The sequence below is a fragment of the Notolabrus celidotus genome, chromosome 16 (genome assembly GCF_009762535.1).
Source record: "Notolabrus celidotus isolate fNotCel1 chromosome 16, fNotCel1.pri, whole genome shotgun sequence".
Taxonomy (NCBI): Eukaryota; Metazoa; Chordata; class Actinopteri; order Labriformes; family Labridae; genus Notolabrus; species Notolabrus celidotus.
The window spans coordinates 25,910,433-26,027,919 of record NC_048287.1 but is presented as its reverse complement, the minus strand read 5'-3'; the positions used below and the strand labels follow the sequence as shown (position 1 = coordinate 26,027,919).

The 117,487-nt window shown below is 40.1% G+C and overlaps 11 protein-coding genes and 1 long non-coding RNA gene across 18 annotated transcripts; 8 read left to right on the top strand and 4 right to left on the bottom strand.

The window, feature by feature from the left end:
* The first annotated feature begins 1,748 nt into the window (after nucleotides 1-1,748).
* LOC117827788 (probable ATP-dependent RNA helicase ddx6) lies at nucleotides 1,749-14,361 on the top strand. Of its 3 annotated transcripts, none has more exons than XM_034704584.1 (13): nucleotides 1,749-1,928; nucleotides 4,879-5,993; nucleotides 6,074-6,178; nucleotides 7,809-7,938; nucleotides 9,093-9,239; nucleotides 10,237-10,331; nucleotides 10,461-10,583; nucleotides 11,014-11,142; nucleotides 11,459-11,575; nucleotides 11,887-11,950; nucleotides 12,032-12,133; nucleotides 12,390-12,610; nucleotides 12,703-14,361. In XM_034704584.1, exons 2-12 carry the CDS (start codon nucleotides 5,751-5,753, stop codon nucleotides 12,602-12,604), a joined length of 1,470 nt encoding a protein of 489 aa, XP_034560475.1. In that variant the 5' UTR covers nucleotides 1,749-1,928; nucleotides 4,879-5,750; the 3' UTR covers nucleotides 12,605-12,610; nucleotides 12,703-14,361. The 3 variants fall into 3 exon arrangements, with proteins under 3 accessions (XP_034560475.1, XP_034560473.1, XP_034560474.1); XM_034704582.1 differs by having other exon boundaries at nucleotides 12,390-12,613; XM_034704583.1 differs by having other exon boundaries at nucleotides 12,390-12,617; nucleotides 12,705-14,361.
* A 4,577-nt stretch (nucleotides 14,362-18,938) lies between these two features.
* tomm40l (translocase of outer mitochondrial membrane 40 homolog, like) lies at nucleotides 18,939-24,552 on the top strand. The gene is made up of 10 exons (XM_034704600.1): nucleotides 18,939-19,066; nucleotides 21,464-21,678; nucleotides 21,783-21,850; nucleotides 22,179-22,271; nucleotides 22,357-22,458; nucleotides 22,767-22,872; nucleotides 23,005-23,127; nucleotides 23,226-23,302; nucleotides 23,432-23,534; nucleotides 23,788-24,552. Exons 2-10 carry the CDS (start codon nucleotides 21,465-21,467, stop codon nucleotides 23,925-23,927), a joined length of 1,026 nt encoding a protein of 341 aa, XP_034560491.1. The 5' UTR covers nucleotides 18,939-19,066; nucleotide 21,464; the 3' UTR covers nucleotides 23,928-24,552.
* Nucleotides 24,553-27,191: 2,639 nt separating this feature from the next.
* LOC117827812 (apolipoprotein A-IV-like) lies at nucleotides 27,192-28,509 on the bottom strand. The gene is made up of 4 exons (XM_034704627.1): nucleotides 28,338-28,509; nucleotides 28,179-28,226; nucleotides 27,944-28,094; nucleotides 27,192-27,858 (listed from the first exon to the last, which is right to left on the bottom strand). Exons 2-4 carry the CDS (start codon nucleotides 28,210-28,212, stop codon nucleotides 27,279-27,281), a joined length of 765 nt encoding a protein of 254 aa, XP_034560518.1. The 5' UTR covers nucleotides 28,213-28,226; nucleotides 28,338-28,509; the 3' UTR covers nucleotides 27,192-27,278.
* Nucleotides 28,510-34,049: 5,540 nt separating this feature from the next.
* Nucleotides 34,050-35,321, top strand: LOC117827811 (apolipoprotein A-IV-like). Of its 2 annotated transcripts, none has more exons than XM_034704626.1 (3): nucleotides 34,050-34,196; nucleotides 34,313-34,463; nucleotides 34,577-35,321. In XM_034704626.1, exons 1-3 carry the CDS (start codon nucleotides 34,157-34,159, stop codon nucleotides 35,154-35,156), a joined length of 771 nt encoding a protein of 256 aa, XP_034560517.1. In that variant the 5' UTR covers nucleotides 34,050-34,156; the 3' UTR covers nucleotides 35,157-35,321. The 2 variants fall into 2 exon arrangements, with proteins under 2 accessions (XP_034560517.1, XP_034560516.1); XM_034704625.1 differs by having other exon boundaries at nucleotides 34,310-34,463.
* Nucleotides 35,322-38,078: 2,757 nt separating this feature from the next.
* apoea (apolipoprotein Ea) lies at nucleotides 38,079-43,991 on the top strand. Of its 2 annotated transcripts, XM_034704623.1 has the most exons (5): nucleotides 38,079-38,390; nucleotides 38,666-38,729; nucleotides 38,884-39,034; nucleotides 41,766-42,053; nucleotides 43,515-43,821. In XM_034704623.1, exons 2-5 carry the CDS (start codon nucleotides 38,687-38,689, stop codon nucleotides 43,819-43,821), a joined length of 789 nt encoding a protein of 262 aa, XP_034560514.1. In that variant the 5' UTR covers nucleotides 38,079-38,390; nucleotides 38,666-38,686. The 2 variants fall into 2 exon arrangements, with proteins under 2 accessions (XP_034560514.1, XP_034560515.1); XM_034704624.1 differs by lacking the exon at nucleotides 38,079-38,390 and having other exon boundaries at nucleotides 38,687-38,729; nucleotides 43,515-43,991.
* Nucleotides 43,992-45,789: 1,798 nt separating this feature from the next.
* Nucleotides 45,790-54,885, top strand: msto1 (misato mitochondrial distribution and morphology regulator 1). The gene is made up of 14 exons (XM_034704578.1): nucleotides 45,790-45,985; nucleotides 48,303-48,432; nucleotides 48,595-48,664; nucleotides 48,820-48,895; nucleotides 50,030-50,087; nucleotides 50,376-50,526; nucleotides 50,890-51,004; nucleotides 51,311-51,445; nucleotides 51,542-51,694; nucleotides 51,906-52,037; nucleotides 52,113-52,297; nucleotides 53,931-54,035; nucleotides 54,115-54,227; nucleotides 54,315-54,885. The coding sequence occupies exons 1-14, from the start codon at nucleotides 45,902-45,904 to the stop codon at nucleotides 54,575-54,577; spliced, it is 1,770 nt and encodes a 589-aa protein (XP_034560469.1). The 5' UTR covers nucleotides 45,790-45,901; the 3' UTR covers nucleotides 54,578-54,885.
* Nucleotides 54,886-56,094: 1,209 nt separating this feature from the next.
* Nucleotides 56,095-62,293, bottom strand: srsf4 (serine and arginine rich splicing factor 4). Its single transcript, XM_034704592.1, has 6 exons — nucleotides 62,085-62,293; nucleotides 60,100-60,293; nucleotides 58,315-58,421; nucleotides 57,910-58,124; nucleotides 57,684-57,761; nucleotides 56,095-57,005 (listed from the first exon to the last, which is right to left on the bottom strand). Exons 1-6 carry the CDS (start codon nucleotides 62,189-62,191, stop codon nucleotides 56,510-56,512), a joined length of 1,197 nt encoding a protein of 398 aa, XP_034560483.1. The 5' UTR covers nucleotides 62,192-62,293; the 3' UTR covers nucleotides 56,095-56,509.
* A 1,885-nt stretch (nucleotides 62,294-64,178) lies between these two features.
* Nucleotides 64,179-68,393, top strand: xkr8.3 (XK, Kell blood group complex subunit-related family, member 8, tandem duplicate 3). Its single transcript, XM_034704591.1, has 3 exons — nucleotides 64,179-64,797; nucleotides 65,973-66,160; nucleotides 66,296-68,393. The coding sequence occupies exons 1-3, from the start codon at nucleotides 64,472-64,474 to the stop codon at nucleotides 67,036-67,038; spliced, it is 1,257 nt and encodes a 418-aa protein (XP_034560482.1). The 5' UTR covers nucleotides 64,179-64,471; the 3' UTR covers nucleotides 67,039-68,393.
* Nucleotides 68,394-68,680: 287 nt separating this feature from the next.
* LOC117827789 (XK-related protein 8) lies at nucleotides 68,681-73,212 on the top strand. Its single transcript, XM_034704585.1, has 3 exons — nucleotides 68,681-69,065; nucleotides 71,268-71,470; nucleotides 71,791-73,212. Exons 1-3 carry the CDS (start codon nucleotides 68,743-68,745, stop codon nucleotides 72,585-72,587), a joined length of 1,323 nt encoding a protein of 440 aa, XP_034560476.1. The 5' UTR covers nucleotides 68,681-68,742; the 3' UTR covers nucleotides 72,588-73,212.
* Nucleotides 73,213-75,201: 1,989 nt separating this feature from the next.
* On the bottom strand, nucleotides 75,202-97,493 carry eya3 (EYA transcriptional coactivator and phosphatase 3). 3 transcript variants are annotated; one of them, XM_034704576.1, is made up of 19 exons: nucleotides 97,321-97,492; nucleotides 91,148-91,255; nucleotides 89,871-89,920; nucleotides 89,638-89,714; nucleotides 89,477-89,557; nucleotides 89,337-89,391; nucleotides 87,264-87,373; nucleotides 86,898-87,035; nucleotides 86,644-86,729; nucleotides 85,103-85,280; nucleotides 84,735-84,904; nucleotides 84,561-84,644; nucleotides 84,382-84,471; nucleotides 82,126-82,184; nucleotides 81,838-82,001; nucleotides 81,176-81,290; nucleotides 80,797-80,918; nucleotides 80,583-80,683; nucleotides 75,202-79,373 (listed from the first exon to the last, which is right to left on the bottom strand). In XM_034704576.1, the coding sequence occupies exons 2-19, from the start codon at nucleotides 91,202-91,204 to the stop codon at nucleotides 79,293-79,295; spliced, it is 1,818 nt and encodes a 605-aa protein (XP_034560467.1). In that variant the 5' UTR covers nucleotides 91,205-91,255; nucleotides 97,321-97,492; the 3' UTR covers nucleotides 75,202-79,292. The 3 variants fall into 3 exon arrangements, with proteins under 3 accessions (XP_034560467.1, XP_034560466.1, XP_034560468.1); XM_034704575.1 differs by having other exon boundaries at nucleotides 91,148-91,252; XM_034704577.1 differs by lacking the exon at nucleotides 86,898-87,035 and having other exon boundaries at nucleotides 91,148-91,252; nucleotides 97,321-97,493.
* Nucleotides 97,378-103,118, top strand: LOC117827824. Its single transcript, XR_004634282.1, has 3 exons — nucleotides 97,378-97,508; nucleotides 98,748-98,840; nucleotides 102,828-103,118. It is a non-coding gene; the product is annotated as an uncharacterized LOC117827824 (long non-coding RNA).
* On the bottom strand, nucleotides 100,669-106,956 carry si:ch211-195b13.1 (STKc_SGK domain-containing protein). Its single transcript, XM_034704587.1, has 13 exons — nucleotides 106,731-106,956; nucleotides 106,137-106,212; nucleotides 105,296-105,374; nucleotides 105,164-105,204; nucleotides 104,997-105,054; nucleotides 104,817-104,900; nucleotides 104,555-104,686; nucleotides 104,342-104,454; nucleotides 104,091-104,214; nucleotides 103,887-103,982; nucleotides 103,646-103,801; nucleotides 103,468-103,557; nucleotides 100,669-103,018 (listed from the first exon to the last, which is right to left on the bottom strand). Exons 1-13 carry the CDS (start codon nucleotides 106,798-106,800, stop codon nucleotides 102,854-102,856), a joined length of 1,284 nt encoding a protein of 427 aa, XP_034560478.1. The 5' UTR covers nucleotides 106,801-106,956; the 3' UTR covers nucleotides 100,669-102,853.
* Between the last annotated feature and the right edge of the window lie 10,531 nt (nucleotides 106,957-117,487).

Genomic DNA, 117,487 nt, shown 5'->3' with positions numbered 1-117,487 from the left:
CTGTGTCCCTGTATGGACACAGTGTTTGGTTTCTAAATGGAGATTCACCTTGAAAAAAAAATCTATAGTAAAATGAATAATTGATGTATTTTTCTGTTTACAAAACTGCAATTATTTTGTATTCAATTCATTTCAAAACCTTTATTTATTATCGAAAACACATTGAGGTTTCCCTCATTTCCAATGTCGTTGAGATCACACGCACATTAGAAAACAACAAACAAACACACAATCATTCATAAAACAATAGATTCATTGAAACAGATACAGTTTGAGACACAGTGGTCCGAGATCAAAGTCTTACACTCTGCAAAAGAGGGAATGGATGTCAGCTTTAAAGTCTGTTGGAGGGTATTCCATGATTTAGGGGCATCAATGGAAAATGCTGATCAACCCAGTTCAGTGTTGACTGGAGGTGCTTTCAGAATGATCCAATCAGAAGAGCGAGTCCCGTAGGATCCATAGTTCCATTCCAACAAGTCTGTAAGGTAGGTGGGGAGCTTTCCAACAAGTGCTTTAAAATAAACAAAAGACAGTGTCTGTTTCTCCTCTGTTCAAGAGAAGGCCAACCAACCTTCTCATACAGGATGTATGGGGTGTTGGTGTATCTGTCACCAGTGATGAATCTGATAGCAGAGTGGTAAACAGAGTCCAAGGGTTTTAGTGTTGAAGTTGCAGCATGTTTATAAATCACATCACCATAATCTAAAACAGATAAAAACACTGCTTCAACAACTCTCTTTCTACAAGACAGTGGGAAGCTGGATCCATTTTATATTTAGCCACTTAAACAATCCCTCAACACACCTATGGACTCATTTATCTACTACAACCATAGCGCCACACACAGGAAATACATTGTACTGACATTTACATACAATACCCGATCCCTTCAAAATTTTGCAAATGTCATCATGGTCCCAGCCTTAACTCATCTACATAAACATTATGCCAATATGAATAGTGCCACCTATTGGACACAAGTGGTATTTACTCTCAGAACATGTTTTTAACATGCTTGTGATCACAACTCTTTCTATAATGATCTGTGATGAACTATCCTTCAGAACATAATTATAGTCATAGCAGCACCTACTGGTGACAGGCAGTACTGCAATGTACACTATGCTGATAAATGCACAAGTATGCTCACAGTTTCAGCCTAAGCAGCTCATCAACACCTGCAGCACATCAGGCTGTGGCTTACATCAGGCGATGCTTGTACGAGGGCCTGCACTTATCCGCTTGCGATTTTAATTAATTTTGTATTTCATGTTTGTAGCCTTTTTCTGTTTTGGTATTTTATTTTATTTCTATATAGAATTCACAGTTTTTCTTTGTTATGTTTGTAGCATTTTTAGTTTTGTATTTTATGTTTGTTGCAAATATTCAGTTTTGTATTTCATGTTTGTGGCATTTTCAGTTTTGTATTTCATGTATATTTTGTATGTTATGTTTGTTTTATGTGGACCCCATAAAGAGTAGCTGCTGCATTAGTGGCAGCTAATGGGGATCTGAATAAAGGAAAGGAAAGGAAAGAAGGTGATTCATTTCTGTGCTATAAATAACACAATTTAAGATGGAAGCTTGGGGAAATAAATAAATGGACCCTGGGCTGTGATTGGCCCCCGGGCTGTACTTTGGACATGCCTGATTTACAGTATTTGTATTATTGAAATGATTTCTCACTGCAGTACCCGTGTGTGCCAGCAGGGGGCAGCACCGCAGTTAGTGTCACATCTAATAAACATGAGCGAGAAGACGAGGAAGAGAAGACGAAGAAGAAGGCGACCATGTTGATTTAAAGGAATAAGAAACACAATAGAGGCGATTAATTTCAACTAAAATCAAGGAGAAAGGGGAATTGTAAAGAAAATAGCTGATAACCGCATACTGGGTATCCCGTATAAAATAACAGAGGAACTAAGGTAGGTGTTCTGAGTCCCTGAGAGTCACATTTAGTTAAAAAACATCGAAGTTGTTGTGAGCTGCTAGCTAGCACAGAGCTCCCGTCTGAGAGAGAGGAGTTATATCTGTTTATTGTGACATATATAGTGTTTACGGTGATATATCAAATGACTTAACGAAACAAACCATAACTTTAAATGTAGAAAGTCACATTTCCGTGTTAAAGCTCATACAAATGTCAAAACGCTAATGTCGAAGCGGCTTAAGTGAGCTAGGAGCTAACACTGGCTTAGTGAGCAGGTAGCATCAAGCTAACGATGAGAGTGAAATGAGTAAAAGCTGAAATATTTATGAAACTACTTAAAGGTTTGAGGCAGAGCAGGGATGTGAAACATGCAGAGAATAGTTGTGGACTTGAAAATGTTTTTTGTTCTTCTGAATGGAAAACAGGAGAGTTTGAAACTTGCTGAAATATTTGGGAATTCTTCTGATTGAAACTGTAAAATATTCATTTCAGTAAGATCTAACACTTGCACAGGTGGAGAGGTTTTTAATGTTAAATATTGGCAATTTGGGCTTCAATAATCTGCTTCAGGTGGGCAGCCACCTGGTAGGTTCACCTGTGAGGAATTAAACCAATCAAAGCAAATCAAAGCAAGTTAAGGTCTAAACATGTTGCAGGACAGTGATACCTTTGTCAAACTAAGGGGTCTTCTCTCTTTTTCCCTATTCGTTATATAACCAAAGTTTTATTTAAAATGATGTACAAGTACAAGTGATTGTAATTCAGATTCAGATTCAGACAGCTTTATTGATCCCAAGAAGGGCAATTCATTTATAGCTTACCATACAACATTTAACCTCTACAACACATCCATCATATATACATGCTACAAGTCAGGCACCGGGTCTGTACATGGGACCAGAGGGTCTGTGGAGGACAGCATAAGTTAAAGTAATAAATAAATAACAGTAAAATACGACAACATTTAAAAGACGATATAATCTCTTGTCATACCAATGTTATTTAAAATGACTAGAAAGACTGCCGTCTGAGTTTAAAAGCCTGATAGCAGACAGGATAAAATAAATTGTCACGTTCTTTAATTTCCATGCAGTGTCCCAACTTGACAGACAAACAGACCAAAGGTGACTGGACTCCACTCAAATTAGCCAACACGTATCTTATTGTCCTCCTCTCATTTGATTTCTTTCATCTCAGAGTTTTTCAGAAACAGTTCTTACTAATCAGGTGAAAAACCTTCAAATAAAGGAAAAAAAGACAAAGAAATACCTGCATCAAACACATGCAAATGCAGCAGAGCAAGAAAACCACAAAGCAGCATCCAATTCAATTTAACTTAAACAACTGCCTATCATTGCTTTTTTACAGGAAATTGATAACTTTGTCAAACTAAGGGCTTTTTTTTCTTCTTTCTTCTTCCCTATCCGTTATATAATCAAAGTTTGACTTTAAAGGATGTCCAAGTTTTTGATTGTAAGGAATTTCTTGGTTAATGATCATAAACAAGATACAGTCGAGTAAGAACTTCTCATTTTTTGACATTTTTACAGATTAAAACAACACGTGACATTTAACAGCTGATTGAGAATACTTAGAATTAAGGATGTAACGACACACTCAACCCACGATTCGATTCGAATCCCGATTTTTGGTTCACGATACGATTCACTCATGATTCTCTAACGATTTTCAAGAAAACTGGATTCAACTCAAAATTTGAATAACTATTATTTTAGTTCAACTCTCAGATATCGACAGTTGCAATATATATTATTTCTCTTATATTGCTTTGTAAACAAAGTAATCCTTTTTCATTTTTAAAGTGTGTTTTAACTCAAATAAAACCACTGCACACTTTTTTTCAGCACCTTGCAAAAAAACTAGAATCACTGTCCAAAAATACCTTGTTGGAAAATTTCAGAACAATTATTGAGAAATGGAAAGTGAACAAATCCCAAATGAAAGTATTAAATATAAAAAAAAAATAAGGTAAATCTCTTTAAATGAATGGAATAATGGAATGTAAATTTAAAGTATTTTCCTTGATCGCATTTTGGAAATGTTAACGATCAATTATTGTTTAATCATTAAAAAAACGTCAAAGTTTTCCATGTCAAAAATAAGAAGGTCAAATTTTTCCCCCTTAATCAAATTTTCATTCACAACACAGTGTATATAACTGACGGTATTAAACAGCTTTGGATCATATTGAGGTGTTCAAAATGTTAAACGCGCTGAATATCAACGTGAGGAGCAGGCTTATAAATAATCTCTGTGGACGCATGGTGATAGAGTGAAGACTCAGACTTCAACATGTGGATTTACTGCAACAGGACAACTGAACAGGATCATATTTTGGACTCAGTGTGCAGTTTTCTTGTTCTTATTGAGAAAAATAAGCATTTAGACGCGGTCAGGTGTCCGCTGGGAGCACAACCGGGTCAGAATCAGTCTCGCGGCGGAGAAAAAAAGCGCTCATGGAGACCTGTCAGTCAGCCCCCAGCCCCCAGCTGAGCGTCTCCGCTGTGTGCAGTCAGCTGATTCTGAAACATGCTTTAAACTTAAAACACCTCCACTCAGCGAGTGACGAGAGAGCAGCTTAAGAGACTTGGACAAGCAGAGTACAATGCAGATAGCGCCTTCTACTGTTTAACAATAATATCTTGATCCAAATTATGTTGAATCAATTTTAATCCCCCCTTATTTGTATCAATTTTTTACCGTCTTGCGTTATATCGTTACATCCCTACTTAAAATAATCAAAGTGTAGTTCAGAATACACTCTTAAGACCTTTATATTTAATCCATGATACAATTTTTGTGAACAATATGAATATTTGCACCGAGGAAGTCTAAATCAGGAAACACCTGTTCCTATTTTTTATTTGTTTACCTCCCCTCCTGTTTGATTGAATTGAGTTGATTTCTTTCTTGTCTCTTTTTAGGTGACATGTTTTGAGTTGTTGGCTGACTGAGCGGAGGCAGAGGGTCTATCACAGCCACACTCACACAGTTCACGCGCTGACCCGAGGACCTGTGGTGTCAGGGGAGAACGGGTCGAACACCTGGAGGAGAGAGGAAACGCACACTGAGGACTAAAAAGGGGTGGAAAGCTTTTTGGCTTTGGACTACATAACCCCCCTTGTGTGTAAACAGATTTCAGGATCTTATTTTTTTTTTTTTCTGGTGTGGACCGACGTATATCCACCGGTGGAAATAAACGGAGAGCGTTATAGACTATATGATTTTGGGGAAAAACTTGTACAAAGCTGGACATCCTATTTCTTCAAGGACAGGGATATTGAGCAACTCTATGGACTCAAGTGAAAAAACAGGAAATCTTGTTCAATTTAGAAACAGAAGTTTGAGCATTGAAATAAGATTATATTGAAGAAGCTGTTCCCCAAGTTCAGATTGCCTTAGTTGTTCTATTTCAGGACTTGAACCGCTTTGATACTTGTTCACATATAATTTTTCTATACTGGGAGCAAGTATATTCATGCATATGAATGCAGATTTCTCTTCATTTCGAAGAGCTTTTGTGTAAAAACATTTTTTTGTTGTTGTCGTTGCTGTACGTCAGTCACTCTGTTGTTGAAGGGGACCGAACTGCACGTACATGTGTATATGTAAATACTATCAACTGACTTCTGTTGTGAAAGCTTTGGACTTTAAAAGAATAGAGAATATTGTTTGTTAATGCTTTATTAATTTTTTTTTTACTTTTGAAGAGAATTTTTAAAAAGAAAAACCTAAGAGGCAAAAATCTAAGACTTTTAAGAGAAAAAAAACAAGAAAAGAACGGAAAAGAGGAACAATGGCAACGGCTAGAACAGAAAACGTCGGCCCGGTCGTCATGGGACTGAACAAGCAGAACGGACAGATCAGAGGACAGACCAAACCAGCTCCAGTCCAGCCAGCACCCACAACTCAAGGAAAGGCTTTGGGTGCACCCCAGATAGCAGGCGGCGCCCCTCAGGAAGGAGGAGGCATCAAGTTTGGAGACGACTGGAAAAAGAGCTTAAAGCTCCCTCCCAAAGACAACAGGGTCAAAACCTCAGTGAGTCAAACACTTTGTTACTGATACGTCTATAAAACTATGTCTCAGCTGTTGTTCTAACCACTCTGTGTCTGCTGCAGGATGTCACGTCCACGAAGGGTAACGAGTTTGAAGATTACTGTCTCAAAAGAGAACTCCTGATGGGCATCTTTGAGATGGGATGGGAGAAACCTTCTCCTATTCAGGTTTGTTAAGTTTAATCTTCAGACCAAATGAACAGTGACTCTCGTGCCTAACCAAGCGGCAATCTCCGGTCTCAAAATATGAAGCCCATGCGGAAGTGTTATAAACTGCAAAACATCGAGCGTCCACTTGAGGCTGGCTGCAGAAACACCGGACTCCACATCCACACCAATTCAAAAAAGACGATCTTTGCAGCAGAAATAAACATATTTCCAGCCTGGTTCAAAAAACGGCTTCAGTCTAAGTAGCTAATTTCTCTGTCGGCACACATCGTACAGGGGGTGAATTTTTTTATAACACGGCAGTTCAGAAGATATTAAGATTACGAGTTTCTGCCCATGACAGGCGGGAACACTGTAGCTGTTGGCTAGGAGGCTCAAATCCTGCCTCTTTACCTCATATTAGCTCGACAGAATTTAGGTTGAGTTCAGCATTTCCAATATGGCTCCCGCTGACGATTGGCTTCAAAACAGCGCTACAGAAACATATGGGTGACTTCACGGACACGATGTCCATTATGTATACAGTCTATGTACCTAACAGGAGTGATAAGGAGAACATTTTAGCATCTGTTCTTTTGTTTTTTTAGTCCTCCTCTTATATGGCCAGTTTGCCTTCAGTGAAAAGGTAATGGAGGAGATTCCTATAGGAAACGTGGAAGACAAAGGTCTCTAAAGTATCAGGTTTTGTGTTGCCAAGCTGTTGTTTTGGTGAGTTTCACACAAAAAATATATACTTTAGAGAACCTTTAAAAGTCTTAAATGTCTTTAAGTTATAAAATATGGGTGTAGGATCTGTGATGTGGGCTTTGAGCCTCCTAGCCAACAGCTACAGTGTTCCCGCCTGTCAATGAAGTCAGCTGTGCCTCTCATTGGAAGACTCGTAATCTAAATATCTTTGAAATTGCCGCGTTAGAAACAAATTCACCCCCCCTACAGTGTGTGCCGATCGAGAAATGAGCTATCCAGACTACACTCGTCTTTTGTACCAGGCTGTAAACATGTTTATTTCTGCTGTAAAGATCAGCTTTTTTGAATTGGTGTGTATGGGGTTTCCGGTACTTCTAGAGCCAGCCTCAAGCGGATCCTCGATGAACTGCAGTGTCTACCACTTCCACAATGGACTCATATTTTTGGACCGGAGGTTGCAGCTTATACTCTAAGTACAAAGATGTCTCAAAGTACAAGATGTTGTAGGAGTAGGAGGGGAGGCATTCAAATCTATAAGCAGAAGAGCTTTGGGTTTTGTGAAGGTTTACACAGGAAATGAAGACGGCCACACTATCTCAAGGGAAATATTTCATTATAGTGGTTGTAGTGACTTGATTATCTTTTGTTTCTGTAGTGCTGTATTATAATAACTGGACAGTAAATGCAGGGAACTTATTCTAACACCATATAATGTTATTTTGTGTTCATTTGAAGCCACTTTCTGCATAATAGCAAACGTGTACTGAATACTTCAGTTGTTAAAATGCTGTAAGAGTCTAAACAAACATTACAGAGTTGAATGTTAACATCTTTTCATGAACAGTGGTTGCAAACATCTGATCAATGCAGAGTTAGTAATGTAAGATCCTGAACTACAGTATATTCACCAAATGATGCGACAGCTATGTTTCTGTTCTCACAGGAGGAGAGTATTCCCATCGCTCTGTCTGGACGAGATATTCTGGCTCGGGCGAAGAATGGTACAGGGAAAAGTGGAGCCTATCTCATCCCTATGCTGGAGAGAATAGACCTGAAAAAGGACCACATACAGGGTGAGGGACTGCCTGCAGTTTTATACACTTGACCTTTTTTGTAAAGAGGCTGTCCACTCGCGTCCTCGCTTATGCAACATCAGCCCCAGTCCGTCTCCTACTCTCCATGGGCTTGAAAATGTTCGTTTTATGTTTTTAAGGATCAGAAGATGGTAAGGTTTTTGTTGAAAGTGCTTGACCTTTAAAATTGTGCAGTACATTATTGTATTTGTGATAAAGCGCTCTAATAATCCTATTTGTTTACTGCCTGGTGCCTCACACCAGCGCATACATGGAGCTTCATTGGCTGATAATGTAGCTGAAACAAGAAGGGGAAAGTAAATATTATTAAATCTTTTTTTTGGGAGGCAACTTTTGGTTTTGGTCGTCCTAAAAGTGTTTGAATTCTTCTCAAAATAACCTTTCAGACCTCTACTTATCTTCCAGTCTACCTCCCCTGTTCCCCTGCTTGTAGGTTTTTCCCTCAAGTATATAAATGTCTTGTTTCCTCCACACTTACCTTGCCTCTGAAGGTATGGGCATTAAAGCTAAAATACTATTCCATAATCATTGACATCTATTGGACGATTATTCAAATAATCACACAGACAGACCATTAACAGCCCGTTTGTTTGGCAGTCGTGTTAACCAGTAGCATGAGGAGGTGCTGCTAGTAGCGGGTGCTGACAGCGTCTGTCTCGATCTTCATGTCGATGTTCCTGTGATGCGGCATGGCGTGTGTGTGTGTGTGTGTGTGTGTGTGTGTGTGTGTGTGTGTGTGTGTGTGTGTGTGTTTACATCTTACAGCCATGATCAGCTTCTGGAAATCTGTGTGTAGTAGTGTGAGATTCAGATACAGAGAAAATCACTGCGATTGTTGCAAATGTTTTCTTCTTCTTTTGCTATTTAATGCAGTTAGTATTCTTCTTCTTCTGTTATTTAATGCGGTTAGCAAACAGCTTTGAGACGCTCTGTAGCCACCGTCTGGCGGGAATACCTTATTACAGCCAGGCACCGTTAAAAACGCTGAAAAGATTCTTTTAAAATGAGAAAATATTTGAATTAACTATTCGATTTTTTTAAAGTGAACAAATATTTGAATATTCAAAAATCATTGCCCATCCCTTACATTTGTAGTTTTGTAACACTGCACTTTTTTTCCCCCCTCGCCCCAGCACTTGTCATGGTTCCCACCCGTGAGCTGGCTCTGCAGGTGAGCCAGATCTCCATCCAGATCAGCAAACATCTGGGAGGAGTCAAAGTCATGGCAACCACGGGGGGAACCAACCTGCGAGATGACATCATGCGCCTTGACGAGACCGGTAAGAAACATAACGACACACTTCATGACATGTAGAAGCAACATCAGAAATAGGAAGTGCGTCGGGGCGCTTGTGGCCTCGCGGTCTAAGCGCCCCACGTAGAGGCTTCAGTCCTCGTCGCAGAGGTCGCCGGCTTGACTCCCGGCCGGTCAACCATTTGCTGCATGTCCTCCCCCACTCTCTGCTCCCCACATTTTCTGTCTCTCTTCAGCTGTCCTGTCAATAAAGGCCAAAAAGCCCCAAAATTTAGATTTAAAAAATAATAAGTGTTAGTTGTGTACATGTTGACACAGAGCGGTCAGTCTGTGTGGAAACAAAAGCCCCGTTTCTACCAAGCGGTTCAGTTCGGTTCGTCTCGGTACGGCACGCATTTTGTGGCGTTTCCATTGACTAAAACCGGGACAGGTCCCCAAATTACTGAGCCGTACCGTCCCACTTTTTGGTACCCTTCTGTTGGGGTGCCAGACATACCGATCCGACCCCAGAAGATGGAGCTAGAAACAGTGCAGTCCGTTGATTGGTTGAAAGAATCGTCACTTCCTGTGCAACAGCGGTAATAAAGAACAACACATAACCCCGCCATGTTTAAATCTCCAGTGGACAAGAAACGGCATTCCATGGTCGACCACGGAGGTGCAGACTTTCTGATGTCACACTATTACATAGCTGACGCGGCTATCGGCATCCGGTTTACATGCCGCCCACCAAGTAGGGCACGGTTGGCTGCGGAAAACGCAAACAGGATCAGGCGTTACCGATCCGACCCGTACCAAACTGTACTGATCCATACCAGACCGCTTGGTGGAAACGAGCCAATAGATGCTTCCCTGATCATGTCTTGATGTGTACAACTTGTGTTTTTGTGTTGTTATATAAGAAAAGAAAGATGAAGTAAGACAGCAAACAAAAGTGAGAAGTCCAGTGGAAGAAAAGTTATGAGTCACTCTTTCTCCATCTTTTGTGTGATTTGTAATTCATCTCCTTTTTTCCACAACAGTGCATGTTGTCATCGCTACGCCTGGTAGGATCCTGGACTTGATAAAAAAGGGAGTGGCAAAGGTGGATAAAGTCCAGATGATGGTGATGGATGAGGTAATCAAGAGTAAATCCATTTTTAAAAAGGCGCTTGCATAATCAGTAACACACACTGCCAAAACTATCAGAGTGAAATGATTGATTGAAAAGTTGTTAAATCCTTCATATTCAACTGTTTCCCGTCAGGCGGATAAACTGCTGTCTCAGGACTTCGTGGTGCTTATCGAGGATATCATCAGCTTCCTGCCCAAAAACAGGCAGATCCTGCTCTACTCTGCAACCTTCCCCATCAGCGTGCAGAAGTTCATGGTGAGTCGCCGGCTAATTGCTGCATCGCTCAGCCAACCCCCGTTGGCTCGGAGCCACTTGGCACCACTTGGCTCGCACTGCAGACCAAGCTGTTCTTGCACTGCACCCAGATCTGTGTTTGTGTCAGCCGTTTGTTTGCTTTTTGTTTTTCCGTCTGGCGCAATCCAGCCAGCAGTGGAAGGATCTGATTGTTTGGAGGCTGTTTAAAAGACCAACACAAAGTCCTTAATGAGGCATTCATGCAAACAGACAGTTACATACATGAATACTTCTAATGTCATTTAGATCAAGTGAACAATAAGCTCCTACAGCAAGTCAACAAAGATTAAAAACACACATCCTGTATTCATTTTAAAATGTTGTTCATGCTTAGTTTTTACTTTGTGATCTGCGTACTCTAAACGTTCTCTTCTCTGTGTCCTCGCTGCAGGCCAAGCACCTTCAGAAACCCTATGAGATTAACCTGATGGAGGAGCTGACTCTGAAGGGCATTACTCAGTACTACGCCTACGTCACAGAGAGGCAAAAAGTCCACTGCCTCAACACGCTGTTCTCCAGGGTGACTGACTTACTCTGCATTCACTCTGTCCATGCATTTAGCCTATACCCTCTGCAGGCACAGAGGCACTTCTCTGCAAACTGTAATGGATGCTGAAGACTTAAAAGCATCGAAGCACACTTTGCATGCCAACACAGAGAAAATAAAGCTCTCTATTGTTAAAAGTTACAGGAGCTGCATCTAAGCTTTGATTTTATTAAGCACATGAACTCTCGGACATTCCTCTTTCATCAGTAAATTAAAGATTTTGATCAGGACAAACGTTCGCTGCCGTGATCTGTAACCTGTTTCTAATCTCTTCCCCCCCCCTTCACAGCTTCAGATCAACCAGTCTATTATCTTCTGTAATTCCACTCAGAGGGTGGAGCTCTTGGCCAAGAAGATCACTCAGCTGGGCTACTCCTGCTTCTACATCCACGCCAAGATGATGCAGGTGAGACATGGCTGAGACAGAGAGAGAGAGAGAGAGATGGCATGTGGCCACTGTCTGAGTCACTGATCTAAGTGTAATTCCAGTCTGTTCAAAAATATGTGTGATGTCCTGATGGCTCGCTTGTTCCATCCAGCGTGTCATCCTCACAGTGAAGAAAAAGGACTCGCACTTCACATTTTTAATAACTATTTGAGTCAATTGAAGATAATAAATGTTGAAGGGAAATTGGCTTTGAATATTTGGGGTCCTCCTGGAGGGCTGGAGATCGTAGTTGTGTCTCTGAAGCATTTTGTGTCCGTCTTTTCTTGCAGGAGTACAGAAACCGTGTGTTCCACGACTTCAGAAACGGGCTTTGCAGAAACCTGGTCTGCACTGGTAGGTGTCTGTTCTTCACCGACTTATTTCACTTCACTTCTGCTTAGGAAGAGTTTATAATGCCTTTTTTACTGCCTTCAGATCTCTTCACTCGAGGTATCGACATCCAGGCTGTCAATGTCGTCATCAACTTCGACTTCCCTAAGAATGCTGAGACTTACCTTCATCGCATCGGAAGATCAGGTACTTTGTTTACGTCTTCATAACGAGCACCGGATTGTTGGACTGGAAGTTAGCATAAAACCTCTAAAACACTCCAAGTGTTTGTCATGCTTTTAATGTGTAAGAATGTATGTTGGCTCATTATTCCTCTGCTAATCAGGGCAAACAGTCATGAGGTCTGTCTTATTTTGGATTAGCTCATATAGATACATAATGGGTCTAAAATATCAGTGACTTCTCATATTAATCATATCCTTCCACGTCCCGTCCCACTCAGGGAGGTTTGGTCACCTGGGCCTGGCCATCAACCTGATCACGTCAGAGGACCGCTTCAACCTGAAGGCCATCGAGGACCAGCTGGTGACAGACATCAAACCCATCCCCAGCAGCATCGACAAAAGCCTCTACGTGGCCGAGTTCCACACATCCGGCGGTGACTGTGACGTGGAGGAGGTGGAGGAGAAACCAAGTCGCCAGAAGGACAGCACCTAAAAAAAAAAAAAAGGTGAGATGCTTTGGAGATGACTATTTTTTTGTTGCACAGAAACATGAGAGGCCTGTCTTCCTAATCTGTAGTCTGTCTCTCCTTCAGGACTTTGGGACACACCGGGCTTTTGCACAGACATCAGCGCTTGCACACAGGCTTCAGGCAACTCTTCAGTTTCACCTTTCTCACTTGTTTTCAGAGCCTTTCAGACGGATGTTAAGGCTGTTTTATTTTATTTTTTCTTTGATAATTTTATTTCGGCTAATCCTCAAAGAAAGCTGCCTCATTCCTTTTCAAAGATTCAGAAAGTTCAACAATTGTTTTGCACCAAACTCGCAGAAACAGTTTCCTGCTCACGAGCGTCGTGTTCTTGTATCTGACGGGAATCAAAGCTGAGTTGAAGCGGTCGTTCTCGGAGACGCTTTTTCTTCTCCAGCAGCGAGGTCGATCTCTTTTTATCGTTACAATGGTGCACCTCCACCAGCCACCGTTCTGTCCACGTACACTGTTGTCGTCACTTAAGTGCCTTACTTACTCCCATGTGCACTCATCCATTCATCGCCTGCTGTCGTCTGCCGTGCAGCGGAAAACGAGCACAAATAATCCGAATTCAATAGAAACTCGAGTTTATTCAAACATCCATTATGCAAGGGAAAAAAGACTGCACACACTCGCTCTTCCTGCTGAGATGTGTGCAGAGACATGGCTCAAATCCTTAAAACCCATCCTGAATGTGAACGTTTATTTTTAATGTGAACGTTGCAATAAAAAGGGCAGCTTTATTTAAATACTGCGTGACTGTTTTCCCTTTCACTAAAACATGAGAATACAAGAAGACTGCTAAAGCCCCCCGCCCCCATTCATACTGGTTCATGGATGTTAGCCTGCAAACAGCCTCATGCTGTTACATTATGGCTGTCGCTGGTGAGTTCGCCTGCAGACAGCTGCTGTCTGGAGGTATTTAACATAAAAAAAAAATCACATTGAGCTGGTGAGAACTGTAAAAACATCGACTTCTAACGCTGGTGAAAGAATAGTGTCTCCTCTCCTGCAGGCAGCGGGAATAATGCATCAGAGGCGGCTTCAGCTCAGCTTTGATCGCAGCACAATCCAGTTTCAGCAGGTCGAAGGAGAAGAGCGTTTGTTGACTTTGGTGCAAAACTATAGTTTGAATTTTCTGTTTTTCTTTTCTTACACAGCCGCAACCTTTTTTTGTTTCTTTCTTGAAATGCAAAGTAGTAAAACAAGAGCAAAAAACTTTATTTTCAAGCCCCATCATGACAAAACTGAAGTTGGTGAATGTACAAGTTGTCATTTTGCTCTCTCTATAGCCCAGTGGTTCAAAGCAGAGCTCTCAAACGTACATGTATTGCTGCTGTTGCACATTTAACTCCCCCCTCTCGCTGAAGTGTCCCAGATTTAAGATGATTTAATGGACCACAGGGTGATGCAACCTGCCCCTGTCTAGGAAGAACCACAATGACTCTCAACTAATGAGACTAAAAGAGGTGGAGTTACTTTGCAGCAGCAGCAGCGATACCTTTTATGTTCCTTCTTTTTCTTTTGTTTTTCTAGCACAGCTTCTTTTTTATTTCCTGAATCTAAACAATGTGAGGATGATCTTTTTGAGGGGTGGGGCTCTGTGTTTGAAAGCAAAATTGTAGCATCTTTGAACAGGCAGCTGTGACTTCTTTATTTTGTGTTCCTCCCCTTACAGAGCGTCAATAACGATACAAAAAAAAAAGACATAAAAAAGAAAGTATTTTTGCTTTTCAGATTTTATTTTTTGACGCTGCTTGAGGCAGTTAAAGGGGAGGGGGAGGGTGGGGGGGTTGGGGTTGGTGGGGGGGCTGTAAGGCTTTAGCACTGGGGAACTTGTGGAGGGTTTTTTTTGGGGGGGGGGGGGGGGGTTGCAGAAGCCAAGTGTTTTATCAGCTGCACTTTTGGCATCAAGTTTTTCCTTCTCTCTGGTACTTAAAGAAACGAAACCTTTTGATTTCAAGTCAAAACTACACACAACACTTAGACTACTTGGTGGTTTGAGTGCCAGAGAGAGTGTTTCGTGGAACAGGAGAGAGTTTCTGGAAAGCATGAAAGCACTGCGATCCTCTTAAGATAGTCGCACGCTCGTGTGACGTACGATCCAAAGTGCTGCGATTCGTCTTTTTCAGCAACTCGATCCGTTTTCCACACAGCAATCTTTATACGAGGTGTTCTGAATCATTCTGAGGAAGCAGAATTGTAAAAGATTCATTGTTTACACTAGTCATTTACAATGATAAAACAACAACAACAAATGAAAATACTTTGCTTCGTGGACGAACGAGGAGGAGGAGGCAGAATTTTGTTTCCCTTTTTTTTTTCTCCATGAAATAGATTTTTCAGGATTTACATTGAAGCAAAACCAAAAAGAAGAATGTACGAGTGTGTGTGAGGGAGAAAGAGAGACCTAAAGGCGTGTGTTTGCGTGCGTGCGTGCGTGCGTGCGTGCGTGCGTGCGTGCGTGTGTGTGTGTGTGTGTGAGTGAGAGAGAAAGGCCTAAGAGCTAATGGTCGAGCAAGCTGTGAGTGTGTGTGTGTGTGTGAGTGAACGTGAAGGGAGTGAGATGTGTGTTTTGAAGCTGCGTTTTGTGGAGAATCATTGTGTTTACATGCAGCTTCAAGTCAAACTAATCTGTGGGTGTCGGTCGAGCTGCAAAGAATAATCAGTTTTGAAATAAACGCAGAATTATTTTGAGCTTCAGTTAAGCAATCTGGGTTTCATTTTAAGAAAAACAAACTGAATCTCGTCTGAAACGTCAGAAAAAAGCTTTTTTATCTGGATTTTTTTTAATCCTACGTTACAACTCTGACAAAGTAATTTCAGGACATTGTCATTGAAATTGAAAAATGCTGAATAGTATGTTTATAGACCAATCATTGAAGAGATTATTGAAGAAAACAATGAAGCGATGAATCAACCACATGAAAAGAAAAGCAGCCCCTAGTGTCTGGGCTCTAAATCCTGCTCCCGTTGAATTGAATTCTGCTGTCGTTTGAAGCTGCATGTAAACCTGAATGAGTTTATTTTTTGTACGTTTTCATGTGCAGGTTTGTTTTTGTGTTTCCGTTGGTGGTGTATGATGTCTTAAATATCACGTCGTTTGGATGTTTACAGTGTCAGGGATGTGATTCTTGTCTTTCGTTTACCTTTTCCACCTCCCTCTTTTTCTCCACCGGACGTAAATCTAATTTCCGAATCAACAGATTCCCTTCTTGTGTTTTGTTTTCATGAGGTTTCGCAATCCTCCATCACATCCCTGACGGGACCATCCAGGATCTCCTTTGTGACTCCCCCGTCATCCCAAATAAGAACAGAGATTACTCATTCACTTATGGCTGAACTTGTTAAGACTTGCAGGAGATGTAAAGGATTTGTTTTAGGTGATAACAATAAGAGGATCTCCTGGATATTTTCAGTCTTAAAATACAAAATGATTCCAAAATACTCCTCGACATCAGCTGCTTTTGCTCTGGTCACATGTTCTATCAGTTAACAAAACTTAATCCACTAAAGATGGCTGAGGTGTTTTGATCTCTCATCATCTCCTCATGAACCCTAGACCTGAGCATCCTGATCTACAGAATCTATTCACAGCTGTTTTCCTGCAGCTCTGTTCTTCATGAATTTACAAACCTCGTGTCACAAAGGAGATCTGAGTGGATGCTCCTCTGAATGTTGAGCGATTGGGCTGTGTCGTCTGTGTGTTTGAGTGTGTGTTTGTGTGTGTGTGCACTCCTGCCTGTGGAGTCAGGAGGAGTGCAAGTGGGGTGGGGGGGTCAAACAAACAAAAAAAAAAAAAAAAGGGGTGAAAAAAATGAAAAGGTGAGGATTTGGACACATAAGCTTAGTTTGCTGCATATTCTAATTTGGATGAAATTGAGGAAAAAAAGAATAATAATTCGACTTACATTGAATCCTAAAGGCTGACCTGCCTCTAATATTTCTACTGTGCAAAGCTAAACTGAATTGGACCTCCTGATTTTGCTGCACTAATGTAGACTCACCCACGCTTCAGGCGATTTTCAGCCAGACTTTAAGATGTACTCAGCAGAATTGGAGCCGAACGCTGAGAGCAAAATTTACAGCAGTATTTCCCCTGCAGCAGCATGGACAGACAACAGTGGTGTTAGGACTCTGATCAGCTTTCACATTATTTTGTTTCCATGTAGCTGAGGGATGAAGTTACAACAGTATTTGTTTTCTACAACACGGACAAACAGGAGTGGTTACATTCTTAGCTTGCAAAAAACGTTCTCTTTTCCAAACCCAACGATGCAGTTTCCTTCTCAAGAAATATCCCCTGACCGGTCTGGAATCCTTTTTGAACTCCTAATTCTCCAAAACTGAAATGTCACCCCGCAATATGAAGTTCATTTGCATCATTTTGGACTGTGTTGTAATAGACTTAAAGCAGATTTCATGATAAGATTATTTTTATTTTAACTTCCCCAACATACCATGATGTCTTTATTTTCTTCTATTGGAGTCAAAGTTGAAATTGATTGTACAATACTGCAAAAAACTTTCATTTTTCATGTTTTTTTTCCATTACCAGATAAGTTAAGGTATCTTTTGTTCATTACTCTGTCCTCTACTGTTGTAACTCGGGAATACATGCAGGGGTTATACAATTGAATAAATTGGACTTAAATCAATACTGCCTGGTGTCCTCTCTTATCATTCTGTCATTCTCAAGTCTGTTCAGCATTAAAGTGATCACATGAGTCATTACTTAGACATTAAAAGGACACAGAGAAAAGTTTTGCGAGGAATGAGAAGATGCAGGTTTTGGAGCTGACCTCACACTTTTAGTTATAGTTTCAAGGGGATGGTTTTGAAGTAGAAGGCCGTAACACGGGCTGCACTTTATGTCTAGACCAATGTTTTTCAACCTTTTTTGAGCCAAGGCATATTTCTTACAGTAAAAAAAATCCAGTCACACCACCAACCAAAAGTGTTACAAAATGACATATTTAGTCTCTCAATGAGATCATATGAATCTGCTTATCTGAGATCTTTAACTGTGTCAGGGCAAAGCATCTTATTTACAATAGCTTTTGCAGGTAGTATTAATGTCTCTGCCACAGTGTGTGGCTTTTTTGATTTGGCTACAAGTTCAGCGACTAAGTAGTAGCTCTTAAAAGTTGCCTTTTCCACCACCCATATTACACTCTTTATCCAGGTTAGAATTTGTCCAGGGCCCAGTTTGGAGTTTTCATTTTTTCTTTTTGAATATTTATCCATCACTGTTGTATGTCTACATCTTGTCACATACACCTCTCGCCCGCATCATTAATTCTATTGTCTTAAATTAACAAGGTCATTAGTGTGCTTTATTGCCACCCAGTGGGTGGGTAGCGCAGGTCAGTAAATGGACGAGTACTGAATTACTCCGCCAGTCACTACACTGCAGGCACAGACGCACTACATGGCAAATTGTTTGCAGTATATGAATACTATTTTCTTTGACTAATTAAGTGAAATTGGAAAATGTCCCACGGCACACCTGACGATCTGTCATGGCACACTACTGTTCAAAGGAAGTGAATGAATGATAATATTAATAAATTATAAGAATTAAAAATAAAAGAGAAATAAAAAAATAAGAAAATTATTTTTTTGTGAAAAAACATAATACATTTTTTTTTACAAAATTCTGTTTATTTGAATTTCTACGCATTATATACATAAAATCAATGTGATCAATAAAAGCAAGTGATTTTTTTTTATAAATAAACAAAATGAGTGAATGAATGATAATAATAAATGATAACCTAGAATTGTATTCTAGCTTTATTTATCTATTTTTATTTTTACTTATCTTTTATTTTATTTTATTTTATTTTATTTTTACTTATTGAAACTTCTTCTTGATTGTATTTATGTCTGGGTTGCTGTAACAACTGAATTTCCCCCCCGGGGGATCAATAAAGTAATATCTTATCTTATCTTATAAGAATTCAAAATAAAAGATAAATAAATAAGAAAATAAATAATAGTGAAACTATAAAATAAAACATTTATTTTGGCAGCATTTTAATATTGTGCTCCTCTCCACCTCGTGCTTGACCTTGAACATATATCATTACAGTTAACTACACCCGCTTTACTATCCGACGGCTTTAGATTCTCCGCCAATCAGAACTCTCGCATCATAAGACCCCGCCCCTCTGAGAGTGTCCTCACTCATATTAGCGAATCACGTTTGAGCACAAGCGTTGCGTCATCAAAGGAAAGCCACGCCCTTGGTTCGTTGAGCCGAGCAAGTGACTGACAGTTGCTTCAGCGAATAGTATCTCAGGGTCACGCTCGTGTATCCAATCACAGCTCGTCTTGAGAAAAAGGGGCGGGCGGTAGAGTAACCAATCTCTTGACTGTGTGACTGAGTACAACTTCCGGGCGCATCGTCCTCTGGAAATCCCAACGTGAGTAGAAATCATGAGCTTTGTGTTTTTATGTAACGTGAGGTTTCATCTTAGACTTGTGAAAATAAAAGCTGCTCTCCTGGCCGTGAGCTCGCGACCTGGAGGTGTTTGTTTGTAGTAAGGTTGTCAGCTGCTAGCAGAGAGCTAGCATCCACCATAGCACTAAACCAGGCTGACGAGCTAGCTTAGCTTAAATCTTGCTTGCAGGATGGACAGGTTTCATTCCAAACTTCAGCTACACATCATAAAGAGACGAGTGTGTTACCACGTGTTCTTTCCTTTTATAACACGTTATGTTTTTGAACTTATAAGATACCGGCTTCTATCACCTGCTCGTGCTCTGACTTCCTTTGAATGAGCATGATCTGTGTGAAAGGTTAAAGGGGCACTCCACCTATTGCACACGAGTATTAAGTGTGTCTCTCATCTTGAGGCTTATAACACAGATATTTAAAGTCCTCTTTCCTCTGACGGCAGCTTTTTAAACTGTGAAAGACTGACCCTGCTTGTGCCATCAGGGTTTACAATGTTCATCTTGTTAATTTGGAGTAAATATCATTACTAGTCTCTTGCTTGAAGGTTGTTTTCAGGTCAGTGTCACAATTTGGTGAAAGCTCATACACACACAGATCCACCATAACCTTATAACCACCTGCCCTATATTGCGTAGGCCCCTCATGGTGAAATAACTCTACTTGATGAGGTGTGGACTCCACTGGACCACTGTAGGTGTTAGCAGAGGATCCTTTAAGCCCCACAAGTTAAAACTCCATGGATCAGACCTTGTTGTCCAGCATATCCCACAGACCCTATCTCAGGAATTTGAAGGCCAAGTCGATGTGTTGCTCTTGGCTTTCATCTTTCATTGCTCTGTGGTCCAGTTCTAATGCTGACATGCTCATTATTAGTGTTGGACCAAGCGGCAACCTCCAGTCTAAAAATGTGAGTCCAATGTGGAAGTGCTAAAAACTGTATTTCATCGAAGATCCGCTTGAGGCTGGCTCCAGAAAGTACCGGAATCCACATACACACTAATTCAAAAAGCTGATCTTTACAGCAGAAATAAACATGTTTACAGCCTGGTTAAAAAACGGCTTCGGTCTAAGTAGCTAATTTCTCAATCGGCACACACTGTATGGGAGGCAAATTTTTTTCTCACGTGACAGTTGAGAAGATATTAAGATTAAGAGTTTTGCCCATTAAGGACATGACTGACTTGACTGACAGGCAGGAACACTGCAGTTGTTGCTGCAGCCTCTTTACATCACACTAAGTTTGGTTGGGTTCAGCATAACCAATATGGCTCCCGCCGACGATTGACTTCAAAACAGCGCTCAGGAACAGATGGGTGACGTCACGGATACTACGTCCATATTTTATACAGTCTATGCTTTGAACACATCAACTATGAAGACAAAATGTTCATTTGCTGCGTACCGTGTCCCACCCACTGACAGGTGCCACTGTAAAGAGATGATTAATGACACTTCACCTGGCAGTGGTTATAATGTCATGGCTGATTGGAGTATGTAGGCCTCTGCATTAATTATAGAAGCGTACTTGAGAAGAGCAGGTTGTATCACCTCGATCTATCTTTCAAGGTAATGACACTAAATATTAAAAGGCATCATTTCTAAGATGTTTTTTATTCTCTCGAACTGACTTCTAAGGTGCCTCCCTGTCATCTGTAATTGTGGATGTTGTATTCTTGACTCATTTCTTGAAAGAATGCATGTCAAAACATAAAGATCAGCACACCAGGCAGCTAAATAAAGCCTTCAACACATGCTTCCTGGTGTGAAGATCTTTATCTTTTTTCAATATGCTTGATTGTTTTCAATCCAGCCTCCACTGAGGGATGTGTGTGTCAAAACTGGACTTTCTGCATATCAAAACTGTGATGTGAAAAGTTTTTAAGTCGGGCACTACCTCAGCATAAAATGTCAAGTGTGACTGACGATTGATTAGCATTATGGGAAATGTAGGATCCACAGAATTTGACTGAACACAAAGTCAGAAGAATATCTCGATGACATCTTTGATTGCTCACTTTAATGTCTTTGTAACCTTTAGAGAGGGAAAAACAGCACTCAGAATAACTGAAAGGATGGGGGTACATATCTAAAACCAGTCCACAGCTGCCAGAGCCAGATTATCAGTCCGTTCACAGGGTAAGGCAGAGATTGCAAAGAATTGAGACTCAACTACGCAGTAGAGATCACAAGTTTCTCTCGTACAAGCAATGTCAAGATCAGCTTCTGGGAAATACCTGTTTTTCTCCTTCACCTGTGTTTATGTATCCACATACACTCACTCATAGCTAGTGGTAGTTAGCATTAGTTCTGCTCTCTTGGATTTACCCGAGTCACTCCCTCACCGTCTCTCTAATTCTTCCAGGATGGGCAGTGTTTTGGCTGCCAGCTCCCCCAACCCTCCGCCCCCGGCCTCTGGGGCAGCCGTCGCTCCGGGGTTGACGGTGCCGCCGGGCTTCGGGATGCCTCCGGTGTCCTCTGTTCTCTCCCCAGCTGAGGTGGCTGCAGGCCAGCAGCAGGATGCAGAAAACCCTTTGCCTAACCCGGGCGCATTCGATGAGTGTCATCGCAAGTGTAAAGGTAAACAGAGAAAAGTGCATGACACGTCTCTGCAGAATAAGAGATAGCTTGTTCTGCCCGATGTTGCTTTCTTTCCTGTGTTAGCATGTGTTTCTCTTCTGCAGAGGTGTTCCCAATGCAGATGGAAGGTGTCAGGCTAGTTGTCAATAAGGGCCTTAGCAACCACTTCCAGGTGAGTTTGGGGCTTTTTTAGGGATGCACCGAAATAAATTATTATGCCAATTATTAGTAGGGAGTAGGCCATGCATTTTCTGTTTGTGTTGCACAGGAATTTTCTAGGCCATTTATTAGCAGACACTTGAAGCTAGTTTGGAGAGCAGTTTGAACACACTGGGTTAAAGGAGCTCAAAGTTATAGACAGAAATGTCAAGAATGTTACAACTGTCCCAGTCTGAAGAAACACAATAAAGCCTGAAAATGTCTCAAAAGTCAACAGAAGTAAAGTGAAGATATCTTTCCGCTACATTTAAAGTGTTTAAATTTTGAACTCTCTTCTTCAGGTGAATCACACTGTCTTGCTGAGCACCGTTGGAGATTCCACCTACAGGTTTGGTGCAACATATGTTGGAACAAAGCAGATGGGTCCTGCAGAGGTATGTTAGCACTGGAGTCTCTCTGAATCCTGTGTATTTCTCTTGAAATGAACTGTGATGCTAACATACGCTACTTTGTGCTCAGTTCTTTCCAGTCATGGTGGGAGACATGGACAACAGCGGCAGCCTCAACGCCCAAATCATCCACCAGATCTCCAGCGGAGTACGATCCAAATTGGCCTTCCAGGTGAAGCTTCAATGTGTTGCTCTCTGTTTGAAATTACAGCAGGGGAATGCTAAAAAAACAGAACAAAACAGATGACTCTGTGTTTTTTCCACTTCAGAGCTCTGGAAAGTTCTTGTTTACATTTTAAAATGTTGCACTTATTACGTTTTTACAAATATTAAAGAACCAAAACTGAAAACTCCATTCCCAAAAATGTTTGGGTGTTATTGATCACCTGATGTATCCTGATCTGAGGTTTCAGACATGAGTGTTACTTTTTAAATATTCGTTGGGCTTTGATGTTGACTTCAAATCTGTCACATCCTCAGACACAACAACAGAAGTTTGTGAACTGGCAAGGCGACGCTGAGATCAGAGGAGAAGATTTCACTGCAACAGTCACACTAGGAAACCCAGACGTCCTCGTCGGCTCTGGTAGGTTTACATCCAGTGACACGTTTTTCTTTTCCGTGACTGCTTTGAATCCTCTGAAAGCAGATAATCCCACCCAAAGCAGAGCTTTCCATCCTAACTGATCACCTCTGTTTCTTTCTTTCTACCTGGCAGGTATCGTTGTAACACACTACCTCCAGTCTGTAACACCGGCTCTGGCTCTGGGAGGGGAGCTGGTTTACCACCGCAGGCCGGGAGAGGAAGGTTCAGTCATGTCTTTAGTCGGCAGGTACACAGGTGAGACGCAAGCTATTGTACGCGTGAGGATTTAACAAGACTGTACTTAAAAAAAAAACATGGATCAACCTGTGGTGTCTTCACCGTCCTCTGTACAGGTAGTAACTACATCGCCACATTGACACTGGGCTCAGCCGGCGCTCATGCTTCATACTATCACAGAGCCAACGATCAGGTAACTGGGCTGTATTTGTCTGTTTTCCTGACTTTATCAAACTTTTCTAAAAACAGACATGAGTTTCAATCATGAGTTTCTTCCTCCTTCATACCCATCGGAGTGTAACCGTCTGCTGTTCTCCCACAGCTGCAGCTCGGTGTGGAGTATGAGGCGAGCACACGCATGCAGGACACCAGCGTGTCATTTGGCTACCAGCTAGATGTGCCTAAAGCCAATTTACTCTTTAAAGGTATGACATGCACTGTCAGAAAAAAACACTTCATTATCACTGTGATGATCTGAAGGAATATGCATTTGGTTGCCTTTGAAAAGTCATGAAAATATGTTTGAACTTAGCTATGTCTGAGGTGTAAAATAGAAATATTTAAACAGATGTGATGCGTCATATTTCCCAATTTTTTTTTAAAGAGGTCATTTTTCAACATCTTACAAAAAGGGATATGTAATAAAATGTCTTATGTCTGTGTCCTGCTCCCTCTCAGGCTCTGTAGATAGTAACTGGATCGTCGGTGCGACGTTAGAGAAGAAGCTGCTCCCTCTGCCGCTCTCTCTGGTCCTCAGCACCTTCCTCAACCACCGCAAGAACAAGTTCCAGTGCGGCTTTGGCGTCACCATCGGTTAGACGGACTGAGCGGCGAGTCATCAACCGGATGACAGACTACACAGAGCGGACAGATTCACTAAGGACGAGCAGACTTTGTCATGTACACTACCGTGTGTCTCCCTCACCTCCATCTGTTGCTCTAATCGGACATTTTCATGTTATTGGTTTCATCAAAGGTACTGAAAAAGGTTATAATGTAAATCTAACGCATTTCATCCTAAAAGAAAAAGAGGCCAGATTGGTCAGAAGTGTATCTCAGAACTTAACTGATCAGGATTTTGTTTACTGTGTTTACTCTCGACACAAACAAAAAACCTCATTAAGAGACTTGACATAATCCGGAGCTCTTTGTTTCTGTCACTGACTTTGTGCCTGTTGCTTCAGATCTGATTTTTATTCTTGTGTTTTTTTGTATTACTGTAAGTCAGACTTGACATGCAGATGAAATAATTTCATTTTGTTTGTTTTTAGTTAATTTTTTTTTGTTACAGAGAAGTTTACCAGGAAGGAGTACTGTACTGCATGTAACGTTCACAGTCCATCTTGTTTTGTTGCCTTTTTTATGTCACGTCGATAGAAAACAGTAAATATATGACCTGTATATACCTCTTGGAAACTGATAAATACCATTTCTTACAAAAAAAAAACTGTTTGGGTTTTTACTTTGTGTTGCTGTTGCAGTTCATATGACTTACACATTCAGTGTTTTATTACTTCTTATTACAGATATTGTCCATTCACACCAAGCGGCAACCTCCGGTCTAAAAATATGAGTCCAATTCGGAAGTGCTAAAAACTGCTTCGAGGATCCGCTTGAGGCTGGCTCCAGAAAGTACCGGAAACCACATACACACCAATTCAAAAAAGGCGATCTTTACAGCAGAAATAAACATGTTTACAGTCTGGTACAAAAGACGAGTGTAGTCTGGATAGCTCATTCTTCGATCGGCACACACTGTATGGGGGGCACAGTCTTCCAGTGAGAGGCACAGCTGACTTGATTGACAGGCGGGAACACTGTAGCTGTTAGCCAGGAGGCTCAAAGCCCGCCTCTTTACGTCACGTTGGCTGTTTCCGAAATCGCCTACTATACTAGCAGTATGTACTGATATGTCCAAAATTCAGTATGTAGTAAGTAGTATGTGAACAAGAGCAAAATCTGCAGTATGCCAAAACTCCCCGGATGTCTACTGATTCGGGAAAATATCTCAGTATGCATCGGACCAGTCTTCCTCGCGTACTGTTTCCCACAATGCACAGCGCTCGTTCTGCTTTTTCTTTTTCCTCATTTTTTGACGAGAGGAAATCCGTTTTTTGTTGCTGTGAAAGTTATCAAATTACATATAAACCACTTCCTAACTTTTTAAATCATAAATGGATGCTAAATAAGCATTTTATTTATCAGCTTCGCCGTTGTTTACTTCCGCTTTTCAAAACCTGAAATCCAGCGAAGTCTGGCTCAGCATGCTGCATGACAGATCGAACAGAACAGTCATACTACATACTAAATTCAAACTCAGTATGTAGTAGGCAATACCTACTGCCTACTACATTAGTAAGTAGTATGTAGCAGGCCGTTTCGGAAACAGCCAATCACTCGACAGCAGAAATATGGCTGCTGCTGACGATTGGCCTCAACAGCGCTTCAGAAACAGATGGGTGACGTCACGGATACTACGTCTATATTTTATACAGTCTATGCACTGCAAAAACTGAAATCTAAGTGAGATTGAATATCACTTGTTTTGAGTGTTTTGGTCCTAAATTATCTCAATAAGATATTACAGCTTGTTACTGAGATTTTATGACCTATATTGAGTAATACATGCTTGAAACTAGAATATCAACTGTTACAAAGCTGTTTCTACAAATAAAGTGTGTAAAAGCCCCCCAAAAAGTAAAATAAATAAAATAAAATAAAAAAGATGATGTCATTAGCATTTACTTAATTTAAGAATATTTTTCAATCAATGTTTTTATTTCTATCAAGAAAAATGCACCTGTTATCAGTCAAAATACACTAATTTTAAGATATTTCTGGGTTCATTGAGTTATTTTTTTTTCTTGTTTTGGAAAGTCTTGACAAGCTAAATTTTCTTGTTCTGTTTGCACATAATTTTGCTTAGTTTAAGTAATATACCCCCAGTTTTTGTATATTTTTTCTTGTTTTTGAAGGCTGGCTTTTTTGCAGTGTGCTTTGAACAAGCCTCTCTCCTTTAGTCTCCTTTAGTCTCCTTTAGTCTCCTTTAGTCTCCTTTAGTCTCCTTTAGTCTCCTTTAGTCTCCTTTAGTCTCCTTTAGTCTCCTTTAGTCTCCTTTAGTCTCCTTTAGTCTCCTTTAGTCTCCTTTAGTCTCCTTTAGTCTCCTTTAGTCTCCTTTAGTCTCCTTTAGTCTCCTTTAGTCTCCTTTAGTCCTTACAGATTCAAGCTAAGATGAATAAATGTCGTCCCTCTGTTGTGTTACTTTTTTTAAGTTTAAAAACAACACAAGTGAACATAACATCAAAATCACAAACCTCTGTGCTATGTGAGATTTTCAAATTTGAGGGTTAAGAGTTTATTGACTTTGAAGTTTTTTACTTAGTTTCCTTACACTGTGATTTCTTGTTTCTTGTTCTTCAATGTTTGAGCCATAATGGCGGATGAGAGCTTTAGTTGAATAAGAAAACCCTCTATCTCATATCTCCATCTTTACTAGCTGCACAGTAGGATTTTGATTGTTGTGTTATCTGTCCTTTTGTTTGAAATTGAATCATTGAAAAAGACCCAACTATTAGGGGAAGACTGCTAAAGACAGCTCATAGTTTTCAATAGGTCAGAGTAATTGTATACAGTGTTATCTGTAAAATATCCACATTTTAAAGCTCCTGTGAAGAACTTTCAGCCCATGCTGACTTTGGCGCTCCCCTGTGGACAAAGTAGTACCTATTTTCTTTTTCCTGATTTTGTCCTCTATCTATATTAATTACTCTGTGTGCTTCTGTAGGTCATAAAGAGACAACAACATTAATTTCAGTCTGTTTTGTAACCAGTTAAAAACTCATATGGGTGCTTTAAATTGAGTATATTGGTTAAGTGCTAGCAATAGTCTGTTAGCTGTGACTGTAGGTTCCCATCTGAGCGAGTGCTGTTATTTGTTTACCTGCTTCTGTAGCAGAACATTTGCAGTAACCAGAGTGTAGTTTCTGTTTCGGTGTTCATTTCAGCTGTTTGTCTCAGTAGGAATCTCTCTCTTCAGTAAATGTTGACACATGTCCTCTATGCAAAGGAAGGCAACAAAGGTCTGAACTTCATTTTTTATTTAGTAAAATAAACATTGAGGGAATTTAAAATAAATATCTGGTGGTGTAGAGACCGATGGGGAAGTCTATTTACTGGGTGTTCTTGTTGAAAGACTCCCACAGGGCGATCAGCTGAGCCTGCATGTCCTGAGCGCTAGCGTCCAGCTTGGCCTTCAGGTCCTCTCCCATAGGGACCAGACTCTGCTGGATCTCCTGGGTCTTCTGGGTCAGCTGGGTCTCGAAGTTCTGGGCCAGAGGCATCATGCTCCTCTGAAACTCATCCAGACTCTGCTCTATCTTCTCCTTCATCTCCTCGGTGTAGGGGATCATCTGGGCCTGCAGCTGGTTCACGCTCTTATCCAGCTGCATCTTCAGCTCCTGGCTTTTCTGCGTCAGGACGACCTTCAGGGACTCAGAGTCCATGGCTTCAGCGTAAGGGGCAGCTTCCCTCTTCAGGTCTTCCACCTGCTTCTCCATGCGTGCCACCATCTCCACAGCGTAGGGGCGCAGGGTGGAGCTCATGGTGGCCAGATCCTGCTCCAGACGGGTCTTGAGCTGCTCAGCTTCCTGGGTAAACTGGGTCATGAAGTTCTGGGAGAGAGGAGCGACCTGAGTGCGAAGAGTGACCACGTACTGGTTGACAGCGTCAGCGCTTTGAGCGATCCTGGAACTGAAGGACAGAAAATGTATACATTAATGACTTGAAACATAATTTATACCTATTTGAAATTCTTTGTGATGACAGAGACTCTTACTTCACTTCCTGTCCCATCTCAGACTCTCTGAGCTGCTTCAGGGAGTCCTCGGCGGTCAGCGTTGCCTTTGCAACGTAATCCCAGAAAGCATCTTTCACCATGTCCAGGTTAGTCTTGGGCTGCTCATGCCACAAGATGTTTGCATTGCAAACTGTTGGATAAAAAATGAACAGATTTAGCACAGAACTCAAACATTTATCCTCCAGTCGTGTTTTAAATGGAAGAGTTCACTCACCAGAGAAAAGAGCAAGAACCAGAATTACCCTCATGATTAAATTTGTTTCTGTTGGACAAAGAAGATGAATGAGATTAAAGAAATGTTATAAAACAACAACATTCACAGTCTAACTGTATCTTAAGCTATGAAAGTGATCATAAGTATAAATTGTGTTACCTTTCAGAGGTTGCTTGTCTCTTCTTCACCCTGCGTCAGACGATCTGTGCCAAACAGCAGCTGTGGACACTTTTTATAGCCATATTGAAGGGTAAAGTCCTTTGCTTGCTGCCCCGCTGGACAGATTTTGTCACTCCACATCATAATTCATGTGTCATCACTGAGTTTCATCGTATGAAGCATTTTTCCTCATATCTGCATGTGTTATGTAACGGTTTACACCTGAAGCAGCATTTCAAGCAGCGGCTACATGCAGAGAAGGCAGAGATTACAAAGCAATAAGGATTTAAAATCTATTAGATGTAATGAAGAAACTTTAGATTTACAAAAGAAAATCAAAGTTTTTGCCTTAAAAAATAACAAAGATTGTTTATTGTCATGGTAGTACCTTACATCATTACACAGCAAACAAGCCAGTAGTCACAGAGCAACATTAGCATCTGGAATCATATTAATCATATTAGTTCAACCATCAAACAAATCTAAGACCAATTATTCCTCTCTTTTTTTTGCCTGTATTTGATAGGACAGCTGAAGAGAGACAGGAAATGTGGGGAGTAGAGAGAGGGGGAGGACACGTAGGAAATGGTCGCGGGCAGGAATTGAACCGGCGAACCCTGCGACAAGGACTGTAGCCTCTGTATGTGGGGCGCTTTGACCGCTAGGCCACCAGCACCCCTATTCCTCTCTTTTTGATCTATTCTGGTCCCCATCAACTCCTCCTCCAAACAAAAGCTGCACTCATAGCTAAGTAACCAATGAGAGGAAAACAAGCAGCAAACTCCGGTCTAAAAATATGAGTCCAATGTGGAAGTGCTAAAAACTGCAGTTCATCAAGGGTCAGCTGGGGGCTGGCTCTGGAGGTACCAGAAACCGCATACACACCAATTCAAAGAAGCTGATCTTTACAGCAGAAATAAACATGTTTACAGTCTGGTACAAAAGACGAGTGTAGTCTGGATAGCTCATTTCTTGATCGGCGCACACTGTGAGGGGGTGAATTTTTTTCTAACGTGGCAATTTCGAAGATATTGAGATTACAAGTCTTCCATCTAGAGGCACAGCTGACTTGATTGGCAGGCAGGAACACTGTAGCTGTTGGCTTGGAGGCTCAAAGCCCGCCTCTTTACGTCACAATCACTCGACAGCAGCAATATGGCTGCCGCCAACAATTGGCCTCAAAACAGCGCTTCAGAAACAGATGGGTGACGTCACGGATACTACATCCATATTTTATACAGTCTATGGTTCTAACACAAAACCCATCCCTCCTAACCCAACAGTCCCAATGTCCGTAAAGGGGCTCCATAGTGCAAACATTTAGTAGAACAGTCCTGGAGTAATCAGCGTGATAGTGCTGGAAGTCAGGTTGTCGGCTATTTTTGAGGATTACAATGGTACTAGAGCAAGCGGCAACATCCGGTCTCGAAGTATGAAGCCCATGTGGAAGTGTTATAAACTGCAGTTCATCGAGCATCCACATGAGGCTGGCTGCAGAAACACCGGAAACCACATACACACCAATTCAAAAAAGATGATCTTGCAGCAGAAATAAACATGTTTACAGTCTGGTTCAAAAACGGCTATGATCTAGCTAATTTCTAGACGTCACATTGCTCGACAGCACCAATATGGCTGCCGCCGCCGATTGGCCTCAAAACAGCGCTTCAGAAACAGATGGGTGACGTCACGGATACTACGTCCATATTTTATACAGTCTACTGTTTTTACACACAAAAAAAGTCAAACATTTGCTGGTTATAATCGCAAGTGTAAAAAATCGCTGCTTTTTCGTCATCGTTTAATGTAGAAAAAAAAAAAGTTTTGCACCGTAAGTTGAACAAAAGAAACAATTCAAAATCGTCAGTTCCGGCGCTCAGAAATTGTCATGCAGATTTATCAAACATGAAATAATAGATGTTTGAAGCTTTTGAAAGAGTCCCCCTGTCTTGAACTTCCCCATGTCCCCAAAAAACCTCTGCATGCCCCTGTTTTTCCAGGAGAACATTTTCGCTCCATTTGTACGATTTTTTCTAGAAAACAGAAATAAAAGCAGGATTTTATTGAATGTTACAAAGCTAAAGGAGGGGGAATTGTAAGAGCACAGGGAAGGGGACACATACAGTTTGAATGTGTCATGAACTTGTGTTTTGCTTCATCAGGAATTAGACTATTATTAAGCCGTAATGTAAACAGTACTGATCTGCAACGTTTTGTAATAGTAGAAGATTTGTAGCTTTATCTATGTGTCCCTTTGAGTTATTACATAGTCTGTGTGTGCGTCACAGCAGGGATGTTTATCAGTAAGTTTGTCCTGAGAAGCAGACTTTAGCTCCTCCGTGTTATCAGTGAAGTGTGGAGGGAATCGCTGTATAAGGAAACATCACATTCCTCCGTAAAGATAATCTGCAGGTCAGGTGGAACCACTGGATCAAAGTCCTGCTCACATTTCACTGACCTATAAAATGTCTGATACCAGTTTATCTACAGAAAGCTGAGAACATTTGAGTTAATCAAAGAGTGTGACTGATTGATTCATCAGCAGAAACAATGAGGTGTTTGTTGAGACAGTCACAACCTCTCTGTCCTGTCTGCTGATGGTTTCTACTCTGAGCTGAGTGATGGGATTTCTCTATTAAAGCTCATCATTGAGTCCATGTGATTCACAAGTAACCTGAATTCATGCTTTAGATGCATCTTTCACTATTCTTATTAAAGGCTTTATATGATCTTTATATGACCTTTATATGATCGTAGGTGCTAAAGTAGATTCTGTTGTGTTTTTAGTCATGCTAGCAGCTCTTATGTCACTTTAGTTAAGACATAAATGTCTCTAACAAGGTCAAATAGATTGCCTTTAATTTTTGTACAGACATTCATAGTCCCCTGTGGATAAGTCATACAGTCTGATGATCTTTTGACTTTTCTTTAGCGTCAACATAAAGCTAACCTTTGTAGTTTTAAGTCAGACATCTTAACCCTCCTATTATCCTTGGGGTCAATTGGACCCCATTCAATGTTTAAGGTCTCTAAATTTATGACTAACATCATTTTTTTTCTGGCTTCATATTTCATGACTTTACCTAATTTAACGGGGACAAATGGGAAAACATCAAATTAAAATGTTCATATGTTCCAATTTCATGAAAAAAAAATTACGCATCGGTGTTTCTTGGGGTCAATTTGACCCCAGGCCGTTTTAGCTGTATAAAACGTAAGAAATATCAACATTTTACACACATTTGTTTTGCTTGTTTTGGATGAATTTGAGGTCACTATAACCAAGGACACTTCTGCATGTGACTGCAGGAGCTGGGATCAAACCGCCAACCTTCAGATTGAGATATAATATTTCCAGCCACCATGTCTCTAAAGACATTCAATGATGTGTAATCTGTCATACGTTTTGATAACATAGAAACAAGGCAGGGCGACGAGAGCATGACAGACTCACAGCAGTTTGATGTTCTGTTTTGCAAATACAGGGGCGATTCTAGGATTGGATGTTTAGGGGTGCTGAGCCGGGCAAGATACATTTCACTGTTTTGTACATTTTAATGCAATTTCATTCCCACATTTATAAAAGAAAGTTATCACACTTTTTTGGAAAGTCTGTGACTAAACCATCAGATCTGATAAAGGTTATTTAAATGCTGATGCACAGCAAAAGAGAAATGGCTTGAAATCATAAAAGAAACATGGTAACTCTAATTTCTGGGGGAAGACGACTCATTTTGATACAGCAGCTCCTCAACATGTACATAAACAGTGTGTATGTTTCTGGAGTAAACCAGCCCCCTATAGTGGATACCAAAAAAAAAACAAGTTTCAACAAAGTACTATATGGTTTTGAAACTTTTCTAGCTTGTTAAAAAGGACATAGCCTACAGTAAAAAAAAAAAAAAAAAAGAAAAATCTCTCAAATTTAGAGGTCCTTCAGCACCCCCAAAAATGGGCTAGAAACGCCTATGCAAATAACGTCCTTCTAAATGCTTTAAATTGTGTTTATGCTTAAAAAATGTTTTATTTAAAGGGCTCTTTAGGTAGTCAACAAAGAAACATAAAGTACCTGACACATATACCTGGGTAACAATCAGTTTCTGGAGGTTTAAATTGCTGGGGTTAAATTGACCCAAAGGATAAAAGATGATAGTAAATTTGAAGGTAACAGGAGGGTTAACAGCTATTTGAAGTTGAGCTAAAGAGATGTAGTCCACAGATGTATTCTCCTTTAAAGGTGAATTGTCCAACACTTTAGAGGTGAGAAATTTCAGGTTAAAAAAAAAAAAAAAAAGTGCAATTTTCCATACTCATTATCTTTTTATTACTGTATTTAACTTGTTTTCTTATTACTTGTGATTGATGAAACTGATGGCAGTTGATTTGAACCGGGATGTTGTTAATTATATTTTATTACATTTTTCCTGTGGATATTATTAACATTCTTAATACTATTTATGTATGTATTTATTTATTAACTTTATATTATTTTATGTATTTTTATCTATATTTATTTATTAGTATAATTATTTTTCTTATTTTCACTATTATTACTACCACTCTACTTGCTTATGTGTTTCACCAGATTCTGATGATGACAAGCACAAATACATATTTTTGTAATTGCTCTATGGATACCAATAAAAACAAAATTATAAAAAATAAGAAGATAACAAAAGATGAATTTTGCAAACCTCTACTTGCTTTGTTATTAAAGGTCAAACTTTAAATCTGGTCAAATTACATTTTTATCATCCTCAGCTAAACGTTTTGTTTAGCTGAGGATGCTAATATACTTAACTAGGACTTTGACTATGTTATAAAGGATAGTATTTATTATTTATTAATTTATGGTCTATATCTATCTATCACTTAAAACTTTTTAAATTGTGTTTTATTTACTGTTTGCTATTTAAACTCTGTTTGTTTTTAATGTTGTAAGGTGACCTTGAGTGCCAAGAAAGGCGCCTATAAATAAAATGCATTATTATTATTATCTATCTATCTATCTATCTATCTATCTATCTATCTATCTATCTATCTATCTATCTATCTATCTATCTATCATTTTAGCAGTATGCACTTTGCAAAATAATATCACAAGACAATCCTCAAGATAGCTCACATAATAACTCACACACACTGAAAAATGCCATCTGATGTAACGTAGTGTTCATAGTGGATGCTAATTTGCGAGAGCCGTTCCTTGTGGGGCTTTTGTGAGAGTAAAGGATCAACACAGTAAATGTAAAAAAGAAAAGAGAGGTACAGCAAGCTAGCCTATTATGCTTTGTAAAGTTACTGTAATAAAGTTGTAGGAAAATGAAACACTTAATTTTAACTGTTAATAATTGTAAAACATCCATTTTATCCATACGTTTGTCATTTGAATATTAAAGCTGACTAAAATAGCACTTTTTAAATATCATGAATATTCAAATGTACAACTTTGTTTTCTAGATTTAAGATGTACTCTAGGAGGTTTAACATAAAGACAGATAACAATCATAAAATAAAAAAAAAAAAGCTTATTTCACGTTAATATTGTAGCAAATTTTTTTCTTCTGAAAGACGTTTGATTTGCATGATTGAATTAAGAAACTACTCTTTACATACGTTTCATCAGACTTACTACTGTGATGTGGAAGCTGCAGTGACAGCAAAGCACTCAGAGTTGGACTTTACTCCCCCCTTGTTTCTTCTATAGGACTCGGAGGCCTATATATACTCAGCCATGGTGTGTGGAGGACACTGCATCCTACAGCTCTCTGACTGGACACACACACACCCATAGGTTTGTCCCAGCTGCAGCATCAGTCATGAAGGTCCTTGTCGTGCTCGCCCTGGCTGTTTTCACAGGTAAGGAAATTTTGGTTAAAACTTTGGTGAGGATGAATGTCTAGTTAATGAAGTTGGGAAAATATTCCATTTTCAATCCGGGTAAATAATTGCTTTTGTTTTTGTTCTTTCAGCAGGATGCAATGCCAACGTTGTGTGGAATAAGCAGTCTCAGCAACAGGTCGACATGGTGAAAGATGCTTTCTGGGACTACATTACAAAGGCAACCGCAACCGCTGAGGAGTCCATGAAGCAGATCAGAAACTCCCAGCTGGGAAAAGACGTAAAGTAAGGGCATTGAATTGAGAAAATAGTGCTAAAAAAGCTTTGTGGGAATTAAAGCTCTTCAAACTTTTGGAATTTTTGGATAAAGATGTTCATTTCTGTTTGTGTTTCTGCAGCACCCTCATCTCTGAAAGCACAGACGCCGTCGACAAGCTTGCTGTTGCTCTTAGAACTCAGGTGGCCCCTCTGACCCAGAACTTCATGACCCAGTTTACCAAGGAGGCTGAGCAGCTTAAGACCCGCCTTGAGGGGGATCTGACCAGCATGGGAGCCCGCCTGCAGCCCTACGCAGAGGAGCTGGTTGCTGACCTCCAGAACAAAGTGGAGGTGCTGAGGAAGGAGATGAGCCCTTATGCCAACACCATGGACTCTGAGTCCCTGAAGGCCATCCTGATGCAGAAGAGCGAGGAGCTGAGGGTGCAGCTGGATAAGAGCGTGAGCCAGCTGCAGGCCCAGATGGTCCCCTATGCCGAGGAGATGAAGGAGAAGATGGACCAGAGTCTGGACGAGTTCCAGAGGAGCATGAGGCCTCTGGCTCAGAGCGTTGAGACCAGGCTGACCCAGAAGTCCCAGGAGATTCAGAAGAAGCTGGTTCCTCTGGGAGAGGAGCTGAAGATCAAGCTGGATGCTGATGCCCAGGACCTGAAGAGGCAGCTGATAGCTCTGTGGAAGTCTTTCGCTAAGATGGCCCAGTGAAAGGACTAAAACTATCCTCCTTTAACCTCAGTTCTCTCTGCTGAATGAGAGAGGTGTTTATGGGACAGATACAAAGTGCAATATCTCATTTATTTATATGTTGATGCTGCTAAAAGATGCTCCCAAACCAACCAACTGGATACTGTCAGTATTCCCTCCACCGTTACTGTTCAAACTATTAACTTATATCTGTGAAACAACAATAAATAAGTTAAATGTATTTAATGCTGTCATTGTCTGAACATTTGTGCTCTAAAAAGAGTTATGCAATAATAATTCCAAAAAAGGAAGCTTTAGATTTAGTGATGTCATTACCTCTGTCCATCGTTTAAGGCAGAGGCGTTTAGGAATTCAGAGTAGGAGAGACTTTATGAACTTTAAGAAAATAAATCTTACAGTCTCAGGTAATGAATAACAAATAGTGTTTGCAAACATCAAATATTTCTTTCTTTGTACCCGACATCACTGAATTACGCTGTCTACCTCTTATTAATTACTCTGACATTGCTGCTTTCTTGGCTGCATTTGCTGCTGTTCAGGAAAGTTCTCTGGTGGAGGCTTATCAAACTTCGACAGAGTTGCCCTTGAGAACGCCACTATGATTGATGAAGCATAGCTAAGTGCCTTTCATGGGACCTAATGTGCAAGAAAGTGTAGACAATATGCCACATTAGCTGACCCTCATGCAGGAAAACAAACTGAAAATGATTAACCATAAATGCACCATGAGTTTCTGTATACTGGTGCCATAATGCAGTGGTTCCCAAAGTAGGGGGTTGCAAAAAAAAATAACATATTTTATCCATAAATATAAAAAATATGAATGAATCTAGTGGTTACATTTTAAATAAAACCATGCAAATATACAATTTTGTATATGTTTCCACTTTTCTTTGTTGCCACAAGCCCCCTGAGGTGACTAATCCAGATAAATGATGGTATCAGTGTCAGCAGGTCAATTTACAGCAGCACATAACACAGCAACATGTGCACATAGGTAGTCTAATTTTCTAACAACCAGTTAAATGAAGTCTCTTTGTCAGTTTTTGGATCAGCCTGTCAGTGCATTCCCATGGCAGAGAGGAGCATTTCACCCTCTCAAAGGACAGTGGGGTTCATCGGTCTCCAGTAGCACTATTTGCAGGGTTGCAGACTGAGCAGTTTGGGAACCCCTGACCTAATGGATGCAGCTATGGCCCTTTTTTATTTTATAATTAGAATTTATTTTTCCCTGCCAACAGAGATCAACACTTGTGGTCACTTGAATTTTAAATGGTAAAAAAGCTCTTACTTTGTTGATCCTCTCCTGTACATGTGTAAGTAGTGTGCTCTGACTCTAAATATCGTCTTGCCGTCTTTCTAAGCTCAAAAGTGTCATTCACTCTGAATCTTTCACATGGAAAATGTAATCATCTGTGTAGATGAGATATGTCTGTTTTGTACTATTGAATGGCCTGGAACCACCTCATCTGTGTGTATTTATTTTGTATTTATTTTGTAAACCTGAAATTGTAACAAAAAGAAAGTTTGGCACAGATATTTCCCATATAATGAATATGATGACATTATAATGAACTGTGCAATCCTACCACTGTCTTATATCTATACTATTTTAGAAAATTGTCAAGGTTAGGAAATAAAATACTAAGAAATAGAAATAACGAGTGAAGCTGGGAGCCAAGATTCATTTAAAAATATTTTTGTAAAGTAAATTTAGTTCTACATTAAAACTAGGGTTGGTAGTCATGGAAAACTAACATGAATTTGAATGTAGCATGTCCTCAGGACTCCGTCTAACCCCTCCCTCCCGCCCTCCCCTTGGATCTATAATAATAATAATAATAATAATAATAGTAATATATTTTATTTATCACGCACTTTGCATTTGGAACAACTCTCAAAGTGCTACAGGGCATAATAAAAGGGCAGTAAGAATAAAAACAGGATTAAAAAAAATAGTAAAATGCAGACACTTGTTAAAGACACTGTAGTTGAATACAAACAAGTAAAAGCAGCAGGGAAGGTCAGATAAAAACTATGGATAAAACCAGGGAAATAAAAACTAGGGTATATGCCCTCTGAAACAGAAATGTTTGGAGCTCCTCCCAAATGACGCCCCCCACTCACATGCACGAGTGCCGCTGATCGCAACCATATGATGGTGACTGATTCCAAACCGGTCCTCAGCACATCGTTTGTGTTTTGCACTACGTCAACTCATGTCTCACTCAGCGGTAAGAAAACACCAAAACATTATCATAGTGAAAGTTAAAAACACAAACAAACATGAAGTGTAGGCGCAGGAGGTGGGCAGAACGGCAGGACAGGATTTGATTGGTTCCATAATTTGGATCCTGATGGCAGGGATTGGTTGGTGTTTTCCCAGGTTTACTCAGCTGTAGATAGCAGCTTTTTTTCACTCTTTTTTAAGAACACATTATGTATTGATTGACATCGGGACATAGAGATCATTTTAACCAGTATAACAAAAAGTGTATCTAAATCTGACTACTAACCCCAGCTTTAATGAACATATTCCAAATTAGAGTTTAAAAAGGGTTAACATCCATTAAATTGTCATGTTTAAAAATGAAGTAAATAATTCACCCATGTGTTCTGATTATCATTTAACTTGTATCATATTTTTATAACATCAGAAGAAAAGTATGTTGATGTTTAGAATAGTAATTAAAAGAACAGTAGTGTCACAATGAATATAATCATTGGTCACACTGATGGTGATGGTGGAAGTTATTCTATCTTATAAGAGTTGTAAACGCAGACTTTGACCCATGTCGGCCGGACAATGATATGATACCATCGTGACCTTTGACCTTTGGCTGCTGTTATCCTTTGCATCATAATGTGTCAGACAGGGACACTGAAAAGTTTCCCCTCTCTAAAGGTGCAGCCACATTCTCAGACTTAAAGTGTGTTTTTTTGGAGTGAGCTGAGGACAGAGTCAGACCCTGATCAGATGTTTTGATGTTTTGATGTCATTCCCCTGCTCCTGACCTGTGCTCGCCATGTGTTCTTTCATTATGTGACGTGGAGCCAAAATAACACACGGCAATAAAAGATGACAACAACACAGTACATGCTGGGAACTTCGGACGCAGGTCAGATATCCTCCTGACAACATTTATTGGATCTCATCAAAGCCACCTGAAGTGTATAAATACTGTGAGGTGGACTGAGACTGTCTCACAGACGTCACAGATCAGGATCACTGAGGTGAGACACACACACATACACACACTGTATATGTCCATCTTTAACAGTAGATTGAGTCTTATATGTATTTGTAATCAACTTTGAGGGTGATTTAAGGTTATTTACTCGAGATTCATTAAGATGTTTGTCATCTTTATATAAAAATCTAAATGTCATATCTGAGAAATCAACAATATCTACATTTATTATGATTTTGTCAGGAAACTAGAAGAAGAACTGAAACTTTATGTTAACTTTAAGATGACTTTAACATATTTTTCTTCATCATATTCCAGGTGTCCTAATTTCTGCTCATCATGAGGGTCTTTGCAGTTATCCTTGCCCTGGCTGTCCTGTCAGGTGAGGCCACATTTCTTCATAGCAACATTTTTAAAAGTCGATCATCCTGTATTTTGAAAAGCAGTCAGCAGTTTCCATCACCAAACTTCTTCCACTCTCCATAATCAACCTTGAGAAGTAATCATCTGACATGTTGGTGTTTCTCCCGTACCAGGCTGCCATGCCAGAAGTTTCTTTCAGGACGAGCAGACGAGCACATGGGAGCTCACCGTCGACAAGTTCAGGGATTATTTCACAGACCTGAACATGAAGGCCGATGGTGTGGTAAAAGACATCAGGAGCTCCCAGATCAGCAGAGAGCTAGAGTGAGTTCATTTACATCACACTGATCAATTCAGTAACAGCTATCAGAGTCATTCATCAGTTACGTAAAAGCTTGTTATCAATTGAGACCTGAGTGAATATTTAATACACTTTATGTGCTGTAATTAAGACGTATTCACACAGTCTAAAGATCATATACCTAACAGTTTTTTTCACATGACATTGTTTTAACCCCCCTGTTATGTTGCGGGTCAATTTGACCCATTTTAAAGTTAAAAAATCTTAAGAAAAATGTTTAAAGTATTTTTTTTGGGTATCAAACTTCTTCTGCTTGGCTTAATTAGCGCAATTAACTTAAATAGAATAATTTATTAACATCACTTCATAAAAATAAATAAATAAAATGCAAAATAAAATGAACAAAAATCTAAGTCATGTAAAACTACTGTATTTATATTTAGGTCTTTCAAATGTACATAAAAAAAGTTTAACATGAATTTTCATAAAGAAATGAGTGAGTTATCCTCATTGAACCATGATCTGTGAGGATTAAAGAACACCATTGCACTAAATATTGATTTAAATGGTTAGTTATGGAGTTAATAATGAGATTAATAAATGTTTATTGGGATTTTTTTGGGTTCACTTTTAGATCATTAATTATGCTCCGGGTAAAATTGATCCAGGAACATTATTGCTGTCCCTAAGAAACGGACATAACAGGAGGGTTAATGCTGTCAGATAAACATTTTAGATTTAGTTCAATATAGTAAATTAGAATGTTGGTATAAGCCTAACCTTTCAAACCTCAACTCTTCAAATATCAGAGAAAAATGTAGTTCAAGTTAGATTCTCTCCCGGTCTTTGTTTTCCAGTCACACTGATTTAATTCTGCTCGACTGAGTTAAACAGCATCATCACAAAGCTGTTAGTCTTCTGCTTGGGTAAAACACTCCGCCTTTAGCTGAGTCAGTGTGAGGACGTTCATCAGTATGTGTCAGAGAGGTGAGGCATTTATAGAGCTGCTGACTGAGGCCTTCACAGTGTTAGTCCCAAGTCCAACTTTCTGACCTTGTATTTTCACTTTTATAAGTTCAGTCTCGGTCACTGTCGAGACTTTACTCAAGGTTTTAGGTATGATAGTTGATGCTGTACTTTGCTCTGACCTCTGTCTTGGCTGCTTTTTGATCCTTTTTGGTTAAAAATAACACCAACAAAGTCCTTTTCTAATAAATGAATTGGGCTTTTGGATACCATATCAAAGCAGTACAATTAGATACAATATGATAAGATACGATATTATATAATACAACACAATATGATATGACATAATAGTTATGGTGTAATACAATGTGACCCAATATGTACCATGAGAATCAAAGTGATAAAAAATGATATGATACTATACGATAAGATATAAGATGATACGATACAATAAGTTACGTTATAAGAAGATTAATTATAACACGATATAATATAATATGGTATGATATGATATGATTAACATTATACAATATGATATGATTTGACATCATAGATATGATGAAATATGAAAAAACTATAGGAATCAAAGTGATACAAAATGATATGATACAACAAGATATAATACGATACGATACAATACAATACAATACGATATGATATATTACGTTATGGTTCATTATAAAGCGATATGATATGATACAATATATGATACAATAAACAATATGATATATGTTACGATATACAATACGATATGATATGATATATGTTACGATATACAATACAATATAAGATATGAGATATGATATACGATATGATATACGATACGATACAATATACGATACGATATACGATACGTTATATGTTACGATATATGTTACGATATACGATACTATATACGATACAATATACGATACGATATACGATACGATATACGATACGATATACGATACGATATACGTTACGATATACGATACGATATACGATACGATATACGTTACGATATACGAAACGATATACAATATGATCCGATACCGTATACGACACTATATACGATACGATACGATATATGTTACCATGTACGATACGATATACGATACGATATACAATACGATATATGATACGATATACAATACGATCTACGATACTATACAAAACAGAACAGTATGATATGATTTGATATGAGATATGATATACGATACGATACAATATACGATAAGATATACGATAGGTTATATGTTACGATATATGTTACGATATACAATACAATATACGATACGATATACGATACGATATACGATATGATATACGATACTATACAAAACAGTACAGTATGATATGATATGATTTGATATGATATTATATACGATACGATATACGATACGATATAATATAATATGATACAATTCCCGATAAACAATACGATATAATGTAATACGATACCATACTATATATGATACAAAATATGATACGATATGATATGATACAATATAATGTGATACATTACAATTCACCATATACAATACGATACAATGTAACTTGATACGATATAATACGATACCATTTAATATGTTACAATCTAATATGATAAAATACAACAGAATATTATATACGATACGAGATATGATACGATATGATGTGATCCAATACAATTCAAATCATACAAAATGATACGATTTGATTAAATAGGATAATATATGATGTGGTAAAATACAATATGATTATGATCCCAAATGCTTTACCAAAACACCAACAAAATACTTTAAGTCCTCTTTTTTTGACCCCCTACAGCACCCTGATCCAGGACAGCATGTCTGAGCTCTCCATGTACAAGGAAGACCTGGAGACCAAGCTGAGCCCCTACGCTCAGGAGGCCGGGGAGCGTCTGAGCAAAGACCTGCAGAAGCTGGGTGAAAAACTGCGTGACCACATGAGCGAGGCCCGCGACCAGATGGAGAAGTACAGCATGGAGCTTCAGACCATGATGGAGCAGAACGCTGACGACGTCAGGGTCAGAGTCTCCGCCTACACCCGCAAGCTGAAGAAACGCCTCAGCAAGGACACCCAGGAGATCAAGAGGTGAGAGACACACTGAAGCGGCGGGGGAGGAATCACTGCAGATCTATGGGAAACTCTGCCCTGTAAGAGAACCTGAAGGTTTCTAGAACTTTTATATACCAAACTTTTCAGACCTTAAGATTGTTCAATGGCTTTATTTGAGTTCTGCTGAGGATTTTTTTAAGACTGCTGCCTCTTCAAATGTTTATACGAATCTATTTTATAGTACCAATTTATATTCTTATTATCTTATGAGGAGTAGGCCTGCTGGGTGTGGTAGGATTTAAACTGAACTTTATACAGTCAATTAATGATTTATTATGGTTACATAATTGCCAATGTAATTTATTAAGCAGAAATACCAGACTTACTCTGATTGCACATTGATACATATTTGTTTCATTTGGTTTCAGGCTGTTAAGTGAGCATGTTTATCTCTAATGCTTTGCTTTTTGGCCTTCAGTATTTCTTCATTTTTTAATTAAAGTAATTGCCTCTCGCCAATTTGATTAAAGCTCCTGTGAGGAGTTTTTAGCTTTTGTGAAACAGACTGAGGTTAATACTGATGTCTCTGTATGACCTACAAAAGCAAAAGACATCATTATGAGAGAACTTTACTGACACATGTACAGGAAAAATCAACAAGAGGAACCAATTTGTCCACACGGGGGCGCCAAAATCAACACTACAGAAAATTCCTTACAGGAGCTTTAAGGGGAAATCTTTTGATTTTAGACTCTGGGCCAAAATTTATGTGGCATCAAATAAATATTGTGCAGATATCTAAAGAAGAACATTTTCTTTTAACATTTTAAAAATTCATTAAGGAAAAAGTTATCAATAAATTAACAAAATTGCCAAAAGAACAATAGGTTTAAATATAGTAGTCGCACATATATATATCTCTTTATTTAAACTCGAAAATCATTGAGGGCAAGCCCTCATTTACAATGACGACGAGTATATAAAAGAAACATTAAAATGCATGACAAGCAAAATAAAAGATATAACCCTAAAAGAATGATGATCAATTAAAAACAGACGACAGTTAAAAGTAATGTGGCACGATAGCCCTGAAAGACAACTGCCCAAACATTCGATGAAAGCAAAAAATAATTCAGTAAATGCTAAATATTTGCATCAAATGCAAAAACAATATATACATATTTTATTTTAATGTGATTTTTTTTTTGTTTGATGAAATATTTTTCATTTATTAAAATAATGTTTTGTTGTGGTCATGTTTGAGGTCATGAAATGCTTGTGCAGCTGACCTTCAGGGCCACCATACATAGGAGATAATTTACTTTAATTAACTACATTTACATTTTGAAGTCATCACATGGTTTACTGTCTAATATGTCTTCATACATCATGAAATAAGTGTTTTTGTTACATACAAATGAACGGTTTAAAAGAGAAATCAAACGGTCATTGAGTCTTATTCCTCACTCAGGTTACATTTTTCTGTCCCTCTCTCAGACATGTTTCAGACTACTTTGACACTCTTCAGTCCCGCACCTCAGACAACATGGAGGACATGAGGGCTCGCCTTGATCCTTATTTCAACCAGGTGAGAGACAACGCTCAGGCAAAGATCACCACCTTGAATAATCTGCTGAAGACGCAGGTGGACAACATGAAGGAGAAGCTCCAGATTACCGCAGAGGACATCAAGGGGCGCTTCGAGACCACCGGTGATGACCTGAAATCCACCATGGAGGACAAGATGGAGGAGCTGAGGAACTGGTTCCAGCCATTTGTCAACATGATCAACGGAAACATGTAAATCCTGAAATCTGACCGTCAGAGCTGTTCATACAAACTTTCAGCATCACACCACATCTGTAAAAGTTTGATTGATTCATGAAGATACTGAACGAGAAATCTGTTCTCTTCCATCAATGTCTGAACGTGGTTCTGTCACTGAAGACACTTCAATAAAGAAACAGCTACTAACCTTTGTGTCCGAAATCACTTCTCATTGATAATGTACTCAAATATGTTTATTTACACCCTTTCAAAGACAGTAGTAGTCTAACTGCCCTTTATTATTTGCAAAAACTGAATGTTGAAAACCAGGGGGTAATATTTAGAATTACAAATCTTTCACTTTGGGGTTAAATGTGCAGGAATGAAAACCCAAAATGCATCAGGAGGGTTTTCTTTTACTGAAATATTAAAGCTGACTTAAAATCTGACCTAAATAAGTAATAGGTTAATATGAAAAGGGACACACAAGCTGAAGTTGACACATTCACATCCTTAGACTCCAATACAACAACTGATTCCTTCACCTGAGTTATTTTTCCTGCAGTACACTCCAAATGAGACACGACTTGAAAATACTTCCTGCTGTGTTCCCACGGCTCCCCGTAAACCGTCTAAAAGTGTATTTTTAACCGAGTTCTGTGGGTTAGATGGTCACCGTTAGAAAGTATTTACCTGTCACAGAGTAAGGTGCAGTAGTGGGCTGCAGTGAAGAGGTTAATAAGACTGTAGTTTAGAGAAAACTTTCGCTAAACATGGTCCAGTATTTCCTGATATGAACTCAAGGAAACCAGTTGTTTCAGGTGAGCACTAGTGATGTGTCATGATCAAAAGCTGGGGCAAATTCTCACTGAGAGGAGAAATCGGATCAGCCCATCCAAGCTGAGGCATCAGATTTTTCTCAATGCCAACCTGAACTGAGGACATTAATAATATTTGCTTAAGTTTGGATCTGGTTCTGTTTGCTTGAGTTTGGTTCTGGTTCTGTTTGCTTGAGTCTGGTTTTGGTTCTGTTTGCTTGAGTTTGGTTCTGGTTCTGTTTGTTACCCTAATCATAACCATAACCCTAACTCTAACCCTAACCCTAACCCTAACCCTAATCACAACCCTAACCCTGACTCTAACCCTAACCCTGACCCTAACCCTAACCCTAACCCTAATCATAACCTTAACCCTAACCCTAATCACAACCCTAACCCTAACCCTAACCCTAACCCTGACCCTAACCCTAACCCTAATCATAACCTTAACCCTAATCATAACCCTAACCCTAATCACAACCCTAACCCTAATCACAACCCTAACCCTAACTCTAACCCTAACCCTGACCCTAACCCTAATTATAACCTTAACCCTAATCATAACCCTAACCCTAATCCTAACCCTAATCATAACCCTAACCCTAATCACAACCCTAACCCTAATCCAAACCCTAATCATATCCCTAACCCTTATCACAACCCCTAACCCTAATCATAACCCTATCCCTTATCACAACTCTATCCCTAACCCTAATCACAACCCTAACCCTTATCACAACCCTATCCCTAACCTTAATCACAACCCTAACCCTAACCCTAACCCTAATCATAACCCCTGGTTCTGTTCTGTGGATATATTTGCAGTTGTTTGTTAAATTGTACAGTACAAAAGTTTGATTAAAATACTAAACAAAAGTAATGGTTTTGTCACAGAATAAATGCACAAAATTGGGCAATTATAAGGCTTCTCATAAAAACACCGTACGTAAAAAGGGTTTGCAACACACAAACCATTAGTTTTTGCAAAGTTAAGGTAAAATATACGGCTACAAAAGATCCTAAATTAAGAGCTGTTCGGGAGTCGAAGAGTCGGCTCTTCTTTGGGAGCCGAGTCAAAAGAAACGACTCTCTGAAAAGAGCTGCGCTTCCTACTACGTCATCCGAACGTCCAATCACATAGCCCTACACGTTTCTCTGAGCCAATCAGAGACGCTGCTTTCATCAGGAGCAACATCCGGTTAGGTTGTCGCTCTCTTGTGTTGTCATTTCCAAAAACATGTACATCATGTCCAGAGTGGAGAACTTCTTGTGTTATTCTGAGAGTTGATTCCCTTCACGATGAGTAACCCTTGTAGAGAAGTCATCACTCTCCAGTTGGGACATTATTCCAACTTTGTCGGGACTCACTGGTGGAATCTACAGGTGAGGAACAACCACTACTAAGCTAGCTGCTAGCGTTAGCTGTGCATGTGCATGTGTTGTCAAACTTCAGAGACTGTGTTTCTGCAGTGGGAGCTAATGCTAGCAGCACAATGAATCTGCATTAAATGGGCATTTTGATGGACAGGGGACTTCATGTGCTAATAAACTGGAACACTGAAGTTACAGCACGTTGAGTCAAACACAGAGCTTTATTGTGCTGGAGCTGCTAATATCACAGTGTCAGGTTAGAAGTGTGGTTTTAATCAGAAGTTTAAACATGTGACATTTTCTTTTAAAAGAAGATGCATATTATTCCCTTCAGATGATTAATGTTAATATATTAATGTACATTGTAAACTAGCCTCTGATGGTGCTGATTGAGTTTGATCACCACAGACAGCATATTTAACTCTCCTGCATCCAGAAGATGAATTGATTTGATCCTTTTTTTGTATTTGATGTCTTTATTTCGATCATGTAAAAGTAAAAGTAAAAAAAAAAACATACAAAAAAAGAAGAAATAGTTAGAAAAGAAACAAAATCAATCAGTTCCATCAGCAAGCACTGAAACATTTAACTTTACATGTGCCAATTCATTTTACTTTATTTTATTTTATTGTATTGTATTTTATTTTGTTTTATTCTATTTTATCTTATTTTATTATATTCTATTTGACCTTAGTCATTGCTATTATTATTGTTATTATATGTTTTAACTATGTTAGTACATTGTTGTATTCCCCTGTCCCGTGTTGTAAGCTGCTGTAACAATAGAAAAATAAAGTATATCTTATCTTATCTTAAAAGGAGTAGGAAGAAGTTTAAACTTATCTAACCTGACCCCTTTATTCACTATTTTCTGACGTTATACTAGTGCACTCCCACACGTCAAATCTTCATATATTATCTTCATATTTACACCTACAATCAAAAGTAAACCCCTCATGATTATCAACACTTGTCATCCTGCTTGTACCTCATGAAAATCATTCCTTTATACTTCTTCTTGAAATCAATGCAAGTTAGCCATTGCATCTTTTTGTGATGCACAAATAAGTAACTCATCCACATGATCTCATTTATTTATTTATTTATTTATTGCACATATATTAGAACAAAATAAAACATTGCTATTCAATAACACAAGCCAAAATATAAAAGGTAAATTCAATAATACAACTAACCACTAACATGTTACAGGAGGAGCCAAAAAAACCCTAACAGGCTTATCGAGTGACCCTCCAAAGAAAACAATCATATACAAAATACAAAACAAAAAACAGATTAATAAGAGGGAGTCATTTTTAATACAATGATGAAAAGAAAAGAAGGGAAAGTAAAAAAAAAACCAGAATATTTATCTATAAGTTCGGAAAGTAGGGAGAGTATGTGTTTGTAAATATGAATTAAAAACTTGTATCATGTTGTATTACTTAACTCACCTAATAGAGCGTGTTTGTTTCCTGAATTTGTTGAAATTTGTGTTACTTGTTATATGACCAGGTAAACATCTCAGAACATATTACAATTTGATTTAACGTTTTTTTTTTGCGATCAAATTTTTATTGTTTTCAAAGATATGCAGCACAATGAAACATCAGCTGTATGAGATAGGACAAGGCATATCATAGAGCAAAACAAAGAAAGAATAAATAAAAGAAGGTCTGGTGACACCCACCCCACCTCAAAATAGATCTCCGTATGATATCAATAGGGAATATGTATTCCAAGTGATAAAGGAAGTAAATGGTGATAACAACATTAATATCAAGATACGTATTAAGCCACTGAGATCTTGACAGAGAATGTGGTGATTTCCACCATAGAGCTTTTTTGCTGCTGTTAGGCCAGGGAGTAATGTACATTATTTGATTTAACATTTGACTGAAAAGGAAGTTTACATGCTACATCACATTACAAGCAAATCTCTCTCATACTTAGAGCTTTAGTTAAATGTGCTTTTTGTCACATGCCTCTGATTTTCAGTTTATTATCTTCAAGTCTTCACTGACTTTGTAATTATTTTGCATACATTTTTATTTATATCCTTTTTTCCCTTTTCGATCATTGAACCTATTCTCTTTTTTGCAATGTAAGTTTTATCTTGCATACCATATTTATTCTACATTATTTTAAATTTCACGACATAATATGTTTCCCATGTGGTGAGTTCTAATGGCCTTGTGCCTGTCTGTCTTCCCTTTCCTCCTTATTACACTCTGTAGGCTGTCGCAATTTCTTCTGCAGTTGACTTGATATCATTGATTGTATTTTCGTACTCTGTGATTCATGATTTACATATTTGTGTGTCTTGCAGGATGCGTCTTTATCATATGATCCAGAAGCACCACCAGGTGAAGTCCAGAGCGATGTCGTGTTTCGAGAAGGACAGACTCATGGCGGACATGTCACGCACACACCTCGCCTCATTGCCATGGATCTCAAAGGTGACTCATCCTCTTAGAAGTTTGTTTTCATAAACACTTGGATGACTTATTCATGATTTTGTTTTTGTCCTTCAAATACCTTGAATAAGTCGAGCAATAAACAGAAACCTGGATGTGTCTGATGCTCATTTAGCTGACTCACCTGCTCTCTGTCTGTCACAGGGAGTCTCAGGACTCTACGGCAGGAGGGATGCCTGTATGATCCCGGCAAAGACACGTCCGCTGTCACTTGGTAAATAAGAGAAATATCGACACTGTAACTCACAGTGTGTTTTCACAGATTAAAGTGCCTGACTGAAAATACAACACACATGAAACTGGACACAAGTTAAGTGCTTTGGGTGATCTGTGATCTCCTTGGTATTAAAATGTTGCTCAATCTTGCAGGGAGGGAAGCATCACGATGCACCAAGAAAGTCCTCTAGCCAAGAACCCCTTTCTTGAAGATCTGGACAAGTTGGACGTAAGTAATGGAAGTGAAAGGTAGAAATTCCTTCAGCACAAACTGCAGGACTTTGTGTTCGACCACATGACATTTTACTCTTCTATGTATTTGAATAATTATGTTGATCCAGGATTAATTTCTTTTGAGTCACAAATATTGTCATTTTAATCATATCCTGTATTACAAGCAGCCAAAGAAAGGTTCTCTGCATCAAGTCAAGCTTTTAATATATATTTTTTTTAAACAATAATAGGTTTCAAAACAGGGTTAACTCTTGCTGGTTTCATCACCATAAAGAAACTCAGGCTCAACCAATCTTTATTTATATAGCTCTAAATCACAACAAATGTTATCTCAAGACGCTTTCCAAACAGAGCAGGTCTAGACCGTATTCTATGTTCTATTATTAACAAAGACCCAACATCAAGACAAGATAAGATCCAGTCCCATCTTACAGACAGGACTCAGTCTGATCTCATCTTAATCCACCATGAGTAGAGCACTTTGCAGCATTTAGCAAGTTACAGCAGCAAGGACAAACTTCCTTTAACAGGCAGAAACCTCCAGAAGGACCAGACTCATTATAGACACACATCTGCTGAGACTGAGTTTGGGTTGGATAGAGGGATAGAGGAAGATGAAGAGAGAGAGATGATAGTGCTGTGACAGATAGTAGTAGTTGTAGCAGCTGGAGTCTTGCACGTCTATAGCAGCAACTCAGAGGAATCTACAAGACAAGGGAGCTCAGGGACTCCAGAAAGGTCTATGGTTAGTAACTTTAATGGGACAGGAAGAGTTAAAGTGAGTGATAGGCAGAGACAGGGGAGAGATACAGTAGGTTACAAGTGTGTCAGCTCCCCTGGCTTATTTATTTATCCAGCAGCAGAGTATGTTTCTGGAATATGACATGGCAAAAAATATCACAGGTAACGTACAGAAAGAGCGAACACCTTTTCTTAAAGCTACAATCTTGTTGTCATGTGTAACGCTCTGAAACAGTGTGTCGTTTTAATGTCACCCATCAGGATGTGGCTACAAAACAAGTTCCTTCTTTCTAAGTGTAATCCTGCAGTTTGGTTATGATGTTATAGTTTGATGGAAACATTGTAAGACAGTTAAGTGCCTCATCCTGACGCCTGTTCTTGTCCACAGAGAGGGGAGATCCTGGCTGAAGCAGACTTTTACTCCAGTCCTCAGCCTCACTGCTCAGGTGAGACATCTCTTCTTCTTCTTCTTCTTCTTCTTCTTCTTCTTCTTCTTCTTCTTCTTCTTCTTCTTCTTCTTCTTCTTCTTCTTCTTCTTCTTCTCTTCTTCTTCTTCTTCTTCTTCTTCTTCTTCTTCTTCTTCTTCTTCTTCTTCTTCTTCTTCTTCTTCTTCTTCTTCTTCTTCTTCTTCTTCTTCTCCTCCTTCTCCTTCTCCTTCTCCTTCTCCCTCTCCCTCTCCCTCTCCTTCTCCTCATGACAAAAACAGATCCACTTACAGACTCTCCCTCCTGCAGGTGCCCTGAGTGTGGACACCGTGAACAGCCAGCTGGCTCGAATGCAGAAGGCCTACAGGCTGGAGGGCAGCGTGAAGGTCTGGTCCGACTTCCTCAGGATCCACCTGCACCCTCGCACCATCTCCGTCATCCACCAGTACAACCACGACGGGTAAAAGGCAGCGGAACTTTGATCCTCCAATAACACTCCTTACATAACTTCTACAGATCAAGTGATTACCTTTAAACAAACACAAAGAAGCCATTAAGTTACATTCCTATGGATTTCTAAGCTGGAAAGAGGAGCAAGTTTAAGAGAAGAGGAAATCATGCAGCACACAGCTTAAAGCACAACTTAAGAAAGTTTACACCAACAGTGTCATACCTGCTTTTCTCCAGCAGGTGTCAGGCTTTACAAAGACCTGGGTTTGAATGACAGACTGCTCTGTTTGCATCACATAAGATAATGACATTCATGTTTCAAAGCTGTTTTATTACCCACCGGTGTGTTGAGTATACGTGTGTCCATGTTCAGGGAGGCTCATCGTCTGGAGGCGTTCGGTCAGGGTGAGGCTCTCCTGCAGGGCTCAGTGCTGGAGGATCTGGAGGATAGGCTGCACTTCTTTGTAGAAGAGTGTGATTACCTTCAGGTAAGTCTTTTTTTTTATCCAAATCTACTTGTGCACATTTTTAATGATATTTACGGTTTCAAAGTTCACTCAAGTTTGGGATTACTGTTTGTTCTGAGGAAATGATTTCTCGGGCGTTAAGGCTGCCATATAAAAAGATATGGTGCAGAAACAGACATTCAATTTCAAGCATAAACAAGCTCAGACTGGGGAGGGATTCATGAGGTGTTTCATTCCTGACTTCTCGTACTTTCATTCAGCTGCTCTCCGAATTTCTGTTTTGTTCTCTGCCGTTCTTTCATCATCCCCTTCCTGTTCTCCTCCCAGGGTTTCCAGGTTTTGTGCGACCTGGCTGACGGCTTTTCAGGCCTGGGGTCAAAGGTCACAGAGATGCTGCAGGACTCTTATGGAGGGAGAGGCATCCTGACCTGGGGGTTAGCACCTGTCAGTCACCCGAACTCAGTGAGTCACCCGCTACTTATCTCTGTCTTTGTTGGAGGTGATGTTTAAGCAGATGTTTTTGTTCCTGAGCGAGTTCTTTTCTTTCTGTTCCACCAGACTCCCATGAAGGACCTGTACCACATGTTGAACTGCACGTTAGGGACGGTTCACCTGGCCAATCACAGCTCTTTCTTTTGCCCGCTGACTCTGCGTGGGGGATTTGGAAGAAGGCCCTCGCCTCCTGCAGCGTTTCCTTACCTAAATTATGATGTGAGCTTTTATTATTGTTGTTTTCATGACTGTTTGAAGATTACTGTAGCTGTTCAGCTGTGCAGAACAAAGCAAAAGTCATAAACCTTAAGTGCAAACAAAAATAATTATTATTATTTTAATTTAGTGCAAAACTTCTCCATTTTGATATAAAATGCATCCCTGCTGCTGCTGTTGATCTGATCTGTTTCTCTCCTCTCCTGTGTTCCAGCCCTCCCTGTGGTTCCACTCCAGCGCCGTCCTGGCTCTGGCCCTTGATGCCCTCACTTTGCCTTACAGGCTGAGGAACAACAGCGTCCCCATGTGGCAGGTGGCAGACACACTGGCGGTATCTGGTAGAAAGGTAACCACTGTCTGTTTTTTATTTCTCATCACGTCTTCCTCAGGACGGCTGTGAGAGCTGTCGTTTGAATTCCAGGTGGTTGCTGCTTATGGTGCAGTCCCCTTTCCCATGATGCACGGCAGCTCTCTCCCCGACGCACTGGGTGCCTGCATGGATTCGCTGCCGTGGAAACCTCTGTCGGCTTGTCCTGAACTCGGGGACGGTCGATGCTACGGACAGTGGACGACGCTGAAGGGCTTCGAGGGTCAGAGACTGATCAGGTCAGAACTTCAGGAAACTTTTAACGTGAATCATTCTTTCATGTGTGTAGATCAAAGTGACAAAACACTTTTGATACATCATGTTAAGACTGTTATAAAGTCTTTGTAAAGCTTCATATATTTATTTATCGAATGATTTACAGTCCTTCAGAGAATTTAAACTAAAAGGACTAAAGTTGAGTGTAGTATAGTCTGTCTGTGTCATGTTTCCCTGGTATTTTGGGTTCCTTGGAACTTAATACTCTGTTAAAGGGACACTTGGGATCAGTTTATGCTGAAACAAGGATACAGAGTTCATGGAACCATGCAAGTTAAAGGTGTTATACAGCGATCAGAATACATGTATAGACTTTGGGCAAAAAATGAACCCGGACTCCAGAAGGCTTTAAAGTTCCAGTGTGTAGAAATTGGAATAATCAGCAATTATGTGGATTAAAACGCTCCTCTGCTCACCTCTCCTGTCAGTGAAGCTTAAGTGGCCTTTAAAGATGAGAAGCTCTTGTGATGCATGTGAAGTATGATCCTACATATTAGTACAAATTATTTTAAGCCCAACCACTCCCTACGACTTCTCCTTCTTCTTCATCTCTCAACCAGTGTTCTCTGGCCACTCTCAATGCAAAAACACGTCTGTTACTAGTTTGTCCGTTCTGTGCTACAATGCAAGATGTTAGCCTCCGTGGAAGGGGACCCGCTCCTTTTGTGGATATAAAGATATTTATTTAAAGCTAACAAAAACAAAACTACATTTATATTTAGGTGTTTATACACTCATTTCAACTTTCTTTCTTTCACAATTATTTTTATTGATTTTGTAATTATAGTGCATGTCAGCATTGACCGTGTAAAAAAGGAGTTTTCATGACTTTTCATGACCATAACCACAAGCCCCTTCATCCCAAACCTCACATTACTTACATAAGAAAAAACAACAACGATCCTTAGCTAAATTATCCAAAAGAAATCAGTTATAAACAAATAATTAAATTAAGATACAATGGACAATTGAAAAAGACACAAACAGACAGACCAAATTAGGTCAAATAAATACAAATTTAAATAAACATCAAGGCGTTAAAGATAGATAGAAGGAAGAGGAGGAGGAAGGGGAAAGCTAATTTAAACTTACTATAAATCTTATATTCCATTTCTCCCTAGTCTGTTCTGTTAAATGCTCCTAATTACTACGAACTGTTCCTTTAACAAAGTGATGGCTTGTTTTTTGCTCGACAATTCTTTGAGAAAAAAATCCATCAAAATGTGAACGTCTCACAAAGTCAAAGAGTTGCACAAAAATGGCTTAAATGCAACAAAAAAAAGGATGGCATTAAATATATTAAAGGGATATTTCAGTGTTTTTTTTTCCCTCTTCATGCAGAAGAGCACGCCTGTGTTGTGTCCACGAATAGTGTAAAAACCAAGAGCAGTTTCTCATTAAAGGGGCTGAGCTGAGCTGCATCCCTCATGGCTAGTACAATAACTAGTGAAATAGGACTCATACAACCCCGCTTCAAAAAAACAGACATGTCCCTTTAAGTTGCAGACTTTTCTAAATAGTTAAAGAAAAAGGTCTATAAAAGTCCTCCTAATCATCACATAAAATGTGTTGCTATAATAATCCTCTCTCCCTCAGCTCTCTGGCTCCAGGGATCAAACCACCCACTCCTCTGCACAGCCTCCACAGCGAGGAGGACGTCCTGGCCTCCTACATCAGATCCTTCTATCCTACATCTCCTCTGTGAGTCTCTACACACATGTAGAGAAATCTTTCTACTTTTCAAACACACGTTAACTTCTCTCTCTGTGTTTCCTCTCAGAGCCCTTCAGCTGGTGTCTTCTCCCAGTAAGCTGACACCACCTTTCCCTCAGATATTCAGCCGCTCGTTCGGTGCTCAAGGGTTTCTGCAAAGCCAGTCTCCACCACCCGGTTGTGAGTATTTCTCTGTTCAACACTTCCCTATTTGTCATGTCTCTTTTTCTTCCCTTCTTTTGTAACGATTTGTCCCTCTCCCTGTAGCTCCGGCCCCTTTAGTCGGCTCTGTGCCCGTCTTGACGTCCCTCCAGTCCGGTCCTGCCCTCGGCCCCTGGCTGTCAGAGCTGCAGCGAGGCGTCAGGGCTTTCGACATCCGCCGCGTGGCCCCCAGCTTCCTCTCCCAGGGGCCTGAAATGGCTGATTACGAGGACGCCCTGGAGCAGCTTCACTTGCTGGCCCGGTGTTACCGCGATGACAGCAGCGGGATGATGCACTCGTCCTCAGAGGAGGATGACGATGATGACTAAAAATTGGCTTCTGGATGAAACCCTGACTGCTGCACTCGGGGAGGGAGAGAGAGAGGAGCTGTGCTTCTAGTGTGTGAGGGACAAGGACTGAATTACTCGCTAACAGAAGACACGAAAAGGCAACTAATGTTACTGAGCCTGCAAGACACCGATGAGGGAAGAATGACAAGAAGGAGCTCTTAAAGAGATACACGTATTGTAGCATCGCAAGACTGTAAGGACTGTGGTTGCATTATGTCAAATGACTGTATATCTGTAAGGTTTTTATACTGAGTGCACTCTATAAAATGACTGTATTTACATGAAGAGATGGTGTCACACCTTTGTTTTTGCTGCTTTGGCCATCATGTGAATGAAGGAGTAGATAACAGATGTTTACAGTGCTTAATCCCAATCTCAACACTCACTGATTCACACTTTAATGCATGTTCACTGTGTGTGTGTGCGTGTGCTGCTGACCCAATAGAGAAATCAAATGTGATTATGCAAACGCCAAATGATGCACCTTCCATGAGTGCAAACGTCTAGTAGATGTTTGAATATCAAAGTAGTATTCAGTATAAAATCTACATGTAAGCAAAGTATGGATGTGACAAGTATTTTTGTGACCAACTAATGTGATTGGCAACTCTTGTAGGTGCTTATATAACATTTGGAGCGCTATAAATAAATTAAAAGGATGCCAAGGTTTGACATTAATACTTTTTTCATTTGATAGTTTGCCAAAATGTGTTAACATTAGAAAGCAAGCGCAAGTAAACACTACAGGCTGGCTTTTTTCTCATTAGTTTCCAGTTAGCTTGTGGTGTCCTACTCCTCATTTTTATCCCATCTGAAGCACTTTCACCAATGACATATTGGGGTCACTATGAAAGAAAAAAGAACTAGAATCAGAAAAGTTAAGAGTTTTTAAAGTCGCAAATCTGTGAGAAATCAAACTCGAAATTTTCAAGTTTTCAACGTCATAAATTTTCAAGAAAGAACTCAGAATTTCTGATATTATAAAGTCGTGGTTTTTCTAGAAAATGCTTAAAAAAATTAGAGTTTTTAAAGACATCTTTTTTTAAAGTTCTATTTTTGGGGCTTTTTGCCTTTATTTTTATAGGACAGCTGAAGAGAGACAGGACATGTGTGGATTAGAGAGGGGGGGGGGGAAGACATGCAGGAAATTGGGACTAGACTAATAACAGCACTTTATCTTATCCTATTACCTGGGTATAAAACGACCAGCACTCAGAAAAACTTGAGCTTTAGAGACCTTGAGGAGATTCAAACACCATGTTTTTGCTCTAGTTTTACCAGAGTATCAATAACTTGCACAGGTGTGTTATGGGCTTATCTCAAAAGATGTATTAATGTGCAGTTTTATCATAAAACAATGCAACACATGCCAGGGTTGCAAACATTCTTACATCATAGAGTTTCTGTTCTGATGCTATGCTAAATGCACAATCAGTATCTGCAAAGGGAAGTGTAGAAATGTCATTGAATGAAAAAACACAAATCCACAAACGAAATTATAACAGGCATTTTTTTAATCTGAAATAAAATGATACAAGGATTCCACAAGAGGCGAGGAGATGCTAGAACAAATTCCCACCCAGCACTTTGACAAAAACAATATGCTTCTACGTTTGATTAAAAAAAGGCTAAGACACTTACCATCAGTGGAACTTAAAAAACTCAGATTGCACCCTGTAAATTTACAAACACCTCCATACAAGACAGCTCTAATGAAAATATGTCGAGTAAAAGTCAAACCAAATGGAGTTGCGTGTGCATAAAAGACATCTATCAGAGTGCCTGGTATTCTACAGCTAGTTATCAAAAACAGGAGGCGGGGGTTGTGTAGGGGGGTCTGGGGAATGTAAGTGGAGGACAGGGGGAGAAGGGGGGGGATCAGGGGTCAAGACGAACGGTCCAAAATCTGAACTAAGAGCGGGAACGGGAGCGAGAACGAGACTGGGAGCGGGATTTGGAGCGGGACTCAGAACGAGAGGCGGAGCGGGAGTGGGAGCGGGCTTTGACGGGAGAGGGGGAACGGGACTTGGATTTGGACTTGGATTTAGATCTGGCTCTCGATTTGGAATCGACGGGGGAGCGAGAACGGGAGCGGGAGGCCCTGTCAGGCTCGCCACCCTCGTCGTCGCTCTTTGGCGGCTCGCGGCTCTTTGAGCCGGACTTCCTGGAGCGATCCTTGATTCCGGATCTGGAGCGAGACCTGGAGCGAGAACGAGAGCGGGACCGGGACCTGGAGTCGTCCTTCTTGCCCTTCTTTCCGTCTTTCTTGTTCTTCTTGCCCTTGGGGCTTCGGCTTCTGCTGCTGTCCTTGTTCTTCGGAGCTCCGTTGCTGCGCTCCTCGTCCTCCTTCTTGCCCTTGGCTTTGTTCTTCTTGCTGCGAGATCGGCTGCGGGAGCGAGAAGCCGCTCTGAGGACAAAATCAGATTATTTAAGTTTGTTAAAATACTTTACTTAGAAATAAAACTCATCACATTTGGCAGAGTGTCCAATATAAAATATTAAAGACAGCTCCTCTGAATGTTCTTTTACACCACTTTAAAATTGAAACCCACCGCCTGCCAAATGTTTTTAAAGTGGTGTAAAAGAACATGACTGTGAAGCAGTTGACATGACCATGAAACAGTGAAACTCTGGACTAGAGACCTTTGGACGGCCTGAAATTCTACCTTTAAAAGGTCTTTACTTGGTCTGCATTTGGCAGCCGGTCAGTTTCAATTTTTAGCTCTAAATGGAAAACCGAAGCTGTGAATATCAGGCTACTGCCTGCGTCCACTCGCTATAGGCTACATGCCCACCAGTTCAAACACCTGCGCACTTTCTTGGAATCTTGGAACATCTATTCCTGGAAACTATGCTCTCGTCTTACTGTTAACGGGCTACCAAATGTCAAAATCTCAATGTGGTTTTTATAGACAGCTGCAGAGCTATACATCATAGTTACTGTATGTGATCATGTACAACACAGAGGCTGGGAGATGGATCCCTGTACATGTGGAACGTTTGCTTTCTACTCTCTTCAACAAACCAGTTCTTTCACAACACATCCATCTGTAACTTAGCTCCTCTGAGAGTGGGGATTCCTCACCTTGAGTGGGAGCGGCTGCGACTGCTGCTTTCACTGCGGCTGCGGCTCTTGCGAGACCTGCGGCTCCTGGAGCGAGACCTGAACAAAGAATAAGTACCGGTCAAAAACTGTTGCACTGATCACAAACCATCTGTAGAGCTTAATGTAACTCAGCTGTTTTATGTGCTAGGCCAGCTTTCTTTAAACGTTTATGTTGTTTCTGTATAATCACAGTGGCGTGTCTCACCTGGAGCGGCTGCGACTGCGAGAATAGGAGCGTTTGCGTTTGGCTCCGGGGCGATCCTCGACGAGGCGGATCCTCCTTCCGTTCACCTCTGTCCCATCGAGTTTCTCGAGAGCCCTCTTCATGTCCGAGTGGAGCCTGAACTCTATCACCCCTTCGTTCCTCCGACCTTTGTGGGTGTCAGCATAGGTCACCTCACCTGCCTGCCTCATGTAGTCCTGCAGGAAAGTGAAAAGCACATGGTATAAATACTTTTTGAAGATCGATTTTAATATTTCTTCTAGCCGTTCAGAAAATGTAAGGACACCTCTGATGCATCACTTTTTAAAGCACTACTTTATGGCTTTTAACCACAGCGCCTTCACCAAACATGTGCCAAGTTACGTAAGAGTAAAGCATACAACGTACCTTCAAGTCTTGCCAGCTGCAGCGGCTGGAAAGATTCTCAACAATGAGTCGATAATCAGTCCTTATAGGTGGACCATATCTGTCTCTTCCCCAGCGTCCATATCCACCTTTTAATGCAACAAGGAAGGGAAAGGAAAAATGAGGGCCCACAAAGAGACAGAGGTGATGCATGTATGCTAAACTTCAAGCTACAAAATGTCAATATTCACTTGGAAAAGGAATCAAGGAAGGGGAAAAACAAAGGTGAAAAAAAAAAAAATGACTTACACAAAGAAAAGTAAAATGTATTAAATCCTTGAGAAAAAAAAATCTGTATTTGAATTGAAATTATCTTAAAGACCTAAAACTATACACAGCTGCAGATTTAAATGTTGGTTAAGTTTAATCGGCCTTATTAAAAAAGAAAAAACAAAAGTCAAATTGAAAAACAATAACTGATGGAGGCAGTACTTACGGTGAACTAAAGCAAGTGTCTAACTATCCTATCTAAAAACATTGCACTGTTACAAAACATGTTTTTTTCAGGCACCTATAAGAGCTGAACCCACATCTCTTCCTAACCCCATGGCATCCTCACCACCCGGCCTGGGCCTAATGGGAAAAGCGGTCTTCATTCACAATGGCTCCCTTTTTTGGTCTGCCCAGGGGCCCAGAATGGTCAAACCACACTCTTGGAAAGGGGGGACACCATGGCCAGCAATAGGGGCAGGCAGTCAGCAAAGGACTCTTTCAATTAAAACATTGAGGTTCTTTGTTAAATCTTTACCTTTAAATTGACAATCATTTTTAAGAAATAAAAAACGGAATAAGACATCAATAGATTACAAGTTATTTAACAATGAAAGAGTTAATTAACAGTATTCAAATTAAACAGTTTTATCTTTTTCATCAGTAAGCCATTTCCCCATCACAGATTGACATTACACTGCATTTCCAATCCATTACATGGAAATCCAAGATATTTACCAAGTCATTGGTGGCTCTGGTGCACACAAAATGTATCACAAGATGTAATCATGCGGACAGTCTCCTCATACGCCTTTTTGTGCAGCAGGTAGAAACACATTTGCAAGACAAAGAACAAGAGTGCCCTGTGTGAAACTGAGATGAGGCTCTATGTTAAACAGGTAATTGAGAACCCGAAGAGGTCGTTGAGACCAGAACAACAGCAAAACCTGATGACATTGAGATGGTGAGTGTGGGTGGGCGAGTGAGACTTTCAGACAGAGATAAAAACAACCTGGTTTCCTTTGAGGGTGTGTAAATTAAGTGCTCAGTGGAGTCGTCAAAGAGATACAATATGCAAACGGTTAGATGTTACTGACCAGAGTTAAATGCATTCAGACAATACTTTCACACAGCTGTTTTGTGCAATGTCTCTCAGTTGCTATCCACTTCCATTTTACAGAAACGTGACTGACACTGATCTACAAAAGATTAATGATATCGTACTTTAATATTTGATAGACTGGATTAGTCAAATGTTGTTTCTGCTATATCAAGATATTACATTAAAAAGTCGATATCTTTAACAATAATGCATCACTCAGCTCACAGCACCATCAACAGCAACAAGTGTCCCTGGAAGGTAACAGGCGCAGTCAGAGTTTCGCCCTGAGTCCCCCTTAGAGGACTGCCAGGATATAAATTGAATGCACATCAGCCACCAAGGACATGCTAAAAATTTTGACCCGCTGAAATTTAGAATGATGGTCCCCTGTAATGAATAAAAATCCCTCATCAATGTCATTATTAATGAAAAACAAAAATCAATGGAGCACTTACTACTTCTTCCACCACCTCCTCCTCCTCCCCCTCCTCCTCCCCCTCCTCCTCCACCACCACCACCGTAACCTCCATCACGACGGGGTCCCTTGGTGTGCTCCACGATGACCCTTTCCCCACACAGCTCTTTGCCGTTCAGGTCATATACAGCGTCGTCTGCATCACGGGGGTCATCGAATTCCACAAAGCCGTACCTGGAAAAGAGAAGAGGATATGTTTTAATGCTGCATTACAGGACAGAACTCTGAGGGGGTATTACCTCAAACAGTTTTGTTTTTTTTAAGTGAATATTAAGGTTAATAAATGCTACGAGACAATATTCTGACTTTTACATTACTTTAAACTGATACATTTGGTGTTTGATTTCAACCAAAAGCAGGAAGTACTTTAAATGTGTCAACCTCGAGCCTCACTTGACAAATTAAAAGTTAAGGGCGTATTAATGGCGTTAGTCTTCCATTTGAAACTTTTCATAAACAATCAGACTTTATTTATAAAGCGCTTTTCATACAATGATATTGTAACAAAAAGGGCTGTACATAAAAACAACCAAAAATAGAAATCAATTAAATAAAAAAAACCCAGCCCTGACCCCACAATCTTAAGATTAAGAACACAATATATTCACACAATAGTAATAAAAACAATACAAATAAAATAAATAAAAAAGAAGTTGCTGAATGAACTAAGGAAACTCTCTTGTGATCTCAATGAGGAATCACTGGGAGATAAAATATGTTAAAACTCAACACAGGAAATTAAAACCACCAAAATAAAATACATTTCTAACATAATAAAACACTAAAATATTAAAGCATTGAAAGAAAACAAAATTCTACACTTAGAATAAATAAATAAAGAATAAAAGTGACAAAAATTTGAACTAGTTAATAAATAAATAAAACTGTTATAAGAAAAAAAAAACTCAGTTAAAAGCGAGACTAAGGGTCGGCCTTGAGTTTGCTTTTAAAAATGTTTATGCTCTGTGCAGCCCTCAGATCATCTCCTTTTGTACGCAATATACTTAAAAAAATATATATATATATATATATAAATATACACATATATATACATATATATATAATACATTATGTGGTTTCATATTTATCCAGCGGGCTCATAAATACATCTAAAATAGATTGAATTAAGTACATAAAAGTAGAATAAAAGTGACTCAAATTTGAACCAGATAATAAATAAATAAATAAATAAATAAAACTGTTAAGAATAAAACTAGACTATAAAAAGGTAGGTCTTGGGTTTGCTTTTGAAAATGTTACTCTGTGCAGCCCTCGGATCATCATCTTTTGTACACAATGTACTTAAATATATATATATAAATATAAAAAATAAACGTTGTTTTCATCTTAATCCAGTAAGTTACATGAGGGCAGAGTAGCTTTTTTACCTTTTTTCCATCTGCATTTAGTGATTTTGCAAAGAACACACCCAGACTAACTTAGTGTGTGCAACACTACTTGGCAATAAACCTGATTGTGACTCTCCCGTGAACACGTTTCAGTCCTGCATATGTTTATAGGGACTTCGTATATGTAAGAGCAAACCATAATAGAGGTGATGGATATGAAATGTGTTGGATAATAAATGTAAGCACTGATTTTCAATATCTACTTACCTGTAACTGGACTAATTTATTGAGGAAGCAGTTTATCGTGAAACACCGCCTGTGACATTGCCACGTCTATATTAAGCTAATGCTAGCCCGCCATTAAACACACGGTTATTCCACTTTACTGAATCTCTCAAAAACAGACTTTTAACACCAAAGTGTTTCTATAAGCATTAAGAAACACGGAATAAATGCGTTTTGCATGGTTTAAAATCAAGTTCTGCTCAAACTTCGTTGACACATTTTCGGTCACGGTAGCTCGCTAGCATTAGCACGAGCAGGCCGCGCCCGGTCCACGATGCGGCCTGTTCAGCCGTTAGCTTCAACAACAAGGTTTATAACGGTCATTTCTTACCCGTTCTTCAGGTCGACTTCGAGTATCTTTCCGTAGCCTTTGAAGAACCTCTCCACGTCCTTCTCTCTGGCTCTGTAGCTCAACCTTCCTATATAAACCCTCGACATTGTGATAGCTCGAGCGTGCTACCAACACAAGAGAGATAGGCACACAGACGGGAGTGCGAGGCTGCGGAGATACATACACGCGCTCCTTTCATACAATAGGTTGTGGCTGAAGGGGGCGTGTCTTCCGAGGTGGTGGGCTCTGAGGCCTGAGTTTAGCCTCGCAGGTTTCTCCTTTGTTATACTGAGTGCTGCAATACTACATTAAAAGTTATTTAATCGATATTACTCTTTTGTGACGCAGAAAATATATTAATATCTAAAAAGTATACCATGAAATATAAACTAAGTTACTACGAGCACAGACAAGTTTCAAATGTAGCTACAGACCTCCACATACTTTCTCAGGTTAGATGTTGATGTTTTGCAGGCTGGGATGAAGTTTGTGTGGTAAACAGATCAGAGATTTACAACAATACGACCTATTCTTTATTTCAAGAACCTACATTATGGGCTTAAATATGGCCATGGTGCTCATGTAGAGAATCATGATCCCCTTGGAATATTTGATTCTCAAATGTCAGGAGTTTTATCATGTTAACAACCGATCCATTAGAATTAGATTAGAATTAGTATGTAGTTTATTCATCCCAGAAGGAGGAAATTCAAGTGTCTGGCAGATACAATTATAAAAATCACATAAAACAAGTAATTCAGTTGTCTGTCAGCTCATCTCCCATTGGCTAGAGAGTTATGAAGCCTAATGGCTGCAGGGATGAATGATTTTCTGTATCTCTCAGTCCTGCAGCGCAGAGAGATGAGTTGTCCACTGCCACTGTTTCTCTGGTCCACAAAGAAGTTGTGAAGTGGATGATCTGTGTAATTTAGAATGGCCTCTAGCTTCTTCTGTGTGCATCTCTCCACCACAGTCCCCAGTGAGTCAAACCTGGTTCCAATCACAGTGCCAGCTCTTTTCACTAGTTTGTCCAGTCGCCTCGCATCCTTGTGTTTTATACTGCTTCCCCAGCAGTAAACTGCTCTGCAGAATAACACACTTGCCACAACAGACTGATAAAACATCAGCAGCATCTCTGCAGATATCTAAAGATCTGAGCCTCCTTAAGAAAAAGAGGCGGCTCTGCCCCTTCCTGGAGAGTGCATCTGTGTTAAGGGACCAGTTCACTTGTTGTCCAGGTGTACACCTTGATATTTGTAGGTTGGCACCACCTCGATGTCCACCCCTCGAGCCTGGATCTTTGGAAATCTACAATCATTAATCGATCAGCAACACCCAACTTTTATAATGATAAATGAGAATATTCAAGCAACAACAATAATGAACATTACCTGTCCTCCCAAAATTAATTATCATTACATTTTCTAACGTTTGCACCAGACCAGTCATTTGATTATCATATTTTGACAGCGAGAGAGCTTTGTCTCAGTCCCTTCAAATTGTAGCTGCGGTGCAACACACATTGAAGCCTATGATTGAAGCCCATTTAGACCTATCTCATAATTATGACTTAGTATCTCATAATTATGACTTAGTATCTCATTATTATGATTTAGTGTCTCATTATTATGACTTGGTGTCTCATAATTATGACTTAGTATCTCATTATTATGACTTAGTGTCTCATTATTATGACTTAGTATCTCATTATTATGACTTAGTATCTCATAATTATTACTTAGTATCTCATTATTATGACTTAACTTTTTTTTTTTTTTTTTTTACTTTTCTCCCCCCAAATTTTTTTCTTTTTTAATTTTTCCTTAAAAAAATTTTTTTTCTTTTTAATTTAATTTTTTTTTTTAACTGGCGGAAACGGGCTTCCATAAGCTTTGATGAGGGACTAGAAAAATAAAATTTTGCCGTTTTTCTCTGCCAATTTTTTTTTTTTTTTTTCATATTTTTTTATAAATCTTTCGAATACTAAACCGATTGAGGTAACTAATCGAACGTGCGCAGTGGTCTTTAAAACTTAAAGCTTGTCTGTCCCGGATTGGTCGACCTCTCTCTTTCCACGTACCCGCGTTGGGCGGGGCTTAACAACTCCACAGTCCGGCACCAGGCAGGAAACATTACAAACACACCGGCTGCTGCTGCTGTACAATGTGGCCCCTTCTACTTTAAAGGCAAACACGTTTTTCCTCTCAGTCATGCACGTTTTAACATTTCCCCTTTAAGAGAGCTCAACCTGTTGCTCGTATCTGACACTTGTTGGACACTTTCTCCTCAATGGGTTGAAGAAGATGAAGAAGAAGAAGACGCTTTGGGAGGGAAATAACGGTTTGCGACGTTAGCCGTTAGCTAACCAGCAACAGGTCCAATCGGTAATGGAGCGCGCGACTTTTTCAAAATACTCCTGGGTCGACTTCTCCTTCTCTGTGATCGGGGTCTGCACCTTCTTGGTGGACTGGGGCTCGGACATTTGGGTTGCCACCGAGTTCTACGGTCGAGGGGACTTTTTCTGGTTCGGGGTGCTGGTTGGCCTCATGGTGCTGTCGTCTGTCGTGGTCCAGATGTTCAGCTGGTTCTGGCTGAAGTATGACCGGGAGCTGCCCGGGTTCAGCGCGCTGACCGAGGGAGGAACCGTGCTGTTCGGGGACCGAGTGAAGCTGTCCTGCCTGATTCATGTGCTGCAGCTGGGGTTCCTTTGCAGGTAGACACAATCATAAGTGAATATAAGGCAAACCTAATAAAGACAGTGACTTCATGGGTGTTTTTATTACATACCAAACCATGACTGTGCGTGTTTAGTTTCTCAATATGGGGAAGTGTTGCAGAAAAAAGCTCCATGAAACAGCCTGTTTCAGTTTGTAATACAAAAAATAATACCAATTTTTTTATGCATGAAGTAAAGGAGTGCATAAAAATAACACTGTAATATTAGAGTATTTCAAATGTAAAATAAAGCAAACAAGTAATAAAAAACAAGACTACGGAAGCCCTAAGAGGACCTGAGTCAATACATTTTATTTTCTCAGTTATCTCGACTTATTTTCTCATGATGATGAAGAAATCATTATCTCTTTTTATCCAGAGAACAAAGCTCCTTTTTTGTGTTTTTGATCTTCAACCTGTAAGATAAATGTCTACTAACAAAATGTATTTTTATTCTTTACTGAGGCAAACATGTTTAAATAATGTTTGTGAAAAAAACAAAACATTTAAAGAAACTGATAACAGGCCTTTCCTATTACCTGAATTTATTTGGTTACCATATGTATAAATAATATATACTCCTTTTATGTTTAGTATGGAAGCCCTCAGAGGACATCATTTAATACATTTTATTGTCTCAGTTTCTCATCTTATTTTTTTCATCTTATTTGATTATTATTAGAAATAACTCAGGATCTTGAGAAAACAAGTGAAATGAACTCTCGAGAAAACATGTCCTTTTAGGGCTTCTGTAAAAGACAAAAGCGTTGGATTTCATAATTTGTTTTGAGCACCTTTACACAATTGGAGTGAGTTTAAAAACGGGATCTTGTCTGACATAAAGAAACGCACCAGCACCTTTACTGTGAGTGTGCATCTCTCTGTACATATTTACGAAATAACTTGTTTTTCCTTCAAAGCCACTCATGGGAGAAAGGATTAAATAGCACATGACAGGGGAGTTTACCAGAACTGTGAGTTTCAGGTTTTGGAACAAGTAAATCCGGAGCGGATCTGCAAATGCACAAATAATCAGTTAATGAGGCATTAAACGCTCAAAAAATGTTTGAGTCAGCGCACCAAATTGTTTTTATTCACCCCTCAAAGACGAGTTTAAAGTGTGTTGTCTTGTTCTATGATCTCATGGTCATGCTTGTCTCTCATCCCATGCAGGCACATCTCAGCCATACGCCAAGGCTTCAGGGTCTGGTGGCGGAAAGCGGAAGGCTCAGAGTACGCTGTTTACCTGACCCATGACCTCAGTATGCTCCGGCTTATTGAGACCTTCTGCGAGAGCGCTCCTCAGCTCACCCTGATGATCTATGTCATGCTGTGCACAAACAAGGCCAGGACTGTACAGTGTAAGTCTAACACTGCACACTTCTGCAGCTTGTGAACAGTGTTGTGTTAATGAGAATCAAATTTGGTGTGAGGGTTGTGGTAAGTTACTTCCTCTCGGTTGCTACACTAATGGTTCAATATCCGTTTTTTTGCAGTTGTGAGTATCGCTGCGTCGACCACGTCCATAGCCTGGATGGTGGTGGATTACCACCGCTCGCTGCGTTCCTTCCTCCCAGACAAGGCCAAGCAGGGCTGGGGTTCCTCTTTAATCTACTTCTTGTGGAACCTGCTGCTCATCGCCCCACGTGTCGCAGTCCTCGCCCTTTTTGCCTCTGTCCTGCCCGTCTGCATAGCCGCCCACTTCCTCATGCTGTGGATCGTCTTTGTGTTGTGGGCGTGGCGACAGAGAACAGACTTCATGGACAGCAGCAGCGGTGAATGGCTCTACCGGGCCACCGTAGGGCTCATTTGGTACTTCAGCTGGTTTAATGTAGCGGAGGGTCGCACCAGAGCCAGGAGCATCATCTACCACTCCTTCATCACCACTGATGGAGTGATCCTGCTGGTGACCTGGTGGTGCTATAGGGACCCCGTGCAGACTGAGTCGTACAGCCTCGCTCTCTTCATCGCTCTGCCTTTCACCTACCTCCTCGGGCTGCTCTTCAAAACCCTCTACTACTGCTGCTTCCACCCCAAGCTGTGGAGGCCCCCTACGAGGGACCCCGGGCTGCCAAACGATCTGCCTGACGCAGAAGTGACCTTTAGAGACTTTTCCATCCAGGACGGCGCCATGTCCTCACAGCTCCTCAACAAAAGAATGGCTTACCATGCTTCTCATTTTTTCTCAAAGCAAGAAGTCTGTAGAAAAACGGATAAGGAGGAGTCGACACATGTTTGATGTCTGACTTTGTTTGTGTCACAGCCGAGTGTTGAGGGCTGATAAATGTTACCTTACGTGATGGTGGAAGAATGTTACTGCCTCTTTCTAGAGTGTCACCTGTTGTGCTGCAATTTCACCACATGCCCAGTATACTTTGAAGAAAAACACTCAAACTAGATTTTAAACTAAGAGTGGGAATATAAGTATTAACCCTTTAACATCAGTGCATGTAATGGGATATGGACCATTCCTGAAATCCCTTTGACTAATCAGAAGAAGGAAGAAAGCTTGACAAATCTAGACTCTCTCACAGTGGATGAACCTAGCACATACACATTTACAACCTCAAATGATCATCTGTATAATGAACAGCTGACTCTGTATTAACTGTATCTGGATGTTCCTGTTTTTGTGTTCTAGAGGCGTCCATCATCATATTTTCAAATACCACTCAAACTGGAGTCATTTGTCAAAGTGATTTTATAAACGAAGTGTTAGTTTGATACATTTTCTACAAAACAAATCCTCTATTTTCATACCGGTGCACATGGAGTCATTTCATATGAAGTAAAATGTAAAAAAATATGACTTTATGGGTTTGTTGTTGCTGTTGTTTGCGCGCCTTGTATTTTTATTTTCACAATGTACACTTGCAGGGATCGAGAAACTAACACTGTTTCTTTTCACATCAATTATCTGTTCTAAAAATAATGATCATGACAATCACGGTTATAATGTGGGCAAGAAAGCGGGTTTGGTAAATCTAAAAATGTTCTAATTTTTCTAAATTAGTTAAAAAATGTTGGATTTTAATGGTTTTTCCGTGATATCAAAGGCCATCAAAATGTGTGTGTGTTGTGTTTTCAGGTACTGTTACAGAAGCTAACACTGGAAGCTATTTGAAGGACTTTGAATGTAACACAAAGCTCTCCTTTTATGTGTTGTTACTGTTCCAAACAGCTTTATTTTTAAGACCACTTTACAAGTGCTAGCTTTTATAAACATGATATTTATACTGTAAGACAAGTTCACTTCATACTGACATGACATGACAGTAGCCTTAGGTGTCAGAGAGTTCAACACTAGTGCTGTTTTCACTTCTTCATCGTATGTTTGTTCAGCTTGTTCCAATGTTGTCAAGCGTCTCTGTTTACCGAGTATCAGGTCTGACTTTCAGAAGTCTCTTTCTAGAGTACGTTTACGATAAATCAGTCTGTAAAGTGTTTGTTTTGTATCAATACGGTCCATTGTGTGACTGAGTGTTGCAGAGCCATTTCTTTGAATCTGCTGAAACCAAAAGTCAAGGTCAGGGCTGGTTGTTAATCTTTACCTCATTTGCCATGTGCAATTATTAAAGTGGTAACACTGCTGTATCATCTGTTTCAACTTGTGTTTGTTCAGCTGCATACACACTTCGAACTCTTACTGGATCTCATAATCGGACACCTTAGGCTCTTCTCTTTACAGGGAAGTGAACGTATGATTGTAAACATGAAAAGTAAGGCTTTCTACTGTGATGTCTGTGAGTTAACTTGTAAGAATAGTTTTACTACAGTGTGCCTTTAAGTAACCTAAAGGCGGGTCAGTTAGTGGGAGGAGTTAAAAAAAATGAATATACTGAACTTTGGATCTTCCTTACTTTCAGTTGCCTCTCGAACAGAGTTGTAAACAGCTCTGTTCTTAAGAATGTAGCCACACCAGAGGCAGACAGTTCAAGAGGGTATGTGTGACAGTAGTTTGACAAGCACTATGAAACCGTCTCAGTACTCCTGGGTAGACTTCCTCTTCACTTGTCTAGGTCTTGTGTTCCTGGTGTTCGACATAGTGCTGGATGTTTTGGCTGTTGTGTCCCTGTACCAGGAAAGGGACTATAGGAGCCTCTGTGTCCTGTTGCTGTTCCTCGTGGGCTCGTCTGTTCTTGTCCAGGCCTTCAGCTGGCTCTGGTATAGCTACGAGGACTACAGGAGGGAGACAACTGTGGAGAAGTGTTTGAGTGTGGGATGGCTCAAGCTCCTCCATGTGCTGCAGCTCGGAATCTACATCAGGTTGTCTAAGCTTCCTATTATTACAGAATTCCTGGTGTTTCCCAAGCACTTGAGGCTGTTTGTCTCTGTGCAGAACTCTGTGTACAGTGTGTGTGGAAAAGAGGGTGTGAGAGTGTGAAGTAATGTGTTTCAAATGAGGGTGGTTTCGTTTCGTTTTCCTCTACCTGTGGGTTTCTTAGAACCACAGCTACACCCTGATTTATCTCGCCTGTTCCCTGAAATGATTCCATTTCTCAGAAACAAATTCATAACATCAGAGCAACAACTGTGCTTCAGAAATGCTCACATTGTACTATTACACCACTTCCAAACTAAGATGCTGAACAGATGTTCAACTTCATGTCACTGGAATAGCATGTTTGATAGTTGGAAGATAACTTAGGCATCCTCAGGTGATAGCTTAACATCCACAACCATGTATCTGGGTTATATTAGACTGAAATGTATATTGTAGAGTAAGATAAACACAAAGACCTTAATAATAAAAGCAGAACAAGTTTAAAGATCTCAAAAAAAACAACTGTTAAGAAATTGTTTTAAGTATTTTTGGGTACAGTAACCGACCAACATAAAAGAAGCAGGTGAGTGCATATTTTGGATCTGGAAATTTCAACTTAAATAACCGTTTAGAATCTTTTCAATATATATGATTTTTCAATATTTAGTGGTCCTTAACTTCTGTATCACAACAAACTGAATATGTATTTTGTTATGGACGAAAGAAGATATCCGAAGACATCATATTAAAGATTTGGAACAACTGATCAATAGGTTTAACCATTTTTGGAAAGCTAATAGAACAACAAGTACTAAACTGATAAAGAGGAAAAAATAGGCAGCTCATGACGGTGACATTAATTTGGTAACAACGTGAGTTAGTATAGGTTTATGTTTTCACAATAGCACAAGATATGATACCAAATAATTCACTGTCATATGACACGGACTGATAGGAGAGGATTACGGAATGATATGATACGGTATGTCACTGAAGCAGTTAAATTGCATGCTTCACATAAAGAGGCTTCAGTTCTTGAAGTGGCAGCCTCAGCACTGCTAAATAAAATGCCATTGTAATGTGTCCGGTGGGTTTATATGTGTCCGGTGTGCATATATGTGTCCTGTGTGTTTATATGTGTCCAGTGTGCATATATGTGTCCTGTGTGTTTATATGTGTCCAGTGTGCATATATGTGTCCTGTGTGTTTATATGTGTCCAGTGTGCATATATGTGTCCTGTGTGTTTATATGTGTCCAATGTGTTCATATGTGGGATGAGGTGCACCATTGTTGTGAGGCTGGGTGGATGTTTATTGTTTATTGTGTTTATACATGTATTCTTGTACAGACGGTGGCAACAAATCTCCTTATTAAGGACAAAAATATCTATCTATCTATCTATCTATCTATCTATCTATCTATCTATCTATCTATCTATCTATCTATCTACCTATCTACCTATCTATCTATCTATCTATCTATCTATCTATCTATCTATCTATCTATCTATCTATCTATCTATGTATCTATCTATCTATCTATCTATCTATCTATCTATCTATCTATCTATCTATCTATCTATCTCAGGTTGTTTTCCCAACCATATCACTTTACTGCCTGTCGTTCCCCACTCTCACTCACCTGTCGAAGCTTCTACCCACTGTCCTATGTCTCTATAAAAGGCATGACAAAGCCCAGGACGTTATCTTTAGTGCAAACTATCCACTATCAGCATGTCTTTCTTCACAAGAATGTGAAAGTATTAAGTTTTTAGTATTAAGGTGATACTGTATAAATCTTTTATATGAATGCTCTGCTTTGTTACAAACACTTGTCACCGGTCTGTAATTATTATGATTCACTGCTGCAAAATGCTTAACTTTCAGTTTCTATTCTACTCATTGTAATGAAGGGAGACTGTCTGATGAAGTAATCAAAGAAAATATAACATGATATCATCCCCTAACAAGAATGATGTGATCTGTTTCAAATCCTGCTAATGTGGTGCATGGTCCACGTGATGTTTGACTGCTACAGTAGTTTGTGTTGTGTTTTAGCCATGTATGACTCATGAATTCATTCTGCAGTTTCCTCTGTTTAACAGGTTCTGTCTAACCCAACGTGCCTACCGCTAAATACATGGAGTTTTTAAGATAAGCTTATTACAATGGTCTTTACTTTGTGTGTTTTTTTTTTGTCTCAGGCATGCAGGTGTGGTCGAGGTTTCTGTACGCAGCTTCCTCCCTAAAAAAAACCCGGAAATTAAGACCCCTGGAGATTTTGCAGTGTACCTGAGCCATGACCTGAGCATGCTGCGGCTCTTAGAAACGTTCTCAGAAAGTGCCCCTCAGCTCGTCCTCATGCTCACCATCATGCTGCAGCGCGGCCAGCTCGACCACTGGACAGGTGCAGTATGTTACTTGTGTCTCCATGAAGATTTGGGAAAAGCTGTAAGACACTATTGCACAGAAGATTCAACCATGAGGGACTATGAGGATCAAGAATTATTAAATGATAAAGTTACTGAAGTTTACGCTAGAACTGCAGAAGTGAAAAATCACTGTTGTAATTTTTTAGTGTAAATATACATACAAACTGTGTTGCATATTCATAAAAATGCTACTTTTACAATATCTCTCTATTTGATTTGCTATCATGATCAGGTGTGGACTTTATTAACCAATCTGAATTAGATATTGCCTCTTAAGCTCATTTCTCCTCCTCAGTGTTGAAAGCCCTTGGCTCAGCCTCAGCCATCGCCTGCAGTGTGACCATGTACCACCGCTCTCTGCGCTTCTTCCTTAAAGCCAAACAGAAGCAGCAGTTCGTCTCCTCTGTTGTCTACTTTCTCTGGAACCTTCTTCTCATCATGTCTCGTATCACCGCCCTCGCCCTCTTCGCCTCTGTGCTGCCTTGCTTCATCCTCACTCACTTCATCTGCTCTTGGATCATATTATTCTTCTTTGTCTGGAGATCAAAGACCGACTTCATGGATAATGCTTTTGGAGAATGGCTTTACAGAGCCACCGTTGGCCTCATTTGGTATTTTGACTGGTTTAATGTGGTGGAGGGGAAGACCAGAAACAAGACTCTGCTCTATCATGGCTACATGCTGGCTGATATTTCTCTCCTCTGCAGTCTGTGGTGTTGGAAGATTATCACTGATCCTCCATATTTTGAATTCTCCCCTTTTTGGGCTAAAATAATTGCTGTCAGTGTTGTTTCAACGTACATTCTAGGCCTCTTTTCCAAAATGATTTATTACAAGTTCTTCCATCCAAAGTTGAACAAGGACCAGTTAAAAGGGGGCGACACAGAAAGTTCCTCACCTGAACCCCAACCTACTTCAAAAATAATTTCTGCAGATATGCCAGATGCCCACATTTCTATGGTGCGCACAAACCTAGAAAATTCAGACATGGACGGAGACATTCAAGATCGCAGCCTCTCCATTCCAGCTTCACCCGACACTAAGCGATACAATAAAAGAATGAAAAAGTTGGCTGAGAACTTCTACTCCTGACCTGGGTCACTCGACACCAACAGGACTTGGAGGTTAACAACAGACCCAGTCAGACTCTCAGTGGACCAGCCTTCAGTGAAGAATCAGTATTATGTGGTTTGTGTTGGATGGAGTGGACTATCACCTGATCCATTTTTACCCACAGATGCAGCCTCATGAATCACATAAGCACTATTGGTCATGCATCAGAGGGCATTCAATTAACAATTCATATTTAATCTCTCATCATTCAAGTCTGTCTTAATTTATGCTTATATAACATTCCTATAAGAAAAATATAAAACAGTCATCGTTTGTTTACAGTGAATGTAACTTATGTAAATAATGTGAAATTAACAAAACTATTTTCTTAAAACCACCATGTCACTCATTTGTGTGACATCTTGCCAGCTCTAGTTTCTCAGCACAGTCAGTATTGTAGCTGAGCATACGACTATGCATTGAAGAACTTAGTCTTACTGTTTGATACTGTATTTTAACCCTGTTCTATTTCCCACAATGCTGGCAAATGCAAAAACACAGACCCCTTTTGAAGTGAGCAGTTAATTCAATTGTTGTTATTTATTTTTTTAATGAAAAATAATGTATTAATACTCTAATAAAAATAACTGTATAAGAAATAAAAGCAGTCTCCTGTGTATCTCTGCAGTCGTTTCTCCCTCATCCTTCCCGTATCTGATGGTGTGTATCAATCAACATTAAACCACTGATTAGAAATATGATGTGTGCACTGAATAAAACATGGTTTGACATTTGTTTTACACAAGCCGTAAAAAGTCTTAACATCAACAATGAAGTGAAGTTATGTTCACTTCCGCTCCAGAGCCCACATCACACACATCCTTCAGCACCTCCACTGGCTCCCTGAATCCACTTCAAGATCCTGCTTAAAGCCCTGAATAACCTTGCCCCCTCATACCTGACCATCTTGCCGCCTCAGATCATCAGATGCCAATCTTCTGTCCCCTATCCCCAAGTCCAAGCACTACACCTTGGGGGACTGAGCCTTTGCCATCGCTGCCCCGGCTCTCTGGAACTCTCTCCCTCCACATATCCGCAACTTTGAATCACTTCAATCATTTAAAAACCACCTCAAGACCTACCTGTTCAAAAAAAGCCTACAACACAAGACCTCTACCCCCGCCCCACCTCTGTCCTTGTTCTGTTATTTACCTGTTTTATTTTCCCTTTTTTTTTTATGTAAAGCAACTTTGAGTATTAAGAAAAGCACTATATAAATCCTATGAATTCTTATTATTATTTTTTGTTTACATTTGTTGTGATACAGTGACTAGTTTTGAAAATGCCTACAACAAAGCCTAACATGCATTAGCAGGTATTGCACGAGTGTGAGTTTTAAACACTGAAGTGACAGCTTTAATGTGGTGTGTTAGTCAAAGATAACAAATTGTCAGCAACCTTTGTTAAAACTATCAGGGCTGTAGTTTCATTTTAAAACATTAAATTCGAGGTACAGAGTAAAATAAAGCAGTTTCATCTTCTTGTTTTGAGAGAAGTACTGCTTTGGCGTGCAAAGCAGGCCACACAACTGCAACAGAGTTTATTTTAAGGCAGATTACTTCTTATTTCAGAGCACCTGGAAACAGTTTTAACACAAGATGAAGCTGTTCTATAAGTAATTATGCAAGGTTAGGGTTAACCCTCACCCATATGCCCTCAACAGTGTTTGTCAGTCAAGGATATATCTTTTATCTGAGAACATAAAAATAGTTTGAACACAAAATGAAGCGGTTTCATGGGAGTAATCTTCAAGGTTAGATGGGGCTAAAGGAAGCATTACTTTAGAGTACACATCCAGGCCATACAACTCCAGTATTATGTGTTGTGAGGTATTTGGGGTTATATATTTAAAAATAGCAAAGTAAGTCTGAGGACAAAAAAACCCTGAAGTTTAACAGCCCTTAGCGACACTGCTAGACTTGGCTTGACTTGATTCAGGATAAATATTGGTCAGGCATGCACAGCCAGGTCATATAACTTAATCAAATCACATCAGTATGTGGCTCTATGGGTGCGGGTGAGGTACTCAGTATCTGCAAGACTCTAAATTAAGCTAAAAAAATGGCATCAGGAAGGAAAAGTGGTAATAAAACTTCTTTTATCAGTTTTTTTATACTGAATTCAGATGTCTTACCTCCAAGGATTCACTGTAATCCAGTGTTACTGATTCTTCAAATGCTGTATTATGTGCAAGTATTCCATAATAATATCCTGAAGTATCTTCCCTTGATTGGTTTCTTTCTTTCTTAAGTTATATATATATATATTTTCACCTTTAATGGACAGGACAGCTGAAGAGAGACAGGAAATGTGGGGAGTAGAGGGTGGGGGAGGGCATGCAGTAAATGTTTTGAGGCTGGAATCGAACCTGCAACCTCAGCAGCGAGGGCTATAGCCTCTGTATATGGGGCGCACGCTAAGACCGCTAGGCCAACATTGCCCCCCTTGATGGATTTTTTAGATAACCACAGTACTCACCTGTTTTCATGAGAATATTTCAAGGATCAAACTGTATAGATATGTCTAAAAAACAAACAGTTTTAATGTTTTCATGTTATTTTCCTTTCCCAATAATGACAAACAGACACATGAGTCTGAAACTTTTGAAAATTTATTTACACTGTATTGAGTGTCTCAGGTACACAGGAAAGCTTTACAGGACTATATGGAGGTCCCAAACAGCTACTGTGAGGAAAATATTGATTACTGTAATTAAATTAGCATTGATTATTATTAATATGATTGTGTTCAGTTTACAGGATCATACTCAAGCTGTCCACATGACAGGCCCTTGACAATGAGATGAAATGCATTGAAGAAAAAAAACAAAGAAAATCAAAGCACACTCAGCATTAAAGTATTTGGCAAAAAAAGGGGACACGTAGAAGAATACAGACCCTTTAACAATGCATGGTCACTTTTCCGACAGCCATTGTATACTTCAATATAAAGATGACATGCAGACAAGATAAAGAAACAAACACATTCAATGAGCAGAAATAACGCAACTCTGATCTGCATTTAAAAAACACCACGTCATGTAACTCATGATTGTCTCTAAGCAATGCTAAGCATTTCACAGCAAAGAAATACACGTAAAATCGTTACTAAAAAAGAAAGCAAATCAAATACAAAGCAGGCATGAGAGTTGAAAATGAGACTTGACGAGTACATTTCTGAAAAACGCTAATATGTCGTCCCTCGAAGCTGAGATATCTACATTTTGAGACCTTTCTGCTAACAAACTCAAGGAGAGTGTTCAAATACAGTGCAGACAAAAAAACAAAACAAAACAAATACATTAAAGAAATAACAACAGCACTTAAAAAAAGTATTGAGTTAAAAAAAACGAGATAACACTTTGGATAATATGACAATGCAGTGATACATGTCTCAAACAAAAGTCGTACATATTTCCCTTTGAGATTAAGCATACAGATTATGGTTCAAAGGCACGATATAAATACTCACACACAAACAAAAAAGTTAACACAGAATACACATTCTTAACGGTCAAGCTGCATGTGTGTAAATCTTCTTCAGGCTCAGTATTGTTCTTCTCCTAAACTCGACCCCCCCCCCCCCTCCTGCTTTTGACTACAAATGAAACGTCCCTGGAAATACAGTTAATGAGAAAAGTACAAATGTATTGCACAGTCATGGTTCTCATGATCGTGGGTTTTATCCCACTCAGTACAGCGAACACGGATTATGGGTTGTCATGTGGATGAGTGATGAAATTCGTGGACGGACAAGTTACTCCACTGTTGCGTGAGTCTGATGACATAAATGATCACCAGGATGTGAGGGGAACTGAAACAAAAAGTAACGTAGTGACTATTTGGGGAAGAATTTTACAAAATAAACAACAAAAATTTTTTTGTCTTTTTTGTCTTTTTTTTGTATTAGTTGAAAGTATCTTGTATTTGAGCGGTCATGCATCACGAACTAGGGCTCTGGTAAGTTGTCATAGCTCTTTTCCCCCTCGTCACATTATTGACAAATTCGATTTAATCTTCTCTTAACCCAACTTTTTCTTGCCAAATGGTTCCTTTTAAAAAAAATTAAACCTTTTAATTTTTTAACAGTTAAGTCTACGGTCTAACATGACGTCCTCAAATTGCTTGTCCGATTAACCAGCTCTCCAAAACTGAGAATATATGCGATACACTTTCACAAAAGCAAACACAACAAATCATTAAAATTTGAGGAGCTGGGAGAAATCACAAAAAAAGATTATCAGGATAGTTGGAAACTTTTTCAACCAACTAATTGTTGCTACAGCTGCAGCTTTAACTGATATATTAAATCTCAGCTGATGAATTGTATTCCTAAACACAGTTTGAAAAGTGACTGAGATGTTTTGAAAGAAACGTAATGTCATTTACTTTTTCCATTAATGACCAGGATGTGGATTTGGTCGCTAAAACATGATGGCACATTACAGACATGACAGACATTTTCTAAGCCTTGGTTTTATCGTCTTATGCAACTTTATGGTTGGCTATTTTTCCCAGAATTCAACATTTCTGCAGATTCAAACTGTGTCAGGGAATAATTCATGAGATGGAGAGAGATCAGGAAACTTTCAAATCACACCTCTTAGGTGGACCATGAGCCTCCAAACAAAGTGGAAGCTGAGTCAGAGGCTGTCAGGTGTGAGCAGTGATGGATTATGAGACAATAAGCACTCAGAAACACTCATACTGCAGAGGGGCTGCCTGATTAAAGCTTCTTGTAGTAGCAGCGACGCCTCACGGTATAAGTTTCTAATCAAATCCTGTTGTTTGGAACACTTGTGTGGGCAGAGCTGTAGTCTGTATCTGTGTTTTGATCCTAATGGAGAAAAAAACGTATGTCCAATTTTCCTGGTTAAGAGCAGAAAACACAAAAACATGAGTCAGGGTATTTGTAAGCAGGGTCAGGTTTCTCTTTTTCACAAGGCTCTCCAACAAAACCCATTCTGTCACACACACACACACACACACACACACACACACACACACACACACACACACACACACACACACACACACACACACACACACACACACACACACACACACACACACACACACACACACACACACACACACACACACACACACCGTGCCACCGTCAGCTCAACACTTCTTCAGTCTCCTGGTCAAGTGTCAGGGACTCGAATGACTAACACTGAAACTTTTATCTAATGGGCAGAGCTACAGACACATCAGTCTTACAATCTTTGGAATCTCTTAAACACAAAAATCTAAAAAAAATCAACTTTGGTTCAGAGAAATGTTACTCTTCATCAATTTTTGATGATTTAAAGATATGAAAATTGAGTTGATAAGCATCCTCAGATTAATGACTTATCAATATTAGCACTACTGGCAGCCTAACTATGGACTTAATGGAATTTTAAAAAGCAGAAGTCAATAAAAACACGGCATCCTTCATTCAAATTTAGCATATTTAGGTTCATATCTAAGTTCCCTAATCCACTCTACACACTACATTTAAGCAGATTCAGTCTGTTGCATGTTTGCATTGAAAAGCTGTGATAGCAAAACTCTGGACATCTTTTTTTTGCACCGAACATGGACAACTTTGAATGTAATGTTTACAAACTGAGAGAGAGAAATACTTTTTATTCTGCCTCCAACGTGCAGTAACATTTGGACGCATAGATTAATTCCCAAAGCGGTGACGTGCTTAATTTGTTATAACACAGTGAAGTGTGTACTTTATAGATCAGGTGTTGTGGATTAGGGACACAGCTCAGGCTGTCCTTCATACTTCTGTGCATTGTCAAACACTACTGGGGCCAGGCATGCATGATCAAAATCCTACGTCATTGTAAAAATCTATCTGTGTTCAGTGTTGGGTTTGTCAGAGCTTCAACTGGGGCATGATTCTCAGCTGCACATGCTCACTGACCACAGATGACACACACACACACACGCACACACACACAGGATGTTAAAGCATAGAGGAACAAACAGAGGTCAGGGCAGCTGACTGATGGTGGGGTGAGGTTGGGTCAGGAGGGCAGGCCATGACCATGTTTTTTCAGCACATGTAGTACCTTAGGATAAATAATCCAATGTTACATAATAAGGGAATCATCTGATACTTCAAAGTGATGCTTCAAGTCTTTGAAAATGAAAGCGAAACAACTTAGAAAGAGAGAAACAAACTTGAATGAATTCAACAGAGTCGACATGAAAAGTTACAACAACCCTAATAGAGAGCCATCACACAATGATGGTCGTTTTGGTTGTTTAAATTCACAAAGGGGTGTAAAAAAAGAGAGACTGTTTCACTGCAGGAGACTAAAAGAAGGATAAAAGAAGAGACAAAAAGGAGGAGGGCATAAAAAAAGATGTCTTCCCTTTGTGTCCGTATCAGTGCCAGTTTCAGCCGTGTTGAGTTTAGCTGCCGTAGAGGAGGGAGCGCCGAAGGAACCGTAACTCTGACAAAACATGTGTCCAGTTCGTTTCTCGCAGTCAGCTCCGACCCAAAGTCTGCCTCTGTACATTACTGTCACACACAGTGAGTCTCTGAGGGCAGATATATGCCTTTCTAATATGAGAGAGTGTGTACCGTTTGAGAGGTGGAGGGTTTTACTAACACGTCACTCCACAAACCAACCAGGACGACTGATTCCCTTTAGCGTGCGACTTCCAAGTGTCGCCTCCTTTACAAGAAGTCCAGTTCCAGCGCTTGGTGCAAGGACACGAGGTCGCCGTGAGTAGAGACCCGCCAGAAAGGCATGTTGTGCTACACAGAGAGAGAGAGAGAGACAAATACAAAGATGATTAAGAAATGTGACATCGTGTACAAATTGTAAAACACATGGTTAATATTCTGACTGGACTTCCTTGATATTTTACTTGTTTGAAGGGAAGATTTTCAGGTAAGAGTGATAATTCACAATCCTGGAATTCTGCTCATAAAACTCAGCGATATAGAGGCACCACACTGGACCTTAAACGCAGCATCATGCACGTGCTAAAGAAGATAAGCTTGGAGCGCCATTGGCCTAGTGGTCTAAGCGTGCACCCCATATGCAGAGGCAACAGTCCTTGGGTGCGTCTCAAAGCTCTTAACTTCAGTCTCCTCTCTCCTCCGCAAAACCGGAAGTAGTTACTGACCCGCCATTTTTAAGTTGCGTCCCAAAGCTCTTAACTCTGCTGGAGGAGAGAGGAGAGAGGACGGAGGAGACTGATCGGAGGAGTGATAATCGAGGAGACACGAGAGCAGGCTTCACGGAAGTCTTTTCGCTGACCGACGTCACTTCACGTGACGCTCCGGAGGAAAGGACATCTCATTTCTCTTAATACAAATCTCCTCGTTTCCTCTCTCCTCTGGTTTCATTTCTTCGCATCTCTGTTGGGCGGGGCTAAGACGCAAGTGAACTACGCGAGGATAGAAGTTAAGAGCTTTGAGACGCACCCCCAGTCGCACTGGTCGCAGGCTCAACTCCCGACCTCTACTATTTGCTGCAAGTCATCCCCCTCTCTCTACTCCCCACATATCCTGTCTCTCTCCAGCTGTCCTATACAATAAAGGCAAAAATGCCCCTCCCCCAAAAGAAGCTAACCCTATTGTCACTTCTGCATCAACAACAGGTAGCCACATTTTTTCTGAATAAGAAAAATGACGTTCATGGTCGCTGGAACACATACAGGCATTTCCCAAACGACAAAATGTGAATATAATCAAATAAAATGGCATCTAAACGACATAACTACAACCTTAGTTGTTTCATATGCTCACATCTTAACTTGTGCGTGCTTTCCTCTGATGTGGACGCCTTTGAAACATTCAAAGGGTTACAAAGATTTTACTTTTAGTTTTCTGAAGCAAAATATTTGAACAAAATCTCACAAAGGAAACATGCAAGTTTGTTTGAGTAGGCTGAATAAATTGAAATGAAACAGATAATACTTCCTCATTAAAGGGAGGCACGAAAACCTGCAACTTTACCTGTTTTGCTGCAAATTCCTCATCTCGACCATCGCCTATCACCACGTAGGTCACCTTCTTCCCAAAGCGAGAGACAATCCTCTCAAAGCAACTCTCTTTCCCTGGATGAAAGAAAAAACAACACAGAGGAAACCATAGATTTTATTTATCCTATGACCTCTGAATGCAGCACCATGACACACATTAGCTACACTTTCATCAGTTTCATACGAACCTATTTTTGTGGCGCTGTAGATGTTCTCGATGGGGAACACGTCTCCCAGGCCGTAGAGCAGCACTTTGGCCAGAGCTGGAACCAGCTGAGTGGTGGTGACCAACACGTTCATACACTTCCCCCTGTTGGTGGAATTTGATACACACACATACACACACAACATTTACAAGTGTTGAAACTATACTTATAATTAAGCTGTACTTTGAGATTTTTCTAGACATATGATGAATCACAGACTAACTTAATCTTTTATCTTTTCAAACATTGTAAAAAATTGTCTCAACAAATTTCATTGTAAAGTAAAAGACAATTGTGACTGACACACCGTGACTGCATCTACACACTAAAATTGCAATTCTAAAACTAACTGTGGTCACACCTGGACTGGATGAGCAGCAGAGACTTCAGCGCCGTGTTGAGCCACGCGTCTGTAACGTTCTCGATCTCCGACTGAAGCCGCAGAAGCAGCTCCCTCTTCATGGGACTCAAAAGGCCTGAGGAGGCGACATGAGAGAGGAAACACGTTTGTTTAGATGTAAAGAAAAGTACATATTCTCTATGATTTAACCTCTATCTTTATATATACCTTAATCATCCTGTCAGGAAAACATGTAACAAGCATAATTCATAATATTGTACTGTTTCTAAATGTCAGAAGTCGAACACCTTGTGAATGTTTGGTGAAAGAGGGTGTCACTAAACGCTGAAATCCAATGCTTTGTTTACAAAAGGCAAAAACAAATCAAGTCAGCACTGTTTGTTTATTTTAGCTGCTGGGCTGAAGCATAGTTTTGTTTGTTTCACACAGAAAGAGAAACAGGGACATTCAGATGTGTACGCTTTCCCTTTTTTGCCTTTTGGACATCGGACTGCAGATCAAAACATTCCTGTCCTTAAAGAGGGTAAAATCAATACTGCTGCAAGGTCTCCAAGTTAAACTGACCAAGACATAGACAACAACTGAAGACTGATCCCAGTATTATAAACAACAGCAACTAAAGTGGTGGAGAAAAAAAAGATTGATCAGATCTGAAAGCTCACCTCCAACGTTCCCTTTGTAACTGTTGTAGATCTCTTTTAGCCGGCGGTAGCGAAAGGCCAGTTTCCGCATCCACTCCACCCCTCCCTGGACTCCTGCTGTGGCTCCTGAAGCTCCTCCTCCACCGCTGGGACCGTTAAAAGCATCAGCAAGGAAGTTGTAGTTACTAAAGTGAGGAGACAAACATTACAGTTATATTTCTGAAGAGTGTCAGAAGGCCAGTCAGAGTGTGATGAGTTAGGGGTTCTATTATGTAGTGAGGGTGAGATACAGGACGGCATGTAACCGACCTCAGGTCCTGTCCATTGTCATCAGAGGCGACATCTTCAACGTGGACTTGATCACACTCCTAAAACAAAACAAGAAGAAATCAAATATGACTTTTAATATAACATGGAAGCAGCACCCCTACTTTTCTAGAGCTTCCCAAACATTTGGCCCGTGACCCCAGAAATACAGGTGCCAAAGACTCGCGACCCACACTGTCCCACAAATGGATTAAGTGTTTCTTCATACTTCATTCAGCTGGTCTCCAGAAACTTGATCTGCATGCATCTGTGGCTGTGTTTCCTGTGCTGTAATGAATTTACCTGTAGGCCAGCCACTGATGCTTTTGTTAATTAACTGAGAGTTTCACAACCTGGCTATCAGCTTAAGTGTGATTAGCTGCAGTTTTAGACTACGGAAGTGTAACCTCCTCCCACAGCTCCACAGTAATCATGTCTTTCGTATACTCTTCTTTCTGTCAGTGTATCTCAGTAATCAGGTAACAGGTCTAGATACTTTCATTGCATGTACTACAGGTAGGGTTGCAAAGGGGTGGAAAATTTCCAGAAAGTTTCCAGTAAATTTCCATGGGAAGTTAAGCTGGGGAATTTTGGAAATATTCCAAATTGGAAATTATGGGAATTTATGGGAATTTCATGGAAAAGTATCATATCCACGCATAAATATTTGTTTTGTTCTAAGCAGACATCAATCCAAAATAATACAATTTAAACAGATTTATTTGTAAGTAGAACTTTATCAAGTGTTAAATATTTTATTGAACAATCAATTATTTCATTAAAGAACAAAAACATGAATGTTGAGTTAAATATTACTCATCCCCCAGACTCAAACCATTCAAAAATTAACAAAAATGCAATCCCAAAAAAGTCCCATTCAAAATGTTAAATCAAAAGAGCCGCTCTCCCTCCAAACAAGTACCATTCAAAATGTTAAATTAAAAGAGCCCCTCTCCCTCCAACAAAGTCCCATTCAAAATGTTAAATTAAAAGTGCATGTAGGGGGCGTGGTCTCAATAGCCCTGCAGTAAGCAGTGTGCTATGTGCATGTGATTGAGGAATAGCATATACATTCAACTGTACTTGAATGAAATCTTGTTGTTTTAGTCAGGATTATGCTAAAATATATTTTCCCCAACTATATTTAAGTTCCCTATTAAGAGCCAACCTTCAATTTAGTAAATTCCTGGTTTATTCCTGTTTATTCCCATAAATTCCCATGGACAGTTTCCAACTTTGAAAATTCCTGGAATTTTGCAACCCTAACTACAGGGAAATGGTATCAAAATATTCACACATTTTCAACTCGCTATAAGTTCCTCTGCTGCTTCATCACTCTGTCTGGTGTCTCCTTTGTCCACGCTGTCACTTCTGTGTAATGTTTATGCAGCCCAGAAAAAAGTAGCATATTAACTAAATCTAACCCTTAAACGGCAAAAAACTAATGAAAATCGTTTTATTTCAAATGTAACTGTTTTTGTTGATTTTTTGTCAATGATCGGTAAAAAATGCAATTTTAGATCACTAAAAAAAAAAAACATTCTGGAAGTCATCTCACGACCCCCCATTAGTGTCTTGCAACCCCCCAGGGGGTCCCGACCCACACTTTGGGAACCCGTTCTAGAGCATGAATTTCTTCAGAACTTATAGAGCCCTTTAGATTGAGGAAATTGACCCTCTTTCTCCCCACAGAGAGCATGGGTGACATATTTTAGGAGGATGTTTGCATCACCCTGGATCTCTTGACAAAAAGTAATCAGAGTTTTAAATTATTGCAGAAAACAAGCTCTGTGACAAACACAATTATGACACTTAAATGTTTCCGTCTGCATAATGCTCTGCACAAGTGAGCGCCACTTTCAGAATTTGCCAGAAGTAAAACAGCTGTAAGGAAACGGCCCCTCTGCTGCAAAACTTTAACACCACGACAACTAAGTTTCCTGTCTTAGTGATGATGACGATGGTGTTTACTGTCCCAGAATACCTCGGTAAAATCATTCAGCAGGCTTTAAGTAAAAGTATTTTTGAAAGCCTGAAATCAACTTAAAAATCATAGAACAAAACTTGAAAAACATCAGAACGTGAAGTACACAGCAGACTCGGTTCCAGGCGTCAAGACAAAAACTCATTCAATAAATACTGACTTGAAGCAAAGGGACAGAAAGTACAAATATTCTGACTTATTTCTACCAGCTGTAGAAAAACAAACACTGCTTCATCCTGCCATTGCTACAACAGTCTGAATACATCTCACTGTACCTCCAGGTCGTTGAAGAAGAGGTGAGTGTCAGCCAGCTCAAAGATCAGCTCCTCCATCTGCAGGCCCAGGTTCAGCATTGTTGCTGGGTCCTGAATAAATAGTCAAAGACACTGAGTCACACTTTGAAGATTTGTTGAAGGTGTGTGCTTCAGTATTCTGTAAGTTCAAAGAAACAAACCTTTCCAAACTTCTGTGCGAAGGAGCCGGTGAGCAGAGAGTGGAAGATGATAATAGTCTCATCCAGGTCCCACAGGAAAATACGCTGAAATACAGAATGAGAATGGCATCACATCCTGGACTCTCTAAAACCAGTTGAAGGTTTGTTTATATGTGGGAAAAAGTCAGCTGTTACCTCCAGGTCACTCTCAGTCGGCGGAGAGTTTTCAGGCTTTTTTGCTTTCCCTTTTGATTTTCCCACAGAGTTCCTCCGTCCCATCTCGTCCTGATCTCTGGCTCCAGCAGGGAGAGAAACACCTGTCGGGAGGGCCGCACCCGTCGGAAGGTTCTCTGGTGGAGATGCGTCTGAGCACAAGAAAGTCTGACATTAGTATCTGAGTTTCTCCATCAATCAAGCCTAAAGAGAATCTATAAAACACAGCACAGTGAGCACTGCAGGTGATTAAAAGCACTGGGTATGAAAAATTAATGTCATGTCATGCTGTTTCTGAGATAGCCATCTCCATGATGATAAGTAGAAATGAATCCAAGTGCTTAACTCACCTCTGGGAGGCAGTCCAGCTGACGCCGCCTGCTCAGACTTCACAGCCGAGTATCCGGTCGCTTCCACACCGGCGCCTTGCTCTTCGCTGCTGGGCAGCCCTGCAGGCACGTAGCTGGGAGGCAGAGTGTAGTACTGAGAGAACTGAGTCTGCCCCAGAGAGTTGTAGCCACTAAACTCCTGCAGGAATAAAAAGAAGAATACAAGAGTTGAGATCAACATGAGAGGGAAGATGAAAGAACAATTGCTTGGCTTTTTTAAAGATTATTTTTTGTGCTTTTTATTTAGAGGAAAGGACAGTAGGTGTGGCCAGACACCAGCCACTACAACTACTATTTTCCATCTCAACACTATCATCTCTCTCTCTCTTCATCTCCCTCTATCCCTCTTTCCAACCCTAACACGGTCTCAGCAGATGTGTGTCTAACATGAGTCTGGTTCTGCTCAAGGTTTCTGCCTGTTAAAGGAAGTTTGTCCTTGCCACTGTAACTTGCTAAATGCTGCAAAGTGCTCTACTCATGGTGGATTAAGATGAGATCAGACTGAGTCCTGTCTGTTAGATGGGACTGGATCTTATCCTTTCTTGATGTTGGGTCTTTGTAAATAATAATATCATAGACGGTCTAGACCTGCTCTGTTTGTAAAGAGTCTTGAGATAACGTTTGTTTTGATTTAGCGCTGTATAAATAAAGATTGATTGATAGATTAAATGATAGAAAGAAAAAAATTGGACCCGGCATGCAGGGTTGCCCACTTTTAGAACTATAACCTCAGTATATATTTAATCCTGAGCTAACGTGGTGACCCCATGGGGCAGTTTTAAGCACCAGTGGCCATATTCGCAAAGCTTCCTAGTACAAAGAGTCGCCTCTTGTAAGAAATTATGGGAAAATTCTCAGAATCATGACTTTTCTGAGATTTTCTCCTTAAAGCTAGGAATAGATTTGGGTAAAGATAAAAGTTATTTACAAAGCATCTTAGCCTTTAGGACAGGTCTTAGATAGAAAACAGTTCAGAGTAGTGAGGAGGAATTTTAAGTTTAAGTTTCTCAAGCAGAGGAGGAAATTTTGGAAAGATGTTGTGATAGGAAGATATTTGTGTGGCCCACGCAGCAACACAGCAAAGTCTAACAGGAAGGTGATATTCAGTAACTGTAAAAGGCATCAGTTTCACTTGTGATTTTGCTCTCCATACAGCTGAGCCTCGTGTAGGAAGGCTCATAATGAATTATGTAAAAGAAAAATTAAGAGAGCGCAGAATAATGTTGGCAGCATCAAAACGATTAAATCAAAGGCTCATAAGGTTCCTATTTAACGCGAGACGTGGAATCAGATCAATCTGATCCTTTCTTTTACGCCAAACTGCTCAGAGTGCATCATCACGCTTATGAGACGGTTACTTATTAAAGAAATTCATTTTTTTCTCACAGTTTTTTGGTTATGAAAGATTATTGATTTCAAAACAACTGTATTTCTCTTTGTGTCTTTTAATTTCTTCTAGCTTTATCCTTTATTTTCCTGAGTCACACTTATCTCCTCCTCACCTGGTGGGTCACGGTGGTGGGCGTTGTGGTCGCTGCAGTCGCTGAAGGGATGCTGGAGTACACACTGGATGTTGTGAAGCTTGAGCCTGCAAACAGAGAGAGCTCGACTTGAACAATGCAAGCAGAAAGCAGAAGTATTTCTAATTCTGTGTATCTTTTTTAAGAGACAAAGTGAGGAAAGTGAGAAGTGAGTGCTTCTCAAATCTGCAGTGTGAGCCAGCGTTATGTTGTGAGACAGTCAGGACGCAGCTTGCCTTGGCTGGGGTATGAGTAGTGCAGATGACCTGGCTGGGTTGAGGTGTATGCGGTGCTGAAGCTGAGAAACCCAGGCTGGCCAGCAGAGGGCGCCTCAGGCAGCCCTGTCTCTGTTTTAATGCCTGGCCACATAGCACCTGAAGGTGACAGAGAGCAAGAGGAGCAAAGTGAAGAGGCAGCAAGAGGAGTGGGCCACTGAAAACTGCTTGGAGTTAAAGTCTGTGAGAAGATGTGAATTTTAATTTTAAGCAAAGATCAAGAGCAAATTGATTCCACAGCGCCAAAGCACAGTAAAGCCTCTGAAGCAGAGTAACAAAAAGGTGATGCTGACACAGAGTGAGCAGAAGCAAGAAGAGGGGACTAACCAAAGGGCGGGAGGCCGTAGGTCTGGCCCGTCTGGGGGAAGGTGGAGTACACGGTGGACTGGGCCAGAGGAGGGAAGGCCACCTGGCTGGTGTACGACGTCACGGCTGGGCTGGAGGAAATTAAGAGAGAGAGATTAAGCATCAAGTTAGGGCATGAAAACTCTAAATCAATCCCTGAAGACTGAGTGCTGCATCCTTAATGTACTCCTTTAATAACTTTTAACACTTCTCCATGGATGATTAAGATAAGATGCTTTTCTACAGGGTGCATTCTGCCTGCTTTAACAGCTTCATGCAGAAACTGACAGAATGTTTGTTAAGCAGTATTAAAAAGTGTCTTTCTTCTCTGTTAAACTCAGTGATGCTGCAGGTCTGCTGAGAACAAAACTTGTTGGGGACCATGAGTATGTTTTATATCATTGTACTATTTTCCCCTTACAGTAACATTTTCTATTTAGGGTAAAAAAGGTTTTTTTGTCTGCACATGCAGGAATGAGTAGATCTTAACATTTAGAGTTTGTCTATGAACACCCCTGCTTCCTAGTGAGAATACTGCCAGTGGATGAGGAGTACAGTGGCTATGCAGCACTGCTGAGGGACTTGCTTTTGGTTGCAAAGAAGATCATTATGGTCTCCTGGTTAAAGCCACAGCCCCCACAGTCATACAGTGGAGGAATACAATGAAGGGCATTTTCTATATGGAGAATATCACTGCGAGATTACAGTTAAAACTGATCTGTGGCACCTGTTGCTTCATCTGTTTTTAGTTGACTTTCTGATGGACTGATTTGTGATATACAATAAATTATTATTTTATTCTATTTACTTATTATTCTATATAGTTTATTGTGTGTATTTATACTATAATTCTAATTATTATTTATACTATTATTTAGATTTACTAATTTAATGTTGTATTATCTATTTTGTAAGTATTTATTCATACATTTAATAAATATATATATATATATATATATAATTATTTGTATTTATTTATGCGTTTATTTCTATTTTTGGACCATGGACTATTCAGACTTTCTTTCTTTCTTTTTTTTTTTATGAAATATTTGTGCTTGAGCTCTGCCTCTCCCTCTTATGGCTGCATTGTTTTAGTCTAATAAACAAACTTTAAACTCTTGTGATTGTGTATAAAGCAATACATGGTCAGGCTCCAGAATATATTGGAGAACTGCTGAAGCCGTATAACTCCAGCAGGACTGTGAGGTCCTCTAATCAGGGTTTGCCAGCTGTCCCTCGCACCAGATTAAAAACTAAGGGTGACTGTGCTTTTGAGGTTGTTGCTCCACAACTTTGGAACAGTATTCCACTGGAATTGAGAGCTGTGGACAGTGTGTGTTCATTTTTAAAAAGCAGTTGAAAACCCATTTGTTTAGACAAGCCTTTGATTGACCCGTTTGTTTTAATGTCTTGCTTGTTGCTTTCTATGCTGTTATTGTGAAGCACTTTATAACACCTGTTCTAGAAAGGTGCTATATAAATAAACTTTATTATTATTATTATTATTATTATTATAATAAAAGCATCCAAAAATAAAAATATTTAGACATTTTCCAAGCTAAAGCTGTGCTCACTTGAGCTGAGGCACATCTCCATTAAAAATCCTACAAATCATGTCAGGGACAATAAATACTTGGGAACGTCAGTCCTCTGAGAAGCTCTGTTAGAGGAACATAAGATGGTAGTTTGTGAAGCTGGGTGAAAATGACACAAAGAGGGTGTTTAACACAAACAACAAAGCCATACTATTCTCTGCATGCACCTGCAGCAGTGTTCCCTCTCAGTCCTCTGAAGCTCCTTGTTTCACTGCATCATTGCAGCACATTAAAAGGTGATTCTATCCCCAAAGAGAGCAATGAGTTTTGTCAAACTCTTACAATGAGAGGTGTTGTTTCTGCAGACCTCGTCTCCAACAGAGAGATTTAAACAGGCATGCAAAGAAGAGCAGGAAAACTAGACGCTAGCTGCACTGTTGCAACCCTTTACTGATAACCTGCACTACACATTTCACATTCTGTAATCTGTCACTTTCAAACATGATACACTTTTACTCACTTGCTTCCTTGATAAACCTGTTGGGTGTATTCGGACGTGACCGCTGCGTCTGTGGCTGTTGAAAGAAAAGAAAACATGACTTCAGTTTGACTCACGACAGCAGCTTCCTCACGGCGCATCATTCGTGTGTCAGTTCTTACCGGAGTGCGCGTAAGAGTTCATGGAGTCACCGCATGCTTGAGGTGCTTGCTGTGCGTCTGCATTCGGCTGCTCCTGATCACCTTCATTCAAACAGAAATGACATCACATATCAGCTTATCTAAAAAGGGACATTTCTGAGAGCGGTTATATTTATACTTACTTGGGTCAAGCTGGGTCGTAGCCAGCGTAGAGTAAGAGTTCTCCTGCTCTGCTGGACTCCCATTGTCTCCTAAATTACTGCAAATCCACAAAGAATGTTTTTTAACTATGGGATATTTACTGCAGACCTGAGACAGAGTTTCATAAGACTAGACAACATTTTAAAAAGTCAGTTTGCAGCAATTCAAAAGACTTCTAATATTAAGAACAAATCTAAAATCCAAGGAGACCAACCTCTGCTCTTTCCCCAGTCCACCGTCGATCTCAAGCTTCGTCTTCTTTGCCTGAAAAACACAAACACTCATTACAAAAAGCTTTTCAAACAACTATTATTACTGTTTTTAGCTGCGGTAGGACTCTGTGTGGGTATTTCTGCTCCCGAATTTCCCCCTGAATGCTTCTCATGTGTCCCTCACAAGAGCCCGGCAGAGAGATTTCTGTTTTTATGTCCCTAAACTGTGGAACTCTCTGCCTCTGGACATCAAAGCAGTGAACTCTCTGGGTGTTGTTAAAAGTAAACTTAAGACTTACCTTTTTAATCTAGCTTTTCTTTTCAGCCCTGGACTGCATTGTTACCATTATTACTTTTGTTTTAGCTATTTTTAATTTTATTTAGTTTTTCTGGTATTTATCTGATTTCATTTGATTGCTTTTATTGTAATTATTTTAATATTTTTCTAACATTTTATTGATTTTATTGTAATGATTTGATTATTTTTCTGATATTAATCTCATTTTATTTGATTGATTTGATTATTTTGCTGGTATTCATCTGATTTTATTTCATGGATTTTATTGTATTGAATTTATTATTTTGCTGGTATTTATCTGATTTTATTGATTGATTTTAGTCAATTGGTTGTATTATTTTTCTTATATTAATCTCATTTTATTTTATTGATTTCATTGTAATGATTTTATTATTTTTCTGACATTTATCTGATTTTATTTTATTGATTTCATTTTTGTTTTTAAGTGTTTCATATAATTTTCCTCTATCTTGTTTTAGCATGGTATCCTTCAATCTATTGCTATTGTTTTCTGTCTCTGTTTTATTTGTGAAGCACTTTCTATGAAAGTTGCTATATAAATAAAACTCAGTTAAGTTGAGTTGAATTAAAAATAAAGCCACTGTCACATAAACTGACTGAGATTGAGTCTGACAGTTCAATTAAAACGTGCAAAAAGGGGCAATCCTCACACACCTTTCCACTACAGTTTAAATAATTCTTCAATGAATTCCTGAAGCACAAAACTCTAACCTTGACTTTAATCCTGAGGAACTTTTCTTGGCTGAGTCAAACCAGGAACATCCTGATCTGTGATGCCTTAAACACTGAAAATGTAGATGCTGATACAATAAAAGTATCTCTGTGTTCTTACCTGAAATGTATGACTTTAAATCCTCAGTGCAACAGAAAACAATCTGCAGGCAGCTAAAAACTCTTCTCTAACTGCATCTAGCATTCCCCCTCTCCACCCTGTGTTGGCGTCATAGTGGGTAGACTCACCGGCAGCTCAGGCAGCTCCTGCGAGTCATCCATCTCTGCAGCGGAGCGAGCCGACATGTCTGCACGCACAGCCTACTCTCTGCACCTGAAGAGAGTGTCCGGACCCTGCTTCACACACACACAGACGGGAACAAAAACACAACAGGTCAAGAATAAATACCCGAGGGTGATGCTTTATATATTTCTCAGATACCTGAGTCTCTCCTCCCCTCGTCTTAAAACCCTCTCATCGCTGAATCCCGCTCCTGACACTATCACTGGGGGGGATCAGCAGGGAGGAAACGGGGCACTGGCGTCTAATCTCCCGCACGAGACCCGCAGGTGAGGCACGTGTGGGACCGACACCCCCCCGACGTGCTTGTGTTTACCGTGGGATTAAGGAGGCGTGCCATCTTACATGTGACCTAACCTTCACTCAACGAAAACATATTCTTCAGGAGCATTAGGTGCTCAGGTACAAGCTGTCGTATCAATAGATGCCCCGAGGGGATAAGATCTGACCTCGTTTTGTCCACTGCTCGCTCCACTGGCTCTCCTCCCCCCCCTCAGAGGGAGAGACGGAGCGAGGGAGAGGTAGAGCGCTTATCTAACTGACATAATTCAGACACAGAAGGAGAAAATGAGGCAGACGGCAAATTCAAAACCGTGTGAACGTGTGAGGACGCTGTTAATTGTGCACGTTCGGAGTCAAAAGCACGACACCTGACTTTGCACCGACACTGAAACATATGTCAGCTTATGCAAGATTTATGAAAGTGGACTGGAAAACATTACACGTCAGGAAAAGAGGGCCACCGGATGAGGCCACTCTGATAAATTAACTCAATTTCTGTTCACAGAGTGCATTTTCTGTTGCATTAAAGGGCTGCAAATATCATTAAAATGAAGGGGTAGGGTTATTAATTGGTTTAATCCAAGCGGCAACATCCGGTTGGAGAATTGAAGCCAATGCGGAAGTGTTAAAAACTGCAGTTCCTCCAGTGTCCACTTGAGGCTGGCTCCGGAAGTACCAGAAACCACATACACACCCATTCAAAAAAGACGATCTTTACAGCAGAAATAAACATGTTTACAGCCTGGTACAAAAAGACGAGTGTAGTCTGGATAGCTAATTTCCCAATCTGTGAATTTTTGTAAAACGTGGCAATTTCGAAGATATTAAGATTACTAGTTTTCCATTATGAGAGGCACAGCTGACTCGACTGACAGGCGGGAACACTGTAGCTGTTGGCGAGGAGGCTCAAAGTCCGCCTCTTTACCTCACATGAGCTCAACAGAAGTTATGTTGAGTTCAGCATTTCCAATATGGCTCCCACAGACGATTGGCTTCAAAACAGTGCTTCAGAAACAGATGGGTGACGTCACGGACACTACGTCCATTATTTTTACGGTCTGTGGTTTAATCTCAGAATTGAGTGTCCAAGATGATTTCTCCTCCGGGGTGACGGCCGATTCTTCAGTGCTTTCAGTGCAGTCAGCGGTTATTTTGATAAGCCATTAAAAGATATCCTGGGACAAGACTTTCTTTGCCATGCACTTGTCAATTCTTACATTTAGACTAGCAACTTACAGGCACGAGAACTGGATGGAGTTGATAAGACTGCTTCAACATCCAAAAGGGACTAACTGCACTGATTTGCATACCACTCCAGAGATTAATAGTAACACTACATCGGCAGCAGTAGCCCAGTCCGCAGGGACTAGAATTGAGGAACCGTAGGGTCACCAAAATCCCATCACAGGCCAGGTTTTGATTTTGGATTAGTAGCTGGAGTGGTTCACTTCCTGGATGCACGGCTGGTCCCATGTTTTTGACATTCTTTCAAGAGCGCTTCAAGTGTCCATTAGTTGCACTTTTTGGGGTACCACAACGTGCGATGGTCCTCCCAAAGACTAAAACCTTCCTTACTGGTCAGACGTAGGATTTTATTCTGGTGGAAGTCTGCCTCTCCTCCATCCGATGAGGGTTGGGTCAGGGATGCTGTTTATTTTAGTAGACTAGAAAGGATAAGACAAACTCTGCATGGATCCACAAACCAAAATTTTTAAATATGGCTGCCTTTCTTTGAACTTACAAAAACCCTGCAGATCTATGTTTTATTTTTATTTTTTTCTGTTTGTTTTTGGAATTATTATTATTATTGTTTTATTTTAAATATATTTATATTGATCTTTTTTTTTTATTTCCCAGTTTGTTTTTGGTATTTTTATTCTCATTATTATTTGAACTATATTCTTATTCATCAGTTTGTTTTATTTTTTAATTCTCAGTTTGTTTTTGGAATCACTATTACTATTGTTTTTTTTTTTTTAAATATATTTATATTGATCATTTTTTTTCTTTATTTTTTATTTTTCAGTTGGTTTTTGCTATTTTTATTATTATTTTAAAAAATATATTTTTTGTTGATCATTTTTTTTATTTCTCAGTTTCTTTTTGGTATTATAGTTATTTTTTTTATTGTTATTGCTTTTTTACCTTTTGTACTTATTTATAGTTTCAAATATTAACCTATTTCTTAATTGTATTTTCACTGTTATTTCTTTTCTTTTTATTGATTTATATTTTATTTGAAAGTATTCTCATTTATCATTATTGGTTGCTTTTTCATTTATTCACTTATTTTGTTTCGTATACACAAAAACATGTCTTGCTTTAAATGTTTACATCGATCTTCTGTAAGTAATGTGTAAAAATTCAAATAAACTGCATCTCTCGCAGTGCATGTGTTTGTGTTTCAGCCTGTGTGTGTGTGTGTGTGTGTGTGTGTGTGTGTGTGTGTGTGTGTGTGTTTGTGAGTAGCATGTTTCAACAGTCCTGAATTTATCAAACCCATCATCTCTGAAACAGTTGCCATGAGTAATAGAGCCAGTGACGGTTAACTCTGCCTGCATCTAAACAACAGTGGGATTAAATCTGGATCCAGGATCATTTAGGAGTCCCTGCTTCAGGTGACTGCTGCTGCTTTCCCTCACGTGATGTGGCGTGACGCTTAGGGGACGCCGCAGACAGGGCAAATCAGTTCATTCTATGTCCACTGCCTCAGACTCAACTAGCAAAAGCCAGTGTCATGATTTCTTTATATGTTCCTAAAAAAATAACAACATATTGGATGCATGTTTATGAGTTGATGGAAATGGGTAACTTAGTGCTGCAAGACTTAAAGACAAATATACGGACTGAGATCGTTTTTAAATAACATTAATGGAGAATAACTGTGCTGTGAATATCTTTGCAGAAACCTTTGTAATAATTTAAAGTTTTAAATGCACGCCTGTTTTAAAAATAAAGACAAAGAAAAGAGACCTGCTTAAATCAAAGTTTGACCAAAAAGTCATCACAGTCTAATGCACTATACTTATATGTAAATGTTAAAAAAAAGGCTGTTAATTGGGCTCCATCCAACATTGATAACAAATGCACTTCTGCTCGCGACTAGGGTTTGGACCAAGCAGTAACTTGCGGCTCTGAGAATTAAAGCCAATGCGGAAGTGTTAAAAACTGCAGTTCCTCAAGTGTCCACTTGAGGCTGGCTCCAGAAGTATTGGGAACCACATACACACCCATTCAGAAAAGCCGATCTTTACAGCAGAAATAAACATGTTTACAGCCTGGTACAAAAAAACAGTGTAGTCTGGATAGCTCATTTCTCAATCGGCACTAACTGTACGGGGGGTGAATTTTTTCATAACTCAACAATTTCGAAGCTATTAAGATTACGAGTTTTCCATTATGAAAGGCACAGCTGACTTGACCGACAGGCGGGAACACTATCTGTTGGTGCTGAGGCTCAAACCCCGCCTCTTTACCTCATATAAGCTCGAACGCACTTAGGTTTGAGTTCAGTATTTCCAATATGGCGCCTGCAGCCGATTGGCCTCAAAACAGCGCTTCAGAAACAGATGGGTGACGTCACGGATACTACTTCCATTATTTATACAGTGTAGGGGTGGGACACAATATCAATAAGGCAATATCAAAGTCCTGACTCATGCAGCAGCATCATTGGATCACTGGTACCAAAAGTGCAAACTCAGGACAGGTTGTCCTTCCAGTTTGATGACATTAATCCTGCACTTTGCTTTAAGGGGCAATTTGTATTCTTTATTTAATAAAGTGTCATCCTGTATCTTTAAAGGATAGTCCCAAGTTTTTTATTATGACAGAATCTGAATATTATAATAATGTATAAGTGTATCAGGTGTTGTATTGTATCAGTGGAAACACAGACTGAAGCCTCTGTCTGTATTTGTGTTGCATGCTTTTGACCAAAACTCTGTCTGCCATGATCACCTCTGTGTCAACACCTCTGTTGGATCTTACTGCCAATGACTGACTCCATTATTGTTTGTCCTGCAAACTGCGAGTTAATTCCGTCTGGCAGATATCCAGGTGAGGCACAACGTCACTTCAAGGTAAGTGCTCCTCCTAAATGTTTTGCCTGTAGAAGTCAATTCTCGATACGTTTCAGGGGCAGCAAATTCTGGAAGATGTATTCCAATGGGGCGAAAAACTGTTTATCTTTACAATGTTATAAAGGATGCTTGAAAAAACTTTTAACTAGTGTTACTTAATTATACTCAACCACATATTCATAAACAGGTATCCATACACATCATATTCATATTTTGTACTTTTGAATAGGGATGCACTGATCCGATCCTGGTATCGGATATCGGCTAGATCGGGCTCAAAAAGCTAGATCGGATATCGGTGACAAAGGGCCGATATACTGCCGATCCATACGGCAGATCTATTCATCTCAGTTCTACACTTTTCTGTGTTTACAACAGCCATGTGCATCTCCTACGTCATCAGCGCCGGCTGGTCTGTTAATTTTTGCCCAGTGGAGCATGATGGAGGGTAACTACAGAGGCTCTGCATTTTAGGTTTTGCTAGCAACTCCGCCGGAAACTTGCAACATGTGCAGTGCTAATGTTTCGACGGATGGCAGTCACGCTGAAAACTATAATGGAAGTCCAAAGGAAGAAGTTTACGTCAGCTGTAGCCTAATGCAAAGAAGGAAAAATCCTTCAAAGTGTGAAAAACAGACAGGTTTTTGGATTTAATTGTTCCCTATCCTTGAAATTAAGGGACTCCAGCCTCTGGTTTAGAACTTGGAACCCAGGTACAGTTCACCATCAAGTCATAAAACCCTGAAGTTGCCAAAACATGATTCTATCCTCACATTAAGGAATAGAGATTGTTAAATCCATACCTGGATCGGATCGGCTAGTATCGTTATCGGCATATACCAAAGCCCAGGTATTGATATCGGGACCTAAAAAGTAGGATCGGTGCATCCCTACTTTTGAATTCTGTTGATAACTGTATTTATATTAATTGTTAATTTTGTATATTCTTATCTTATTTTATTTTAGTATCAACTACTGTCTTTATATGTGTCAATTTAGTATTTTTTATATTGATATATTGATATTGATATTAGAACACTATTTAGGTGGAGGCTTCAAATAAGCTTTGAGTTTTATGCCTCTTCCTGAACATTATATTATTTATCTTTGCTCTTTTTTTTGTGTTTATTTTCTTTCAATTATGCAAATAAATAAACATAAATCATAAAACCATAATCCAGGCAGTCTGTGACAGAATACAAAAGTGTTAGCTGAGTCCAGCAAATAACCAAGCCGGGGACAGTTTGATACGAAGGTGAAGCCTGGGGTTAGGCTAATCCCTGGAAAGAGTAGCTCGCATAGGTTTCATTTAAAATGCAGAATGGTTATTTATTAAATTCTACACATTATGCTTTATTATAAAGGCTACTTTCACCATCTGACAACACACTTTTAACAAATACAGCATATCCAGGAATTAGCCGGATTCTAATTGGATGTTAGCTTCCAACATTAGCATACAACATCGGTGGGATTGCAACTTTCACTATGAGAACCTGATGACTTTTTGGCACATGTGCTGTGTAACTCTTGTAACATTCATTGTGGTTAAGTAACAACACGTGCAGTAAGTTATTTAGTTTGGTCCGGGCATGAAAGTTTTACTCTCCAGGGTTTAGTCGGCCCCAGCAGCCATTGGAGTGGGCATTGAAATGGCATCGTGTGAGACCATCTCACTCTCTCTCCACCCTTTAATGCAAAGCTAATTCCAAAACAAACACTCCTGAGTCGCACGAATGATAAAAAGCAAGTCTTACCATTGAAGAAGTGTTTAAGAAACGCTTTTAAATCCACAGTGTCAAGCTTTGTCTGTTGTTATTTTGCAGGAAGTTGTCGTTGCTGGGCGTACTGCGCATGTGCGAGCTGTCCATCCGCTTGGTTCAGTTCAGCGTGTGATTCAATGGACGGAGGACGACAGGTGTGGCGCGGGACTACATCAACACAGGTGAGAGGCAAGACTGCAAACATGTGTTGTTTGAACAGATGAGCCCTCTTGTTAAATGTTGTCAACCTTTGTGTCAGGGTGTCGGACGAAAGTATGTGGACGTCAAACAACTTGTTCACGTTTAGAATTTAGTTTCTCATCCCAAAAAAATGTAATCGCCTTCACAACTCTTCTGGCTAGGAGATTGATCCTGATGAAGTGGAAATCTCCTTCACCCCCCTCCCATACACACTGGATTCGTGATGTACTATTTTATCTTAAATTAGAAAAAATAGGATTCTGTCTCTTAGGTAGGTCCAATAAGTTTGTAAAGGTCTGGGGCCCCTGTCTTGAATATGTTCAAAGATCTACGTTTTCAGATATTCCAAATTAGAGCAAAGTGAAATGAATGTGGAATGTAAGTAGTGTGGTAGGATGTGGCAGCATGGGCTCTTCATTTATTAAAAAAAAAAAATTGGTTTAACTTAATTTATGATGTTTTTGTATGGTTTGCTGTTTTCTTTTTTGTTTTAATTTGGACATTTTGAATGTTTGTATGTCTATATATGTTTGTATATATATTTCTGTTTGTGTATATGTATTTTTATCAAACTTTTATCATTATTATTTTTTCAACTTTATTTATTTTTTAATCTTTTTCCTTATATTTTATGTTAAAGCTGGAATCACAAATGTGGTCATTGTTATTTGTAATGTCTGTTCGACATCAGCAAATATTCTAATATAATAATAATCTAATCATATGTACATTGTTGATGCCACTAAACAAAAGGCGCTCATGTATGTATCTGTCATTATTGTAAAATCCTGTGAATGCTAAGAAAAAAAAGAAGAAAAAAAAAAGAAATTAGTTTCAATTTTTGCTTTTCTAGATAGCTTTAACCCTCCTGTTATGTTTGTTTCTCAGTAACAGCAATAATATTCCTGGGTCAATTTGACACGGGGCATATTCAATTATCCAAACATGTCAGAACCCCAAAAAATCCAAATACACATTTTTTTAAAGCTGCTGTAGGGAACTTTTGAATTATATCAATTTTGGCGCCCCATTTTGGACAAAGTGATACCTCTTATCTCTTGTTCTGTACATGCAAAAGTAGTGTTTTCAACAAAAACCTCACCCTGCTGTCTTTTAACAGCCAGATATATCACTCAATATGATTATTTGCCATGAAAACAACCGAAAAAGGATGTTTCTAAAGTCAAATGTCAATCATTTGGTCTGACACCTACCCACAGGATCATGTCTGGCGAAAAGAAAACGCCAGGTTGATAATCACTGTGATAGACCAGACTACAACAGACCCTGCTTTCATTATCCATATGAACCAGGTAAGATATGTCTATTTCTGTGTTTGTGTTTGTGATGATATGATGTGAAGTGAAGATCCATGTTCATTCCGTTATTATGACGTTAAATGTGCATCAGCAGCCTTTTTCTATCATGAGGGTGACACGATGACGAGCTCAATATTCATCACTGATAATAAAAGCTTGATAACAATTTGATTTGATAAAAACATCAGACTAATAGCCTTTTGTCTTTTTATTGACTAAAACCAGAATAAAACTATAAAGGGCAAAAAAAGTCTTGATTGTGTCTTTAATTGTAATTTATGTAAATAAGACTAAATCTAAAATCTAATGTCCGTGGGGGAGAGAGCCTTTGCCATCGCTGCCCCAACTCTCTGGAACTCCCTCCCTCCACACATCTGCACCTCTCCTCTACACTCTCTTCACTCATTAAAAAACCCCTCAAGACCTTCCTGTTCGAAAAAGTCTATAACACATAACCTCTACTCCCACCCCACCCCTGTCTTTGTTTTGTTTTATTTACTTATTTCTTACTTTATTACACTTTATGTAAAGCGTCTTTGAGTACCCAGAAAAGCACTATATAAGTAGTAGTAGTAGTTATTATTAAAATAGCTGCTAGAATTAACACTGGTTGAGATCTCATAAAAAAACTTCTATATGACTTATACCAAATTTTAACAAAGCCCAGAGTAAATGAAATGCAGTGATGCTTGTTCACTTATAGCTTCCATTAAAAAATAGTGATGTGTCATGATCAAAAGCTGCGGCTCTGAGAGCCGATGCTTTATAGTGAATCAGAAGAGCCGGCTCGCATCGAGAGAGAGCCGGCTCCCAGTTTTTTCCTTTCGCTGCTTAGCTCTCACAGTGCTCAGCCCCAGCTCTGCTCGCAGTAGAACTTTGTTTTGATTGGCCAGCATGGCGGCCATGCGGCTAATCACATGTGAGGATATAGGATACAGGTGATGGAGGAGAGGCTGTGTATCCTGGCTTCATCTGTTCCTTCTGAGAGAGTCTTCTCAAAGACGGGGCAAAAGCACCATCCAAGCTGAGGCATCTGATTTTTCTCAATGCCAACCTGAGGACATTAATAATGTTTGCTCAAGTTTGGTTCTGGTTCTGTTTGCTTGAGTTGGTTCTGGTTCTGTTTGCTTAAGTTGGTTCTGGTTCTGTTTGCTTGAGTTGGTTCTGGTTCTGTTTGCTTGAGTTTGGTTCTGGTTCTGTTCTGTGGATATATTTGCAGTTTTTTGTTAAATTGTGCAATAAAAAAAGTTTGATTAAAATACCAAACAAAGGTAAGAATGGTTTTGTAACAGAATAAATGGACAAAACTAGGCAATTATAAGGCTTCTCATAAAAACACTGTACTTAAAGGGTTTTTAACTCACAAACCAATATTTTTTGCAAAGTTAAGGTAAAATATACTGCTACAAAAGATCCTAAATTAAGAGCCGTTCGGGAGTCGAAAGAGCCGGCTCTTCTTTGGGAGCCTAATCAAAAAGGTTGGCTCTCTGAAAAGAGCCGAACTTCCCATCACTAATACAAAAGAGTTCAGGATAAATGTTTATTTTTCTGGGTTTTTTAACTTAATTTTGTTTGTAGTGTCATATTGAACTAAGAGTTGTATCATAATCTCCAAATATATATAAATTATGTGATGAGACACATGCTGTAATGCTTTAGGTTATTTAACTATTTCAAGCACCAAATACTCATCTAATGTCATTGTGAACCTGTTTATATGTGAGGTTGAGGTTGAGGATGCCACGTAGGATTTTAAAACTGTAAGTTGGCATTTATTCTCTTCTTCATCACACACACTTCCATCTCAAACTGCACACTCGCCTTGAATTAAGAGATTTTATTAGCCATTTCTGACACAGATTACAGTTCAGTATTTCAGTTGATCATGTAAATTATCTTCTTTATACAGTAGCAGTGGCATGAAAATAAATATGCATAAAAATACAAAACAGAAAAAAAGTCATGCTTCCAAATATGGAAGAAAATTATCCAGAACTGTGTGTTGCCTTTTTTTTTTTCAGCAGGCTTGAAAATACACTCTTTGTATACATTAAATATGAAGACTGAGCGGGGTGAGACAGTCATGAGCAAACTCTTTTTGAGCGAAGATTCTCCTTGAAATAAATTAAAGAATATCATCTTACAATCACAAATTTTACATCATTTTAATTCCTTCAGTTAACAAGAATTTATTGCACTTTCCAGAACCGTATGGTGCAGTAGGCCAGTGGCTTGACACTGAGTCTACTCCAGCTATAGTGGTTCCTCATCAAGTTAAAGAAGCACTTTCTTTACACAGATTATCTTCTAGAAAAGGGACCAAAAGGTGGAGGGGGAGAGAGATATGTACACAGAGTATATATGGATCAGGCCGCCTTGGACAGGCACGAGACATTCACAGTTCTTCTCTACATGATGCATAAATACAAAAACATCTGTGGTCATATATTTAAATAGTTTGTCTGGAGTGTTTGCAAGAAAACAGCAATCACTTCCATTTGAAAGACATGATATACAGTATGTGCTATCAGTGATGCGGGCCTGTTATTGCTGGTTGAACAACTCTCCTGATCAACGAGAGAAGTCTTTCATGAAACAGTAGATAACGATGAACACAGTCACTGGTTGTAAGAGAAACAGAATGGAATAACCAAAAATAAAACGTATTGCCAGACAGGAAATATAATTTAAATAAAATCTATCATATTTATATATATACTAGGAACCATGTATAAGCCATGTATTATATATGTAGACGTGGTTTATAAGTACAGAAAGACTCTTTGAGGTTATGAAAACATGAAAATCCTTTAAGTTTTGCAGTAAAATATGTAACTTCTCCTTTTCTATACAGTACAGTCAAACTTTGATCTTAAGTTTGTGAGGACAAGCTGGTCGAAAACAAGTGTTTGTGTTAAAGCAAAACTGTAACTGTTTGGTCCGCTATCAGTGTACAAAATTAAACGCTCTTATCTTTTCATCCTAAACAGAGATATGACGATAAAACAAGGAAAGATATGCAGCTGTGCTTAAAGCTCCTGTAGGGAACTTTTGCTTTGAGTGGATTTTGGCGCCCCCTGCAGACAGAGCGGCACATCTCATGTCTGCTTTTTATGTCTGGTACATGTGAAAGTTGTGCAGTTTAACAAAGAAATCTCACCTGCTGTGTTGCAACTGTCTAATGTATCACTTATCGTAAATCTTTGTCAAAGAAAAAGTGTCCTGTTGATCACGTTGTCCGACACCTACCAGCTAGTGGTGGATTCAGACATTGAAAACAAACATAAAGACATTATCAATCTGAAAGTTGATGGTGTTGTTTGCTCTTTTAGCTCATAAAGAGACAAGAGTATCAATTTCATTCAGTTTCATAACCAGCTAAAAAACTCCTCCCAGGAGCTTTAAGGTAGAATGTGTCACTTTTCCCAACCATTGTTTCCTCAAGTGCAATCGAGCATTCACATAAAAAAAAAACCAATGCGTCATGAACTTCGGAAAACAGTTTTAACATATGTAGACAAGTTTTGAAGGCATCACTCTAAACGGCTTAAGCACTGGTCAAAAGTCCAAGTGAGTAAGATGATGTCGTGGTTTTTGATAAATGCTGCCACCGCCGTCGTCGTCCAAATTGCCTTTTGAACCTCAGGCACTTCTCTTCACCTGCAGCTGCGAGAGCCAACAGCGAGGGACGTCTTATGATCCCAGAGTGCATCAACACTTGGCACACATTTATTGGAGCTTTGAGTGGATGAGGCAGAAGAGTAGGATCGGTGTTGTTGTTGTTGTTGTCATGGAAGAGTCCACATCTGCACGTTTGTCATGCACGAGATCCATCCACAAAGTCTTCATGCCCAGTTAGATCCTTCTTTCAGGTCGTGTAACGCCACCCCACCCCCAAAAACAGGCTGCTCTGGTGTGGTCCCTCAGTCAAAGTAAGACTCTCAGCCCAGAGTTTTTTTATCCTGTTTCTTTTTTTTTCAGTGAGTTCCCAGGACAGATCTCAGCGTTCACATGAAGGAGAGTTCTGCAGGAGGCCCGTAGGAGAAACCTGGGAATGCCCCGGCTGCCTCCTTGACGCTGCTGGTCACGGTCAGGGAGTCGTTGCACAGAGACGAGGTGACGGGCAGGTGGGTGAACTCAGGGTCGAAGTGTCTCAGGTCTGTGGGGCCGGACTGTTAAACAAAAACAGGCGAGACGTGAATTAGACATACTGGCATGAACGAACAGTGAAAATACAAGTTTAAGAATTAAAACGCTTCCAAATCCCAAACATTTCCTGGTTCTAGCTCCTTCAATTTGAAGATATGTGTGCTTTTGGTTGTTTTACATGATTGTGGATCTGAAACTGTCGGTCATTTATTGATAGGTAGGTGCAATAATTCACTTGTTGTGGCTTCTCTTATTAGCACATATTTACTTCATTTCTTCATCTTCTTTGATGCCGAAGTGCATGTCATTGTTTTTTGAGTGTAGGTCAGATAAATCAAGACACTTTAAGCCAGCTGATTGGCTCTGGGAGACTGCTAATCGCATTACTTTTTACTATTGGCTGACATTTAAAGGACCAAACCGTTTCTTTCTGTTTTCTGTGATAAAATGACAAATCTGCGTTTGAACTCACCACTGAGGGGATGAATGGAGGTGTGATCTTCTTGGCCATCAGGTCCTCCCAGTTGATCGGGGAGAAGAAGGAATGGTACTTGAGTTCAAGCTGGAGGGAAAAACAAATTCTACATCAGCAAACAAGCTCCTTCAGTCAGTCGTTTCACATGTGCGTCACGTCATTTGTTCAAACTCACAAAGTCATCCTTTGATCCCAGCCGGTCGGTGCGGTCTTTCTGCAGCAGCCCCTCCAGCAGCTCCCTGCCTGAGTTCGACACGTTGGGCTTGAGGACTGGAGCCTTGTGCAGGATGTTGTTGTACATCTCGGCAGTGTTGCGGCTGTAGAACGGAGGCTGCGGAGCAAATTGAGCTAAATTAGCATCATGAAAAAAGTGGCTATGATTCACAAAAAGGTATTAAGTCACAGAGTTCACTTACAAGTCCGTAAAGCATCTCGTAGAGGACAGACCCCAGACACCACCAGTCTACTGTGCGGTCGTACGCCTGTTTCTGGAGAACCTCAGGTGCCAAATACTGCAAGGAAAGCAAAAAGAACCAATCAAACCATGTCCGACAAGTTCTAGTTGTTCTAATCTGAGTTCAAAATGAGGATGTGGAGAAGTTTAGAGAAGTGTTCTGTACCTCAGGCGTTCCACAGAAGGTTGTTGTAGTACCATTAGCCTCAACTCCCTCTTTGCAGAGGCCAAAGTCTGTGAGGACGATGTGGCCCTGTGAGTCTAACAGGATGTTCTCAGGCTTCAAATCCCTGCAGAAAAAAACACAACCAAGGATTATAAAAACTTCCCTTCCTGAACACTTCTCCCTCCAGTTTTGCTCTGCATGGATTATGCCTATAAATATCCACTAGGGGGTGCTGTAGGACCGCTCTTTACCTGTACACGATGTGCAGAGAGTGGAGGTAGCCGAGTGCACTGGCAATTTCAGCGGCATAGAATCTCGCTCTGGGCTCCAGGAAGATCCTCTCTCTCTGGAGGTGGTAGAACAGCTGGAGGGGGAAAAAAACACACACACATCAGTCAACATCTGCCTGAAACCTGATTTAATTTCTTTGACCTGATTCTGGTTTGTTGCGTCATTAGATTTACCTCTCCACCGTTGACGTAATCAAGTACAAAGTAGAGCTTATCAGTGGTCTGGAAGGAGTAGTGCAGCCCCACCAGGAAGGGATGCTTGATGTTCTTCATCAGGACACTGCGCTCTGCCATGATATGCTTTTGCTGTGAGGGAAATACAGACGTTGATTAGGCACTGTATTCATCCTGGTGATGTTTTTCCATTATAAGACACAGGGGATTGAGCTTTATGTGTAAATGATGATTAATTGCGAGCAGTGGAAGCATGTCTCACCTCTTTCTTCTTCATGATGATTTTCTTCTGCAGCACCTTGACCGCGTAATATTTGGTGGACTCCTTGTGTCGAGCCAGCAGAACCTGTAGCAGAGCAAACATTTGTATTAGTCATCGTGGGATGGTGATGAAAGACATGAGCACATACAAGAAGTGAAACTGCATAAGAGAGAAGCTTACCTTTCCGAAACTGCCTTTGCCGATGATTTTAAGGTAGTCAAAATCGCAGGGTTTGATCCTGATTAAGAGAAACGAAGAAGAGAATTAGGATTTTTTGAAACAGCGTAAAAAAAACAATCCTGTTTTATGCTTTTGAATATAGCTTTTTTTTTTTAAACGCTACTTACTGTGTTTCTTCAGCAAGCGAGCTTCGAGAATTTAGGCACATCTGAAAGATACAGAACAGGGACATTTGTAAACACGTTGCCAAAATTTGGAAAGAGAATGAGTCACACAGAGAGTTAATTGTCTCTGCTTACCGGACTTTCAGGAAGACTATCATTTTGAACCTCCTCATTCTGATTCTCATCAATCTTCAGAAAGTTGTTCACTTCGACACTGGAGGAAATAAACACAGAGCTGGTTAGAAGATGGCTTTTAAATTCACATTTCACCCTTTTTGAGTTTGGTGTCATTTTAGTTCAGAGTTCAATCTGCTAATACACAGGACAGAGAACAGCTTGTGAGGCTGTAAAGCTGAATGAATAGTCCCTACTGGTGTGTGAATGACCAACTGAAACATCCGGTGAGGTCAAGTTAAGGATGCGATCATTGGCCTAACCTGTCTGAGAAAAAGCTTAAGCCTCTGACCCACGACTGGAGGGTTGAGGTGACTCTGCAGGACTCAGAGGTCCAGCTCAGATACCCTTTTCCTCCTTAAAACATCTGAAGGGGACACTTGCAGGGGGGCATGTTTTTCTTATTCCTGACCTGGCTGGCCGACAAGTGATGGTTACGAGCCATGTATCATGTAATAACTGAATTACCGGTTTGTCCTAGTCTAGGGGACAGAGAGGATTTACTGCGGAGGTGATTAGGCATGTAGAGACGCTGTTTCTGGCTCATCATGACAGGACTATTCTTACCCTGGTTTCTTGGGCTCAGATTATATCTCTGCACAGATTGTCCTGCCAAACTCAGGTAGCTGATTGGATTGGCCAGCACACACAGATCGCGAATGGGCTAATGATTAGGAATAAATACAAAAGCCGGGAAGGAAGGTATGCCAGGAGACGCACCTTAATTGTGCCTCCTTCCCACGCCAATTTTCCATCCAAAACAAATACAAAAAAAGAAAAAAAAATCAAATGGAGTACTCACTGTTGGCAGATATGTGGGGTTGACACCAGCTTTTGGATGAAGTCATTCAGCCCCATTTTTCTCTCCTTGATGAAGGCTGCAATGAAAAGACAAGGATTCACATCAGTCACAGTCACATCCTTGCAAAACAAAACAAAACTACAAGAAGGGAAAACCCAGCATTTGAGCTGCAATCTTCTGTCTCTGAGTTCCACATGTCCTGTTTTAGTGTAGATATGCGTGCTGTACATAGACCTAATGCTGCGGGCTTATAGGTTACGCAACCACTTGGGTCACTCATTCAGATACCAACAGTGATGGCCAACAAAGAATTTTCTGTCCCAGAGTCTTAGTGCAACAGAAATAGCCAGTTTAGAGATTTTTAGGCTCATTGCTTAACAGTTGCATTAATCCCTGAGATTAAGGTGACCATTCAATGAATTAGTACCAAAAAGGCAATGCGTAATTTGTGCGTAATTCTCATTTTTCCCCCCGTGTTATTAAACAAAAAGTAAAAGATGCGTTTAGTTTGATTCACTGACAAATACAAATGAGTGATTATAAGTGATTGTAAAAAAAAAAGAATGAAATATTTGTTTTGTTTTGGTCCCTCACCGGTAAGAACGGCGACAATCCCCCTCATTTTGCAGTAAGTAAGGTCACATCCAGCTTCAGTCACAGCCATGTTGACAGCGACAAACACGAATATCCAATAAAACACGAGGAAGAAATCAATCCGGTCCTTCAAACGCTCAGGTATCACTGACTTCAGGTATCACAGTCAAAGCTTCACCGGCCGCGCTGCGCTCTGAACAACCGCTGTCCACTGCGCGAGCCCAGCCAGCGACTTTATACTGAGCACGTGGTACTGAGGGAGGCGGCGCCGCCGCCCACTTTTCGTCACCGACGTAACCACGGCAACTGACGTCACGGGATTCCGCTGCTGCAGCCACATTCTGCCTGTAGGAGGCGGGGGATGACGAGGAGGAGGAAGAGGAGGAAGAGAGCGGAGGAGGTGAGCACTTGACACCCCCTCCTCCTCATCCTCATCCTCTTCATTCTTTTCTCTCAATGGAAATCTCCTTCTGACGTTTATCATCATCATGTGCAAGAATGTAATATTCTATTATTCTACATTAATATAGTGGTTTCTTTGCTGCACACACACCCACAAATCAGAATCATCCATCCATCCATCCATCCATCCATCCATCCATTATCTTGACCATTTATCCCGTTAGGGGTCACGGGGGGCTGGAGCCTATCCCAGCTGTCTTCGGGCGGAAGGCAGGGTATACCCTGGACAGGTCGCCAACGTATCACAGGGCTAACACAGAGAGACAGACAACCATTCACGCACTCACACCTATGGGCAATTTACTTGGTGAGCATGTTTTTGGACTGTGGGAGGAAGCCGGAGTACCCAGAGAGAACCCACGCATGCACAGGGAGAACATGCAAACTCCACACAGACAGGCACCTGCCCGACCGGGAATTTGAACCAGGAACCTTCAAGCTGTGAGGCAACAGCGCTACCCACTGCACCACCGTGTAGCCCCAAATCAGAATCAGAAACACTTTATTTATCCCAGGGGGGAAATTCAGTTGTTACTGAATGCTCTTATACACAGTATGAAAAAGTCAAAATATTAATAGAAAGAAGGAATAAAATAAGATACAAATACGAATGAAATAATATAAATTGGATTAATAATAAGTATATACAGAAATGCTGGGAATGAAGGTATTATATACAGGATGTATACTCACCACTGCACTATTATCATATAATATTTTTAGCCTGTACATATTAGTCATGCCTATTTGTTATTCTTTTGTGTTTATAGTTGATGTTATTATTGTTATATTTATATTTTTATTTGTATGCCTTATTCTTATGCCTTTGTACAAAGAGAGCACAGTTTACCAAGACAAATTCCTTGTGTGTTCAAGCATACCTGGCCAATAAAGCTGATTCTGATTCTGACTGAAGTGTCAGGGATATTGCACAGTGTACAGAATATAGTTCAGTCTTGCGCTGAATGTGCTCCTGTGATTCACCAGCACGTTGAAGAGAGGGTGGTGGATGTTTTCCATAATGCTGTGGAGCGTTGACAGAGTCCTCCTCTCAAAGTGGGTCTGCATTCCCTTTGTGCCTCCCTGCAGTACTTTTATTTTGAAAGGATGGTAGTGAAATGTATGTCACGACTGCTGCATTTCAGCCTCTGCCTACAACAGCTGCAGTTTCCCTCCCTGATAATCCACGTTGAAGCTATAAAATGCATTATGCAAAGAAAAAATAACAGTCCTGCATAACTGATCCATCTGTCCATTTCCGCGAGCTTTACCCTCTAAATGATGAGTAGATTTCCACAGCTGATGAGGTCAAGGTTATTGAGGTGACTTTGCATGGCAGAATTATATAAATTCAGAGAAAATGCACATGACATCATGCCCCTGTATAAGCTGCCCTGGTGACGGGTCCAGCAGCTGTCATAGATGTGGTCCACTAACCCTGAAAGTTACATAACAGTGCCATAATGCAGATAGCTATACTGCCTGAGGAGGAGAGGGAGCTGCAGTGCAAATTAAAGCGAGTGTTGATGAGTTTCTTTGGTCTGCTGATTAAAAGTGTTCTTTGATCAGTTGCAGAGCGGTAATGGTTTTTGGATGAGACATGCCTGATACTGTTCTCTCCCTCAGGGGGGTTAACAACAAAAACATTCCTCTAGAGTTTAAGAAGCTCTGCTGAATTTTCTTTTTGTGCAACTGATCACTTTGACTGAGGGAACAATTTGTACTTTTACCCAAAACATAAGAACACCTGAGCTAATACTTCTATATTTAACCAGAGCAACAATGTCAAAGCAGGACTTCTTACTGTAGTGGCGTATTTTCACACTGGCACTGCAGGAGGTATCTTGAGATGCAAGGTGAGACATTAGCATGCATCAGTACATCATTGTCTTCATCAGTAAAGCCAAACACTTTTTGAACGTGGGCGTAGTCTCAGTGACATCCCCGTTGGTTTTTTGAGGAGGGGTTTTGAAGCCAAACTATAGTGGTGGCCATATTGATAACTTTTGATCAACCTAGAAACAGATGAAGAGCTGAGGTGGGCCTTAAGCCTCCTGGAAAGCTGCTTCATGTGACCAACCCATTAGCCAACTCAGCCACACCCCTAGTACAGAAAATATTAGTATAACTCTTAACCTAAATATAATCAGAACAAAGGAGTCATAAAAGCTAGCTGTTATTTACTGCCTTCTCCCGTATCATGTTCCATGATGCTGGCGAGCTATTTCCCCTTTCTGTGTGTTTTTGACCTCTCCTCCATTTCTTCCACTGTTTTCATCTCTTTTCTTTTCTTCCCACCGTAAACAAACTGAATTTAAATTAACATGACGTCTTTTGGCAGATTGATTTGATTACTGTCGGTCTTCTTTGATCAGAGCCGTAGCCAAAGCAACAGTTTACTGTGAAGAAATAACAGACTGTTGCTATGTATGTATGGACCAATCAGAATCTTGAATTCAACACAGCAGTGTAATATTGAAACTAATGAATTATCAATGTATTTTATTTAAAGAAAGAAACTTCTGAGCACAAATTGGTTAATGATAGATCATATCATATCTATATCTGTATCGGTATCAGCCCTGAAATTTCTATATTAGTCAAACTTTACTTGTGTTGAGTCTTTTTTATATCACATATTGCAATTTTGTATCTAAAGAATGTTACATCATTTTTTTCTACGTCTCCACATCTGATATTGTTAAATGTCATTTTGTCTCCAGCCAAACAATAAGTATTCAGCTTGATTCCATGTATGACAAAGAACTCTGTCAAAACCTAACATTTAGGATATAAACCCTATCTCTGCAGCAGTACTTTTACTCCTGTGCAGTATCTGAGTACTTGTTCCCACACTGTTCTCAAAAACATCTGCCTCCGTCCTCAGAGACTCATTCAGCTGAGCTCTGTCGGTGGGGAACTCCTGGCTTTTGTCCCAGGAGCGCGACATGTGACACTCATGCATAATGTAATGGAAGTGAGACATCACAGGACCGGTAGTTCACTAATAGAGGGGGGGAAAGGGGAAGTGAAGTGGCATGAAGGCCTAAATTGAAACTGGCTTGAAGGTTCCCTGACTTCTCAGCTTCATCTCTGTTTATACACAGAAACACGACTGATCGAGTTTCTTCGACAGCGACACCTCTCCCTGGGTGTGTGTGAGGCTTTTCCCTCACCTCATGTCGTCCCACTCTGAATATTTTAGGCGTATCAGGTTATCATCTCTGGTTACGTGCAGATGGACGAACACGACTCGGGCAGTTCCCTTGAACAGCCCTACACTTCTGATTTGCATTGTTTCCACTGTGATGGTACAGAGAGTCAGGTGATGTCTGGCACAGCTGACCAAAAGTTGTGTTTCCCCTTTATCTTAATTTGTTTCCCTCTGTCTGAAGAGTAGAAAGAGTCCCACATTCATGCCACTCTGATTAAGCCTTCCCGTTCTGTGGAAGGTTTGGATTACCAGAAATGAACTGAACATGCATCACAGTTTCTCTCTCTTTCTCTTTCTCTCTGGAAGTGTCCCTCCAGCTCCAGATTAATCCGGTTTTATTTAGCACCGTCACAAAAGCAGCCCCACTTTCCTTCCTGTCCCTCTTGTGATTGATGCTGAGCAGACCAGCAGCACTTGTTCGCACATTGTCAAGCAGTCATGTGAGTCACCTGCCAGCAGATCCAGTAAAAGCCTCTCCAGATCTCTCCAGGTGCCATTGATCATAACGCCCCCAGACTCAGTGTGATAGCACTTGTGCCACATGATTAGAGGCTCTTTCTGGGGCTGAAGGTTGGTACGTGAGCTGCACTGAAAATGAACTGTTTGTGTTCCTCTCATGTTAAATTCAAGACAGAGAGGTAAGCATTGGATTTACTCCAAAATACAACACCAGAAGGTGGAAAAAGTAGAAGGTTGTTTCACTTTGTTCCTTTCTCAAGATCAGATTTATATCCCTTTATTTCATACTTAAGGCCATTATGTTCTCTATTTATCAATATATGTCCACATACATTCAATCTAATCATGTTGTCTTCCAGTAAACCCAACGTGACGTGTGCTTGTGTTCGCTCATATCAGTTTTCCCCAAATGCCGTGGATTCAAGTCCACTGGCTAGAATTTATTCAGAGGAAAGACGTCTCTGTGACTGCCCCAGATTTTGTGTGGGGAATATTTAAGTGGATTGCTCCAGCGTCTACATCTTAGGATACAACTAGGGATGTTCTCTGTCTCTGCAATGTGGAGGCAAACTTTGCTGTGATGCCAATTTTTCTTTAGCGAATTCCTGTCAACTTTATGTGCCAATTTGTTGATGTTGCCTGTCAGGGATGCTCCGAATCGACTGACAGCCCAGTAGTCTAATGGAATTTTACAGTTTGAATCACCAACCAGTCAACAGGTAAGAAGACTCTCTGCACACAGCCAGTGTCGTCTTACAGTCCAATTGAGCACTAACATGAGGTCATATACTTCTTTTCGACCAACGAGACCCGGGTTGTATTTCCGGGCTGGTGCTCGCGCTGGGTCAGAGCTGGTGGAACTTGCGAACCAACACAGCACCAACACAGCACCCGCCTGCTCAAACCCTTGGACGAGGCACGTCATGACGTCAGATTTATGTGACCGCTTTTCCCAGCAGCGCTAACGCGAAATTTCCCTCACAACAACTCTCCTCAGCCAACCACTGCTTTGCCTTGGAATCCATTAGTCTTTTTTATTTTTTCGCTGCAGGACAATGGTGGAAACACGTTTGGTTTGTGTTTTTGATCACAGCAACCCGCCCCCTGCCCGTCGCCCCTGACGTAAGCTGTTGGCGGTTCTAAACCAGCAAAGAGTTGGAGCCGCTCTGAAACGGTTTTCCCGTCCAGGAGCCGGTTCACTCACAGTCGAAACACAAAAAACGGTTCTCAATTGAGCGCCGGCTCCGAACCGGCCCTAAAACTGCCTCGGTCGAAAGGGGTAATTGAGTCTGCGGGTAAACAATGTCAAATTGCCAAGTGTAGATAACAATAGCAGAGCTAGCACCACCAGCCTTTCTCACTCCCTGCAGGTTAATGTCCACGTGCCTGTGCTGGTTATACATTGCTCTGGTCAAGTGGACATATGACTCTTTAATCTGACCTGAACAGCATTAAGCAGCAGCCATTAACCAAAGCTACAGCCACACTTAAGGCCTAACATAAAGCTAGCATTTGAGTCTACAATAATATTACTATTTTATAACTTGTCTAACTTAGGAGTAATCCTGGTGCTGACACTCTCTTTTAGCTTTTTGTAAATTCTCATTTTAGTCTCTTAGGAGAGACATAGGCGTTTAATGCTGACACTTTATTTGCTAGTTATAGTTGTGAGGGCCCAAAATCTCGTAATGTATACCCTGCTTTACTTGAAAAAGGGGGAATTTTCAAAAAATCCTGGTTAAAATGCTGTATTATGGTACAGTAATCAGAACATGTTTCACTCATATGAGCAGTGAAGTGTTTGATAATTCAGGAAATATCTTCAGAATAATTTCATGTGTGGCTAAAACACCTTCGTGCTCAGAATTTATGTCAGGAAATCAGATGCTTTACACTTTGGCAGACCATGAGAAACTGGACCTGTTCCTGCCTGGCTGCCTGCTTTCAGTGCACTGGGTCGGATGCAGCAGAAGGTGGGTGCGTGAGTCACACAGTCAAACAGGCCCTCAGTGACCGACTGTTTGGCTGGCAGGAAGGCTGCTGGCTAATGAGGATGGAGGCTCTCTAATTACTATGTGGGTCTTGTTGAGCCGCTCAGAGGAGCTATCACACACCTACAGAGTCATGCCGACTCCTGCAGCCTCTGATCTCCCTTCAGAACACATCCTGCTCGGTCTTTACAGTGTCCTTTTTCAGTTTGTGCTCTCAGTCTGCATCACTCTCTCACAGTCACTTATCATCACTCATACAGAGAGCTGCAGAGATGCAGATCGGAGGTGGCCGTCCTGCGTCGCAGTGCAGCCCCAGGCCCTGAATGCGTGGGAGCAGATTTTGGCTCATGAAACCACAGTTAGGTTTTCAATGTTTCTTATTTCCCTACTGAATTCCCAGGCAGGATATGAGATGTGTTTTTTATTTTCCCAATTCTCCACGGGGGATTGGATGGCTGCTCGCTTGCCTGCTCTATCAGATAAAAGAGAGAAAAGAAGTGTTTGCTCTCTTACATGGTGACTCACTAATTTGCTGCCCAATTTTTTACAAATGATGCATGACTTTAAAATTACTGCCAAGCATGTGGGATGATCCAGCCTATTTTAAAACCCCAAAGCCTCTATTAATTATATTAATGTGACTGCTGTTTCTGCTATAATTACTGTAATTATGGCAAAACGAGCTTTGTTCCAATGTTCTCTGAAATTACTGCCGGTCTAACATTGTATTTCTGCTGTTGCTATGCTGCTGTTTGTTTTTCCTGTGCATTACTGAATCTATAACAGTATACAGAGAGGAAGTACACAGAGGCCATTTTCATTCAGTGCTCCAGACTCTCATTCAGTAACTGCATCTGCTTCCAGTGTAGGCCAAACATCATGAATCAGTGCGGTGAGGTGACTTCTGTTTTTCTGCTGCAGTTCCTGTTTCTTCTTTCAAAGCCTGTACTGTGATGTTAGGACATTGAAAGTGGCTTTACAAAGGGAAAATGCTCAACTAATGAACTTATTCCAACCAGCTAACCTCAGTAAATTAGGCTCACATGCAGCAACCATCATCAAGTCATTACTTAGATCAGGCTTGTGGTCTGCTGAGTGTTGATAGCATCGCAAATCCAGCGTAAACCTCATGAGGTTAGTTATTGCCATGAGATATTCATCTAGGAAACATCCATTGAGAATCAGCTGAGTGGTGCAGCTGGAAACAAAACCTCTAAATGAAGTGTATAAGTGATTTTTCCAAGAGGCAACTGCTTGTTTTGGAAAATGGAGTCAATGTGGGATTATAAAAAACTGTAGTTTCTTGAGTATCCACTTGGGGCAGGCTCTAAAAACCAAAGAAATCCCCTTAACCCATTTTAAAATGCCCATTTAACTTTTTTACAGCCTGGTAGGAAAAATCTCAATTCTTTACATGTTCACACAGGAAACTAATCTTTTCACAAGTCATCTGTGTTGACTATATATAGGCTTGGATTTGCATTAGGGGCATGACTAATTTGACTCACAGGGTGCGTTGTAGCAGAGTGCCAGGAGGCTAATAGCCCACCTCTTTGCCTGTCTAGGATTCAGATTCACATAGGAACTGGTTTATTTTAATAGGAATTACAGCCAACATGTTTCCCCAGTTTGAAACAATGGAAGTTCAGAGAGAGGTCAATAAAATCGGTCAAATGTAGGGAGGGCAGTTCTCAGGAGGGCAGCACAACACTTTTATTGCCATTGAATCGTCTCTGAAATTCTCGCACTGAGAAAAATAATTCGATGCAAACCAGCAACTTCCTCACTCTGAATGGAGGCCTGAGTATGATGACCGTGCTTTCGCACAATCTTAATTCTCTCAGATGAAGCTCAAGCTAGCTACCAGCCTTCCTCAGAAGAATAAAGCCAATGTAGTGGTGGAAAAGAAAACTCTTTAGCATGTATTTCAGCTTCATGAGGAACATTTTGTAGACTGGTGTTGTGTAAAACATTAAAAAATGAGTCATATTTTTGTACGCACTCTCAAACTTTCTAATTTGATCATATTGCCTATTGAAATCCTAATATTGAACAATGGTATTGCACTAAGCCTCATATCGTACAGGCTTAGATTCCGATTATCTTACAGTTTTATCCAACAACCTGCTAAATAATTTTTCTCTTTGGTCAGTCATCTCGTCCCAAATCCAAACAAATAACAGCGTAGCTCTTCCAAAACACGGTGAGAGAAGTTGAGTAATGGACTGGTTTAAACAGGATTCACAGTGATGGCCAATTATGTACAGCTAGCTGTGGCTAACACCCCAAAAGACCCATAAAAATGCCAGTGAGACTTCCAGGATTGGTAACAGTATTAAAGGAGTAGTTTGAAATTGGCTGCACCACAAGTTCTACCCTGAGAAAGCTGAGAAGATGGATACCAGCCTCATGTTATGTATTGTAAATTGGAACCTACAGCCAGCAGCAGGTTAGTCTAGCTTGGCAAAATAAATGTAAACTGGAGGGAACGGCTAGCCTGGCCATGTTTGAAGGTAATAAGACCTGCTTAAAATATGCTCCAAAGCTCAATCAATAAATAAACTCATCTATACATCGTGTTTAAAATGTACGAAACCAAAGTGTAAGTCCAAGAAAACTTGTTTTTTTGGGCGTTTACATTCTGAATGATGTGTTGGCAATGCACAGCTACTTTTTGGAGTCTTGTAATGAACATGATCTTCATGGGTAAACAGCTAAGACTTGTTTCTGTACTTTGGTGACAACAAACTAAAAAGCAGTTTCCCCCTTTTTCAGTCTTTCAGCTAAGCTGAGCAAAGATAACTTTTTCCTAGCATGAGCTGTTTATTCACAAAAAAGCATCAGAGGATATTTCCCTGTTTGTTAAAGTCTTTCGTTAGAGTTAGGAGATTATGATGAATGGGTAGTTGGACTTTCTATATTTTGTATTCCCAGCTTTGCTTTTTCAATATTTATATATGAGAACAAAACACATTTTCCAGTCATCACTAAATGCCAAAATCACCTGATCCTCTCGGTCCTGCTTACATTGTTGAGGCCTGGCTGTAGCTATTATCTGAGAGGATAATAAGTGATATGAAAAGTAGGGAGATCTGCAGGGAGGAGGTGAGAGGCTCAGCATTTGGACATTACATAATAAGAAGCAACACAACAATCGGAGAACAGACGGAGGAGCCCTTGGTGATGCATTTTGTAATTGGCATCTGGTGGTTTGTGCTGCCAAGAAGCAATACAAGTGGTGACAATGACGTCAAAGCAAAGAAGAGAGAATACCAGAAGGAAGAGGGGGATTAATTTGGTAATGAATATTTAAAAGTCACATGATTGATTTGGGAAATAAGAGGAAGAATATTTGGATTATTAATCTGTGTGAAAGGAGGAAAAGTTGCATGCGTCAAGGTGCATCCTCCTCTGCTGCACAGACAGTCTCATACCACACACAGGGAATTAAAGGAGTACCTACCTATAAAGGATTTCTTGCCGGTCTTCATGTCCTTTCAGTGTTGGTTATATTTGCTATTAGGCTCTGGGTCTCTGATGAATGCACGCCTGTCTGCTGCAGAGCGTCCAGGTGCCTGAGTGCTTAGAAAAGATGTAGTCCTCCTGTAAAATATGCCTCCCTCTCTGTCTTCGTCTTTTCACTGCAGCTCTGGTCAGAAAAAAGTCTTGGATTTAAAGGCAAATAACTTTCCCCGCTGCACTTCCCTCTTCCCTCCGCTGTTTCTTCCTCTTATCGCCCTGCCTGCGATCACACCAAATAAGCTGAAACCAAAGATCTGTGACGCACCTGCCTCTCCTCCTCTATACACCACAGACCCCCCCCTCCTCCACCTCCCCCTCCTCCTCCACCCTCATCTGTTCTTTTATCTACCTGGAGAGCCACGAACAAAACAAAAAGCAGGTGTCTGGTTACGGCTCCCGTGAGTGTGGGAGTCCCGCAGGAGGAGGGGGGAACTGGTCTCCATGACACGGAAACCACCTGAGGAATACAAAGAACAGACAGAGAGGCTTTCAAACCAGTTTTTAATTGCCCACCCTTTATCAAGTGTTCAATGCTCATCAGCCTCCTTTACCTCCGTCATTTTCTCTCTCAGAGGAGTTTTTGGGGGGTAAAATGATCTGGTTAGTCACATTGACAGCCCTGATTGCTTTGTTAGCGGTCTGCCTCAAGGCTGTAGGCCATAAGGTACAATGAGAGGAGGAGAGAGGTCTGTGGGGGTTGACTTTCAGGAGCAACAGCAGCATCACTGATGAGTTATGTTGGTAGTCAGACACTGAGGTGCTGCTATGAATGACGATGTAGCTCTGGAGGCTGAACAAGAGAACCAGCTTTTGTGCTTAGGCCAAATATGTACGTCATTTGTGGCAGATGGGAATACCGATACCACTCTCATGTATAGAATGGCAAATCTGAAGTTACAGTTAGCAACCAGTTCACTCAGCTTAGCATTAAAAAAAGAAAACAGGAGGAACAGCTAGCTTGGTGCTGTCTAAAGGTCAGAAAATCAGCCTTTTAGAAACTGTAACGCTCAAAATTTCAACATTTAGTTTAGACGGGAACACATGGGAGAGCCAGAACATCTCTACGTTTATCATGTAGGCTCCTGCCATCGCAAGTGTTTCATTAAGTT

Excerpts from the sequence above, each read along its gene's own strand:
- xkr8.3 (XM_034704591.1), top strand. The coding sequence starts at position 64,472 with ATGGAGCGCGCGACTTTTTCAAAATACTCCTGGGTCGACTTCTCCTTC. Across the intron at positions 64,798-65,972 it reads CAGCTGGGGTTCCTTTGCAG|GCACATCTCAGCCATACGCC; the intron begins GTAGACACAATC and ends CATCCCATGCAG. Across the intron at positions 66,161-66,295 it reads CAAGGCCAGGACTGTACAGT|TTGTGAGTATCGCTGCGTCG; the intron begins GTAAGTCTAACA and ends GTTTTTTTGCAG.
- LOC117827811 (XM_034704625.1), top strand. The coding sequence starts at position 34,157 with ATGAAGGTCCTTGTCGTGCTCGCCCTGGCTGTTTTCACAG. Across the intron at positions 34,197-34,309 it reads CGCCCTGGCTGTTTTCACAG|CAGGATGCAATGCCAACGTT; the intron begins GTAAGGAAATTT and ends TTGTTCTTTCAG. Across the intron at positions 34,464-34,576 it reads CAGCTGGGAAAAGACGTAAA|CACCCTCATCTCTGAAAGCA; the intron begins GTAAGGGCATTG and ends GTGTTTCTGCAG.
- srsf4 (XM_034704592.1), bottom strand. The coding sequence starts at position 62,191 with ATGTCGAGGGTTTATATAGGAAGGTTGAGCTACAGAGCCAGAGAGAAG. Across the intron at positions 57,762-57,909 it reads CGCAGTCGCAGCCGCTCCAG|GTCTCGCTCCAGGAGCCGCA; the intron begins GTGAGACACGCC and ends TTCTTTGTTCAG. Across the intron at positions 57,006-57,683 it reads CGCAGCCGCTCCCACTCAAG|AGCGGCTTCTCGCTCCCGCA; the intron begins GTGAGGAATCCC and ends TTTTGTCCTCAG.
- tomm40l (XM_034704600.1), top strand. The coding sequence starts at position 21,465 with ATGGGCAGTGTTTTGGCTGCCAGCTCCCCCAACCCTCCGCCCCCGGCC. Across the intron at positions 23,128-23,225 it reads TTTAGTCGGCAGGTACACAG|GTAGTAACTACATCGCCACA; the intron begins GTGAGACGCAAG and ends TCCTCTGTACAG. Across the intron at positions 23,535-23,787 it reads AGCCAATTTACTCTTTAAAG|GCTCTGTAGATAGTAACTGG; the intron begins GTATGACATGCA and ends GCTCCCTCTCAG.
- LOC117827789 (XM_034704585.1), top strand. The coding sequence starts at position 68,743 with ATGTGTGACAGTAGTTTGACAAGCACTATGAAACCGTCTCAGTACTCC. Across the intron at positions 69,066-71,267 it reads CAGCTCGGAATCTACATCAG|GCATGCAGGTGTGGTCGAGG; the intron begins GTTGTCTAAGCT and ends TTTTTGTCTCAG. Across the intron at positions 71,471-71,790 it reads CCAGCTCGACCACTGGACAG|TGTTGAAAGCCCTTGGCTCA; the intron begins GTGCAGTATGTT and ends TCTCCTCCTCAG.
- eya3 (XM_034704576.1), bottom strand. The coding sequence starts at position 91,204 with ATGTCGGCTCGCTCCGCTGCAGAGATGGATGACTCGCAGGAGCTGCCT. Across the intron at positions 89,392-89,476 it reads GAACTCTTACGCGCACTCCG|CCACAGACGCAGCGGTCACG; the intron begins GTAAGAACTGAC and ends TTCTTTCAACAG. Across the intron at positions 84,645-84,734 it reads CGACTGAGAGTGACCTGGAG|CGTATTTTCCTGTGGGACCT; the intron begins GTAACAGCTGAC and ends TCTGTATTTCAG.
- apoea (XM_034704624.1), top strand. The coding sequence starts at position 38,687 with ATGAGGGTCTTTGCAGTTATCCTTGCCCTGGCTGTCCTGTCAG. Across the intron at positions 38,730-38,883 it reads TGCCCTGGCTGTCCTGTCAG|GCTGCCATGCCAGAAGTTTC; the intron begins GTGAGGCCACAT and ends CTCCCGTACCAG. Across the intron at positions 39,035-41,765 it reads CAGATCAGCAGAGAGCTAGA|CACCCTGATCCAGGACAGCA; the intron begins GTGAGTTCATTT and ends GACCCCCTACAG.
- msto1 (XM_034704578.1), top strand. The coding sequence starts at position 45,902 with ATGAGTAACCCTTGTAGAGAAGTCATCACTCTCCAGTTGGGACATTAT. Across the intron at positions 45,986-48,302 it reads CTCACTGGTGGAATCTACAG|GATGCGTCTTTATCATATGA; the intron begins GTGAGGAACAAC and ends TGTGTCTTGCAG. Across the intron at positions 51,005-51,310 it reads AAGAGTGTGATTACCTTCAG|GGTTTCCAGGTTTTGTGCGA; the intron begins GTAAGTCTTTTT and ends TTCTCCTCCCAG.
- LOC117827788 (XM_034704584.1), top strand. The coding sequence starts at position 5,751 with ATGGCAACGGCTAGAACAGAAAACGTCGGCCCGGTCGTCATGGGACTG. Across the intron at positions 6,179-7,808 it reads AGAAACCTTCTCCTATTCAG|GAGGAGAGTATTCCCATCGC; the intron begins GTTTGTTAAGTT and ends CTGTTCTCACAG. Across the intron at positions 11,951-12,031 it reads CAGAAACCTGGTCTGCACTG|ATCTCTTCACTCGAGGTATC; the intron begins GTAGGTGTCTGT and ends TACTGCCTTCAG.
- LOC117827812 (XM_034704627.1), bottom strand. The coding sequence starts at position 28,212 with ATGAGGGTAATTCTGGTTCTTGCTCTTTTCTCTG. Across the intron at positions 28,095-28,178 it reads GGTTCTTGCTCTTTTCTCTG|TTTGCAATGCAAACATCTTG; the intron begins GTGAGTGAACTC and ends TTTATCCAACAG. Across the intron at positions 27,859-27,943 it reads GAGATGGGACAGGAAGTGAA|TTCCAGGATCGCTCAAAGCG; the intron begins GTAAGAGTCTCT and ends TCTGTCCTTCAG.
- si:ch211-195b13.1 (XM_034704587.1), bottom strand. The coding sequence starts at position 106,800 with ATGGCTGTGACTGAAGCTGGATGTGACCTTACTTACTGCAAAATGAGG. Across the intron at positions 104,687-104,816 it reads TCATCATGAAGAAGAAAGAG|CAAAAGCATATCATGGCAGA; the intron begins GTGAGACATGCT and ends TTTCCCTCACAG. Across the intron at positions 103,802-103,886 it reads ACGAGATGCTTTACGGACTT|CCTCCGTTCTACAGCCGCAA; the intron begins GTAAGTGAACTC and ends TTTGCTCCGCAG.